The sequence below is a fragment of the Vidua chalybeata genome, chromosome 8 (assembly GCF_026979565.1).
Source record: "Vidua chalybeata isolate OUT-0048 chromosome 8, bVidCha1 merged haplotype, whole genome shotgun sequence".
Taxonomy (NCBI): domain Eukaryota; kingdom Metazoa; phylum Chordata; class Aves; order Passeriformes; family Viduidae; genus Vidua; species Vidua chalybeata.
Genome location: NC_071537.1, coordinates 19,236,578 through 19,380,756, shown reverse-complemented (window position 1 = coordinate 19,380,756; position 144,179 = coordinate 19,236,578). Strand labels below are relative to the sequence as shown.

General features: G+C 44.0%; 1 protein-coding gene across 4 annotated transcripts; it reads right to left on the bottom strand.

Moving 5' to 3' along the window:
• Positions 1–43,001: 43,001 nt before the first annotated feature.
• PAX2 (paired box 2) lies at positions 43,002–130,592 on the bottom strand. Of its 4 annotated transcripts, none has more exons than XM_053949456.1 (11): positions 130,535–130,592; positions 126,702–126,870; positions 125,196–125,393; positions 96,692–96,777; positions 94,475–94,594; positions 72,948–73,123; positions 71,004–71,130; positions 59,714–59,923; positions 55,972–56,073; positions 50,090–50,176; positions 43,002–48,146 (listed from the first exon to the last, which is right to left on the bottom strand). In XM_053949456.1, the coding sequence occupies exons 1-11, from the start codon at positions 130,575–130,577 to the stop codon at positions 48,025–48,027; spliced, it is 1,440 nt and encodes a 479-aa protein (XP_053805431.1). In that variant the 5' UTR covers positions 130,578–130,592; the 3' UTR covers positions 43,002–48,024. The 4 variants fall into 4 exon arrangements, with proteins under 4 accessions (XP_053805431.1, XP_053805429.1, XP_053805428.1 ...); XM_053949454.1 differs by having other exon boundaries at positions 43,002–48,165; positions 130,535–130,577; XM_053949453.1 differs by having other exon boundaries at positions 126,702–126,867; positions 130,535–130,577.
• Between the last annotated feature and the right edge of the window lie 13,587 nt (positions 130,593–144,179).

Here is a 144,179-nt window from a genome sequence, read left to right as displayed (position 1 = left end):
CTAGAGTGACAGGCCACAATCTGTGGAAAATTTCTGATCTGTGCACAGGATCTTTTTGTATAAACTTACACCTCACTTGAACTCTAAAGCCTGTTGAAGAGGTCCTAAGGGCTGTCCAGCTAGCAACATCCCAAACTGGTGCCCTCTGCTGTTCTAATCTCTTTTAAAGCAGTTTTAAAGACACAGATGAAGGTATGGGTGTGAGGATCTGCACTCTGGACCTCAGCTGGAATTCTCCACTGAAGATTCTCATCACTGCATCTGTAGGTTTTGAGGCTTTGCACTCTACCAATAACCTTTGTGGGGAAAAAAAATACACTGCTGTGCATTGCAGCCTTCTAAAAAAGCTTGCAAATGTTTGAGGTTGGGTTTGAGGGCGAGTTCCAAAATAATATTTTTACTCAATGTACATGTCCTTGGTGTATCTGGAGGGATTTACTGATCCAGAACTTCACAAGCAGAATTTAATCAGTGTTTCTATATTTCTCAACAGACTGCATTCTGACTGCATCCACTGTGGGCTTGAGAACAAGGATGTTGCTGGGGTATGGTCACGCTAGAACGTGGAATGAGACAATGCTATTGCAGAGCCTGGGACCAGTCCCTTTGCAGTTTCTCACTGCTGCTCAGGATGGGTTCCAGAAACAAAACCCTACAAGCTTGCATTAAATTAGGGAAACAGGTTTCTGCAAGCATGTGGCAGGTTGCACAGCCAGGATTCTGGCATCCTAAGTGGGCTCTGAAGCCAGCAGTCTGGGAGCTTGTGGCCACTCAGGGCTAGTGCTCGGGAAAGGTTCCAGGATGAGGTCTCAGTGGCATTCTCTTTTTTCACTGTTGATCAACAAGTTCACGGTGTCTGTTCCCATATCTGAATTCTGTATCTGGGGACCTTTTGCATTTTCAGCATGGGTAATGATACCAACTCCATCCTTTCTTCTTGTCTAAAGAATCAGATCTACAGCCCTACCTGTTGTCTGAGTGCTCCTTCCCAGCTGCAAAGCTCTGAATCTTCTGGAACAGGATCAGTGTGGAAATTTCTTTCATTGTCTTAGTAGTATCTTTGCTCCCCAGGTCTGGCTTTCCCTGCTACACTGATGCCAGTGTTACATCTGATAATAAACATTCCTTCTGAGAATTGTAACTTACTTTTTGGTGGTATTTGTTGCACGGTTGACCTAATGGAGGCATTCAGTTTAACAAGGAGCTCTTAACTAGTGGGTTTCTGGGAGGCCTATCAGTCTTTTCTGATGGCTTTCATCCTGTATTATTTATAGATTAAAATTAATTTGAGATGGCTAAGCAGGGGTTTTACTCACCCTGAAATGGGATGATTTTACTTATTCACTACCCTTGGCAACAAGAAGACATAGAGAGAGAGCTTGGCTGTGTCTGCTTCTTGCACCTGGAAGGCACTGTGGAAAAGATGGCAGAGGGATGTTGCAGGCATGTCCAGTAATAGTCTGGATATGTTCAAGTAGTCTGGCTGAGGAAGGCACTGCTGAGGGTATTGGGCAGGTCTGTCTGATTAGTGACATCCAGAAAGATGGAATCAGAATGCAGAGACTAAAGCTGTGTAATTCCTGGCACCTTCTGTGTGCTGGGCATTCACAGCATATTTTATGTAGCTAGGATATCTTTGGGTAAGGAGAAGCAATTCTTTATCTGAGCACAGACTTCTTATGTAATTCTGAGAAACCACTTAAGGTAGGGTTTGTCTCACCTTGCTTTAAATATCTGGGAGTGATCTCATTCTAGGATACTTACCTACACTGCAGTTACCACCTGTAATTACACAGTAAGTTACTGCTGTTAACATTGATGCTCTCTCCATTGTCCATTGAGGGCCTACATAGATGAAACTATAGCTGGTTTTAATGTGGCAAAACCCTGGTGAGGAGAGTCCCTCTGAGCCTCAGTTTTCATATGTAAAGTGGAAGTATTGCCTAGTGAAATGACTGCATGGTTAGACAGTGAATGGCATAATGGGCTAAGATGCTGCATTGGTGGAAGAGGCAGGAGAGGAGCAGAGGAGGTGTCTGTGAAGTAGTTTACCTGTCAGTGTTCGTGACCTTCTGGCATTTGGTCCTATACAGGTGGAAAGGGGTTTAGATTATTCTGATAAGCCTTATGAAAACTCATAGCTCAAAACATATGTTGCTTAAACTACATTATCTCCAGCTATCTCTTGGCTTTTCCTGGACAATGGTCAGACAATGAAGAATACAGAATTTCCATCATCATCTTGGGAAACAGCATCATAGATAGCTCAGCTGCTGGTTTGATTAGAGGCCTCTGGACTATTTTTTCACTTTTTCAGGTTTCCTCCTGAAGTTTTCACTGCCCAGATGTAGCCATTATGGGCTCCTGCTGTCTATTTTTATCAGTTCAAATGGGAAATGTTAAGAAAGTAGAATGAAACAAGAATGAAAGCACTTCTTAGAATCTCTTCCTCACTGCATTAAGAGGCCAAAGGTTATGAAAGGAGAGTTTATGCTGAAGACATTCTTTGAAAGCCCTCTGAAGCAAGAGTTCTGCTTTTTATTACTGGTTTGAATTAAGATTGATTTTCCTCAGATTCCTTGTCTCCCTCTTGGGACCAGCTCCAAAAACCCTGAGGCTCAAATGAAAATGGAAGGTGCTAATTAAAAGCACCATTTATCTCTCTTTGAAAATAGACCCCAAGAGTATGTGGGGATTGGCGGGGGTTGCTCCTGGAAATAAGCTGCTCTCCCGCTTGATGTTGCAGGTGTTCAACACTAACAGGACTGTTAAGAGTCATATGTTAGTGTCAGAGATATGCAAAATATTATCTATGAGGCCTGGGTCTGTCTCAGCACAGCCACAGCTTTGGGGTCTCAAGTACATATGACCTTTGGCCAGTGTTGGACAGGAATTACAGGTACTGTTGTGTATCCAGGAGATGAGTGCATGTAATATCCCCACTGTAGCCAATGTATAGGGTGTCAGAGTTGAACTGGATGCTGTTACCCTGAATATCTTGAATTCATTTTCTAAGGTATTGGCCAAACAGGGCTGTCACACTCTAACACCTTAGGACTGAGACCATCCTCTGGCTGTCTGCCTTGTTCTCCCCTTCTATCCCCTACCCCAACAAGCCTTGGAATAAGTTATGTTGGCACACTGAGAAGAGGCGGCAGAGCAGCCAGGGACTGATAATGAGGAAATGATCCAAAACCTTCCCCTCCTTTGAACTCAACTGAGTGCAACCAAATGGTCAGTTCACTTATTCTTCTGTCAAGTAGACCTGATCCAAACTGCTGATCAGGATGATGCTACTATGACTTCACAAAGAGTATAGAGCTAGGGCTGTATTAACTCCTCATTGGAACAGAACTGCGAAGTCTGCTATGTAGAATCACGGAATTGTTCAGATTGGAGGTTTCCAAGATCATTGAGTCCAATCATTAATCTGGCACTGCCAAGTTCACTACTAAACCGTATTCCTAAGTGCCACATCTACATGTATTTGTACTGCAGAAGATGCACGGGGAATTAAGAAGATGCACGGGGAATATGAGTAAGAAGCCTTTCTTTTATTTTGCTTGCTTTAATTCACATTTGAGATGCTAAGCAGTTAGTTAAAGGGTCAAAGTAAGAAAACCTAATTGTTGCTATTTAATAAGGTGTAAAAAAACAGACTCTGGAAGTTTGGCATGAGACTCCTACAGGAACCAAAAAGGCATGCCTACCTACCTTTGGCTTCATGGATGTTCCTAGTCTGACCACAGATGTCTAGAGTTGTTTGGATGAGGTGCTTCTATCTCATGGTGATTCTCCAGGGTGTTATCCCTACCATGCTACTTTCCACAGTCAGATTATCCTCATAGTGCTAAGTTTAGTGCAGTCTCTTTGCTCTCATTATACATACCTAGAAAATATTTGGATCATTTTGTGCAGGCAGAACTTAAAAATTCTGTCCTTTAGAGGCTCCCCACCCATTTAAAAGAGTTCAGAGAAAATATATGCTAAAGGGGAAATATCATCCCTGATCTCCTATTGCCTCCTTCTTACTGTGGGTGGCTAAATGCCTTTTGGAACTGGTGATGGGATAGGAAATATTTTGCTTTTTATCATTGGCTGCTAATGCTAGCGAACAGAAGTTCCCAATTTCTGCAGCCCAATGGGGAAAGTGCAAGAAATAAAGAGCTGGAAGCTGAATATAGTTTTTGACTTGTACAAATGACAAAAGAGTAAACACTTTCCTAACAGTGACAGAGGATGGACTAAGCTCTGGATCAATGAGACTGGCGGGCACAGTTTCTTTCCAGATCTGGAGGAATGTGTTCTCTGTTCTTAACCAGCAAACTGTTGCTTTGGTGACAATAACACTCCAAGCCATGATGGCTGGCTTCCCTGTCTTTCCCTGTATCTGCTGTTGGTTACTTGGAGAAAGTGGCCACAGTTTGGTTGTCATGGTGCCCCAGCAGCCAAAAGAAAATGGCATCCTTTTGCCATTGTAAGGAGAAGCTTTGATATAGAAACTTGGCAAGCTGGTCAGAGGGGAAGTGATGAAACATCCCTGGTACCTATCAAGGGGTTAATGTCGATAGTTTCAATACAAATGGCATCCTGCAAGTAAAACTGCAATCCCTATGCCTGCTGTTGATTTCTGGGCTATAGCAACTGCTCTGGAATGCTTGTGCCTGTGTTTTCCAGGTCTCTGTTGGCAGCTTCTGTGGTATAACCTGTACCAGCCCCATTGCTGCCAGGTTGATGTATTCCCAGAGTAAGGAATCTGTGTTTTCTAGTATTTTTGTAAGAGACACCTGACTTTCTGGCTTATTATTAGATTTCAAACTAGTCACATTGCTTTATGCAGTTTATTTTCTCTCTACTAGAGAAACAGGGACAAAGTTACTGTTGCTCTTTGCAAAGCCTTTTCTTGGCCTGAAGTGGAAGGGGCCTTCTGACATCTTCATGGAGAGACAGACAATGGATGCACAGGATAACCAACAGCCCAGATGACACAGGCACCATCTAGGAGATTTCCCTATCTCATTCCAGCAGGGAGACACAGGTGACACCTTGGTAAACATTTCCTAGCAACTTGGCCTGGAGCAACAAAGGAGAGCACTTGAGTGTGCTCCCCACCATGTGTCCCAGTGCCCCGTGCAGCATCTTTGGCTGTTGGAAACTAGACCTGGGCAGCGTGGAGCAGCCAGGCCAGGAGGTGGCGAGGGCAGGAGGAGATGGGCGTGTGTGGAGTGCCCTTGGGGCTGCCAGGCACCTCTCATTAGAATACATTTGTTCCACAGTATTACAGCCGGCTGGTTCATCTCTTAGTCTCTTTGCAAGGCTGTTGCTTACAGAAGGTAGAGGCAGGGACTTGGTCTGGGTCCAAACTCTGGTGCAGCTCTGCCTCTCCTCTCCTCGGTCTCTCGCTGTGCGCAGAGCCGGGTCCCCTGCTGTGCCCTCGCCAGCTTTTACAGCCGCCCTGCCTGTCAGAACAAATGGTACGGCTCAGAAAATAAACTCATCTCATTTGTATGACAACACGGCCCCTCCGGTTAGAATGCTGCACCATTGCTTTTAACAAGGCTTTAAGCGGTTCAGCTCAGAGATTGTTACAGCCCCTGGTTTATTGAAATACAAACCTTCTCCTGCTCAGTCATCCTAGGCATGTTCCCTAATGCCTAACCTAGGCTATGATACCCTCAGTGCTCTGTGCCCTGGCTAAGGATGCCCAAGCTGAATGATGTCACTCCTTTGCCTTCAGCATAGCCTGGATCCTACATCCCATGTACTGTTCCCTACAGGGGTGAAAGGAAAGATGAAAAAGACCTTTATTGCTAAATAGTGCAAGTGGCTGGGTATTTCCTCCTGTGCTGTATTGTGACTTCTTTAGCCTGTGTGTGAGGCACTATCTGGATGTGGCTCTGGTTGTGTGTGTGTGAATGCAGGCACTTTTCATTTCTGTGTGTCTCCCATGCTGTGAGAGTCTGTGCTTGTGAGGTTGAGTCTGTGTGTTCCTGTTTACCTGTGTGTATCCATCTGTGTGTTCATGTCTTGTTTCTATGTGTTTGATGTGTTGGGTTTTAAGAATGCTTCTGCCTGTGCCTGCCTTTACGGAGCCAATGTTTGTGTGTATTTATGCCTCTTGGATGTGTATGTGTATTCCAGTGAGCATGCTTTCATAAGCCTCCTGCTTACCAGTACTGAAGGGTGTGCAAAGGTCTCATTATGTTGCACGTTTCCCCTTGGTGTGACACATTCCTACAGTTCACAGGCAGGTGATTGACAGTGTCTGTTTCTTACATGCTGCTTGGAGCAGAGTAGTCCAAAAAGGAACCCTGGAGCTTTAGATGAACCTAAAGGGTGCCTTGTTAATAAGGAAGGAAAAAATTACAAGGAGATGGAAATAAACATTCAGTATATATTTGGTGGCATGCAGCTCTTTCTAAAGCACACCATATGTTTTTTCTGATGATAAACAAGATCTGGTCCTCTACTGCCAAACTAGTGGTAGATTTTCTAGGGAAAATGGTTGCAAAATTACATATATACAGAACAAGTGAAACTGTGCATTAGATAGAGATGCACACATGCTTGTAGATGGGTCTGTCATTCTCCCTTTTCAGCACCCTCACTACAGAGTCACTACTTAAGGTTCCATACCTATTCAACTTGTGGTGGACCAAATATGTAACTGTTTTATCTTCTCATTAGTGCAAATGCTTAGAATCAAGACACCTGAATCCTTACTTTGGCACTAGCTTCCTATGTGACCTTGACAAATGACTGTGTGTTTATGCCTCCTTCATTTGCAGGAAGGGCAACTCGGAGTGGGTGACCTTACAGGGATGCCAGAGGGCTGACATTGCTCACATATTTTGAGAACCTCAGAGTAAAGTGGTACTGGCAATCACACAGTATTAACTCTTTAGCAATATTAGCATTGCTGATAACCAAACATGTAATACATCCTTAAGCATGTGATGGATTTCCCTTAGGTGAAAGAGAATCTCTGGGATGTTAAAAGCAAAATCCTGGCTGTCAGTAAAACATGGGGTCTAACATGGATCCAGCTGAAGAGGTTTGCTCCCCTGACTAGATAATAGGTAGCGGATGCTTCACTCCTTGATGAGTTGGGCTTTGTGGACCCAAGTTTCTGTCCCCAGATGTTGGCCATAGGGTCAGAGGCTCTCCCTGCATATCTCCTAATGCCTGCAAACAGGGATTTCCATGGTGGAGAGGGAGCACTAATGGAGTGCACAGCCATTTGTTAGCCAGGGGCTTGGGGGTTTGCTGTGCACATTCCTGCTGACGAGTGCATAGACAGAGGAGTAAACAATGGCTGTCAGATTTACTGCTGCAGCAAAAACAAACCATTTGTCAAAGCGAGGATAACACAGGGATGCCAACAGCTTAAGGCCACACCTCCTTGGGATGTGACCTGGTTATATCTCTCAAACCAAGCAGGATGGGATGGAAGTTCTACTGGGATTTAGCCTGAGTCCATTCAGAAATGTTTCCTCCAGAGAGTAGAGAGGAGAGTGCTGAGGACTTAGCAGGGGGTGCACAAAATACTTCTTTATACAATGTTGTGAGGTCCTGACAAATAGCAGTCTAAGTAAAAACTAGTATTAGTCTAAACTCTATGCTCTAAAGCATTTCTGTCCTGTAAATCAGATGTTCCCAAATACTATGTGAAAAGGAGACTTTTCACTATAGACAAAAGATGGTCTCAAGGCTTTGCTGGGCATTCTACATTATTTTAAGAGAACTGCTCTCTGCATGTGGTACAGCAGCATTGATCAGAACATTTGTGGTAATTAAAAACCCCATCGCAAGTTTCATCAGGGACAGGTGACAGGTCAGTTAATTATTTTTAGGAAGCAAAATTCCCTCTTCAGTTCTGAAGAAATGAGAAAAGTAACAGCAAAATTAACCTTTCCCACGGGTGGTAGGATATTGCCATTAATATTAGTAGAATATACTTCCTTTCATATTTGGCAAAATTTTGGTGAATGGTAATATACAGAATACAGTAATTATGTGTTTGGCAAAAATTAGCAAGAGTTAGCAAAGAGTTACTTAAGCTGGAAAACTGAATCTGATTTTATAACAAAAGGAGATGTAAATTTAACCTGAAACTCAGATTTCTAAAAGCAGGAATAATGCTGGAAAGTAGAAACATTGATACAGGTTTTCCTGGTGGAAAGTTAGATGCCAGGGTGTACAGAGATGTCATGAACGCCAGTTGTTGTCTCCTTGTATATTTGTATTACAATGTATTTGTAATATTCTCTATATAGTTAAAGTGGCATGATACTGAAAGGGTGTTTTCCCCTTAACTTTTCAATGGAGTTACAAATTAAAGGGACTAAGGTTTGGTGAAGGACCAAGCTTTGCCTAGAGATTCAACATGCCAGAGTACTGCTGCAACAGTGTTCCTTTGTATAGGTCTTGGCAGATGCAAATTGAAATACATCACTTGTATGAGCTTCACAAGCAGGGTGGATTGTCCTGGAGCACGAGGAGTTTGATCCCACTCACACTCTGGATTGTGACTGGATGTAGAATAATGTGGGATACTTTGGTACCGGGAGGAGCACGATCAGAGAAAAACAGAGCATAGCATAGCATGGGCTGAAAATTCTCTTACTGGTAAGAGAACTGAAAGATACCTGTTAAAATCTGAGAGAACCTTCCAACTCCCAACAAAATGAAAGTGGGAAGGAGCAAACATCCAAATGCTAAGTAGAAGTGGAGTAAGGAAGATGGAGTGAAGAGTTCTAAAGATCTCTGCCTACCTATCGTTTATGACTGTAACAATTAATATGAATTGTCTAATGTGAAGCTGCTGTTTTGTCATATGAGAAATTTAATGACTCCCAGAGATGGAACTTGCAATTGCTGTAGGTGAAACTGTTACAAGGGTATTAGGCTTTGATAGTCTTCATGGCTGGGCACAGGTTAATCTGAAAGCTACTGACAAAGAAGTTATCCTGGGATCTTTTGTACAACTGCAGAGCAAACACCACAGCACACTCCAGTCCTGCATAGCAGAACTGGCTCACATTAGCCCCTTGGAAAGACTCTGCTTGCACCCGGTTGTCTGCCATGTTCAAGGGAGCCATGCTTATCACTATAACATCCCTCTTCTATAGGCAACCTACCACCTCTACCAAAAACAAGAATGAAAGAAAGCCTAAAAAGGTGAAGAAGGATTTTCATTATGAAGTTAATTAGCTTCTGAGCCAAGCTGCACCTTTTCAAGGGGAGGAATTAGAGGGATTTAATTGCTTTATCAGCCTTCTCTTTGATTTTCAGCAATCAGGCCGATTCCATTTAATTTAACTGCCACAGATGAGAAGAAAATTGATGCACTCACCTGCCTCCGAGCAGAAAGAGAGAGTGAGAAAGAAAAGTTGGAGAAATTGGCAAATATAGTGTCTGCAGATTAATGAAAACCAACAGCATTTGCTCACAATTGGAAATGATGTGCCTGCCCTGAGGTGTTTGGAGCTGTGTGTGTGCTGCTGTGCATGGTGATGTGAGACCCATGTTAATGGCAGAGAACAGGGAAAAGCGGGTGGACCTGCCCTGGGGAGAGAAGGAAATATATTTGTGAGATGATCAGGGATCAGTTAATGACTGGATGTGCAGGGGGGTAGAGAAGAATGGGAGAGGAAGTGGCCAAAAACTCCTGCTAGCAGACAGTCAAGCAGGGGTCAATGTGCTGAGTGGGCTTGGTGTGATGTCTCTTGTCATCCTCTACCAGTGGGATGCATTTCTGGGTCAGAGGGTTGGTTCCTGTTACAGGTAACTGATGTTTGTTTGTTTTACTGAGGTACAGGGGAAAGGTTAGAAACTGCAATGCAGGTTTTGGCATATATTATGCCTTTGCTGAAGTGCCTTTCCTTCTGTCAGAATGAGATTTCCTGTTGCTTCCTTCAGTGTTTCTAGAAACATTTCATGCAGGCATGAATAAGACACAAAAAAACCAAGGTGCTGAAGAGAAAGAAGGTAAATAGATGTCGTGGGAGTAGCAGAGGATGGTCCATCAAGAAGTCATGAGGAGAAAGTGGTGTGGGAGGAGCTGAGACCTATAGAACTGGGATCCACAGGATGAGAGTTGAATTCCTCCAGCTAAGGCCTGCCTTTGCAGAGGGTCTGCTGGGCTTTAGTCACTTGTTAAACAAAACAGTTGCCTGCAGCTGTCTGTAGTCATAATAACAGTCTGGAAAAAATGCGTGGTTCTCAGACCCTTCCTTTTCAAAAATGAGAACTCCTGGAGGTATCTAGAGGTAATCCTTCAAAAACAGGCTCAAGTAAATTTTTTTTTAAGTCATGACCCAAAATTGTAACATGACTGTACTGGAAAGTCTGATTTTCAGTGGCAGAGTACTTGGACTCCACAATGCATTTAGGGAGTATATGAGGTAATTTCTTCACCCTTGCTGTGTGGTAGTCTGTTATTTTACAGTTGGTTCTTCTGTAGTAGATTTTAATATTCCTTGTTATAAGTTTGTAATGGTTCAGTCTCTGTATCCCATTTGGCTTCCCTAATGGTTCAGTCCTGAGTTGTTTACCACAGTTTTCCCTGCCAAAATGTTGTCAATCCACATGTCAATCCACCTGTATACCTCCCTTGTTCCCTTGTCTCACCCCTGTCTGTCAAAGATAGCACACTCCTTCGGTTCTAGAGTGTTCCCTGTCTTTCATCCCTTCCTCAGGGCAGAATTGGGTTGTGGGGTTTGCTCCCTCGCCATGTTGGCTTCTATTGGGGAGCCCTTTCCCTGCACCCCTCCCCTAATGCCCTCCTATTGGTCAAAGGTTGTGTCCTCCCCGTGTTCCCCCCATCCCTATAAAAGGAGCCCCTTCAGGTTCAGATTTGTCACTTGCTCTGCCTCGAATTCGACATTAAACGTTTGGAGATTCAGACAAGTGTCCCTCCCTTATTCCTTTGCCTCAATTTCCTCGTGCCCTGTGCCTCTGCCGTGCTGCCCACGCCGCAGCGATCACTGCCGCCCGCACCAGTCTTGGCAGGGACTTGGGGGTGGCCACGCGCGTGTGCCCTGCGGCAACAAGCGGGACAGCGAGCCGGCCAACCTCCATCCCGCGGCCGCCGAGAGCCAGGCGCATTGCTGGCCCTATTTAAGGACAGCTCTTCCCTCATTAAAGAATGTTGGGCCAAAGTCTTGATTGGAAAACTTTGTGTCCTTTTGGTTTGCATAGCAGAGGTGAGACTTCCTGGTTCTCTGGCCAAGTCTTCATTTGAGGGAAGATGGTAAGAGTAGGTAAATAAAAAGCATTTGGGAAGATGGCACTTCCTTTTTCTGTGTCCTCTCAAAAAAAGATCATTTTTAAGGGAATGGATTGGTTTTAAAAGAGTGTTTCCCACCAGAGAAACGTGTTAACTGAAAAGAGAAACTTATCTCTGAAATGTCAGTTTCACTGATATCTTGTTTCACAAAAGTTTTTGACAGAAGCCTGTTGGTAGAGCTGTCACCTTCCATTTCACTTCTTCAAAAGCAAAAGGTGTTTTTCACTTTGAAATTACTTTTTTTTTCAGAAATATGTTTGATCCTGTAATATTCATAGGGGTTTTAAATTAGAAAATTATTTTTTAAAAAATTTTTATTTTATTGAAATAAGACATTTTGATTGACCCAAATTTGTTTTTGACAGGAAATGTATTCTATTATAGATTTCATTCTGTGTGGATTCTTTCCAGTCCCATGCTAAACAAATTTCCAAATTGGAAGTTTTTTAGAAAATGAGAATTTTCAATTTTCCTATAGTTACCAAAACTGGGACTTTCTTATCCCCTGGGATTCTGAGTCTGTTTTCTATTTAAGGACTACATATTGAATTTAAATCTTATTAAATAGTACTTCTCCCATTGTTTAGATTTTGTATTATCTTTGGTGCAACCTGATTATGAGAATGATCTCTAATTATTTGTTGAAGTCCACATTACATTTTGATCTGATTAGCTACATTATGTTAGATCCTACTGGAACTCCCATGTTAAGAAATGGCGCTTTCTCAGGGTAAAGAGCAGAAGCGAGGGAAAGGGAGGGTTGAATGACTCGGCCAGGGCTTTGCAGCAGTGGGGAGTGGACTTGGAAACACTGCCCATGTGTGTGGACCTGTAGGGAATTGCTAAAATCTGACAGCCTGGGCTGTGTCTCTGTCAGCCCATTGCTTGACATTGGTGGTCAGTCTACAGTAGAAGCAGGAGCATTTAGAAGCTGTGATTGCCCTCACAAATCAGTCCTGTGAGATGGAGGTGGTTCTTTTCAGGAATTTAACACCTTTAAGTATAGTTTTAAGAAGCAGCAGCTTTGTGGGCTGTAATTAAGACTCTGGAAGAGAGTTTTTTTCTGGTGATTCTCTCTGCTCACCCACAGCAGGTTAAATGAAGGGGTTAATAAGGTATTATTTCCCCACAAAAGCCCTGACGGTGCATTTCCTCACTGCTTGCCTGCCAGGCTTGGCCTAGCTCTGTGGATCAAAGGCTGGTTATCGCTAATATTGAGCTGTTGTAACCTCTGTCCCCTTTGATTAAAGTGGCGCTGCTGTGAATTTCTCAGTTAATCACACCTTGGCTCACAGGGTCAGCTTGCAACTTGGCAAGTTCAGAAAACTACAGCGGAGGAGAGAAAGGTAAAATGTATTATGCAAATACAATTATGATTGAGTCTGACTCTATCCGGCCAAGGCCTTGTACTTCTGGAGAGGCTGGAGGTAGAAGAATCAATATCCCATCCTTCGACAAGAGCCTCTTGGCAAAGAAAAGGGAATGGAACAGGAGACTCCTTTTTTCTCCCTAGAACTTCCCACACTACTGAGGACAGCAGCGTTTTGAGGACCCTTAAGCCTTCAGCAGGTGCAGTGTGTTCAGAGGAGAATGTGACCTCCCAGACATTTTCCATCTCTGGGAGCTATGATTTACAGTTTTTCCTTGGACTACATTGAAATGGGAGCTCTGCCAATGAGTTCAGGACCACTAATTCTGCTTTCCACTCCACATCACTTCCCAGAGCCTCAGGATGAGAGGAATCAGCAGGCATCATGGCAATGTGGCTCCAATTTCAAAGCACACAGTAAGATAGGTGTGTAAGTCACCAAGTGTATGTGCAGGGCAAAAGATGAAGATCTGAGCCCCGGGAAGGCCATAGTGTGGAACGTGAAATTCAACACAGTTGGCAGTGAATTAGGTTAGTGAACACAGCAGCCTAACCTTGTTTTGAGGATCCTGAGGGATAGGACTGCTGAATAGAAAGAAGAGATCACAAGAGTTGAGCCTTTTTATGAAAATCACTCTTTCCTGTTCTATGCTTTGATTTCCTTACCTGCAACTTAGAATGTGATGGATTGCCCTGCCAGATGGAGGTGGATATGGGAGTTCCTCAGCACTCAGGATATGGGTTATTTTTTATATAGGAAGATGCATATTCTTAGTAGCATTTCAATGGTCTGCAGAATCAGCCTGTCAAGAACTGGGCTATCTGCAGGCATGTGGTAAAGCCATATGTACACGCAGAGATTTTAATGATGTAGAAACACCAGGATGACATATCAGTTTTGCAACCACAACAGAAAAGCTTCACTGAGCTCTGTACTTTCCTAGCGAATCCAAGTGAAACAAATTATGGCTATAACTCCATTTTTGCTATTATTATTATTGCATCTTCAGGTTTGGTTCTGCCAACCATCTATTTACAGGGTTTAAGTCCTTCTTTGCAGAGTTGCTCCATGAGAGATGTGCAGCCTAGGAAGGGTCCCAGGTGTGGCAGAGTGACTGAGCCGTGGTTACAAACAGTTCAGTAGTGTATTCAGGAGCAGAATCATGTCCCTAGAGCTATAGCCTTCATGTGACAAAATTCACGCTTCTGGTGGCCCTGGCTGACTTCAGCATTGATTCTCAGATTCAGGAGTTTGTCTCCAGGCTAAGGGAATTTGTTGTTTTCATTAACCTGGCAGCATCTTTCCTTATCAATACACAATCTGTTGGGATCCCAAATTAATACACTAAATCATCACATTCCTACCTTTCTTCCTACTCCTAAGGAAAGAGGTGTTTTCCTGTCACTGCTGAAACCTGTTGTGCTTTCTGGCTGTGATAGTGAGAAAAGGGAGGGAAAAGAATGAGATGTTTCTAGGGAGAGTGGTGTTCAGGAGTGCTGGTTAAGGTGTCACAGGGGGCTGTTTCAGCTCCAGCTGTGCTGCAGAGCTGAGCTGGTGAGCTGAGGGGAGCAGGCAGCACAGGGGCCTCTGCTGCTGCAGTGCGGCTCTGAGCAGAGCGCTGAGCAGAGTGGGAGTGGGGAAGGCTGGAGGAAGAACGAGCACGGCAGGGCATTCTTGATCAGACCCACTAATTAACTGCTTTCTCTTCTTTTATTTACTCCAGTCTTTCTATTTTTGCATTATTTGTTTCCTTATTCAAGTGAAACAGTGAGTGACTTTTTAAAATGTAAATTCACAAGTGCTGGAACTGAGTTCCTGCTGGGGAGAAAGTCCTGGAACTCTGCTCCCGATGGCTTTTGGGAACATTTTCATTGTCTCTTGCTCCTTTCCAAAAGCAGGTACCATTCTGCTCAGTTGGGGCATGTGGTTCTTATTATGCTATCAAACCTCATAAGCACGGGAACAGAACCACAATGCCTGCTGCTGTTCTAAAGACCCCTGAGCTTGAATTTTAGTAGGTACCACATACAGGCATCTTCACAATGTGAGCTTTTACTCACTTTATGTATATCTTTCCCTTGTGTGCTTCTCAATCCCTTTGCACTGTTTTGTTGCTCTGAATTCCCAATGTATGATTATTCTGATTTTTTAATAGATGTCAAAGATATGATTTAGCTGGCTCAAAGGTGTGACGTGGTCCTGAGAGGATTTTAATTTAAAATTATCTTTAATAACAAAATTTAATAACAATAATAATGCTAAATTACAGCTTTTTTGTCAAAGTGCTTTGGAAAGGTAACAGCAGTGGCACTGCTGTCTCCATTGCATGGTTTTTGTATCTGGGAGAAACAACTCACCCAAGGTTGTGGGTGAGGTTTGTACTAGAGTCAGGAGGTAAGTGTTCCTGGTAGTCAATCTGTTCTATCATATGCTTCCTTCCTACAGAAAGTTTGCTTTCCTGCAGCTTTTGTTTTCCCATGTACTGAATCTCCCTCTGACTTTTGTTCAAGACTGCAAGAGAAGAAACTGGCATTGAGCTGTGAGCCAAGGATTAACAGACTTTGCTCAGGCCCAAAATGAGTGATTCAGTCTAAGCACTTGCAGGTTCACTGTCCAGGAGATAGTCATGAAACACACAGCCAGTGAGACTGCTCCTCAGGACTCAGCAGGGCTCTGTAGAACAGGAGCTGTACCTTGAACTTTCTCTGTAAATTAATGCAACTCTGAAAGAAAGGGTGTGATGGGCCAAAACCAAAACTCTTAAATCTCTGCTTCTTACCCCACACACATTATGTTTCACCTGGCAGGAGTAAGGACCTTCAGCCCAGATGAACCTTTCAGCATCCTTTATGTGGTTTCTTTTGAAAATCTGGATCATCTGTAAATGTGATCAGTAAAGGAGCTCAATGAAATTAGGCTCCCAGGTCCTTTTGAAATCCAGTGGAACCTGGGCATCTCTAACTATTCACTTAGTTAAACAAATCTCTGGCAGGGACATAAAATGGGCTTATCAGAGCAGGCTTCTTTGAAAGACTTAATGCCATATTTCTGTAGTCATTAATACCTGATCTCTGCAGTACTGGATCCCCCAGAGTGCTAATGCAATTGATTCAGCTGTGGGTGCAGGTGGAACTCCTGTTCAGTGTGATGGAGCACTTGGTAGTTTTTCTAGGCATGCAATGTTTTTAAGCTTTACAGGGCATGCAGGAGAGTTATACCTGGGCAAACAGAAGTCATGGTGTGATGGGTCTGTGACTCGGGTCATTACAGAGTCTTTTGAAGAGATATTTCTATGGACAGTTCTTTCCATAAAATCCAGCATTCCTGAAGCTGCTCTGTTATATTCCAATTTCCCCCTTCAACAGCCCAGTATACAAAAGTTGCATAGGAGGTAAATGCTAACCCCTTTAGTTTAGAGGTCCAGCATAAAAGCGTATCCCTTATTTATTTAATTTTATTTTTTCAGTGGTGCAAATCACTTTAATGTCCTGCTTTCTTTCCCTGTATCTTTCCTTTCCTCTTCCTTCCTCTTGCCCTTCTTTTCCTTCCTTTCTTCCCCTCAGCCCTCTACTTCCCTGCCTCTTGATTAAAATGTTGACTTTAACTTGGAATTAACCTGATTAATGTAATTGAAAGTAAAAGTCCGCTGCTCAGCACTTTGGGTGATGAGTGGAGATGGATTGAGAAAGAAAGCTTTCAGATTGAATACACTTCTCTCCTCTGGCTGTTAATTGCACCGTTTACTGGTACCTGACTCACTGACCGTCAGTGTTTAGTCCAGTTAATGATGATACACAGTCCATACTTTCCAGAGATAATTAAAAAACATTCCAGCAGACACTGCTGCAGAGAGCTTTTCTATCTGTCGCAGTCAGCAGGCCCCAGGGGTTAGGGGTTCTAGTGTGTAAAGACAGAGTAGAGCTGGCCTTGCTTATGCAGGTGTTTTGAGGAGTATCATAGAATGGTTTGGGCTGAAAGAGATCTTAAAGATCACCTAGTTTTGCCCTCTGTGTTGCTGGCAGCATCGGCTTCCCCACACGTGAAAGGTGGGTTGTCCAGCTGTGGGGCTCAGACACTGCTCAGTAGCTGTCTCTGCGTGCCAGTCTGCCGAGCTGCTGGCATCTGGGCTGCTGAGGCTGCAGCCCTGCTCCAGTTGCTCATACAGACCATCACACCAGAATTTCCAGGTCCCCAGTAGCTGATCCACCTGATCTGGAGAGCTGTTCCCAGTGGCTCACGGCTGTGGGCTGATGAAGCAACGCAGTAACTACTTCACATGTTGGCTTTAGTGGGTCTTCTCTTTGACTCTACAATGTAGTGTGCAGGTGAGCATGGAGGCCCTCTGGAGCTGGGAGTCTGTTTCTGTAATTCTAAAGCACTTTGCCTAAGACATAAGATTTTTTAAGTAGAATGCTCTCTCCACGGTCATTTGAGATCTTATCCATAAGGGATAAGAATTAGAATTAGTGAGAATTAGACATTTAAATGCTTTGTGTATCAGGATGTAGGTCTCTTGTGGCATACTTTTACATCTGCAAAATAGGAATGCTCAGACTTCCTAACAGGTGGGGCACTCTCAAAGTACTCTGGACAGAAATTTACAGAAAATGCCTTGGCTAACATATTCTGGAGACCCACATACACTGAGATGATGGTAGAAAAAAATTCTCCAAATACGAGAATCCATTCGGAAGCAGACTGGCAAGGGGTGTGGTGAAAATTCTCATATTGCTGAAAGAAGTACTCAGGCAAAACAGGCAATCTGTAACAATGCCAGAATTGGTTAATATATTTGTTAATGATCTGAAAAAGTAATAAACATACATATGAGGAACTTATAGGTGTGACAAAATTTGGCATGCTGATCAAGATCAGGAAAGATTATGAGGATCATGTGAGGGACTGTCAGCAGTGGACAAGTAGGTAACAGAAAAATTAGATTTGCACACAGAAGGAACCCTGAAATAATCTACTTTGACCTCCTGAGCAAGACACAGTGTACAGTTTACATTAAAAGAGTAAGAACTCACTATTTCAGTTGACACTTTCAGTTGCTAATCACAGTAAATTGAAACAATGGGGTGTGTTTTTCTTCTGAATTTGTGTTCTATCTTCTAAACAACTGGTTTGTGTTAAGCTTTTTTTCTGCTAGACTAAAAAAAAGTCCTTTTATACATTGTTTTTTCTCTGTTCAGATACTTCTGTGTTAGTCTCAGTGCAAGATTATGCACACCCAAAGCTATGATTTACATTTCTTGTATGCTTTATGCTGTCAACTCAGGAAAAAAAAAAGCTAGGTGTCACTGTGACCAGCTCAACAAACATAAGTATTCAGCATGTCCTCATCCACCCTCTCTTGTCCTGCTGCCATTTCCCTTTACACATGGGCTATGTTCAGTGACCTGACTACGAGCAGCGTTGAAGCTCTGGGGAAGACGATGAGATTTTAATGAGAGGAGTGGGGTTAGTGTTTGTATTACAATAGCAATGAAAGGCTCTCGTGAGATCAGAGCCCCTGTCATGATAGGATTTGTCTCTTGTTTAAAAAAAAAGGCAAGCAGATAATAATTTGGCTTTGTAATCCAACTGATCTGAAATTTGGGAAGACTGTATCCTCACATACAGGAAATTAAATATTTGGGTTTTGAACCACAGAGGGGAGCAAAATGAGATCTGCAACTGTCACCTCTTGCTTGTTAGTTCAGCACTGGTATTGCAAGATCCTTCTGCATCTTGGGCAACTTTTATATTGGTATTTGGATTTAGGGTAAGTGTGTGTGTAGTCATGGTATATTTTTATATCGTGAAATGAATTATAAAAGTGGTTGTAGTAAATGTTAGGGGCTACAAGGCTCCACTCTTCTGATCAGGTGACTCCTCTAGGGGATTTTCAAGCATTTAAGCCTGGCTCGTTTCAGACACAGTGTCAGTCAGGCATCAGTCTGGATACCTAGCCAAAGCATCCAAAAATACAGAGTCCTCTTTCTCCATCTGAAGGCATGTATTGTTTGGGGGTTTGTGGTAGGTGTTTTTTTTTTTGGTTTTTTTTTTTTTTTTTTTTTTTTTTTTTGTGTAGAAGCTTTGAAAAATCTCTGGGAAATCTCAGCTTAAAAAGACAAAATGTCAGAGTATGAATGAAGAGCTGTATCGTGGCTCTGTTCCGCAGCCTTTACCTTTTTTAATTTTTTACTTTCCATTCCTATATCTGCTTTAGCACTTTTTTCATGATCTTTTCTATGGTTATGCCATCTTTGGTGTGTTTCTCTCTGCTCTGTGTCACAGCTGCTTGTACCCTTCCCACATTTATCTTTGTCCATAGCCCTGGATTCTTTATCAGATTTACCCTGGCCGTCCCATGGAGTATAAGGAGTGCTTTTGTCTCCATTCAGCAACAGAAAAAGCAGGACTCAGAAGAGCAAAGGGACTTGGGTAGGAGCCACCTAGCAAGTGTTTGCTGGTTTTGACCAGCCCCTAAGACCAGGGGTACTTAGTTACTTAAGAGCTGGATAACCTTCCTCTAGATTTTTAGTGGGATTTTCTTCACTGAAAATTTTTCCATCATGCTAAGAATGCTAAGGTGAAAAGAGGGATCATTTCCTCGCAGTGGGCTGGTTCCTGCTCCTGACTGACCTGTGCCTCTGGAAGTGGGACACAGATGTACCCGAGGGCATAACTAGTGTCCTTGAGACCTGGCCACTGGGTGAGCTTCCAAAGGACGTTGACCTGTCACAGTAGAGAGTAGTCTTGCCCTGCTTGCCTTAGGCTTGACCTTGATGCCGCAGTGAGTTTTTGATGGGCGGAATGTGGCTGGTGGTGAGGTTTGCTGAGGCAGAGCACAGAAAGAGGAAGCTGCCATGGGACCAATTGTGCTGGCACCTGTGAGGAGGCCAGACTGGCTGTTGTTTGCTATTCCCTGCACACACGCAGGGAGCCTTGTGCACTAAGTGACATCAAGGCTCATTATTTTCATCAGATGCCACATTTGTAACCTGTTACCAAGTAAATTGTGATAAAATAGACTGGAGCAGCCCAGAGTCTGACACTGTGTGCTGAGATGGCTGCCGTGTGCACAGCAGGCAGGTACAGAGCTTTACAGGACTGCTGCCTTCGGCATCCTAAAGGAGCAGGGAGCTTTCATGGCTAGCAGAGAGTTCAGGTCAAAAACAGCTTATGATGCATCTTCTTTGCAGACACTGTGTGCTTGGGATGAGGGTGAACTATGTCTTTCCAGTGTTTCCAGGAGGTATGTCTACCTCCCTCCTTCTTCTTGCTAATGAGGAAACTGAGACAAGGGGAAAAGAAGTGATTCACCCAGTGTCACATAGTAAATCTACAGCTTCATATTGTAGTTCTTACCCCTGTGCTTGGAGCCAAGAATGGGTCCCTCACATGTTGCAATGCAAATGGTAGGGTGAACAGCAATGTATCTGCAGTTTTCACATTCTCTTCCCCCCAAGCTGGAGTCCAGATGATGTGTGTGACTTGCAATGACTTCTGATGGCACAGGAAAAAAACCAGCTTATTGCTGGAGTTTAGTTTTCTGTCTTTAAAGATTCTTAAAATGGGCTCAGGATGTTCAGGTTTTTGAAGACGAACTCTGTGAGTTTCTGTACTAGGAGATACCATTTTTTTCTGTTGCTTCTTCTGTCCTCCCAAGGCTCTGTCTGCCCCATGGACAGAGACAAATACATTTGCCTACAACATATTGTGGAGCTGTATTAAATAATATCTTCAGTTTTTATGTGGAGAAACTGAGGCAAATGGGAGGCTAATCAATGTCTGCAAGGACTCCTCTGTGCTTTAGAGAGTTAGAAAGCTGGGAGCAGGAGCCTCTCCAGAGCTCCCCCCACTCTGCAAGATTTCTAGCCTGTTTCTGACATACACAGAAGAACATGCTGTGGTTTTAAGGAACAAATGGTACCTTTAGTGGAGATTAAATCCTCCAGTGCTGTGCATATACAGAATTGAACTAACACATTTTGTGTTATATATATAAATAAATATATTTTTGCAGGACTAATAGATGCTGAATAGCAAATACTAAAATGCTTCACATGTCAACAGTATGTGTTACTTGTGGTACTGCAGTGGAACAAGCTGGAGGTAGTCACAATGATAATTGTAAATAGATAATTTCTTGGGAATCAAAAATATTCTGTGATCCATAATAGTTTGAGAAGTTTGGCTAAACAAGAATGAAGCAATTTGAATAGCAATGTGAATGCTTCACTTTGGCAAAATTAAGATGATATTAATTTTAGAGCTCCTCTGTACTCTGGTGTTTTACAAATAGAAGAAAATGTTAACGTGGAAATGTTTTTAATACAAGTACAAGCAAATAAACTGGTAATATTTGCTTCCAGGTTAGTAAAATACCTTTGGCATATGAAATACTTTATTGATATGAAAGGTATATTGAGGGGTGGGGGGAGAGTGCAGGAACATTTTTTCTAACTTTACCTTTGTGCATCTGGACTGTGGTTACCAGCTAACCAGGTCTTTACTGCAGCACTTCTTTAATGCTTACTGATCCTTTATAAATATAATAGAAGGCGTGCTCTACTCTCTGCCCCAAAGGTCTTAGAATTTAAATTGGCAGTTCAGAAGAATTATCTCCCTATTTCAGGAACTGGAGCATAGCAAGATCAGTGATTTGCTCAAGGTGACATGGAATGTACAAAAAACCAGCACCAGCTCATTCAACTATCCGGTTGAGATCCATCCTCCAAGTTACCCCTCACTTTGGGAGCACTCTGACGCCTGAGCTGCCTGGCTGTACTGCCCTAAGGCTTGAGGTGTGGACATGGCCAGTGGCTGGGGTGGGAGTGGCCAGCCAGCTCTGCTGCAGCTGTCGCTGCTCTTTGCTGACAGTTCCTGTAATCCATGGTACTTGCTTCTATGGTGCTAATTAATCTCTTTTAATTAATGAAATCCTTCTACTTCATGTTCCTCCCCTTCTTTTCCTCTTTGCCTCTCTCCAGCTTCCACAGCTGAAACCTACAGTCCTCCTTGAGCTGGGACTGATAAAATCTCTAGCCTTTAAACATCTCTGTGTACTCATCTGTGGCAGTACTGGTGGCTCCATCTGCTTTCCTCCTTTGGTGCAGTAGCAGCTTAATCTTCATGGCCTGTTATCTTTGAAGCACACTTGATTTCTCAAAAGAAAAACAGCTAAGCATTTTAGCACCCGCTGCTTTCCTTCATAGGCTGCTACATGTCACTGCTGTTTAATCATGGCCTGAGTTGGCAAACACTGTGTATGTACAAAGGACTCCTTTGACTAGACTTATGGGCTTGATTGGGACAACACATCCAGATAATACTGCTTGTCTGCATCTTTGCACTCCAGGACTGCTTATTTCTTTTGTTTCATCCCTTAAATTCTACTCATAATCTTTCTTCTCTTCTCAGGGCACAGATTATAATTCTTGCTCTTGTGCTATGAAACTTGTAATTTCATGTCAGGTAAATCTAGAAGCAGAAAACTGGCTTGGGAACTGCAGGACTGGGTGCATCCAGTCTGTCCACCAAGTTACCACTTCTGGTATTCCTGAAAAAGGAAGGACCAGAGCACATTGCATAAGCAATAACACACACCAGAATATAGTCTTCATCGTGGAGGACATTCAGTTCATCTTGGGACACAGACTGCATTTCTGGCCTCACAGACATGTCACTGGCTGAAAGGTGATAGAAAATTCTAGGGAGCAGAGCCATCAGCATTACAAAAGGAAGTTTCCATACTTCTGCACATTCTACTGCTAATCACAGCATAATCTTCCCCTCTGTAAACCCTGCCAGATAGTTCTCTGTTTACATTTTTTTCATCAGTTCTTTACCTCTCTTGGTATCTAAGTTTACAGTGCCTTCCCTCCAGCTCAAGTGGCTGATTTACATACAAAAGTGATCAGCTGTGGGAAGAACAGTCTAGCGAATCAAATAATAAGTGACATTAAGTGGCATCTAAATGACATTACTTCGATTCTCTGCTGAGCTATGAGTTGCAGTGTGACCATGCACACAATAATTAATTCCTGTGCCTCAGGTCCCCAGCTGTAAAATGGGCAAGGTTCTGAGTTCCTGGTAAGTCCTGTGTTAATCTGGAGTCAAAGGGAGCAGTGCCTGTGCAGACCTGAGAAACCATGGTGGTGGGATGCATTCAAAAATATCCTTAGAAAGCTGCTAGAGAGGCAGTTACTGTGAGTGAAAATAATTATATTGTGTCTTCTTTATATGACAGAACAATGCTTTTATATGAAACAAGGACTGCATAGGAACCCTCTAGTTATATTAACTTTCGCTTTTTTTCTATTCACCCCCACCCTTTTGTGTCAGAACATACAAACAATTTAGTGAAAGGCAGAGTTGATTGACTCATTAGCACAGCCCCACAAAGCAGTATAGAGAGATATAGTGAAATCAGAAAAACTTCCATGGCTCATATAAAATGTAATAGTTTAGTCAGAGAGAGAGAGAAAAAGAGAGAAGAGACAAAAAGCATGTTTAAAGAGTGATCATAGGAAAGTAACTGTAAAAAAACCCAACAAAACCAAACAAAAAATTCTATCTTGCTGAATACATCAACTCACACTCTATGATTCTCACTTTCATCATGGACTTACAGGTGTAAATCCAGAATTGTTCTGTTAAAGTCAACAAGAGTAAAATAATTTTCAGTGTATGTTTTACACGTACTTGAACAAAATCAAGTCACTGCTGTAGCATCAAGACACTATTACACCAGAAACTGTAAATACTCTATGAAAGGCATATGCTTTTTAACAGTAAAGGACTAGATTCTTTTCCTGGTCGGACTGATGTATATCACAGATGATCCTTTCCAGGTCAGGGTGAACCCTCACAGGCTGAATGAAGCCTGATCAAGATGCAGAATTACCTGGAAAAAGGGAGTAACAGGGAGACCACAGAGACTTGGTAAAAGCTCCTTTCATCACCTTCTCTCATGGCTGCACACAAAAACTCTACCCCTACTTAGACTGTCCCAAAAATACACCCCAAGCATCCCTTGCAGAGACCTTTGCCTCTGGATCAGGGGCAATTTCAGCCAAGCAGTGAGGGGGGACATACTGACCTTTTCTCCCCAAGGACAATCTCATCCGTCCTTGAAAGGAGACCGGAGGAGCAGCGTGCACTCTCATGCCCCACCACACTTCTCAAGTGGTAAACGGGTAGCGCAGAGAGAGGCTGTGGGATCTCCACTGACACCAAACATGTCACCGAGCTGCCAACACAATGGGAGCTGGGAGAGCTGCTGACCTAGGATCGGATGTCAAGGAGAAGTGCAGGAGGTGAGAAGTGCCAGGAATACTGCTTCCCAGCTGGCTCTGGAAACAGTTTATGCTTGTGTCCGTCTGCACTCAGATCAAAGCCTCCCTGAATTATTCAGGTGCTCTTTGAAAATTCTCATCATGCAGAAAGTGAAGGCAGCTTGGCTTTACCTGCTGGAAAACAAGCACTCATTGTAAGCTCCAGGGCCAAACCAAGGTTCCTCTGCTCACAATGACAGCAGCTCCTCCCGCCTTTATGGCAGAGTTCTCTCCTCCTGTTACACCAGGTTCTTACATATATGTCTCAAATATGTGGGCCCTCAGTCCCTGCAGGCTTCAGTAGGTACTTTGCATCTAATTCAGCTCAGCCTTGCAGTCCTGATCCTGCCTTCTCCAGTGTTGGGCACACTGATACATGTGCTTAAGAACAACCACTGGCAAACACACCTGCATGGTGTTGAGTGCTTCCAGCTGTGTCAGCGAGAAGAACATTCAGTTCAACCTAAAAAAATATAACAAAAACTTGAGATTTCCAGGAGGGCAAGGGCAGCGTGTGATCTTTTGTGCTGTGATGCTGCAAACACTGTTAAAGTAATTGGGCCCCAGCACTGACCCCCACACTCTGAGAGCTGCTGCACACAGCAGCTTAAAACAGAAAAAATGGCCTGAGAAGGATGAGATGGCATCAGAGCTCTCTGCTGTCCTCTAAGCTACTAACAACAACTTCTTCTGGGGAGTGAGTCCAGAACTCCTTGTATTAGAAGAGCTGTTTTGGTGTCATGGGCAGATGCATCTGTCTTGTAAGAAGAGACTACGTACAGTCTTCATATTGCTTTCTGCTTATTAAGCCCTCTGCATATCCAAGGCTGGGATGACTCCAGCATTATAAACTGTTATGTCTTTGGAATATTTTAGTTGTGTATTTTCTTTAAAATGTCAGCAGCAGGAGAAAAAATATTACCCTAAAAAGTAACTTTCACTTTAGAATGTATCTTTACTAGCCATGTAACTGAAAGCTGGAAGGGTTAACTGAAAGATGAAAACACTCTGTAATCCCTGTCATTTTTGCTTTTGGACTTTTCAGGCTGTTTTCTGACTTGCTGAACACTTGCAGATAGCAAGCCCCATTATTAGAAAGCTCATCAGCCAAATACCACTTTTCCACCTCTGCTGTTGACTAACAGCCTACAAAGTCAAGCTGTTCTTACAAGAAAAGGTATCAGCAATAGTAGTGCTCATGATAGTCCATATTGATCTCCTAGAATCACAGGATTCTTTTCCCTGATTGTCAGTATTAGTTATACTGCAAAGTCTGTGTCCTTGATATGCATAAGTGTGGATGATGGTGGTCTGTACCCTCTGAAACCCCCAGACTCCTCCTCATAAATCATTATCAGCTGCACCACAGTGCAATTCCCCAGTAGACAGTGAAGTGGTTTGACATTTTCACACTAGGATCTAACAACCTGTTGTGTTTTTGCTTAGGCAGGTAAGTTGTCACTTACCAGAAGATACTTTAAGGACAAGTGTGTGTTTCAGAGAGGAAGTGACTACGCAGAATGATGTTCACAGCAAAGCTGCAGTGAAGGGACACTCTAACTGAATTTTTTAACCAGTAGATAAGTTCCTTGGGGCCAAAATATCAAGCAAACTTAAACCAGCAAAATACAGGGTGCTCCTTGTCTCAGAGGAAGCAGCTGGAAGTCCAAAATATCTTTTCATACATGGAATGAAATCTTTATTGCCTTTCTAGACAATGAAGGCAATCAGAATCTCCATAAGAAAATCTATCCAAGACAAAAGTAAATTTTCTGACCTGACTGTTATCAGGTCCTCCACTATTAAGGCTATTTCCTATCTGATTTCTTCTCTCATGCCTGCTCTGTGAAAGGGTAATTTATTTCTGGTACCATGCAGGATTTTTTAAAAATATTTTTTTCCTGTTTTTGTTATCTGTAGTATCACTACAGTATCTGAGTGACGTCAGCAATATTTGCGGTTTCAATGAATTCATGATTCCTAATACAAAGAAGCTATAATCTACTGAAAATTAGTTAGATGCTCCTTTCTGAATATTATCTGCAATTTGAGAGAATTAGTTTTCAATATGATCCCTTTTCTGAATATCTGAAATGTGAGGTTTTTGAAGGCCAGCAAATGACAACTGTATATTGAAGTTTCACTTCTAAAATTCATTGTTTTCCCCATCACATTTCAGATGAAGCACAGGGAAGAAATGAACAGAACTAGCAGTGATCCCTGAGGTCACTGAGTTAGGTTTTTTTCCCATTGGAAAATGACCAGGTTTTTTTGACTAATGCTGTATTATAATGATTACAAAAAGCAAAGGGAGTGGTTACTGTTTCTGCATGCATGCTAATAAGGCAGCTACCTAAGAGTCAGTCATCTTTACCACTGTACAGTGCAGACTGTACATCCTGCAGATTAGCTAAAATCATCTTTGCCCATATGAATTACTCATTAGATGAAATAAAATATTCTCTTCCTTTTCTTACATGGAATTAAGGAACAGAAAACATTTTTTCATCTAAATTCCTCTATAAAATGTTGGTTATTAGTAACAAACATGCTAAAAAGCACTCTTAAAGCCTGATTGAGAAGCACTACCATGGTTGATTGTGGAAAGCATTTGTAAGGATCCCATGTGACTTAAGTAGTCCTTTGTCAAATGAGTTTCCTGATCAGACTGTACCTTCCACCATACACTAATGTTTACCTATTTCTGAGTGATTCCTGAGAGAGTGGAGCCATAAATAAAGATAAATATGTAGATACAGATTGCCATTAGATCATATGTTTGTTTCCTGTCTCTTGTTGTTCAAGAGATACTTTAGAGATACTGTTGTCTCAAGGACAGGATATATCTCTCTCCCTGGCTTGTATAGAACTTGTATAGAACTCTCTCTGAAGGAAATTGACACAGTTATTCCAATTTGTCATTTAGCCTGTGATGCTGTAAGGTGGTTGTGGAATTGTAATCTTGGAAGATTTCCTTTTGGATAGGGATGGGTACAAGGAAACAGCCCAGTATAGCTCTCCAAGATGTCCTCCAAGCCTTAGAAGCATCTGACTGTAGCTTCAAATCAGGAGAGTATGTTTTTGTAGTTTGTGGTATTAAACTAAATCTAATATGCCATCTGATGTGCTGGAGGATCTCTGTGTATCTAAACTTCCAGGTGTGTTCTCCCCTCTCTGTACCATGACAGGCAGGGAAAGGATTTTTGGCCTCCTTAAACTGAACCATGGTGGGGTTGGGAGAGGTAAAGGCAACAGCTTTTTGCCAAGATACAAGCGTAGTAATTCACCAACTCAGACTTTTGCTGTGCTGATAAGAATGAAGAGACACGTGTTTATTTAGAGAGTCTGCAGAAGAAATGTACTTAAACCTTGTTCTTGAACATTCCAGAAGGTTAGGAAAATCCAGACCTGGAATCCAGAACTTGGAAGTATAGCTCTGTTTCTTCAGGCATCAGGTGAAATAATATTTCAGAATAGTCTGACTTGGAAGGGACCCACAATGATCATCGAGTCCAACTACTGAGTGAATGGCCCATATAGAGATTGAAGCCACAACCTTGGCATTATTAGCACCTTGCTCTAACCAGCTGAGTTAATCTCAGGGTCAGCTGGAAGGGTCCAACAGTGCAGTTCTTCACTGGACATCAAGTGTGAAGGAGAAGTTTCTTCTTCAGTGGGGTACTTGAAAGAGCAGAGCTGCTAGTGAGAGATCTAAAATCTGCAATGCTGGTGCAGTATCACCACTCCCAGGATTTCCTCATGTTTTTAAGCTGTCTAATAGAGGATGAAAATTTGGTTCTACTGGCCCAATTGGAAAATGCATGTTCTGTTAGATTAAACCAGAATACATCCCGTTGTTTTATAAGCAGGCAAGAAAATGTTAAAGAGCAGCGCATACATCATCTGTAAATCTATACCATGTCATAGAGACATGTCTGTCTCTTACTTAAAGGTGGAGATACATTCCAGGGCCTGGCTTGATGGTTTTTTGTGAGGGAATTGATGTTTTCAAATCCTAAAGCCACAGCAGGATGAAGAGCAAAATGGGGTGGTGGAGAATTGAGGTGCACTGTATTGGGAGGTTGTATAGCCTTTGTTGTTGCTCTTAAAAACAGGCCAGACAAAAAGGTTTAGTACTTTAACGGTGGTTGATCCTGCCTTGGCAAAGGCATGGTCTTATCAAGCTCCTAAAGTCAACTTCAGCCTTATTTTCTGTAATTCTGTGAAAGGATAGAAATGTTGCTGTCGTAATTATTCTTTCTGTTGCTACCATTTGAGGAGCACTTCTCAGAGATCAGGCATTGCCTGATCTTGTGTGTGAGAGAGAAGGATGGTCTTGCCCTCAAGAGAGCTTACAAATATGAGCCAAGAAGCGGCGGCTAGTACGGACAGCTGGGGGAATACGGTAAGGAGCAATGAGACGCTATTGATCAGCAGGATAGGCACTACTCATAATACATCAGCAGCCTAACTGCTGTCAGATTTTTGCAGGCATCATGGCTAAGGAGAGTTTGAAGGAGGATAATGAGGAAGCTTTGCAAATGAAATCTCCTGGCTCCCACCATCCCTGCTCTAGAGCTGGGCAGCAGTAGGATAATGGTTTGCCTTCTACTTCTGAATGTTCTTGTGTCCCCACCTGCCACTGCCCACTCTCACTGAGGGCACAAGTGGTCCTCATCCAAACTTGCTTCTACCCTCTATTGTAGCAGGATGGTAGGAGACAGAGCCAGAAAAAGGCCTGGCCCTCTATCTCACATGCTGTGGGATCTCTTCCAGTGACAAGAAGTAAAGTTGATGAGTCTGTATCGAGACAGTGAAGTGACCCCCGTGCTGCTCCACATAATTAATAAATAAAGCACTGGGGGAGTTTTTGCCATGCTGGCTGCTATGACAGGGCTGTCTACAGTGCACTTAAGCATTAAATGACCAATTTCTGTCAGACTAACTTCCCAAGCCTCTCTCTCTCTCTCACACACACACACACAAAGCTAGCTTCCTCGCTCCCTGCACTTGGAGTTTTTCAGCAACTGATGGCTCCTGGTTCATTTCTGTGGAATTAATTGGTCCCTGAATGAATTCTGTTGACAGGGCAATTTATCATGTGTTTGGGTTGACAGTGTTGGATACCGGTAAAGGGGGGGAGTGGTGTGTGAGTAGGATGAGGGGAGATGGACAGGATGGGGGTGGGTGGGAGGATGAAGAAGAGGAGGAGTAGAAGAAAGAAGAGGTGGAGGAGGAGATTGCTTAAAAAACAAAATGAAAGGCAAGAAAAATTCTATTCCTTTTTGGCACTCTTCATTACAACTCAGTGCAATGGATAATGCACAAGAAGGGTTGGGAGAGGAAGGGAGTGCCACGTCTCCTGTAGTGGGAGTTACGATGCTGCTTTTCCACAAATAGCACCATGGCTTGGGAGGAAAAAAAAGGAAGAAGAAACCCCAACAATAAAAGCTCATAGTTGTTCTGTGGTGTCTTTGGGACTCAGCCAGAAGCCTCCACCTGTAATGCTTACATGTCTGTTTCTCCCTCATAACAAAGTGAGTGGGAAGTTAGGGACACATCTGGTTAACCCTCAAGACCCTAATAGGTGCCCGAATACTGTTTCAGTAGGTACTGAGTGATGTCTAGCACCTTGTGATGCATGGTGGCTGTCATTGTCAGGGACATCCAAGAAGGAATCATATCTTGCAAAACAAATTCTATGATTTCAGTTCCTAGTTTTCTCTCTGTATGGGTCAGAAAGGGGTGCCTGGTTCTATATATGCCACTGATCGCAGGTTACAGCATTTCATATTGTTCAAGATTGAGACAATGCAGGGCTTCCCAATATAATTAAAATTACATCATTGTTACATTTTCATTAAAATGTCATGACTCTGGCATAGAGATTCAGTTTCTAGTCAGAGCAATGTGGATGATCATTTTAGTGCTTTTGACTTCACAACTTCTGAATGCAGAAGATTGGGTATGCGTGCACATACATGTGCTACAGCATGAATAATGTAAAAACCAACCAAAGACAGAAAGAAATTCAATTTGGGTGCAACAAAAGTATTTGCATAAACATTAAATGGATTTTAAAATTATGTATATTCTAGGAATCTTTGAGTGTCCTTAAGAGATGTGCTACAGATTTGGTCAGGGGGAGATAGGTCTGTGAAATGTTGGTTGTATGCATGGGTAGAGGACAGGCTTCATTATCTTCATCTTCACCTCTGTCTCCTCCCATGAGCTTCTCTCCACTGCAAGTGGAATGTATCAAAATACTCAATGCTGAGATCAGTGGAAGAGTTACCAGTAGTTTTCCTGCTCATCTCATTGCATGCAGCATTAAGTCAGAGCTCAGCATTTCTGGAACTGCCATCCAGAGCCTTTAGCTGCAGGCTAGTGGGGCGCCTGTCTTGGTTTTGGAGCACTGTGGCTCAGTTTACCAGCATTCAGACATCATCTTTGTCTTGGGACCCAAGGTTTCCTCAGTCCAGCTTTCAAAATGAGTGCCTGTATCATAAACAGTCTGGAGACAAAACTGAATTTGAGTGGCAAGTCCCAAACCAGGGGTGGTAAAACACAACAGTGTGTGGTAGATGGTCTCTCTCATTTTGTTCGGTCATATTAAAAGCAAATGCAAATATAATTCTCATCTGGTAAAAACTATGCAACTGAGCATTGAGGAGACCAAATGGTTTATGGTTGTCTTTACACTGTTGTTTTTATGGTGGGTTGGGTCAAGCCTCTAGCCTGCATCCTGCTGCACAATATACGAGCATCAGAACTTCTAGGGTGCTAAAACAAAGTAGGTTGGGTGAGGAGCTGTAGGAAGCCAGCAGCTACCATAGTAAAGCTGCAAAGGATTTAAGACAGTCTTTTTGTAGAGCTCCCAAATTTTCTGCCAGTTAGAAAGACATTTAAAGTTACTGTGCTAAGAGCAAGCGTACAGGAAAGAACATAGGAATTGTCTTTTTTATTTGGAGTGACTCCACACAAAGATATAACATCTAAATTCAGGTTATTTATAAAAGGGTTTTTTTTCATCCTTAAAAGTAAAATTAGTAGTATTACAGTTTATAAATATGAACAAAAATGAAGGATATATAGTTTGGTAGCAAAGAACTCTGCAATATAATTTGATCACAGTTTGGTATCTGAGAAGCTCCAGCACCTATAAGTTGATACCAGGTAAATTCAACCAGAAAAAATGTGCATATTTCCAGCAGTGCAGGTAATCAGCTGTCAAAATATTACAGTTAGGGTTCACTGTATTTTACAGCACTTGAACCTTTACAGTTGATAGCAAATGTTCGTCAGAAACAGATTCTCCTACTTCAACTCCAGTTATTGGACCCACAGCAGGAATTAATTCAGAGCAGCCCTATGGGTATCTCATATCAGAGGCCAGACAAGATGATCACAGTGCAATAGGAGTCTCCTCTGGGGTAGCTGTGGCAATGAACTTGAAAACAGCTATCTTAAAAGTCAATGCCTGATTCCAGTTTCACTTGCTCACTGTTTACATGAATGTTACTCTTTTGACTTCAGAGGGCTGACTGACAGTGGTGCAATCACAAGACAAATCAAGCTTCTGAGAAAAATAGTTATGATCAAGCTGTCCTGAGCCAGTGAGGTGAACATGACATAGGACACATTAAAGGAATAAATGGGCATATTTTCTCCTATAACATTGAATCTTTAAGACAGGAGCACAAACAATTTTATTAAAAAACTACCCCTAAAAATTGAAGAGAGAGAGTAAAACCCAAAAAAATTACAAGTCTTCCTGCATTGTGAAATACAGATGAAAAAAACTCCTGTTGCTGAAGAAGCAATGGTTAAAAATGGAACTCTGCATAAAATAGTGGAGATAAAGTGAACTACAATAAGCTCCAAGAGGATTGCATTTAGAACTAACCAGGATATAATAGGTAGCTAAAGCAGCAAGACAAATTACTTAAAATTATTCAATATGCAGCTCCTGCAGCAGCCCCACAATTAGAAATGCAAGCCAAAGTTACAGGCGGTTTCCTCCCTTTTGATGGTATTTTTGTGGATTTAGAAGTATAGGATTTGTAAGAAAGGCTCATGTTTTGCCTGGTCAGCCGTCTCTAGCAGTAGTTTCAACAGATTCTTTTCTTTACAGGAAGGTAGAGCTGTGCAATGGGCAGACAGAGCAATCTCCTCCACTTTGTTGTGAGCTCAGATAATTTGCAGAATGCTTGTTGAGTGCTCATAACTCTGGATTTTTTTCTGTTTATAAAACTGTCCAGTGATTTCTGGAATCTTGGTAACTTCCTGTGGTTACAAATTCAGTTGGTCAAAATACAAACTGATGGGGAAAAATTTTAATCAGCTTTTCATTTGTAATTTAATTGCTACTTTGTAATTTAATCAATTGCCATCTTTTTCTTGTGTTCTTGTGACCTGCAGAGTCTGGTTTTGCTAAGGAAGCCTGTGGCTTATCTTCTGGGGAGTGTTTAGGAACCATTTTAATGAATTCCAATTAAGAGTCTTTCTGACACCAGGGGATGCAGAGGTCAAAGAATGCCCTGAGCAGCACAGCAACAGACCATGTGGAGCACAGATAAAGGTAAGAAAATGTCACAATTATAAATTTGAACAGAAAATTCCTGAAGACATGAAAAGCATTTGAATTTGGAAGGATTTTTGAGTGAATTGTGCAGCTAAGATTTCTGCCTGGAGCCCTGAAGAACTATGTAAAGATTCTTGTATACTTGGTAGAGGAAGTAATAACAATGCTATGCCTCATTTATGTAGTGACTAATCTGGAATGGAGGTTTACAGAAAGTTATAGATGGTCTAATCAGAAACAAGAGGTTTTTATTCATGTGTGACTTGTAAGGGAGAATTACTGTGGTTGCTTGAAGATAAGAGATCCCTGAGTGCCTTCTGGTGTGCTTGTGATTCAAGCAGGAGATGGCAGTGGTCTGCATAGTAATTTGTCTTTAAGCAACTCTGTTTATGGCTAGTAAAATGCATTTGAGGGGACTAACCTAATATCCAAGTGGATATTCAGTCAGGAGCAGAACTGACAGATTCTCACTGACATTTGAAGAGTCAACCTCTGTTTTTAGCCCAGCACAGGTAACTTGTCATACCAATACTGCAGTGTTAACCGAGCTTGATGGGAATTCTCCAATGAGTCTGAGGGAGTTAGCCATTATATAGATGAAGATCCTGCAGGACTGAGAAAAGGTACAGAACGGACAAAAAAAGCAAAATCTCATTGTTCAAGTTGAGAATCATAATGGATTGTATATACAAGTTGGTTGCTATCAATATCATGTGTTTTCAAACACTGGAGTCGTGCCTAAATTCACAGCAGAAACTTCTGTGAGTAGCAGTCTGCTACTTTGGCAGCACAGAGAGTAGCATGAAGGAGTTCTTTAGCACTGTGTTTATTCAAGGGACGTGAAGTCCTCCATGGAGATCTGGCTGGTGCTTTTGGTTTTAAACTTTTTCCCCTCCTCCTTCTAATGACCATTTTCTTCTCTCTTTGTCTTCTTCAGGCAGGGCTGTATCTTAAATGACTTGTTCAGCATTTAAATAAGAGGTTGACAAAAGCTCATTTTAAGGGAAAAATACAATACAATGGAAATAGATGGCAGAAACAATATGTTGTTATTATTTTGGCCCTGCTAACCAAAACTAGAATCCTGAATTTTTTTTTTTCAAAATTGATCAGTTTATGAGCAAACCATATTAGACAGACTGCCCATTAGTTCTGTGTGCCAAAGGAGAAACAGTGTCAGGAGAAATGTTTTCAGTCTTTGCTAAGCAAACCAGGTGTTCAGTGGCTTACATATTTACCATGCTTTGAGATAGAGTTAATGGGACAAAGTGAGAGGATCTGCAATCACAACACTTCTTTCTGAAGAGAAGGAGTGTAAGGAAGTTCTTGCATCTGTGTGATTGTTGTCAGTTTGTATCTCTTCTGGTAGCAGCATGGGGTATTTCAGAATTAGTGTCTGTTTTGGCAAATTAAGAACTATTCTGGAACATAAACCGAGCTCATTAGTCTAAGCTTTCAGCTGCCTTCTGAGGCTTTTGCTTGGCCATTTAACGTGGGCTCTGATGCTCACTGTTAACATACACAGAGAGATACGTATTGCACAAAAACATGTTCTGTGCATAAGCAACCAAATAATCTAGGCTCAACTTTTCTGTGTTCTGAGTGGTTGTGCAAGGGAAGAGATAAACCAAGCTTTGATTTTCCTGAATTAAAACCTTAGCAGCTCAGAGTTGACAAAAAAATCTAGTACCCTTGCCAATGTATGACTCACTTAGAAGAAAAGACTCCAAAAAGCCTTCCAGTCACCTTAGAATGGAACACAAAAATGATGAGGCCCAGCCCTGAGATATGACCTTGAAAACATCTTCCTTTCCCTGCAGACTGTTCACCACAAGTCTCAAATGTTCTGGTGACCCCCTCTCTTCTGAGGGAATGGATGATGTCTGTGCTCAGGCTCAGCTTGGGAATGCAAACAGGTCTCAGGGCAAATAAAAATGTTATTTCTTTTTTTTTAGTTTTGTTGTATTATCTAAGCAAAATACAAATGAAGATGTAAAACACATGAATAAACAAGCAATAATGAGTCAAAATAAGTAATCCATACTCAAAGACAAAACTAGAAAGGCACTTTTGACAATATTGGAGATATTGATAAAGACTGACAACTCTCCAGAATCAAAGACTGTTCTGAGTTACTTTTAGTTTTGTTTCTACTCTCTCTCCCTTCTTTTTGGTGGTAACTTCACACCTGGTACTGTGACCCAGAGCAGGATTTTCCAGGAAGGCAGTCATTTCAGAGAATCCAAGGAGAAGATATATTCAACATCACCTGAATGTTTCACAACAATGGTATTTTGTGGCCTTTTCTCAAAAAATATTTTGCTTTTCAAAGTTTATTTTGTGGGAGCTCTTTGAGACTTCTGGAGGGGGCCAGGAGCCCACTATGGTACCTGCTGTACAGACACAAAACAGAGAGAGAATTTCTGCTGCAGACAGTAATATCTAAATCTAGTGAGAGTGATCAGCTGATACAGACAAAGGGGGAGCACAATGAAATACTTGGAGCATAGGGTATAATTTAAGTTTGTTTTGATTTATACTGAAACCTAAAAGGAAGTTGAATGGTGAATATGTCATCTAGTTGGTAGAAGAACAGGGTGAGATTTTTCCTAACCAACCTAAACCCCAGAATTTTCAAAGAAGAGCAAGGTAAGAATAAATGAATTAATTAAAGCTAAGGTCTGAGAAGATAGAGATGAAAATGATGGATGGGTTTTCAGAGATCTTAAAAAAAAATTCAAAAAAGCCAAAACTCAGTGTATAATGTGCAACTGAGTGTCTGAACACTTTTCAAAGTCTTGTAATAAAAATACTGAACTGTACATATTTACATACCTAGCTCACATTTGAGCCCTTTAGAAGAGCTGGTCACAACTGCAGAGACTGAGCCTCTGGAATATTTTGACAAAGGAGAAACCAAATAACAAAAGATTATGCATTTCAGAATACTGGCCAGTATCTTACAGTTGCTGGGCAGTGAACCTACAAAGCATAGTCCTGGGATGGGAATAAATTGTGGAAGGAATTCCACTCCTGTGTGCATCCACAACAAGAAAAGATACTCATCAACAGGGAAAGTGCTGGGCTATTGGTGATTCTGGGAAACCTGTGATGTTTGCTTACATCCTGGAGTGAGTTACATTTTAGAGAGCTGCTTTTGGGAATCTTGGCTGAGTGTCTCCCAAAACAGTGAAATTAATTAAAAACTTTATGGCCATTGAAAACAGCTATCTTTTGGCCTATTAGTGTGCTTCTGTGACCTCTCTGTTAGCACTTTATTTCCACAAAGCAGTCTTATAAAGTTTCACCATTTTTGTCAGAGTGTTTTCCAATTCATTTGCTTAGACATTCTATGTATTACATGTATGTATTCCCCAGTGTATGCCAGAAAATGATGCAGCAGGTAGAAAACCTTATATTTTCTTTCATTTACTTTCTCAAGAATCTGTTAAAAAAAAAAAAAAACAAACCCAAACTAACTGATGATGGTTCCCTTTGCTTTTATCCATACCTGCATAGAGAGCAGGGGGATCCATCTGGCAGAGCTGGTGGGATTTATGTGTTGTTCCTTTGCTGTCAATGATCAGGTGAGCAGTGCTGAATGAGTCACTTTCAGTTTTGTCTAATGAGAAGTAGGCTGGTCAGGACAGGAATGATGTCTTACTGTGTACAGTACTTAAGGCACAGAGTCATTGTCTCAATATCTGTAGGTGATACTAATATGGTTCATAGTCACAGTTTGTAATGTTCCTTTCCAAGACTGCAGCCTTTGGCTATGCTACTTTGTGTACTCACTCAGTACCCTGAAGCAGTCTTTTAGCAGAGTGTTCAAGACCTCAGACACTGATGTACAGATTGTGTTTTGACCTTGTATGTGTAGCCCAGTTGATGTGTATATGAAAGCTAACTGGTATCACCTGGTCAATATTTTACCAGATTAATTTCACATGTAAATCTGTACTTTGTATGTCCAGTTTGGCAAGTCTCAAACAGTAAGTAAGAATAATGACATGAGCTTTAATGTCGTAAAGAGGATTTTGCAGTTTGATTTTAAGCCTTTTGTCTTTTGTTTTTGAGCCTGTAATTGACACTGAATGGTAGAACCTAAAGAACTCACAACTGTTTTAGGGAGACTGAGATTTCAATCTTTTGTCACATATCCTTCTTAGAGCAAAAGCACAAAGCTTTGATGAGACTTGGACAGTAACTGTGAGAAATAGTCATGTGCTGTATTCTGATTTTGAGAGAACTGTTTGGCTACTGCATTGCCAAGATAATTACAATGATACCTGCAAACAGTGTAAATGACATATGAAGGCAGAGCTGTTCTGAGCAAAACAAAGTGGAAAGAGAAGATGTAGATACCTGAGATGAGGTTTGTGGTGGGGTGCCTAAGAGGCAACATAGATCCACCATCAAGCAACAGCTCTGTGGAAGAAAAAGTTCCTTGATTGGTTTAGTGGCAACCTAAAGCAAGTATGCAAATGAGAACACTTTAAAAAACAATTTAAAATCAGTTTTTGAAAAGCAAAAGGAAAAATTAATAAAAATTGGGCCCCCTTTTTTTGGGCAAACAGCGGAGTTCAGAATTTTCCAGTGAAAGCTGAACAAGTTGAGATGTCCTATGAAGTTCTGCTCTCTCTGGGGATTGTTCCCAGAGCGTCATCAGCTCCTAAGTGCCAGCTCCTCTCAAGTCCCGTGGTGTGAGCTGTTGATCTTTGCTGCCATTTTATTCCCTCTTTTATGCCTTTATATGAAATACTTCAACATGCAGTTTGCAAACCCCCTCTTTCCTAGCAGACAGGTAGAAATACATCCTCTGCTTCTTCTCAGTGGGTGACCAGATAGGAACAATGGCACAGCAGTTTTGGAAAGGGGTTTGGAATATGTCCTGTCTCTCCTCTCTGGTATTGTGGCTTAGTTCCCAGAGCCCCAGGGATATAGCGTGTCACATTTCCTGCTCCTTCTACATGCTTTTAGCCACCAGAAAACCTGCAGTTTAAGAAATCAAAGAGCTTGCTTAAGATGTGAAAAAGGCATTTTCAGAACAAAAGGTGATGCCAGTTCCTTGCCTCTTACCAGTGCTGTGAGGAAGGAGCCAAGCTGCAGATTGTACTGAAAGTGAGAAGGGTAAACTCCCCCTTTCTCCTTTCCCATCCCAGCCCCAACCCAGCCCCCAATAAGGCTTCATCTCTCCGGGAATCGAGTCCCTCTGAGCGTGATGCTGAGCCAGAGGAGTGACAGGTGCCTCCTGATATGCCTAAATGAGAAGAACCAATCGGAGGAGCCTGCCCAGCTTTTGTTGTCATCTGGCTTTGCTCACGAAAGATGAGTTTGATTGACAGATGCATCAAGGTTCACAGTTTATTGGTTTTTGCAAAAGAGCCAGATCTGCCAATTTAGACAGGGGAGTGACACAAAACTTTCCATCTAAATGGACTAATTTTACCACAGGGAATTCCCAGGCAGAGCGCTCCAAGGCAGGCGCAGTCCTGTTTTATTTTTTAACAAGGACTGAATGACAAATATAAACGACAGTTCTAGGCTGACGGAACATCAGCATTTGACACTTCACAGGGGAGCAGTGAAATAAACAATAGGCAGAGAAATTGAATTAGAATCAGATGAGAGTCAGCCAGAGAGGGAGAGGAGGGCCTGATTCTCTACTAAATAATTTTTAAAAGAGCAAACTGAATACTAAGTAGCTATAACATGCTCACATCTTGGTTGATTAGCAAATTTAACCTATTAGCATACTATACTTGCTTGATGTTCATGGGTTGCTGGACAAAGGTGGATGAGGGTGTGTACAAGGTGTTTCTGTTCATGATGGTGCAAACCTCTTCTGCTAATCTTACCCTGTTACTAATAGACTCTATCAAGTTAGAGAGCAAAAAGTATGACAGGTTGATTTAATTTCTCTCCTGTTCCCTCTGGCACATTGCCTGAAGAGTTCTGTACAGTCTTCCTGTATTCTGGCACTTACTAAGTTTTGGGTACCCAGCTTTGTAGCTTTGGCTCAATTCTTTTACTACTCTTCTTTTCCCTGGGACATTTCAAGTTCAAACAGGCAATTCATGACATTTTAAGGAGAATGATTCTGTGCAGTCTGTCTGGCGCTTTCTGACTATGGACTGTATCTGCTTTAGAAAAAAGGTTGGCTCAGCTGGTAGCATTAGCAAGCTATTATCATATTTCTACTCAGTTTTGACAGGGGGATAGGATATACAAACTTTCCTGATGGATTAGACAGCTAACTGTTAGCTAGATGTTACTGGTTAAAATTTGGGTTCCTGGATTTTATGTCATGTTCCGAGATTTGAAGCATATCTAGAGAAATGATTTTCAATCTTTTTCAATTAGCAAACAGTAAGAACAAAAAGCAAGAAGTAGAAGAATAGCTGCCTGTACAGTCCATCTATGTCCATAAGCTACCTTTCCCAGTTACATTAAAAGCATTTTCCTTAAACTAGTGATTTTTAAAGCGTACACTAAAAACTACCAGTCTTGGTGTTAGAGAAAACAGCATAAAAATAGGGGGCTTTGGATTGATTTGCTTGGTAATGATGACTTGACTTTCATATATGAGTCTGTGAAGTATATATGTGGAAACTGCCTGATTATCTAGGCAGTGTAACTAACCATTGCTGGTGTATTAAGGAGGTTCTAAATGCAGCTCTGTGGTTAAAACAGGATTCTCATGGATGCTGACATGGAAAAAAAAACTAAAAAGCTTCTTTCTTCTGTGCAGAGAGGTTCTCTACCTGTGTGAAGTTTCACCCTGTTCAGTCCATTTGAGTTTTCTGTGTAAGTTTTGTTTGTCTTCCTTTCGTGGGTGTTCAACAGGATGTGTTTGAAATTCATCTCAGGTTAAAAGTCATTACAGAATCATAGAATGCTTGGGCTTGGAAGGAACCTTAAATTTTGTCTCAGTCCAACTCCCCTGCAGTGGGTGAGGATGCCACCCTCTAGACCAAGTTGCTGAGAGCCCCATCAAGCCTGGCCTTGAACACTTCTGGGGATGGGGCATCCACAACTTCTCTGGGCAACCTGTTCTAATGTATCACCACCCTCACAGTCAAGAATTACTCCCTAAAATCTAATCTAAATCTATCTTCTTTGAGTTTGGAAAAAAACCCAAACAAACCCTTCAAAACAGTTCCCAGCTTTTCTCCCAATGGTCAGAAGCCACAGAAGGTTGCAGTTTCAGAGGGGCAGCATTTGCTTACAAATGGCAGCAGAAAGTTAAGGTGCCTGTAGTAAAGCTGAATGTTGCCTCCTTCCTGAAACCTTCTGTTCCTTACTAAAAGGGACTGTGAGAATAATGAAAACAGTAAGGATAGAGAAGGTCCTTTGAATGTGTGGGGGAAAGGGAGCAGTGTGGAGAAGCCAGTAGTACCTGAGCATGGAATATGGGGTGCTGGATGCTCTCCCCCGTGTGTATAAGAAACATATGGGGGATTATACCTGGGAGGGTAGGAGGCAGAGGAGAAGGAAGAGAGTTTACAGAGAATCCATGTATTCCTCATCGTGAGCAATATCAGGGGTCAACATGCCTGGGGAAGAGCTGACAAGGCACAGAAAGGGATCTTGAAGGAAGGGCATGGCAGGAGACAGGGACTGCCAGAAGCAGCCAAGATTGACAGGAGGGGTTCTCCTGCTACATGGATAAGAACCAGTGGAAAACTGTCCTTTCCAAGCTGCTACTACAGAATGAATTTCCAGGTAGAATTTTGAACCTGAAATTATCAAATAGGCTTTGGATGGCATCTTCCACCAAAATGTCACACAGGAGAAAACAGGAAAAAACCCAAGCCTTTGATAAGCTTTGATATCAGACCAGCCCTGTCAGCCTTGCCATGAGTTGCTGGGCCATTTCCAGGTCTTGTGACATTTGAGCTGCTTCCAAAAGCACTGAGCCACAAGGTCCCTATGATGCAATGAGATGCTTCCTTTTCACTGGAAGTAAATATCTGACTCTTACAGAGGAAGAGGCGCCATTAATAATGTAGCTGTAGATGTCTTGAGAACACTGAAACTAGAAGTCAAATAAAAGTTCTTTGGTATTTGTTTTATATACATGTATATAAATATACATATATACAAAATGGTGTTGTATACAAATTACATTATTTCTAATGTATCTTGTGAGTTTTGCCTGTACTTGGATAATGATTTTTAAGTATGAGGTGCTGACATTACAAACATTCTTTACTTCACTGCAGACAGTGCCTGAATCATGTAAGTTAACTGTCCTGAGGATATTTCCAGCTTCTTCCTCTAAAGCAGAGAAAAATTTATATATGGACTGTTTACAAGGCATATCTTCATTAACTGCTATTTTTTTAGTGAGTGGATCCTTCCCTTAATATTTTAAAGCATTTTTCTTTGGACATAGACATCATTGTATAGATGTACTAGATTATAGTTTTCAGGATGATTTTTTCCTTGTTCCTTTCCATTGATAATATGTTTGCTGTTCTTCCATTTTTGCCACTCCCCAGGTTCTTACATTTTTTCATAATGATTGTGTGTCCAGTAAATTCATCTGCTACCTAAATGAATACCTTGAGCTGTGTATTATATCTTCTTGGCTACTTGCATTAAAGAGTGTATTTAAAGAAGGTTGTCATCATCTCAGAATGTTCAAACTTTATTTTTCTTGTCAGAGTAATCATAAAGAGGATTTCTTTACTTAGTGTTGTATAAACCCTCACAATATAATTTTCCTCATTAGGAGACAGACTGTGGTGCTCTTTTTAGTTTTATCACATAGCATTTTCACACTGAGAACTCCCATTGATTATGCAGGATTATTAAAGGAACATAATACTAGTTTGAATGGTGGAAAAAGCTCTTTCATGCAAGTATTTATTTTTGCAAGATTTATAAGTTCTTTTAAAGTTGCAAAAGTTTTGCTGTAGTTCTGCTGCCAGTTATGGAGACTTGTACAGGAATGTCAGGGTTAAGATCTCTGGGCTGTATTTTGATAAATGGGATAATCATGCTAGTTTCTAAATCATTCCTGTAAGATTAGTTTACCAGGATGAATTTTGAAAATCCATTTTGCATTTCTCTGACACATCTTTTTGGTGATTCTTAGCCTTTCACCTCTTACAGTGAATGTACATTAATAATTTCCTTTTATTCCAGTCAATTTAACATCTAGGATTCATCTACCAATTTGCTTTTTGATTCTTATCACCGAAACTTTGGTAGAGAAAGAGAATTCTGATGCATAAAAAGTGTCAGAATTGGGGAATCCAGTTTTATTCCAATTTTGAGTGCAAGCCTATCCCTACCTCACATCCCAGGCTTGTCTCTCTCACAGGCAGCAAACCCTGGGAACTTGAGGCCTCCAACTTCAGGAGAGTTGCCAGGCAGTTTTGCTGCAGTATTGTGAAAACTGAATTGCTTTTACAGTCTGTTTGGATTTCAATAAATTGACTTTCACTTACAGAAAATGTCCTATTGGGGGATTTTCAGCCTATGCTATTAATACTGCAAGGGAAAAATAGAAAACAAACAAAAGGCAATGCTTTAACTCTCTGATGAGCAAAAGTATTTGATTTCATGACAGCACTTATGCGTAGACTTTCCTTAAGATACACATGCACTGGCAGAAAATGGGGAGTTGTGAAAATATTTTGTAATGACTAAAAATTGGAGGAGCAAAACTGGTTTGGTCTAGCCTGACTTCTTGCTACATTTTTAGTCTGCCTCTATGCCTTAAACTGCATAAGACTTCCTGGAGAACTGAGGCTTAACTGAGGAGAAATTGACTGAATACCTCAGTATTTGGTATGGTTATAGCATACCTGAATATAATGTCCAGCTGTTTGTTAGGTGGATGATGAATAGCTTGGAGAATGGATTATTTATGACTTTACATTGGGTTTTGTTCCCCAGTTCACCTAGACAGAGTCTCCCAGCTGGAGCTATGAGGAAACAAGCTTAAAGGGGAAGGAGACTCTGGGTTTTACCCCACATCTTTCTGATGTTGTGGCTACCCAATAGCATTTTGATTTTTTTAACTACCTGGGGGTACCTGATATGTTATGGATCATTGGGAATCAATTGAGTGAGATCAATAGACGAGGGAGTCCTGCTGGCAATGCATAGGAGCGTGTGGTGGCTGGTGGGGGCTCAGAGGCTGGATTGTGCTGTAGGGTGTTGCAAGCATGTGCAGTGCCGTCCATCACGCAGTGTGGTAGTTGTTAACAATCATAATGTTGTTTACACAGTGCCCAAAGGGTGCCAGGTACAACAAATGTAACTTCCAAGAGACCTCAAGGGGAATCTATTGGAGAGTGGAGTGTTGGGGGAGTGGAGGAAGAGAGAGAAAGAAGGAGAGGGAAAGAGAAACAAGCCAGAAGCCACAAAAATGACATAGAAAAAAAAATTGCTTTTATTTCTTATGTGCACAAAAAGAGAAAAGAAAAGAGTCAAACAGAACTGAAGTGATGAGGAAAAGCCAAGAGGGGCTGCAGAAGCCTAGAATGGATGTGACCCTGCACCTGGCACTGGCCCCCTCCCTCCCGTCTCATGTCTAGCTTAGCAGGGAGATGATCAGCAGAGCTGCTCTATGGTTACATTTGTTATCAGTTCCGTAATTGTTGGTTTGGTCCCTCCTTCCTGCTTTGCAAGTTTGCCACCATCCTGGGCTCAGGCAAGGAGCACTCTGTGGTATTTGTGGGTCCCTCAGAAGCCCTCACTCTGTCAAGTGCCAAAGGGGACAGCTCAGCTATGATTCTTATTTCTTTTTCCAGAGGAGTGCTTTTCCTTAGGGACAAAAGGGTAGAGTTTTTCCAACAGTTCAGCAAAACAAAAATTCCTTTAGGAAAATGTTAATATGCTTATATAATTTTATACTCAAGAGAAGAAAGAGGTGCAGGGCTTTTTGCTTTCCTTTTCTTGTTTAATATCCTCACATTTATGTTGTGACCAATTCCAAAGTCTTGCTCTGAGTTTAATTCATCGCTACTGATGGGTCAGACAGCATGCAAACTTCTCCCTGTTTCCACTGCAGGGCTCATTGCCACCAACTCTCCCCAACAGATTTACAGGCCACAAGTGTCAGCTTTACTGCATCCACCTCATGCAATCCTCCCCACATCCCTTTGGGCCAAAAGGATGAGGGCTTCAGAGAGCAGGACTCAAAGGTACTGCCCAGTTTTGAATGCTATGGTCCCTGTTGTTTCCTGCCAAGCACAGAATTTGAAATTTCATGAGATTCTTCCCCCATGATCGAGTGGAGACAGAGGAGACCCAGTCTCACAACATTTCTGCTTGGTCCATTAGATAAAGCAAACGTAGCAACAGAACTAAGAATGACCTGAGAAGAAAGAAGTGAAGGGAGAGCTAAGGAAGAAGAATAAAGAAACAAAGAATGATTTGTGTGAAAAAGGAAAAAAGAGAAATGTCTTGGAAACATTAATTATTATTCACAATAATGCTTAAAATTTTGATGGAATTTTCTATCCAGAATCTCAAAGCACTGAGCCGGTGCTAATTAATTCAGCTGTGTAATCCCTCTGTGAACTAGAAACTGTTGTTATTCCCATTTTACAGAGTGTTGGCATTGATGTGTGTGGGGAAATTGGACTTGACAAAGGTTTTCTAGAGCCACAAGGAGAACTAGGGTGCTTGAGGTCCCAGAAACCTGTTCTCATATTAGTAATGCTCTTCTCTCCCTGGATAGAAAAGTGCTTTGGGAATGAGAAATAATAAAAGAGAGGAATAGAAATTGAATCGCAGGAGGGTATGAGAAAGAAATGTGAGAAAGGTAAGAGACAGCAGAATGGAGGAGAGGTTTGTGTTATAGACTTCACTGGATTTTGCATAATGATTTCTTCCTCCAATCCTTGTTCTTTTTTTCCTGTAACACTTTTTAAAGGAAAATAATTAAAACCCCCCACCTATAGCAAAGCAGCTGTTGGCCTGTTGGGGAAAGGGTCCTTATAAGGTTTGGCTGTTCCCTCAAGTTCTGGATTTGTGCTGTGCTTTATTGAACACATTGGTTTGTTTTCAGTGAGCACAACGAGACTTGCACAGTACACACAGCGTGTTCCTTATCTACAGGATGAGACGAGGCTGTTTTAATAACTACCATGATGAAGATGGAGATGAACTTATATACAAGAGGAATTGCCTTCACATTACACACATTATCTTCCTACAAAGCAGCAATTGTTTTTTGCAAATAACATAATATTAAATAATTGGTAGAATTTTTGCGTTTCCTGCATAGTCCAGTCTAATGGAATCTAGATGAATATTGATGGTTTTCTTCTGCATAATATCACCACATAAATCCCCATGTCAGCTACTAGACTTGGGCTATAATACTGCTTTACAATGCATCCACCGACTGTAAATCAAAACAACCAACACAAGAAACTCTTTGGCAAATGTAATTCAGTACATTCGCATGAGGGTCTACAGATGGTGGTGGAAGAGGATTAGACTGCCCAGTCCTTTGCATAATTCTGCTTTCCTTTGAATTTTCCTGGTCAAACTACATGCTGTACTTACGAACTTTCCAGACCAATCCAATGCCTGGTGGAAATCCTCTTTTACCAGTGGAGTTAAACCAACATTAGATTTGGCCTTCCAAGGGTCAAATCAAGCCAGCCATGAGTGAGACAACTAAATCCTGCTTTCAGACTCTAGCTCATGTCCTCAAGTTTAGTGAAACCCCATTAGAAAAATAAGCATTTCAGAGCTTCTGGCTTCTCTCAACCTGGGCCCTGGGCTGCAGGTGGCCAAGTGTGAGGTGTGACAGTCTCCTTTTCTCTGGCTTCCTCAGGAGCTTCTCTTTGCTGGTCCTGGGATTTCTTGCCTCTGCACTGACTACCCGCTGAGAGAATCTGTGTGGTGCACAAGTAGAGCAGAGGTTGTACTGAGAGACTAAAAGAGAGATCATTCTAACAGGGTTCAGCATCTATCTGGTGTCTGTGAAGGAAAACAGAAGGAGTGGTGAAAGCATTTGTTTAGAAATTGAACAGAATTTTCTTCTCTGATAGAGTAAGGTCAGGCAACAAGCCAAATTCTGGTCACGGTGACAGTGTAACCACTCCGCTATTTGCATCAGGTTACTCGGAGGTAAGATGTGCAGAATGACACTTTAATAGATCAGAAGTAACCTCTTGGATTTTATTCTGTACAGGAACAGATTTTAGCTCTATATCTTCTATGTAAATGTCCCCCCAAACACCTTTATCATTTGGGCACCCCAATAAAGAAGACACAGACCTATAATCAGCTAAAGCCATGCAAAGGCTGAAAAAGTTAGGTGAAAGGGGCCTTTGGGATCAACACAGCTGTTTACTGATGGTGGATTTCATACATACAAGTTAAACTTGGAGACAGAATACCAAGTCCACTACCACATCTCCTCAGAGACTTGGAACTTTGGATTTTAAACATGATGTTGGCTGTAGAGATTGCTCCACTGTTCACTTTTATGCCCTTCGGGGGTTTTAGTCTCAATCCTGTCTTTGTCCATGGACAATAGCCCACAAGTTTTATCTGAAACCTCTCTAAAACAACAAGGATCTACTTTGGCAGACTTGGTACCCTGGGGACAGGCTATAGCTGCCTTCATGTTTTCTTTGAGTAATTTTGAGGAAGTGTCAGTGCAAGGAACAGTTTATGAGTTTGCTGACAATACAGGATAATAAGCATTTCTATTGACATTTAGCCTTTTGCAGAACAGTGTTTATCTGTCACTTGGGAACCAAAATGAGCAGAGAATCCCTTGAGAATCATCAGGTGAGCATTTGGGATAAGGGGTAAATATTAGGGTGCACAATACAGGATTGAAGATGAAAAGATGGGACTGTATATTGGGTCTGGCTGGTAGGATGCAAGCATATGGATTTGAATGGGGGCCTATAAATTAGTAGGTGTATGAGCAGATGGGTGGGGAATCAAAGGGGGGCCCATATAGCAGGGCTGTAATGGTTAGGAAATTAGGTGTTGGGCACAGATAATGAGGTGGTTGTCACCAGCAGTGGAGATCTGGAGAATGGGTGTTGGGCATATCTAAAATTGCAAAAGTTGGGATGTGGGTGAATTGAAGTCATCACAGGTACAGAGTTTAAGGTAAAAGGACTGAAGGCTAAGGACTAGGGAACCAAGCAATTATCCCAGCCAATCCTGAATTTGTCCATCTCAGTCTCAGCTGTCCAGAGGGCAATCAGATGGGCCCACATGAAGCCCCACACTTTCCACCACACAGCGCAGTGAGAGCGCAGCTGGGCTTGTTTTCTTTGTTTGCCAACCAGTGACATGGAAAACGTTTGTTGCCTCAGAGTGCTTTTTTTTTTTTTTTTGTTGACTGATGTATTTGGTAACTTTGTCAGATGTGACTTGTCCACACTGCTCCCCAGAGACAGGATTTGGGAAAGGAGGGGGAGGAGGAGGCGACCGGGTGGAGTTGGCATCCAATCCTCTCCAATACCATCATCCCATTGTAGTGCAAAACAGAAAGGAAACAAAAACCTAGAGTGAAAGAGGAGCATCAAACGTCAGAGGAACTCGTCTGCCATTCAGGTGGTGGGGAGAGATGGGACTTGGAGTTTTATTTTTGTAGGGTTTTTTAATTATTATTTTGGTTTTTTTGTTGGTTTTGTTTGCTTGGGTTTTTTAGAAAATTGGGGATTTTTTTGTTCCTTTTTACAGACCTTCATGACAAAGCATAAAAACACAGTTATATTTATATATCTATTTATATATTTCTTCATTTCGTTGGTTTGTTTGTAAATGTTGCTCCATCTTCCTGTCTGAGCTGATTGTGTGTCACAGAAATTGTGGGTGTATATGTGAGGTTCCTCCCAACTCTGGCCTGCAAAGTCACCACCCATGAGGTGCAGCCAACTCTGGGGGAATCCATGCTGGAAAGTGGGGATGAGGTGCACAGAGAACCCCTCATGGGGTGCAGATCTTTACTCGGTCCTTTCTTCATTTGCCAGATGGGCCAGGTGCTGCCATCTCTGCTCTAGCCAGACTGTTCCCTCTGTCCAGGGAAACAGGGTGAGCATCACAGGTTACACACACTCAAGAGTCCACCACAGAGGAGTATATCTTTGGGGAACAGTGTTTCACAAGCGGCATTCTCCCCTGCTTCCCTGGCCCTTACTGCTCCTAGAAAGGGGTCCTGTAAGGCAATGGTTGCCAGCTGCATTGCTTCCCAGTCCCCCTGGAGTCCGGGAAGCCAAGGGGACTTTGCATGGGTGAGCTTTACCCAGGGGTGTTGGAGGGCTCCTGCAGGGGAAGCCACTTGGCCGCAGGCTGTTTCTGGCGAGGGGCGGAGGGCAGGGGGAACGAGGGGGTCTCAGTCTCATGTGGTGAGCGCTTGGTCCGGCGCCTTCGTGGCGAAGAAGAAGGAACTGGACTGTGGGGAGGAACGGAGAAGGTCTCTTCACCCTTCCCAGGGATGGAGGGAGGTGATCAGACAGGTACAATGTGGAGGCCTAAGCTGTCGCCCTGCAGTTTCATGTGGTTTCCATGGTAACTAGTGGCGGTCATAGGCAGCGGCAGCAGTGGGAGGTGCGGAGCCCCGGGATGTGGCACTATAATAATAAGGGGAACCTGAAAGTTAACACAGGAGAAGAATGGACTGGTTGAAAGGACAAACAGTAAACAAAAAAAAAAAACCAAAACAAAAAACAGAAACAATCAAACTAAGAAAATAAATAAAGGACAACTGAAAACAAAACGAAAGGTAGAAAGAAAGAAAGAAAGAAAAGCAAAAGAACCAAAAGAAGAACTTGGAGACTGAGCTCCTAATGAAATTAGGGAAAGGCAACTGAGGGCCACACTTCACTCGATAGATGCTACGGTGGCCTCTGGATAGGACGTCCCTCTACAGGAAGGAGATCCTTTTGCATCCTCTGACAATCAATAAGTAAACCCATGAACACTTGTGCTGGTTTTGGCTGGGGTAGAGTTAGTTTTCTTCACAGTGGCTGGTAAGGGGGTGTGTTTAGGATTTGTGCTGAGCACAGGGTTAATAGTACAGAGATGTTTTTGTTGTTGCTGAGCAGGGCTTACACAGAGCCAAGGCTTGCTTGCTTCTCATACTGCTACGCAGCAGTGAGGAGTCTGGGGGTACATAGGAAACTGGAAGGAGGCACAGCTGGGACAGGTGACCTGAACTGGCCAAAGGAGTATTCCAAACCAGAAAACATCCTGGTCACTATGTGAAAGCAGGGAAGGAAGGAGGAAGGAGAGATGTTTGGAGTGATGTTGTTTGTCTTCCCAAGTAGCCATTATGCATAATGGGGCTCTGCTCTCCTGGGGATAGCTGAACACCTGCCTGCCCGTGGGAAGGAGTGAATTCATTCCCTGTTTTACTTTGCTTGTATGTGTGGCTTTTGCTTTCCCTATTAAACTGCCTTTATCTCAGCCCAGGACTTTTCTAGTTTTTATCCTTCCAATTCTCTCCCTGATCCTCCTGGTTAGGGAATGAACAATTGGCTGCATGGGGCTAAACCATAGCAAACATTACAGCACGATATGCCACACCTGATCTGTAGCCACAAAGAAAGTGTCCAAGCCAGATGTTCTGAGTGTACCTGACAAAGTGTAATGAGTACTTTAAAACTAGGAGGGGAGAAATGAAAATTACAGGGTTTTATTAATTGGGATTTGGGTCACAATTGGCATGAAAGCTCTTTAGTTGGTTATCGAATGTGTGTTAAATAGTGATTGATTATTAAGATCACATTTACTGAATTTAACAGCACTGGAATAAAATGTGCATCTATTATCCAGTTGTTAAACCTCAGTAAATACATAGGGAATAATCACAACTGATTTATTTTACATATAATAAATCTTTTCCTATTCCCCTGCAAAGAAATATTGTATTAGAAGTGAAAGTCTCTCATAGGAGTTTTTTTCCCCTCTGAAAAAACCCCTGACTATTTCTGAGTATATCAGTGACTGGAGATGGATATATATCCCTGCAAGAGAACTCTACTGGCTATTATAAATCTTGTGATGCAGCCTGTCTCCCACTCTAGACACTAGTCCAACTGGTCCAGTAGGAAGAAATTCTGTGGGATTTAAAGATTTCCCTGGAATTGACTCTGGATTTAGCCTGGGAGAGGAGTGAAACCTTATCTGAATTTTTAACCAGACCTTAAGAGTATGCTGGTTGTGGCCTAAGAGTAGCAGAACCTAAATTTAACTTTTGATATAATTTGGAATAAATTGTGGATGCAGCCCATGGAGAAGCCAGAGCTGAACTCGAGTTCTAAACTGTCTCATGAAAGAGGAATCCACTTCAGAACTGATACAAAATATGCATGAGCTATATACCCATTTCTAACTGGACTGGAGAGTGAGGAAAAAGGCCTCTCACATGCCCAAATACTTGAAACCCCTCTTCAGAAACAAACAAACAAAACAAAACAAAACAAAAAAAAACCCAAAGAGAACAAAGAAAAGAAAAAGAGACAAACAGAAGGAGCGCGAGGCTGGGGGTGTGCTGTGGGAAAGAGGTACTCACTTAGTAATGCAGGGTTGCTGAACCGCCAGGCCTCGTTGTAGGTCGTGTACTGAGGGTGGCTGTAGGGATTCCCTGAGAACTCGCTCCCTGGAAGAAACCAAGGAAGATGTGAAATACAGTAAGGAATAAAGATCTACATCTGCTATTCCATCAGACCAGTGTTCATGCTGAATCCATTCGCCAGCAGGAGAACTGGTGTATGCAGCTTCCTTGTCTAGCTGGAACTCTTCCCTTCAAGTCACTGCAGTGCCTGTTCAGTGCAAAGTTGCTTACCCATACCATTAAGCATTACCAGATTTACTTCTTCACAATCAAGAAATCAGTTCAAATTCAATAATACAAGTAAATTATAAAAGTGGGGTTTTTTGTTTCCTTTTTTTTTCATTGTCTTCTGTCTTCCAGTTCTCAAGCTGCAGTAGGACTGCATATGCAAGATTTATTGCACTTAATTATCAGCTTTCTTATGAATAACATTGAAGGTTCTCCAGTAGTGTCGAGACAGCAGGCATGGAAGGTTGATGGGACAAGCTCACAAGAAACTCTTTGGAACTAGCAGTGCTGTTGATGGCAATATGTATTGCAAATTTTTTTTTATTAGGGTACTGAGTGTGATGGCATATTTGTGGAGAAGAGTATCATTCATTTTTGGAAACGTTCTGAGTTGGCTGTGCTTAAATACAAAACAAAATGGAAAACACATGAATCGCTTTCTTTCTTACTCTGAAAGATGGTATTAGTCAGAAAAGTGATTCATACATTATTAACCTCTCTTTTATGCTTAGTTACAGAGTTATCGAGAAAACTTGCTGCATTCTAGCTCTGGAAAATGTTTTTCTAATGATTAGCAGTTTAGGTACTGTGCTGAATCTGAAAGACAAGTTGTACTACAGCTCCCCTTTTCACACTAGGAAAATGGGCCCAAACCAAAATACTTCCAAATTGTTTGACCTAGTAAGACTCTGAACTAAGATCTGAATGGTACAGAGTCTTCTAAAACATTCAGTTTTATTGTGCAGAAGGAGCTGAGTCTCCCTGTTTCTTAGAAGGCTGTGTAGGGTATTTGGTAACTGAAGGGGCATGGTGCTGCATTCAAAATAAACAAATCTCCCCAAACTTAAATATGTATTCTTCTATTATGGAAAATCATAACATGATCTGATCATAAGCTCAATTTAATGTCATATCAACAGACTGTGGGCAATTAAGTCCATCTGAAAGGCCTTATGTGCTTAAAAGGCAGAGGAAGAATACTGTAGGTATTAGCTTCTGGTCTGCCCTAAGGCAGAGGTGGAATTGTTAAACAGAAGTGTTTGAAAAGCATCTGGCAGTTCCTGCTAGATACTATGGAACAGGAAAAGAAGGTAATGCAAGATGGGATGGATGTCTGTGATACAATTACCAAAGAATGTCAATTAATTATGGCATAATCTCTGCAAATCTCCTCTTACTGGAGTGTTAAAGCCAAAGCCACAGATTTCAGATGGTGGAAATGAAGTCTGTTCAAGTTAGGGGATTTGTACTGTTTTAAACTTGAGGAGAATCTTTCCAGAAAGGTCTTTAGAGGTACTCAGGGTGATAACCAAAGCAGTCAGTGCAAAAATGAGTGTGAATTAAACCAAATCATCATCCAAAGATATTTTAGTCACAGTAGCTTTTAGTTTCAGTATAAAGCCTCATTTTGTGTGAGAGATCTTGCTAACTACTGTTTTAATGATAATAACTCAGCATAATTCCATAGCTAGAAACATCCTGCATGGAAAATCCAACAACTAGCTGGGAAGGAATAGGTGAAACCTGGAAAGATGACCATGCAATGCACAGTCCAGATTTTTCTCTACTGAATTGATTTATCTGTGGAATATACTGGAATGGGTTTGTTTCCCCAAGAAGGAGAAAAAAACCTATCCTCACGAGAATTTCTGCTTTTTGAAGTATTTCATATGACATAACTTCACTGTATGGAGAGAAATTGTTCTGATATTTCAAATCTTTTCTCTCACTCCCTGCTGAGTTGCCACCCTACACTGTTTATAGTGTTGCTAAAGCATGGGTTAAGCACAGGAGAAAGAGCCACAGCTAAGGAGCGTGGGGAGGAGGGAGGGCAGCCACTGGAAACAGTGTTTATTGACGAGGAGTGAAAGCATGCATGCAGCAGGATAATGAGCTTTTGAGCTCAACTGTGACCAAGAGGAACTGAGCTATCGCCTTCCCCGATCACTAATGAAACAAGTGTAATTTCCTCATCAACATTGGATTCTGTTTAACGACTCCCTGCCGCTGCCGTCCCCAGCCCTCTGCAGGCTCTGCACTGTTCTGTGTAAACTTCAGTTCCTTCAGTGGATGCTCGCTTCACTAAAACAGTTTGCAGAAACTTGACGTCCTTTCTGGGAAAGAGGAAGAATTAAGACAGGGATCAAAGGTATTCTGTTACCTTTGTAGGAAATGGGTCTCAGATATGTAGGTCAAGTGTAGCCCAATACCTGATTCATCTGTCTGTGAGTGACTAACCCCTGCTTTTCCAAGTGTGTGCTCAGGACCACTGGCCTTCATCCATGTTTGCAGCCTGGGACCTGAAGTTACAGGAAGGGCAAATGCAGGAATATGTGTCTTGTCACGTCATCCACATAAATGCTCAGAAGCATTTGCATTTGCTGGCCATGTTGCACGAATGTAATGCTACAGGAGACAAGCTTTTCTCTAGACTATGCAAGTAGAAATCCAGTGAAAGGTTGTAATGGATAGAAAATAGCAGCTTTGATTAGCACTGGTTAAACAATCTTCTCAGAAACAGTTTTCCACTGGAAAATGCTGTCTCATTGAAATGGAAATGTTTTGCTCAAGCTTGTCAGCTTCAATAGAATTTTGGAAAGAAAAGTTCTGAAGTTATTGCAAATTGAAACAAAGTATTATGTTTCAGATTTCTTGTTTTGCTTCATTTTGCCTTTCTCATTTAATTTAATTTCCTTTCAGTTCTTTCATTATTTTAATATGTCTTGACATCTAGAACATGTTGATGTTATTGAAATGTTTCATCCTGATGTTTGCAAACTGAACTACTGCAAGGTTCTGACTCCTCATACCAATGCAAAATGAAAGCAAATATCAAAGAATCAGAATTTTGAATGGGTTAGAAATCTGATTTCTGAACAGTTGTGTGTTTAGCTCTGCACCTTTGTTAAAAGGAGACAGAGCCTCTTTCCCATGTTTTCTCACATATTAACAATAGGTTTCTTTACATGTTAGTACGTTTCTTAAAGATACTTCCTGATAAGTCATCTCGCTGGCTTCTTATTTCCAGTGTAGTTAAAGCACTGGCTCCTGAACTTTCTTGGCCTGAGGGCACATAACAAACCATTGGCACCATTGTATTTGATTGTTCAAACTGGACTCCTAGAGGTTGCAAGTCAGCACAGAGGATTGATCTCAGGAGGCTATATTCTGTGCAATCTGTGCTCAGGGAATCTTTACTAACACTATTTCTCGGCATCTGTATTTAAATCTTATTGGTTTAGTCCTCTAATACAGAAATGATGAGGCATGAAGTGAGCCTAGCAGGTGGCAGGTTCAGAAAAAATAAGGGATATAGTTTTCATAAAATATGTAGTTTAGCTATAAAACTTCTTGCAAAAGGTTTCTGTGCATGTTAAAGGCTTATATGGGTTCAGGAGACATTTTTTTACATTTGTAGAGGGAAAACCTATCAAGAGTTTAATATTAAGTAGAAGGAAGTCTGGCTTAAAAAGTTGCTTAGCTGCAATGTGGAGGATGGGAGATCTCTGGAGAAAGTACCAATACATGCTTGCTCTACTCTTACGCTCTTCCTCATATTTCCCCTGTTGGCCCCTGACACAAAGTAGTGGCTGCAGAGATCTGCAGAGTGGCCCATTAAAGCAAAGTCTTCTGTTTCTTCCCAGGAAGCCTCTTTATCTCCATCTTGTTGGCTTCAGTCACAGTAGAAAACAGGAAGAAAAGGGCTTCCTGGCTGGGTCTGACCAGTGGGGTATGACTGAAACAGCCAGAACCTGATGCTCTATTGAAAGATGCAGTAACTACTGCAGGATGCCCAAGTAGGCCACTGGAAAAACTCCCTCTGATTAAATGTTGACATCAGATTTAATGTGAAGATATCCATTTGACCAGAAGATTTTTTTTTTTTTTTTTTTTTTTTTTTTTTTTTTTTTTTTTTTTTTTTTTGTGGATACTACTGTGTTATATGCAGCCTCCAGATCAAGGAGCTGAATTACCTTATTCTTGGATAAGTGACCCCTGATATTAGTGGTCTTAAAATTTTTGTCCCAGTTTAGAAGTCGGTATCATCCTTGTCATGAGGGCATTAAATTACACTGAACAGTTTCGACTCAAAGAGCCAGCTATTTTGATATTATGAATAATTTCTATATGCTGTGACCTCCTCTAAGTTTTGACCATACTGTCAACTGAATTTACCTAGTGGTACTGGGGGGACTTGTGTGGGAGGTGTTAATTGATTTTATATTGTCTTAGTGCACGTCTGATTCCAGAGCCAAACCACCTCCCTGAAAAATTTAGTGTAGGACATGCCCTAAAATTTGCCACTGGAACAAGTTGCCCAGAGTGGTTGTGGATACCCAATCCCTGAAAGTGTTCAAGGTCGGGCTGGATGGGGCTTTGCACAATCTCTAAGTCCACCCATAACAGGGTGGTTGGAATTAGGTGACCTTTAAGGTCCCTTTCAACTCAGGCCGTTCTATGATTTGTCACTTAAAGATGTTAAGACTTTGACCTGAAAGCATTTCCTGGCAGTTATATTTTCACTGTCCTCACTGATGTTAATGTTCATTTAGCTGGCTGTTCTGAGACCTAGGTGAGGGTTAAGTTAGGCTTTCCACTTGTAAGCCCTGGCAACTCATGTGATAGTAATTTAAGAGCTTTCTGTCCTCAACTTTTTGCTGCTCCAGTTCTGGACTCATCTCTTCAGAAGCAGAGGTTGTAGAATAGGCTGTGTACCTGCCCCTTAATCATCAGGACTCACAACCATGGGCCATGAAAAGCAGAAATCAGTGGCAGATGAGTTCTGAGTTCTGAGCTACTATGTCTGAGAAAAGCAAATCCTGCCTCTTCATTTATCTACTGGGGACAACAGACATCAGAGGAGAGTGGGTAATAGACCCTGAGGTAATAAACTCTGCAGTTGTCCTAGAGTAAATGGTTCTCTCTTCTTCCAATAGAGTAGGGGAATCCATATGCTGAGACAAGGTATTTCTCCAAAGCATTGGGTATCAATGAAGGAGTTTGTCTTTGGATGTAGGATTAGGTTGGTAATTTCTTAGATTGGAGGTAATATTTTACAAACAGGAGGTGGTTAAGTAGTTGGTTGCTAAGAGTGAATAGTTTCTTGTAAAATGCTGTTAATAATTCCTGAGTTCTTAGTAAGTTTAGGCTATATATAGACAGTAGGTCTTCAAATACTGCAGGTATTAAATTGCCATTGATAATTTTCAGCTTGATGGCCATGGATTTAGACAGAAGGTGGGTTGTCACCCTTAGTTAGTGGATAGGTGAGTATCTTGAACCATGAGCAGTACATAATAATCTGCATGGGTCATTGGAAAATAATTACATTAGTTAATGAATACTAGGGTTAATTAATTACCAATTAATTGCCACAGGTTATAGCTAGCTAGCTGCCCATAGCAGCAGTGAATCAGTTACTAGGGGGAAAGAGATACATTACAAAAAGGGTTGTTAGCTACGTTGGTTATAGGCACCTGATGGTTTCTTTATGAAAAGAATAGCTCTTCATGTCAGCAAAGCAATAGCCAAGCCAGCTGTGAAAGCTCTCACAATGCTGGTAAGCATTCAGACATGTGTGCACCATTACTGAGGGTTGGCAGCTGACTTACCAGGAACCATTCCTGCAAGAGTTGATGTTGGGTAGCTGCCTTGTCCAGTTGGGGGAACATGGGGTGGGTAGCCAGGCAAGGTGGTGCTTGCCATATCACGACCTGGAAAGGGAGAGAATCAGGACAGGTGATCAATAGAGATAAGATCTTTCAATATTGATTTGGCATCACCTCTTGTCCCACTGTCACATGACTTGATAGGCAAGTACTGCACAGCCTTCTCTTACATGAGCTCTGTCCACCCACTGAAAATTCTGGGTGAAGATTGGGTCACTTTTGATTTCACACTATAAGGATGGATGTTAAAACTTGGCTTGATGAGGTTCAAAAGAATTTGGTTTGTTTCATTGTAGATTTTGGATCTATTTTAACTAAATCAAAATGGCCCTGATCTGCACAGAGAATGGCAGCATATTCATTGCCAGAGTAGCTGAGGTCCTGTCTATATGCAGTGGATGCAGTTCCAAAACTGTGGTGATTTTGCTTTAGGGCGTGATCAATGTGCAATGCACTGGGAAGTGATCCAAGAGTTTTCTGTGTCTGTCTCTCTTCCCACCTTTGCCATTCACCTGCTGATGGTTTTAGGCAAGTCACTTTACCTCTCTGTGCTTCTTTTTATGCTGCAAACTCTTTGGTGCAAGACCACACTTTTAGTGCATTTGCACAATGCTTAGCATGAAACGATAAATGGTTGGACTCCTTCCAGGTGCTGGTATACTATATGTAATAATTGGATCATGCAAATTAGTTTGTGTCTCACTTCATTTTTATCACAGGTACAAGTTTTTATTTATAGTACTTTAAGTTGTGATATTTTTTCACCACCAAAGAAGTAGAGAGGGGTATGGACTGGGTGTATGATGGTAGTTTATTTTTTCTCTCTTAGGAAGTGCAGCTGGGGGTTTCTTGGTTGATGCCAGAGGCATTTCCTCATTTGGACTGGTTAGCCTGAAAACGGGCCAGCCAGAAGGGCATTTGCTGTTAGTGCTTATTGCATTTAAATGAACTAAAATAATCTCAGAAGCTGCTGGGAGTTTCAAGCCAAAGCAAAACAAAACAAACAAAGAAAAACAAACCAAAACAAAAAGCTAAATAAATTAAGATAATCTTTCTCCCACAGCTGCTGAGAGATTTACAGCTCAACCTCCAACACTGCCTACTGAGATGTCAGCCTGTTTCAGGCATCAAAAACCTTTCACCGTCCCTAGGTGAACTGTAGCTCACCAAGAAGTTTGTGCTTTTTGTTGTTCTTTTGTTAAATTTTGTCTTTCCTGGCAAGAGTCTGATTCACCTTTAGGACTGAGAGGCTATGTATAGCTCATTAACACCACTGGAGTCACTGGAACCATGCTGGGATATGCCAATGAAAGAAGAAGCGTTGGTTTAGCTCTGCTACCAGCAGAATGATAACTGATAAAAGCAGGCCCTGGAACAAGCATGAACCTTGACTGGGGAATCAGAAATAATTAACAGTTACAAGGCAAAGCAAAAACTAATAAGCATGGAACATTAACCTGAAGGGAGGAAGTTTCTCTGGGATGAGGTAGGCTAAACCAGTGTCATTGCTTTCGCAGGTCTTGAGTAAGGATTACTGAGGTGATTTACTCAAGAAAACAGAAATGCAAGTTCATTCTTTCTTCCGGAAGAGGTTCCCTATCAGTGGCTGAAGTTCCTAGCTTATGTCCTCTTCGACAACAGCTGGGCCATTTTCCAGCCGCTCCCCAATACTGATAAAAATGAATACATAATGCATCAGGGATTAATATTCTACACTCTTTTAGTCTTTTATCACCATCATTCCTTTAGTGACTTGTAGCTGTATGTTAAACCGTATGAATAACACCTAGTAGATGTAGTAATTTTTTTCTCACTTTGGTTTAAGGCAAGAAATTTTTATGCCTAAAATTCTTGTTCTTTTAGTTTCATTTATTGACTAACCTGAGAAATAACAATAAGTGATGAATGAGAAAACAGTGCCACTGAAAAGTTAGAGATAACATTATCTAGCTGCAGGCAAAATTAATTCATTTTGACACTTTCATTCAGGTGGGATCACGTATACACTTGCTCTGCTACTTGATGTGCACACATATGCCCCTGTGTTTTTATTCAGACATGAGCACACAGAGGTTGATATTCAAAACAGAGCATGGAAAATTTGTTGGGAAGTGATCATTTGTCAGAATCCCAGTCTTGAAAAAGAAGATAATGAACAAGTACTGTATCAGTAACATCAGTAAGAGTCTCACAGAGAAACTCTTAAAATGCTGTTACATACAAACAGGCCCCTTCCATAACCTCCTCTTGTTGCAAACAGGTAGACAGGATTATTAAATTCTTGTACTGCAGGGCTATGGCAAAGCTAGCTCATAATATGCTTCCAACTGCAGCCATTCTTCTTCCTGCAAGAACCTTCTGAGTGAGGAACAGCACCTGAATCACTGTGACATTGTTTGCGCTTTTGAACGCTTTGTCCCATGTCTAATTCCCTATAAGAGTCCTAAGGCTTGTGCCTCTCAAGAATCACAGTGCCTTCTAGGCTAGAAGATGGTCAATACATAACAGCATCCCCAAATATCTGTTCTGTTGGAGCCACTTCTTGGCTTAGGAAGTGCCCAGAACTCAGAACTCTTACTGGCTGTACTTAAGTTAGGACCAAGATGGTTTTATGAACACAAGACTTCCCTGCTGTTACTTGCTGTTTTCCTACTTGGAAATGGAAATCTCACATGACAAGACAAAGGAAGGATATTAAGTCAAAAAAGAAAAATAATATAGGAACATGAAGGAGGCAGAAGTAAGATATGTTTCTTGAGTATTAGGAACTGTGGTCTGAACTAAGACTTGTCTGTTCTGAAATAGACCAGATTACATCCTTTGAAAAATGGTCAGTGGTCACCCAAGACAATACCCACTGTTTCACCCAAATCACCCCTGAGATTCTGCAGCAATGTTGCTTCTGTCACCTTGCTCAGGAGTTTCCCTTAGTACCTACCTGAAGCTTGACCTTCCTCCTCATCTTTCCCTCCTGCCTGCTGCTCATAAATGCTGCTGTCTTCTGCAACCTATTTATTCACTTCTGCTCTTCCCTTAAAGGCCACCTACTTCAGCTCGGTATTCCTTTGGCTGTAAAACAGTTTTTCACACGTCCTTCCTGCTCTTGACATTCAGACATGATGCTGGGTTTCTTAACTGCTTGGTCTGCTGTGTGAAGGCACCAGCACACACTGACACTCCCAAACCAGGTGATTCAAATACTGCTCACAGCTTGCTATGGCAGTGCTCACCAACTGCCTGTGTCTATCTGACTTAGTAGCTGCTGAACAACCCAGGCCTAGAGCTGGCTGGGATCTTCACACTGCTGTCATCTACCTTAGGCTAGCACACTGTATTCTGTGCCTGCAGCTCTCAGGGACACTATGACTACTGAGTCAACACAGGATTTTGCTGTATGCGTGTTTCTATACTAAGTCCCAAACCCAATCCGACTGGGACACCCAGTCACTTCTAGGTAGTTACAGCTTCTTTTCCCATTTTATTCTAAAAATGAAGGACAGGCATGAAAACTTTTTGATTCTTCATGGAGCTGAGAACATATGCTGCAGATGCAGACCTGGAACATGGTTGCTCTGGTTCCCACTTGCACTCAAAGAGCTTGCAGCATTTACTTGCCTCCCCATCAGACGAAACTGAACCCCTTGCCTACAGCATCCCCGCTCAGTTTGTGGCCAAGGCCGGTTACCTGCTATCAGAGGCTGGCTGCTGGACTGCCCAAAGTGGGCACCATGATGAAGGAAGGCACTGTAGCAAGGCGTGGACGCATCGTCTGAAAGGGCCATGTGGAAGGGCTGAAGATCAGCCTGCCCAGAGCCGACCGGCGTGGTGGGGGTGAAAGGGGTGAGAGAGGCTCCATGAGGCTCTTGCTTTATACTGAGGGGAGAGGAGAGGTTTTCTGTGGTAGGGTAAGGGATGGACACAGACAGACAAAGGGAACAGGGGAAGGAAGAGGAGGGTGGGGAAGGGAGGAGAGGAAGAACAAAATGGGTAAATGAAAATGGAGTGGTTAAAATCTACAGGGAAATTAATTTTAAAACAAAAATAAAAATAAAAAGCTAGGAGTAGATCAGAGGAGCCAGTGCTGAGACAACAGCAGTAAATGTGCCTGGGGGCTAGGCTCAGACTGCAGGAATGCCTCTGCAGAGCAGCAGGAGATGAGGGGAATGGAGTGCAGTGGCAGAGGGGAGGAATGGGAGGCAAGAAGAGGAGAGGTGAGGAAGGGAACATGCAGGAGGGAGGACAGGAACAAGCATAGGATTGGGAAGAAGAATGCTCTGAAGCTTTTGTGCTCCCTTTCCTGCTGATTTTTCTTGCTGGCCAAGGGCATATGAAGATGCTACACTTCCACAGTTTGGCCCAAGGAATTGCACCACTTTTTCTCTTCAAACCCAAGGTAACCTTCCTCAGGAGAGTAGCCTTGCTCTAAGCATCTATTAAACAGGTTGCTGGGTGTAATGGCCAAAGCTTCTCTACCCAAATTTCATAAAAGCTTGACAAAAATTATATAGCTGGAGTTTGAGGTTAAAATACAAATGTGACTGTGCAATTAATAGGTGGATAGACAGATTAATCAATCAATTGATCTTGTTCACAGTGGCACATTTTGGAGATTTAACCATAAAAACAGTCAGGACTGACTCTGATTGTTCCCAGAGTGTATTTTTGCCAGATAGGTACCTTGACAGAGAGACATAATGGAAGAGAGGAAATGTGGGGGACTTGTTGTTTGCATTGGGCCTCCATTTCTGATGTGCAGATTTTCACAGGCACAATAGATTGAGCTTTGCCACTGTTCCTAACTTGGCTGCCAAGTAGGATGTTTGGGAATCAGAGAACTCTGTGACCTAAAGCAGGGGTACTCCAGAACACCCATTGCTGTTGGGTCAGCAGTAATAGAGTCCTGTATTTGGACACCTGAAAGCAAAGCATGGATGATGTGATCAGATCCAATCCAAATTATCTAGCATTCTCAGGTAAACAAATTCAAGCCAATAAATGAAAATCATCTCTCTGCTGTTGATGGCAACTATTGCCAGTGGCTGTCAACTATGAAATAAGTTAGTTCTGGTGGTTTTGATTTATACAGATAAATAGAAATGTGACATATAATTAGGTCATAAATATGACTTCATTAATGTAGAACTTGCTTAATTAACTTTAGGCACCTTGTTGCGAGGCTGTAGTGCTCACCTAGACAATAAAGGGCTGGGCAATTTCTCTCTGTGAATGCTGTTTATCCTGAGAATATTTTTTTTCTAAAGATTTGCTACCTGGCAAAAATGACAGTTTGCCATCTGTGTTCTACTCCAAGTACTTCCAGCATGGGTGGCCAGCAAAGGTCTCTCATCACCAAGACTCCTTTGCAGCAAAGACATTTGCTCATGTTTCAATTAATTGGGAAGGATCAGTCCTGGCCAAGAGGGATACACTTCCTCTTCGTTTAGTTCACTAAGTGAAGTCACTGGTATGCTAAGTGAGGATTGTCATTTCTTTTCCCTTTTTGCTATGAAGCTGTTTGGCAAGGACCTTTTGTGGAGGATATGGGGAACGGAAGTTGGGGTAGCTGGGTTTTGTTTTACAGTTAATAAAGTCCCCAGAGTAGGCAGCACATCAGCATCGAGCTTCTGCCTTTTACAACCATACACTGTCCTACTGCCCCACTAGTGAGCTTTCATGTGCCAGAGCCAGTCTCTGTAGATCGAGAACCCCCCAAAGCTATTTTTCTCCTGCATCCTCAGATGGCAAGGAATGCACAGATTTACTTTCAGCCCAAACAGGCAGAGTCACCACCAGCATTCTGGGTGTGCTTGAAGCCTTTATCCAAATAATGTTGATACAAGATAATTTGGATGAATGGACCTATCTGCAGGCAGAGGCCCAGAAGTTCCCTGGGCTTTCACAGGCTGTGAGTGAAGTGATATTTTTCAAGGAAGTAATTTGACAGTGATACGTAAATAAACTGGGGACACTTCGGTCCTGGGCATTTTCCATACTCCTAATTCAACTCTCTTTATTATACAAGAGACAGCAGGTGTGGGGAGCTGCTGAGGAGGAAAGGGCAGAGAATAAGGTGGACATGGAAGCGTGGGTGGGCAGAAGCAAGAGATGCTTTGGGCAGGGGTTAATCCTGTTTGCACAGCCCCCAGGCACGTTGGGTTTCCTAGTCCCTCCCCTGCTTTATTTCTCTTTTAAAGCATGGAATTTTCAGCTATAATCCTTCCTAAACCGCAGCATTTTTCAGGCGCTCTGTGTAAGTGAAACCATAATCTCTGGTAAAACAGACCGCTTAAGCTGCTGTAGCATTAGGCCAATCTGATCCAGCCCCTGGATTTCCGCTCTGCCCAGCCACCACAGAGAGGATTTCAGCCTGAAAGACTGTGTAAAGCCCTTGCAATGGGAACAACAGTGCTAGGCCTTGCCTTGCAAAGCTGGGAAGGGTTAAGGGACCAGGAGCTATTTGTCCCAATGTTGTGAGGCTGTTAAAACCCCTGTCAGACTCACAGTGGAGATGAGCCCAGCCCTCTCTTGAACACATCAAGACTTATGAAGAAAAATTCCTCGCACCTTCCAGAGGCATCACCACTTACTCAGTGTGTGGGGGGATAAAGAAGTCAACAGTAACATGGCAAAGAGACTTGAACACAATAATGCTAAACACTCTTCTCTCTAAGAATAGTGGAAAGGAGGCAAGGATAAGGTCAGACAGCGAATGATTGCACAACCAAAACTCAGACTTATATGTGTCTATTTATCTGTCTATCTTTCCCTCTACACTCTGCACCTGCACAGACAAAATTTATATCCCATGTATCTTTACTGATGGATGGCATTTACCATTTTTTACTCCTTTGTTGTCCAACTCTCCACTGACTAAAAGCACCTGAATTCTGTCTCTGGTATAACTCCTGCCACTGCTATGCTGGAATAATTGCCCCAGCAGTGAATTATAGCTCCAAAGCATGTCACTGTATGCGAAATCAATTGATTGATCTATCTATCCACCTGTGAATGGCACAGTCTCATTTTTCATTTTAACCACCTCAAACTTACAGCTGCATCTTTTATGTTTTCAATTTTGATTTTCTCCATTCTCTAATTCTTTCATATTTGTGATGGAGAACTTGCCCCTGCCTATCCCAAGTCCCACTACTGCCAGCAAGCTGTGGAGCAATGCAATTTTGGCTTATCTATGTTTTGTTGGGATTGTTTCTTAGTAAGGCTCCTTCAGCGAATCCCAAGGTATATCTTTCTCCTAAGGCTGGAATACCAACCTGTAATCAAATGGGAGGGGAGTAGAATGAGTTTGCAATCCCTTTCCAAAGGAGCAGAAATCTATTCCTGCCTAAGTCTCCTTTATTCTTCTAAAAGGCAACAATATCCTTGTTTATAGGTGGCAAAAAAAAAATATCACCCACTGTCATGGTGGGGGAAACTTGAAAGTCAGCAGGGTGGGGATATAGCTGGAAACATAGCAGAGGACAATATTTTGTGAATCACCTACTCCTCTCTTTCTGACTCTATTTTCTAAGTTATGGTTGGGTTGTTTTTCTTCCATTCTAACCCTCTCCTCTGTTATTTTGGCGGAGAGCAAGAACTGGTGATCTCTAGCCTAAATTCCCACTGTGAATGAAGGGATTTTGGCCAGATGGAGTGAGAGGAAGATTCACAGCTTTGGGTTCCTATGGAGACTCATCTCAGCTTTTATCATGCTCTCTCCTGCTGACGGGAAGGGAAATGGGGTGGGTGTTGGTTGCAGGACTACATAAGCTGCTTGTTTTTCATTACTAGTTCCCTGGAGGATGAGCTATCCAGTGCTCCTTTTCTTTATAGTACACAAAGAATACCAAGATGGCACATCCATACATGAGGGATGGCTTTTATACACCCACACAACCCTGCTTACCATTTTGACAATGTTTCCTGTTCTTTGTCTTTTCCTGAGGTCTGTATCAAATATTTGTATGACCCCAGTGCCCCACCCTTTACAACATATATCCTTACAGCATTGCTTAGGGATCACTCTTTTATCTGTGAGGAACAGAGCCCAGAGAAGAATATTCAAGCTAGTGTAGGAACCCTGTGCCAAAGCTGAATCTAATCTCAGGTGTTTTGAATTCTATCCTTGCACCCACCTCTGAAACATCTTTTTCTGTATTTGTGTTCTCTATTCCTTAGAAAAGTTCCATTGTGGTAAACAGAATGGGACTGGGTCCTCAGAACTCATGGACTGGTGAATTTACACTATAGGCAGTGGAATTAAATCACTTTCTCCCTCGTGGTGATCTTGCCTCTAATTCCAAAAGCCATACAAAAGACCAGACAGGAATCACACAGCATATTGTTTGCTTTTGCTTACTGTCATATCAGAAGAACCACTTTTTCTATTCTTAGTTTCCTAGGTTTTCTGTTGTGAGAGCATTTTGCAAGTTGTACATAAAATGAATGCTGTCCTGTGTTTTTTCTCTTCTCTGGTCATAACAGACCTTTGCTAGAAGAACTTACAGGTGTGCTAAGATTAACCTGCTTCTCGTCATACCTTACTTGTCTTCCTACTGACTGGAGAGTGAACCTTGTGTGTTCAGGGTTTTTTTCTGTTTGTGCACACATTCATCCATGTTCTTAGCCCATAACATAGTTGAGTACATGTTTAAAGAAACAACCTTGGGCTGCTTTCCCCTAAGAGTCAAGGCTGTTGTGACATCACATCCCACGTCAAATCTTATAATGTATCTTCTGTATTTTTTTTCATTAAACTGAATGTTACAAATCTAGATTTTATATCTGATCTGATCAATTGCTGCTTTCCAAGTAAACTGACCTGCTACCTCTGTATATTTCTTTGAAGAGAAAATTTTACACACTTAATATAGAGTAAAGCACGGAGCTTCCAGTAGACCTGTGATCTGGGCTTACTCTTTGAAGCTACTTGAATACTGATTAATCACTTGGGAACTCTACTGGAGTCTATTTCAAGTGGCTGTCAGTACATTTGTTTAAAGATGAAGCTGAAGAAGGAAGATATACTTTGAAGTCCTGGATGGAGGGGAGAAAGATGCGCATGCAACTTGTGGGCTTGACAAACAGAGAAGTTCCGTGGAGTTGATATTGTTCCCTTTCTTGAGTCCCAGCCCACTGGATTTGGCAAATTCTGCCTGTCTTGAAATGTAGCATGTGCTTATTCCTTGTTGTTTTGCGACTTGAGTGTTACCTCTTAAACAAGATGCTTTTGAAATATATACTGGGCAATGCAAAACCTGATAATTTTTCATGCAGTCCTCATTATAGGTAACTCCAAGTTTCATCATAATGGTATTTTACTGATCGCAAGATAGGATAGATCTTCCTTGGTAGCCCCCAGCAGTCATAAACTTAAAAAATGGGACAAAGATTACTCTAAGCTCTCAATTTCTCTGAAAGACTGCAGTGGGCAATTTTGGTTGTACAAAAAGTGGGCCTGATTAAATCCAGTACAGCTGATGTATACCAAAAGTTATTAATGTCTGCTTAACTCAGGTATAAAGCACAGTCTTTGCTACATTGGGCAAATGTCTACATTGTAAGAATTTTTATCAAAATTGTACTCATTGGATCCTTCATTTAACCTCAGAAGAAAAGGCAAAACTTGAATTGCTGGAAAGACAATATAATACAATTATTTTCTCTAAAAAAAAAGGCCCCTTTGGTCCAGCAGCATAAAGTGTGGCACCCTGCAATGCTGTCCTCTTGCTCAAGAAAATTGGACTGGGAATGCCAATTCACTGCTATTGTCATTATATGACATTATTGTCACTCACTGCTATTGTCCACTTAAATGCTAATTTAAGGAAAGCAAAGATATTATTTCTTTTAGGCCCCTCCATTTCTGTGTTCTTCAGTTGAATATGCCTTTAAAGCCCACCAGCTGCTTTCTTCAGCATCATAAAGTTACTATCAGTGAAAATTCCACTGAATGCATACAAATAGTTTATGTGATTCCTTCCCCTCCACCCCCATTCCTGTCTGTTTCAGGGATCATTCATCTGACCATCTATCACTCTCAGCCATTTGGTCCCAGAGAAGAATACTAACACCTTTTGCTTTTACAAAAAAAGACTTTGACTAGATAAGAGGATATTATCTCTTCTTAAAGAGGGGAAACGGTCAATTAAACTTGGAGGTCTTGGTGGACTTCTGCTTTTGCCAGTTCCTCATCTTAAATATGAGAGGTTTGCTCACAGAAAATACTATCTTCATTTTAGTGAGGCAGGATAGTAACAACCTTGTAGCAGATGCATGAATGATTATCATATTCCATTTTCAGGGCATTGGAGCACCCAGAGCTGTGCCCAAGAGGCTGTTTGACTGCTGGTGGCTGCAGCAGTTTGCTAAACAGGTTTTTTTAAGTCACATGAGTCAAGCCTTGGCCAGGGCCATTGCTTGCTGGTATCAGAGGCTAAAGTAGACTGGAGGAATTTTTCATCAGTACAAACAAGGAAAAGGGGAAGGAAATACTTCCCCTCTCACTGTAACATTATAAGTACAACTGAATGTAATGGTCAGTTTTAGTCATGATTTAAAACAGCAAGCTGGATCAACTTGTTTTACATTTCCACTGTGAGACTGTTTTCTACAAACTTGAATTTTATGGGAGGTAACAAATATTTTGACAAATACAAAATTCACCCTAAACATAGTTATTTCAGCTTTTGCTAAGTAGATGAACTGCATTATGTGCACATTTATTTAAGCAATTATGTTGTTTAATATAATTTGTCTTCACATATTATTACATGGCAAAATAGTGAACGATGAGTCCATATTATTATTATTTTATTAGATTATTAACTTTTTACTTGTTATCTGTGTCAAGTTAAATTTGGATGGAAATTAGAATTAAATTAAAAACAGTATTTGTAATTATTCATGCTAATTAAATAAAATGACCATAAGATCCCCGACTTCCTAAATATATTAGAACAGAAAAAGCAAGCTTTTCTAAGCAGGTTTTGCATTAAAAGAATATTTGTTAACTGGAGGAAAGGATAGCTATAAGGAGGAATTTGGACTGGTTTAAGAACCCTATTTTAAAACTAATAGATTTCATCCTTTCATACCAACTCTAATTCACTTAATTTGAGGAAAACAAATGTTCCTGCTTTTTCACATCTGAGTTTGTTTCTTCATTTTAAATGACCAGGTTATTGAACTGAACAAAATTCTCTTCGTTTCCCTTGCTAATCTGAAATGAAGGAAATAGTATCTTTTCACCTCGCAGGAGACTAAAGTTCTCAAAGGATTATTTAGCATTTCAGAAAAATCTTTCCAACTATCTAGTCAGTCATTTCCCCATGATTAGCATCACAGCTTTCCTGAAAATCAGATTCTGTTTGAATACTATTTTATGTCTTTCAGGTATAGCAAGTATCCTTTTTTGTCAGTAATTCCAATTTTTTTGCATACATTCATGTATGAATTAAAAAAAAATAAACTGATAGAAAACCTGATTGTATGCCAGAGAGGGGAGGTCTAGAGGAAAGTAAAATCCATGAACTTTTTTCTCTCTCTGAATCTTCACAAGGCAGTTGAAAATTTCTGCATTGTCTGTTCCATAAGAAGGACAGCAGGGTAGGTTTCCTGGCCTTGTGTCCAGCAAGTCACTAAGTGACAACTCATTCATGGACATTCCTTGCACATACTTAATAGGGAGAAATAAGGATGACCTGTCTGCTCCATAGTAAAAAATAGTTTTGTTTACTTGCTTTCAGAGATTTGAGTAATAAGTGAGCCATCTAAGATGTGTTAGTAGAATAATGGTCTGAAAGGGAGGGTTTGATATTGGCAGTACTAGACAAGGCTGGGCTGTACATAGCTGTGGTGCTAAGCTGTGTCTTTGAATAGGTGCCCAGGACTTTGGGGAAGGCCTTCTGGCACATTGAAGAGGTTGCTGCCCGTTTTGCAGCATTTCCAGCTCGTCAGTTCCAAGAAGCTCCCAGACAGATAAAGGGACTTCAGCAACACCATTCCTTAACTATCTCACTACATTCCATGACATTAGGTAGCTACATATTGTTGAGGGTTTGATGGCTTTTGGAGAGGTGTAGTCTCAGAATGGTGTGAGCTGAAAGAGCTTGCTGAGGACAGCTAGGTCATGAGCCAGAGAGAAGGACTTTCTCTTAAGTCTTCAGAAAGGAAGAGTTTCTGAAGACTGTATGGTCTGGTATCATACAGCTATGGTTTGGAATGACCTAGCAATGCTTTTTTCTGTCTGGGAAGACTAAGCTGGGGAGACTTGCTTGTAGACTGAAGCTCTAAATCTCACATTGTGAAGTGACTCCACACAGAACTTGTACCCTGAATGGGTAGGTTAGTTTGACATTTGTGTCAGGTATCACCTGAATTCACAGACTGCCCTGGGCATTTTGTGAGGCAATTCAAGGGTGATACCATAGCAGCAAAAGAGGCAGCTAGCAATTCAATACTCACTATTACTCCAATATCCCTTCCTAGGAGGAGGACCTGGGTGATACCAAAGAAATCTGCATGCCTCTTCCTTAATTTCCTAGCTGGGGTAGATCAGGAGGCAGGACTGAGTTCCTCACATCTCTGGTCCTTCCTGAAAGCATTGCCCAGCCCCATAGCAAACATATAATGAATCATTCATCTTTAATAGATTATGCAAATTGAGAACATCAGATCAATGAAGATCAATACCTGCAACCATTTAATTGCCAGCAAAAACATTTTAAGAATGAGCATTATCCGAAGTCCTTTCTTGGGTAATGGCACCATTAATCCAAACATTGGATCCTGGCCTAAGTGTACAGGAAAAATTCTCCGCCCCTCTTCCCTGATGCCTTTCAGGGTGTTGAGGGGCTTTTTCTTCCCCTTTTCATTTCCAGTTTCTGAGTTTCTCCATCATTACCACCAGTGAACAGCTCCCAGTGCTAATAGTTCTGCTTTTGTTACTCTGCACTGATTGAAATGTCGCATACAGATTGAGATGTTAGTGCTAAGTTGCCACCTGGGAATGTCAAGCTGGGTCTGAAATGAACTTTTCTCACTCTTGGATCCAGATGGATCAGATGGGGATGTTCTCAAGCTGAGCTGGGAATGTGGCAGGGAACAGAGTAGGGGTAGCACAAGGTGGGGAGGGACATGAAGAAAATTTTATTCCTTAGCCTATAGTCTATTCTGTGAGACCAAATCTGTCTCCTGCTGTGCCCTTGTGAGAGTCATGTCCAAGGCTTGTGTAGTGAGCCTTCAGGAAGCCTCCTCTCACATTGACAAGCTAGAATGCACCATCTTCACTTAGGCAAAAGGACTAAAAAGAATTATTTTCATGGCATCTTTGAATCTTAAACTCTGATTGTAGACACATCACCTTTACATTTAGCTGTGGGGATTTGCCTTGCTCTCCTACTGGCTTTGCCCCTCAAAGACAAGAAGATATATCCTGTAAGAGACGTGGATCTGCCAAACAGTAGATGAACAACAGATGAGTTTTGCAAATACAAAGAAAGTTAGAACACTTTTGCCACAGCTAAGCCATTTTTTTCTGCTTGGCTAAGAAACTGCATGGCTACAAGGATTCTGAATCAAGCCTGTTAGCTGTAAAAGCCATGAAAAAGGTCTTGGATGTCATACTTTCTAGACATTTCCTGAATAATATAGTTCATCTCCCATGTGATTTTGCAGACGCACTGGATATTATCTGTGTTTGAGTTAACTCTTACTAATCCTGCCTGGCCCCAAAGTTCTTGGTAGCCAAAAATTGTGTGCAACAATATGCCTTTGCTCAGTGTTTCCTGAACAAGCAATGACTGCCTGCCTCAGCCATGAGCTGCCCTGACTTCAGGGGTTATTAGCTGGGGCTTCTGCAAGAAAAAAATTGAGATACATACTGCAATGCTCTTGATTCTGTGCCATCAGAGGACAACTTTTTGGTCAAGGGACAAGAAGCTTCTTCCCTTGCTAACAGGACTTTAACCTCTTTGTCATGAGTTGATTCTCAACTTCTGCCACGAGGTTTCTAGAGGGGCTACAGAAGTTGTCGAGAAAGGGGGATATACCAAACAGGGGCAAGTCACTTGAGCCTTGCAGCCACTTCAGCTACCCAGGAGGAGACATGCAACTCTGTAGCTGTGTGAGCAGCCACTGATGGCAACCAAGGCCTTCAGAGGAAGGGCTGTGGCACCAGAATTCTTCCTTACGGCTCTAGACACATGCAGGACAGGCAGCTATACCAGTATCAGGACAGTGTGGGAGGGACCCATGGCCCCAGGCCAACCTGTGCCACTCAGGTTCTGTACGTGCCACCAGTAAAAAGGAAGTTTCAGTGAAGCATCTGCTACTGGGATTGCCTCCTATTTCTCTGCATTCTGATTTGTCTGTTTTCATATGCTTGCTCACAGTTTTTACTCTCCCAGACACACCTGAGTTTGATGTGTCCACACATGAGGAAAGGCTGTGAACAAATTTTTTTGCCAGCTTTCCTAAGAGACTCATGGACCTAAGGAGGAGGGAGTTTAGCAGTCACAGTTTAGCAGATCTCAGTTTTTAATTTGCAAATGCCCCTTCCAAGTGACAGGGCTGAATAAAACCTAAACTATTATTTCTCCAAAAGAAAACCAAGTGGAGATTGTCTAAACCATGACCCTGCTGTTCTCAGATACAAAGGAAAAAGTCACAGTGCATATTTGGACATATTTGTCCTTCACCACCATCCCAACCTTAAGCCCCATCTGGACACACAAGTTCATGATTCACATCTGGGTTTGCCTGTCTTTGAGTCACACCTGAACGCATCTAAGTGTATCCAAAACTGCCAACACTGAATTTCAAACTTCTGTTGAACCCTTATTTTCCCCGCAGTCTTTCTGTCTCTTTCCTTTTTTTGCCACAGAGGGGTATCTTGCATTAGCAGAAAAAGCAGAAGCTAATGGTGATGAGAGAAATAAATAAAAAGCTTGGTTCTGCTGTTTGGTCAGGCAGCTTACCGGTCACCACAGGGTACGTCTGGGGTCCTGACACATTTGTCCCCAGGTCTGGGTTAGCAGAGGTGGATAGACTTGATTTGACTTCATCGAGACCAGGGGTCAGAGCTGGGAGGGAGTACTCATTACCCTGGGGAAGAGAGGAGAAAGACAGCTCGCTATTGATGCGATGGGAGAAAGGGAAGGGTGTACAGATGGGGGGGAGGAAGAGGAGAGATGCAAACCCTTGCACAGATGGAAGAGGAGGAGGAGGAGGAAATGGAGAAGATAAAGTGACAAGAGGGTTGAGGGGGACGAGGAGGGGGTATTCTAGGATGAACTATCCCACCTGCCTGCTTGATGCTGTGAAGGGGAAGAGAGGTGAGGGATCTGGCCTGTTTTCTGTGCTATGGCTGAGCCCTCATTCGGTGCTGTGGGGATGGGGATGGCTATCTGTGCCAGCCCACAGGAAAAGAAAGGGGAAATCCACATCCCCTCCTCTTGGCTGAGTGGAGATGGAAGGTGTTTGCCCTGGTGACAAGGACAGCTGGGGCGTCGGACTACAATGGCATGACTAGGACAGGCAGGCTGTAGGAAGCAGCCAGAGTTGGCCCACTGTCGCCAGGGTCTCTGCCTGGGTCGCCTGTCTGCCCTCCACTGTTACCACTGTCCTAGCTTTTTAAAAACAAAGAAGCCTCCTCCCCTGCCTCTGTCACTCTGTGCATTGGGGTATGAAATTGGGAAGGGGGGAGCCACATGGCTAACAGAAGGGTGGGAGGGGGAGAGCCATTGAATCTGAAAGGGTGTCCTGTCCGAAAGGCTCTGGTAATTGCCTTTTTATTGTGGCAGCCTCCAGACCAGACGCGGGAGCTGGAGAAACCAGGAAGGCTACAAAACAGCAGGAAAAGTTGCTCTGATTAATATTACGTTAAATTAAAACTGATTTTCTGCTCTTTCTCCTCCGTTTTTTTCCATGCACTTCCCCAGCCCCCTCCCCACATCTTCCCCTCCTCCAGCAGGTTCCATGCATGCTGCCCCCTCCCCGCCCCTGTCCCTGCTTGGCTAGGACTGCCTAGTCATTTCCAATTCCTTCTTGTATTGATCTTCCTGTAGAAATCAGTTTTGTAATTAGCTGCAAATTAGGCCTTCTACTGGGGGTGAGCCTGCCCCCTGATTTATCACCAGAGTAATTCGCTGTGATCGGAGAGAAATTAAAATGAACTCAATTAGGCTTTGGATTTGCTTTATGGGCCCTGCTCAGAGTTTCAGGGGGAAAAATGACTGTGCTGGTGCTTAATAGTCTAATGAAAGTAAATAAAGGTTATTCATTGTAATAAACCCAGGGACTCTGGGATGAAGGGAGTCCACAGCCAGCCTCTCCTTCTCTTCCTTTGTTGGTTTATGGCTTGGGGCGGTTTAAAAAGACTTTTGATTTTCATTTTATTAAGACAAACAGCTTTTGGGATAAAAGGCTGGGAGAGCGGGGGAGTAAAGAAAAGGTGGGCAGAGTGCAGAAGTGTGGAAAACTATGCTGGAGATAGGAGTCAAGTCTCAGCTTTGGGCCATGAAGGAAAATAATCCATTAAAACCCAACCCCATGGCTCACTGGTCACCAGTGTGATCTCAGGGTGCAAGAGTTTCTATGCAGTGCTGTCTGCCAGTGAACATGGATGGAGGGGTAGGCATGTTCATGGCAAGGTACAGACAGGAGTGTGTGCAGAGGGAAAAGTGGTCATGGGGACGTAGGGAGAGCACAGTGTGCCTGTATATGGCAAGTTTACCAGAGGAGGTAAAGCTTGTGTATAAGCACAGTGATAGAACTAGACAGGGCTGTAAAAGGTATGTGCAATAACGGGTCAGTGTCAGTACAAGGGATGGAGAGGGGGGGAGAGGGATCTTGGTGAGGGAATCTCCCTGCCATCATCCTCTCAGTGCCTGTGGGTTCCCATTACCAGGCCAGGCCCTCACCTGCTCAGATTTGATGTGCTCTGATGTTTGAAAGACGTCAGGATAAGAAGGACGCTCAAAAACTCGATCTAAAGCTTCCAGCTGCTGCTGGGTGAAAGTGTCGCCACGAAGGTGCTTCCGCAAACTGTCCACGCTGCTCTGGGAATCTCCATTGGGAACTGAGCCCTCGGATACATCTGCAGGGCACAGACAGAGAAAACAGGGAGTTAGCACCACCCTGGCTTGCACTGGTAACAGATGCAGGACAAGGATAGAGCAGGAAAGAGGGATGCTCTGTGCCTCCACGCAGGTAGCTGTGCCACTCCTGAGGGAAGAGGTGGCTGTAGGGGTCCAAGAGGAGCTCCTTCCTCCCTGATGGAGTGGCCAGGCTGCTCCAGTGGATTCTGTGGGATTCTTCTGCCCAGGATGAGTGAGGCTGTGGAGAATGGCGCTTAGCTCAGAGATGAGTTTCGGTTCCGCTGATTTTCAGTGTTAAAAATTGCCAAATCTCCACTGCTGAGCATAAAATGGGAGCAAAGCACAGCGATTAGCATCGCTAGAAGACCACTGGAGAGGCAGTTCTCAGAGAAACAAGAGTGCTGAGGATGGGCTGTACTGGAGGGGACTGAGGGAGCCTGCAATGGGAAAAAAGGCTCTCTTACAGTTTGGAGGGGAGCCAGTCTCTGTTGTAGCTCCCCAGTCCTGTGAGCAGCTATCACTCTTATAATTTCATCTGATCATACCCTAGATGAGCCTTTCATCCCCCTTAGATAACAGGGAAATCTGGTTTCTAACTCCATGTTTCACCAGAGACTAATCTCTCCCTGTGGGGCAGCTGTCCTATCCAACATATGTTGGTTTCTGTCCCATTCACCTATGTGTAGCTTGTGATTTATCGTGACCCATATCTCTGTTATAAAACTCCCTCCAAAATAAGATGAATCTTTGTCTGCTAGTCTCCCTTCTTATCCAAAATGAATTATTGTATTACAAAACGTAGGTGGGAATTACAAAATTCCCACCTGTTCAGTGGGATTCAGCCTTCTCGGTATTGTTCTTACTAAGAATACAGCTGCCTTCTGGTAGAAGCTTCTCTAGAAGTGCATCTCTGTCCCTACAACAGCCCTCTGACACAGTCCAGTCTCACAGCAGTGTCTTCTGCCATGCTCCAGGGTGTCTCTCTTTCTGTTGTGCCATTCCATGTCTCTTACAGTCCACTCATTCCCTCTGCTGTGAGTCCATTATAAATGCCCTGCCCAATCCAATGTGATTTTTTTTTCCTGTGATAAACCGTCTGATCACCTATCTGGGTTTGGGTTTAGTTTGGTTTTTTTTTCCCTCTGTTATCCCCCAATTCAAATGAGGTGCATTTTTCTCTCTTATAACCTCTTTTTATCTCAAGTGAGTCTCCTGCTATTAGCATCTGTCATATCCAAGGTGAGTCTGTCTGTTATAACCTCCTGTCCCAGCTGAAGTGAATCTTCCTCTGTCATAATCCCTCATCTCATCTGAGGCAAGTCTTCTCATTATAATCTCCTCCAACTGTGCTTAGTATCTTTTTGCTGTCACATCTCAGCCTAACTTTGGTGTGCCTGGTAATAATCCCCTCCTTCATCCATGCTGGTATACCTCCATACTCTCCATGCTGAATCCTTACCTACTGTGCTTCATCAGACACAAGTCTGGCTGCCTTATCACCCTGACTAACTTAAGATCAGGTTCTCCCTCTTGTGCTGTACTTATCTTTCTGATTTTTCACTAATATGCTTCATACTTAAGCCTTTCTTGATGGCCTCCAGTCTGTGAATCTCAGAAACCTGCTGTCTGTCAAGAAATTGGTCGAGGGCTCTGTATAGACCTTTTCCTTCCTCCATGCAATCATGAGGTGCTCATGGACACATGATGCTCCCAGGAGCCTCGAGTGACATTCACTGTGCAGCATCCAGAACAATACCACTCTGCTGCTTCCTCTTTTAGATCATGGACAGTGCCAAGATGGTATTTTCCTGGCACAGTTAATGCCCAACTGGTGGCCCAGAGTTATGACTGAGCCTGCTGCCTTCTGGCTATGAGATATATCCGTTTATAGGTGATTATACGATATGATATAATCAATAGTACATTATATACAGTAGCGTAGTACAGTACCACTCACAAGACCATAGAAAATATTACATATTGATTTGTCCCTGCCAGCAGCCTTCCCTCAAGCAGCCTCTTCTCTCTTTCTTTTCTACCACAAGCCAGAGCAAGGCCGTTTACTGGCACTGATCCCTGGAGTTCTCTCCCCAGGCTTATTTGCCCAAGAGAAAGTTATCAATTTCCTGAAATCTGGAGTTCTTGATAGATTTGACTAAGAAAACAAAGCAAGGATCAGGCTTGGTGGACTGCACACTGTGTGGGGCAGTACAGTTTTCATGTTTTAGATGGACTGGGCTATTTTTGCTGGCACTGAATTTCAGGAGGACTAGAACTCTGGTCTTCCCCACAGAAAGCTAGCACAGAACTCCTGGGTCCAGACTCAGAAAAAAAAATGTTTCTGTATCAGCCTCAACCTGTCTGCAGTGAGTGAAGCTGTTTGTCTTTGAGGATTTTTCCATGTGTCAGTCAGTGTGTGTGATTGTACACACCATGATGCTAATACACATGGGTATTTTTGCAGTAGATGATTATTCTGTTATTCTTTAGATTCTGCATCACAGTACATACCTGACCAGGCATTTGTCTGTAGCTGCTGGTTTTGGCTATACCTGATTTTCAAGGATGGCAGCCTTAAACTCCGCATCGTGTTTGGTGTTAGTGGACTGATGTACAGTAAAACTTTCACTGATTGTCATTAAACTAGATTTACCCTTAGTGAATTGCCCTGAGTGGTTACACAGATTTGTGCACACGTGCACAGGTATTTGCAGTTCTGTCTGCCTTCAGAGCCCTGTGCACATGTGTCTCCTGCGTGTGCACAGGCCATGCCTTTGTGTGAAGAAGCTGAAATCACAGCTTTCCTGAGTCGCTGTAAGAGTCTCTTTTCCTTCATTTATTCAGGGGCCCTTCAGATCTTGACAAATCTGTCACTCTAAATTTGCGGGAGATTATGGTGCTCTCTGCCTAGCACGGAGAGAGGTGATATATGATATCTGCTGCCCCTATTGATTGCCTGATCTGGTGGCAGAGGGCTGGCGAAATGAACTTGAAATGAACATCATGCCTCAACTCATTGTGCGTATAATACACTACTTAATCCCACATTTTTGAGCCGCTATGGAATTCAATTGATCAATCATGTCCCTCTGATAGTACTGTTTTAGGGGTTATTGCTGCTCTGCTCACTGACCTTTCTATTTATTTATTTATTTATGTCAGAGTGTGTGCGTGTGCATGTGCACACATAAACGTGTATGTGTATTTGGGAAACCCAGGACCAGCTGATGAGAGAGGATCTGTACAGTCTGTGGGAAATGAAGGATGAAGGAAAGAGAAGAGTAAAGAATGGGGTTAAATAAGAAATAAGAATGATCAAAGCAAGAAAATTGATAGAGAGGGATGCAAAAGTTGTAAGGAGATAGACAAATGCTTTAGTTTAGGTGGAAATTCCTGGAGTGGAGAGGGAGGAAGGAGGGGGATGGGCAGTCTGCCCTAGTCTATGCTTTAAAATCTGCAAAAGCAAAGAAACTTTTGACAGAGGCCTGCAGGGTACCTTGAGACAGATCTTGTCTAAACAGCTTGCAGTAGTATTTGGCTTAATAATGGTAGAATGCATGAATCTCAAACTTTACAGAGCAATTATATGAATTGTGCATATATATTTTACTTATGAAGCAGAGAAAGTTCCACAGAGGTGATACTGAAAGACAGATCTGTATGTCTGGTGTTGAGACATTCACAGTCACTGATCATTTTATTTTCTTCAAAACTAAATGATTGCAAGTCCCCTGTGTTTGTCTTCAGGTGTCAAAACCTACAGAGGATGCGTTTTCATTCTTTCCCTGAAACTGCAAGGGCCAGACACTTATATCTCATTTTAGATCAGAGTTGCAATTCTCATCTAAGCGTATGACTTTGTAAGCTGGACTATCAGGAGAAGCTTCAAATACTGTAATACACAAAGTATGGGAGCTGACAGCCATGTGGGTATAAGCAAAGGTGGCAGAAAAAAACAGAGAGGACTTTGGAGAAGAGACGGCATTCATCAGAGGGCTGTGGGTGCTAGTGAAGAAAGGGCTTACAGGAAAATTTTGTATTGGGAAAGAGTAGCAGATCCCAGGAGGAATGGCACTGTGGTGGGCAACAGTCACTTCAGCTGATGAAGAACAGTGCTAGGAGTAAAAGCTTAAGGAGCAGGTATTTTCCAAGAAAGCAGATATTGGAAGGGGTCCTGTTCAAAGGAGTAAAGGAAGACTTCAGCTGCAGGATGAGTCTGAGGATGCCACCTGGCTAACTGTGGTAACTGTACCCAATAGGAAGCAGCATCAACACCTTTCCCAGTTCCCTTTTAGTGGCAAGGGAAACCTCTCTTTTAAATCACAAGAATCTTAACAAACAGCTTGAGAGGCAAACCACAGCCTCAATCACTGTGTCCCTCACAAAGGCTCACATTGCTGTCAGTGTGATCAGGCCTTGCACATGTGACAGGAAATATCTCTCCTCTGAGGAACAGGGAGTACACATAGTGAATGTTCAGAGCAAACCCTCAACACAAGACACAGAAATACTCCACGGGTGTCACGGAAGTATTCTGACAGATAACAAGGAAATGCTGTGCCAAAGAACAACAGAACAACCTTAACTACATCTGACACAGGGAATATGCCCATTAAATAATTCCAAAACAAAGAGACATTCTCAGGTCTGGAAGCCACAAAGACACCAAAATGTACAAGTAGCACAAAGTAGCATAATTCATTACTTCCCTGGCTACAAGTGACAGAGAGAACTCTTGCTCAGAGTGGGACAGGACCATCTCAACAAATAACTCAGAAGTATTGCTGACATAGGGACATCTTTGTGGCACAGAAACATCTAGGAAGGTCATGAGAAGCTGTGTAGCTATCACACAAACATGGAGATACTGCTCTCTTTTAGGGAAGGGGCTGTTACCATCCCTATGACATGTCTGCCTGCAGTGTCGTGGGGCCCTGATCTCAGCTGGGCCCTTGCAGCTCTACCAGTAAAAATCACAGTCATAATAAAAGCGAATGTGACTGGCATGAGAACTGCCAGCCAGGTGACACAGCAGAACCCATCTAATTGTCAAACGCTCTGAGGGAAGCACAACTGTCTGATGCAGTGGTGCTGAGCTGGCTGCTGCAATGCTGTCCCTCTGCACCAGCAAGGCGACCCTGTCCCTTCTTGCAGCCTGCCTGCAGCATCCCTGCTGGGGGGTACTCAACTCAGAGCAGCCCTCTCCCACTCCCTGAGTATTTGTGGATACATGTGCTGCCCCTTTCCAAATCACACTTTTGTGTTAAGACTGCTCTTTCCCTTTTTCCGCTTTCTCTTCTCTTTTTTCCCCCTCTGATGTGTTCCCGTGTCCCCATGCAGCCTGGGCCTGTCAGGCAGCTTTCCTGTCCATCCCGGGGGGCTTTTCCCCACACTGCCAGTTGTTGCAGTTTCAAACTCAATTGTTCTCCTCGGTGCTGAGGCAAATGGAGTCATTAATTACCTTCTATCGGCTGGGCCGAGTTCAGAATGCGATCGATAGCCAGTGCTTGTCATTCACGGCAGCCAGCCCTGCGCAGACCCTCGTGCTGCATTCAGTGCAACACGAAGGACCCCAGCACTAGCAGAGCTGGCCTTCAAACCCTGGTTTCAAGCTCCTGCTGTGAATAGCAGACCTCCTGCATCTGTGTCTGAACTGAGCCCCAACCAAGAGAGAGACCGAGGACAAGGACCTTGTCCTGAGGTAGTGGGTCACATATTTTCAGATGGCCAGAATTGTCTGGTACTGATTTCCTGATCCACACAAGCTGATCCAGTCTAGCTGTCACAATGTTTCTAGAGACACTGTTTGCATCCTCAGTAATTGTTCAATGAATACTGTACTCCCCCCAGTAGGGATAAGCACAAGGACTGGCAGTCCTAATCTGGTGATCTTTTCGCCTATGTAACTTTCTTGTCCTACTAGTTAGAGGTTTGGAAAAGGAAGGCTGTAAATTTTGGGTTACATTTCCTTCCAGGAGAATTTTTGTGGTCTTTTAGACAGTGTGAAAGAAGATGTCATCTCTAGATGGGTCAGTTCTGTGTTTTAGCATGTAGTAGTGTTGCAAGAATTCTGAGTGCTTTGATTGTGATAACTGGTGGGGAGAAAGATAAATCTCAAATTCAGATGGGAAGGATGCTAAGGGAGTGCAGAATAGAGATGATGGAGCAGGGAAGGGGCTGGCAAGGTTCAGGAATGCATAGAGAAGGAAAGTTACCAGGGATCTATGCTGCAATGGTGAAAGAAGATACAGTACAAGTTCAGGTTATGTACAGTATCCTGCAGAAAAAGGGATAGTGGGACATAAATACTGGAGGATTATCACTGCAAGGAAGACCAGTAGCCTTCATGAACTCCACAGTTGTTCAGATTCCTGTGTCCATTTGCCTCAAGGGAATCCACAAACCTGAATTTCAGTATGCTAATTGATAGTACTGTGCTAGTCCATGTGTCTCTGTAGTTTAAGTGTGTCAGCAACACATAGACTGTGTGTGTTTCTTTCTTACATGCTCAGGCTTAAAGCAGAAAGGCTCAGAAACAATGGATTTTATGTTTTGAAATGAGGGTATAGCTCACATGAGGAATTGGTGAGTAAGGAAGGCTGCTCATGCTTATGTCATGAGTGCAGACACACTCAAGTGAGTGTACCTGATGGAGTGAGATGTGTGCTGGTGCCTGACAGCAGTGCTTTTAACACACGGGTTGTGTATGACTGAGTACCCTAGATGGAGCAGGGATGGGCAGTGCAGCTGGAATACAGGGTTTACATGAGCAAAAATGGCAGTGCTCAATGAGAATGTAAATGTAATGAATTGTGTGTGCAAATGTGTAATGAAGTGTGTGCTCAGATCTGTCTTGGATTATCATGGGAGCATGCAAAACGCATTTAAGGAAGTGAGTGTGTATATGTATATGAAAATCATATGTATTTACTACTGTATCTAAGTGTATGATTGCAAATTTGGACAAGAGCATCTGGGAAATGAAGTCTGCGTTGGCTAGTAAAAATCAGCACATTCAGCCTTACTGAAAATGCCAGCAAAAGCCTTTCCAGGTGTTAGGATGCAAGCAGCTGTCTTAGATGTGTGTAGAATATGTACTACAGCATGTGTGGGTGTGCAGGTAAGGGTTTTAGCCTAGGTAGTAGTGTCCTAGGTCCAGTATCTCTTACTAGTGCTATTAGGTTTGTCTGTTAGACAAATAGAAATGCAGCTGCCTCTAGGATCCAGTACACTGGCTTTGTTTACATTGACAGAGAAGCAGTTGGCACTCTCACCCAGTGAGCCAGATCCTCTGGTCAGTGTAAATCTGTAAGTCTCTTGCATTCAGTGGTTATACCGATTTACACATCCTAAAAGTTATCAGAAGGGTTATCCAGATTTATGCTGTTGTGTGTCCACAACATTGCCTTTAGTGTGGAGTCCTCGGGTACAGCTGCTGCTGCAGGGCAGCAGGGCTCCAGAAGCTATGCTTTCCCTCTGCCAGAGAAGGTGATGCTCTTAGTGTCATTGGCATGACTTAACTCTCTTCTCTCATCTTCCTAAGCATGTTTGTTAGGGAGCTACTTCTTGGCAGGATCCCCCTTGGTGAGCATATAAAAAAGGGTGGCTTTTGTTAGCTCCAAAGGACAGAAGCAACACAAAAAATTACATCGCATGCAGCCCTAACTATGCTTGTTTAGAGAAACTGCTTGCATTTATGAAGTCTTTGGTGCGGAAAGCAGGGTTGCAAATGACTGCATCAGAGCGACAGTAAAGGCCATTAATTTCCTGTTATGTTTTCCTGTGTTGGGGGCTTTATTAATTTAATTTTACACTGTCGAACAACAGCGAGCGCTGACACTGCCACACTTGGAGGGTTTTTTTTTTTTCCTCAAGCAGTGCTTTGCCTGACATGGAAATCAACACTGCTATCAGAACTGCTAGACACAAAGCAGGGAGCCCAGAGCTGGACTGTCACCATCCAGTTTCACCTCCCAGTTTGTGGGAATCCTTGAAATTCTAGTGGAGAGCACTGAGAGGACACCAGCATATAGACTCAGCAGATCTGGGTCAGACAATGGACACTTTAATGCACAGTCTAGAAAATATTAATTCCTCTTTAGACTGCTTGGTTCCATTGGCTTGGTCCCCCACTAACATGCCTCTTAATACCTCCTTTCCTTCTGTTTCCCTTGCTCTACACTTTCCCTTCCTTTCATTCCACCTATTTTCCCCTCATGTATACTTTTACTTTGACGTCATCAGTCAAAGGAGTCTGTACCTGCCCCTGAGCCAGATACTTGTGAATCATGTTATTGGAAGCTCTTCTGAGTCAGCACTAAACCAGTATTCAAGCAGAGTGTTTTTAGAGCTGCCATTTTTGACGTGCCATAAAACAAAGGCTCCAATCACTCAGAGTCATTAAAATTCCCATGGCATTTTTTGCAAGAGTGCAGACATTAACCTGGCTGTCCTGAACAAAATCCAGCCTGAGTGATTACCCACAGCATATCTTAATTCTCCTGTGGTTTCATTTGGACATGGCACAGCAAAATTTCACAGTTGATGCTCTGTATTGTTCAACATCTGCCATGGTCCACCTGAGAGTCAGCCGCATTTCAGTAGAAAATGGGATCTTAAGAATGGGAAGGTTAATAAACAACATATTATACAAGATGGATAATTATGAAATGCCGTGCAATAAAAGAGCTACAGGCTTGCAATAGGCAGCAATTTTCTTGAAATATCACCATGCAAAATATTTTTTGAATGTTCATTCCTATAATAACTGTAAACCATTACTAGAATAATTTGTCATCTTTCTGCATGAGGTCACATGAAGGCCATTATGGTTCATGAAGGAACCTATACTGATGTGACCTCTATAAAATGTATATTGTAGATATGTTGCAAACTCTAAGAAGTAGTCTCCAAACAAGAGAGGGCCCAGTCACAGGCAGCAATCAGTTTCACAAACAAGTGAGGTGTCTGCAGAGAAGACCCATGAGTATATTTGAGGATTAGCTAGTGAAGTATTGTTTTTTGTTTGCTGGGATTTAATAAAGTTGTCCCAAACTCTAGAACAGTTCTGATCTTCTTGGAAAGTCAACCCTTCTGTTCAAGACCAACCTCTTCTCAGACTAGATACCAAAAGCCAAAGCAAAAGAACACCAGGTAATTTGGGAAACCAGACATGGAAGTATACCTGTCCTTTATAACAGCCTTTTCTAGATATTTAAGAGAGGAGTAGAAGGCACTCAAGGTTTGATGGACATTTCATAACAATAATCACCTCATTAAGGTTTAATCAGATGTCTGCAAATCTGTTCCAATGCAGATTCCCTAGCTTTAAAACAGAATAGCTCCTCTGACCAAAAAAAAGACAGGGCCTTTTTTGACCTGATGCACATCCAAAAGGAAACCATGATACCCATGACCTGGCTCCTGTTCTGGCACTGTACTCATATGTGTTTTCCTGTAGCTGCTGACCTCTGTGGGAAGAGGCCTTTGTACCTTGGACCTGTTGGGATGCTTGGATGAATGAAGGAAAAGTGAAAGGAAAATGTGGATCTAGGCATTACTTTTAGCCCCCTTAACAAAACTGACATTTTAAAGGGCCTTAAGATGGGCATTAATTGCATTTGACACCTATTTAAAGCGTACTTTATTTTATCTGATTGATTCTTGGAAAAATCACCTTCAAAGAGCTATGGATGGAGACAGACAGAAGACAGGACATATCTGGTGTGTGCCAATAGATAGGTAGAAAAATATATCTGTAACTACTTCTTTCCAGCCAGCTACTACTAACAGAGTTATCCTTCATATGCAATATCCTAGAGATTAGCATAGCCTCTGCAGGCCAACACAAAATGCTGTTTTATCAGGCCTTGCTTGGCAGCTACAGAGATACCTGGAGTCCTGAAAGCATCATAAAATGTTCACAAACTGTATTTCTTTAATGCAAGGTCTGGTGACAAAATTAAACACACTGTTTTTTCTTTCTTTCTCCCCTCCAATCAAATTGCCTCCTTGCCCCTCATCTATCCAGTCAAGATTCTCACGGGCTAATCGCTTGGTGAGATCTTGTTGTTCCCCTGCGACCCAGTGAAACAAGGCTAGAGGATCTGATACTATCACTTAGGGAAGTAAAGAGTTTCTGCTTTCCTTCCAAACAGCAGGAGCAGCAGCTCCCATTTTTGGAAGGAGGGGTTTCTGTGGCCCTGACTGAGAACAAGGTGCTTAGTGTTTTCCTTCAGCACAAGAAGACACTCCTCTATAGGAATGATTTACATCTATGAACAGCAAGCAATGCTTAACGTTACACTGATGTAGACTTGGGAGTGCAGAGATAGCCAAATTAGGAGCTAATTGGTGCACTGGGGAGTGACTGTTGGGCCCCCTTGGCTGCTCGATGTGATCATGAAGAGAAAGAAAGAAAGAAAGGGAGAGAGCAGGAGCCATCCTCCAGCCAATGCCTCTCTAAAGGTTGGGATTCCTGAGGCCGCTTCTGTCTAGTGCTGTCAAGGTCAGCAGGTTCAGGTTCACTGAACGGTCAGGATGGTTTGAATTACTGGCAGTGCCTGCCGATTCCTCCGCTGATCGTGATCCGTCTTCCAGCACCAGCTGCGGGATGATGCTCCCCAGCCATGTGCTGTGCACGGTGTGGGGCACAGGGAATGTCAGAGGCGCAGATGCTCTTGTTAAAAGGATAAGTTTGTAGGAAGATTTAAGGACCCAAGGCAATGCTGAAGAAAGGCACATGCTCCAACCACCAAGCATGTGGAGACTGGGTTTCTAGAAACAGCCATTCTGATCCATTTTCCTTTTACCTGGATAACTGTGAATTAGTATGTACAAGTCTTTATTTAAACAACAGTGCTTGGACATTTTCTCCCCAAACACGTAGCTGTGTGACCACTTTAAAAGGCAGGATAGTCAGCATGTTCCTACAAGGAAGTCTGCAGAGAATGCCAGAAGGTGCTCAGAGAGCTGACTGCCAGTGTGCCCCACAGCAGGTAGTCTTGGAGCCACTGAAGAGAGCTCCTCAGAGCAGACAGGGAGAAGCCATGTCTGCAGAGGTATGAGTTTGCATAGCCAGGCTGCCAGTGTCACAGATGTGTGCCTGGGGTGGCACCAGTGTGTGGCTGAGTGTCTACATGTGTGTCTATATTGTACATGTGCCGTCCAAGCAGCCACAGCAGCAGTGATAGCAGAAGTAAGTATGTGAGAAAGACTGTGACAGGAAAGAGCAACAGGAGGGATTTAGAAGACAACGGGGCTGTGTAGAAGTCATGTCTAGTGTTTGTCTTAGATGAAAATATCTCCACAAGCGTCCTTTACCTGCTTTCAATGGAGTTGCACTACAGAGAAATCTGGCCCTCTCAATCTGTAAACTGAAGTGCTTACTCTTGCTTCTTATTCTGGGCTCTGTTGAGTACCTCTGTGAGTCAGTCAGCCCCTGGTGCAGTCATTCTTGTGCAACAGCTATGGATATGCAGCTTTTGTACTCACACCTCTGTGTCTGCTTGCCACACATATTTCTACACCTGTTGAAAACTCCGTGTAGGACTGAGAATGTAAGGGACTGCCCATACCTGGTGCCCATACACTGTGCCTCTTGCACAGCACCCTCAGTGCTCACCAAGACATGGAAGAGATCAGGGTTAGTGTCATGTGACATGCTGCACAGAAGGGAAGCCCCCATCTCCTCTAAGCTTAGCACAGGTCTTCTAACGAGCTCTGTGTGTAGCCTGCTCTAGGAAGTACGTTGTGCCTACTGTCACCTCTCTTCAACTCCTCTCCCAGTTCCCTCTTCCACTGCAGAGCAAGGGGCTATGGCAAGAAGGGTCAGAAACAGTGCCCAGTATCATGCTGGTTTACATTAATGAGATACACACAGTGTAATCCGGCAATGGAATCAGCTCTACAAAAGGAGGTAATAGCAGGCTGCCATGAGCAGAGCAGCTCAGGTAATTGGTTTATCTATCTAGAAGCAGTAGTAGCAATCTCTGCACAGAGAGAGTAGCAGTAAAGTCTCTTCCTTAAGGCTATTTCCTTTGTCTTTTCAATTGCTTGCACATCCATGTGAGATAGAGAGAGAGAGAGAGAGAGAGAAAGAGCTAGAGAGAGAGAGAGAGGGAGAAATGTTAATTTGTGAATTAATGGCTTTTCTCTGCGGAATTGTAAATTCAAATGTCACCTCACAGGGTGACACTACGCTGGGCTGCTGAGGAAGCAATGATAAGATCCCCCCCATCCCCATGCCGACATAAACCCATGCCCCTCCCCTCCCTGAAAGATAGCTACGAAGTGGAACATGCTACTTTTAATTTGCAGTAACACCACAGCAGAGGGATGCAAGAATGACTGCTTTCCAACCCTCCCTTCCACAACAAGCTGGGCCACATCTTTCCCTCTCTACCTCTACCTCCTTCCACCCCCTCTTCAACCCCTCCCATTTTAAACTGTGTCCAAGACAACACATTATCTCAACTCCCCCCACCCTGAACTAATCAAAGGATGAGCTAAGGGAGGGCTCTTTAGAATGGATGCCTCTGCAACCCTCTCCTCTCCTGCAATAATCAGGTGAATTAATGACCCTGAAGTTATAGTGAGCGCTGATACTCAGGCGTTGTGCAGTGTAGGGGAGAAAGCCTTCATTGTTTTCGAGCAGGAGGCGGGCAGCAGCAAGGGAGATTCATGGATGGAGATTGAATATGCAATTTTCTTTCACCTTGCCAAGAGCTGCCCCTGGGCTGTGCCTGGCCTAAATTTTTTTTTCCTCTTGCCATCTCTGCCTTATCCGGCCCTCCCACCTCCCTTCCATTCTTTCCAGAAAATTACCTTCAAAATTGATTTCCACTTTTACAAACAAATATAATGGGAACATGAGGGGGGAAAAAAATCTTGGGCTGTGATGAATTAGGGCTGTCAGGTGCTTCCAAGTCTCCTTTGTTTTTGTTTTACTGCCTGTTAAGTTCTTTGTTTTTCCAGCAACTGGGAATAATGCCCCTGCCCACACAGTCCCCATGGCCCATGGCTACCTTCACAGGATATGGCCAACACCTGATGTCATCGCTGTGTTATCCCTGCTCTCCATCACTGTGAGCAAACAACCACTGCTAACAGGCTGCCCTGGCCCTTCTCTCCAGGACACAACTGATCCCATAGAGACACTGTATGTCCCAAACTGCTGGTGATCTGGGTCCTACAGCCAGGTACAGGTCTGTTGATTTGCGTCTGATCTTCTTCACCCTCCTCCTCCTGTTTTCCCTTGCCTTATTCAGCTGATGGACAGATTCTAGCTCTCCCTGTTCTGACAGATCAGCCTGGGTCATTGGCATGTCACCGTGACCCATGTTTTGTCTCAGTGCCATGATGTCACCTTGATTCCCTGGTAGTATTGCCCTTATGTTTCATTGCCATGTCACTTGACCCCAAACCAGTGTCATGTCTCACTGGTCATGGCATCCTCATCCACTCTTATACCAACAACCCTCTAAAATACCATTTGCCCACACATTGCCAGCTATTTCTGATTCCTTTTGCAGTTGATCCTGTCATCCACTGCGCATTAACCTAGGGCCCTCATGGATTCAGACACCATGCTCCCCCTGAATCCTATACTCTTTACATCCATAAAAACATATAACAGTCACCTCCATGATTGCAGGCAGACCCAATGTAAAACTCATCTAAAGTGAACAAGAAGACCCAGAGATGCAAGCTTCTAGCAAAACTGGGGAGCAGCCTTTGCACAGGTAGAATCATGGAGGAGGCAGAGACACTGGGAGGAGTTGTAGCTGCCTGACTCCTGTTGACATGTAAGCTGCAACAACCACTCCCAAGAATTAATCAAAAAGTGGAAAAAGATCTAGCCACAAACTAAATACCCATAATAAACAATCAGAAAAACACACACTCATGGTACTCACGCAAATAAATGTAAAGAAAAGCTCTATGCATAAGTAGCACCCACAAAACATAGCAAATTAACATTAAAGACACAAGAATGAAAACTGAGACACACAGAGGTACTAATGAAGGTGCATGTCAGTTAAATGTAATTTCTGAATAAACTTACAAAAGTATATGTACACTAACTAAATGAAAACCTGTAACTCAAAGTAATTTCCTTAAATTAACATGTACAGAATCAAATCATGTAAACAAATACAAAATATTTACATAAATAAACAGCCTTTATACAGGCAAGAACAACCAATATGTGTATATATAAATATATATATATATATAACATACACACAAATATATAACCTCAAGGCAAATGCACATCTGTACAAACTATATACAGAAGTGCACAGCACTAGCAGGCTACATATTCATATCCAGCAACCACAAAGATACATTTATACTCCATGTATATAACAACACATACACTCAGAATATACATACAAATATACAACATTCACATATATGCTCAAAATGTGAATACAAATACCTCGCATTCATAAAAATACATAGCACTAATACTGAGCCATATATGCCCAGACATCCATATGATCCACAGTATCTATCCTCCTACTAGGCAATATTATACACAGCTTAACATACACATTTTCTAGGTCTCCACAGGCATGCACAAAAATATGGGTCCAACCTGCCACTCACCCCAGTACATAAGCACAGATAAGTAGAGACCAGTGATCCTAACACAGAAATACAAAAAACAAACAGGCATGCAGGATTTGTTCCTAGAGACACAAATACACAATCAGAGATGCACACAAATACAACTGAAGCCAGACCAGCTTGTCTTCAGAGAATACCAGTCCCTGCCAAACTAAGCAGCACTATAAGCTTTGGAAGCAGGGCATTCTGTCCAAACTGCTTTCTGTGATGTAAGCTATTAACTCTCCCTTACCTGACTTCCTCCCGAGCAATGCGTACTCCCCAAACTCCCAGCGTGTGTGCAGACACGCTCACACAAATACACATATCCTGTTTCTCCTGCTTACAGACTGACCTCCAGATTCCTGGTGCAGCAGCCCACGTTTCTGTCAGTACTGTGCTGCTTATTCATTGTCTTCTGCTTCATCCAGTTTCCCCCTCCTCTGTTTTCCTATATATACTCTCCCTTTTCTGACATCCTCCTGCAGTTTATTTATAGAGGTGCAGGATGAGTAGCAGGTGCTTTTCTTATGTCCTTCCAGGGGTCTTGCTAGCCAAAGACCTTCAGGAGGGAGAAGTGGGTGATTACTTAGAATAAACTCCCTCTTCTATTTATATTTTCATCTAGAATGGCACGGAGTGTTACCTAGACTTGTGTGTATAAACACAGTGAGCCTGGTCCCCTGTGACTGCTCCTGTTTGCAGAGATACACCATTGCTGCAAGCTGCCTGCCACTGGAAACTCAGCCCTGCTGCATAAAACAACAGTCCCACGGAAAGCAGGAGAAAGACATTGTGAGAGATTGTGAAACTGCTGTGTGTACACCCCACAACTCTGTGTGATGGTTGGAACATGGGGTTAGCACCTGAGGCAATATAACTGCATGTGTCTCCAGTGTCATTAAGACTATTGCTGACCTGCAATAAAGCAGTCATATAGAATAACACAAACAAGTCTGCTGTGGTGACAAAAAACACACTGTGAAACAATACAGGCTCGCCACAGACAGTAGCGCTGTTCCGTCACCTGCAGGGGTCCAAACACACCCTGTTGTCTTCAACAATTATTAGTGTTTGAGGACAACAGAAATATACCTAATATGCCCAGAGATGAACATACATCAGGCCGTGACACAGTCAAGTGGAATCACTTGCTCATATTCGTAGCAAACATATGCAGGCAGCATAGAAAAATGAATGAATACATTTCCCCAAAGGACAATTCTGGGCTAGACCTCTGCTCTAGTACAACTCCAGCATAAGCAAAGCATCACCATACTGCAGATGACAGCATAAGCACACTGTACGTTCTGAAATGACCCCAGTATACTGTAGAACACTAATATCACACTTCATGAAATCACACCATTCTGAATATGGTGCTGCAGTGACATAGCTGTATTGACTTCGTTGTCATGGCCAGTCTGTTTCCAACCAACATGTTATATCAGCTGCAGTAGCAACTCTATGAATTGCCGTGACAGCACAGTAGAAACTGCACCAGTGAACCAACAATTACCATGTTGAAACAACGTTACTGCATGCCGTGATGCAAACATACCACAAGAAACAATTCACATCTGCTCCTGTGAAAAGTGTAATGGCCTTGAGTGTAATGGGGCAGCAGAGCAAGCAGTGATACAGTTAATCTCATCATTAGTGTCACAAACCCACAACCTATAGTGATAGTTACAACAACAGGATAACCACAACCAAACTGCCTGCAAACACATACTGTGTGCCACTGACAATGACACAGTCATCTCAAATGTCATAGCTACGTCTCTCAAACTGTATTATCCCTGCCACTCTGAACAACACAAATGGGATCATACTTGCAGTGGCATACTCAGCTGCTGTATATCTGCTCAAAAACACATTACACACCTCTCTGCTCTGTTTTACTTTCCACTTGAAGAAAATTTTGAACTCAAGTCTTTAAAACAGTCTATGTCCTGGGGCAGTGTTTTAAAAAACAACTTTCAGTACTGGGACTGTCACAGATATCCCTGCTTCACACTCCAGGAGAAGGAGGCATTTTTAATTTCCCAATACGAAAATAAGATCACAGCAAGGTAGGAAAAGTCCCAAGCTAAACAGTGTCAAGACCCTGCTCTGCACTCAGAGTCCTCCCATTTGGAGTGAGAAAGAGGAAACCACCTGTAACAAATGCACTGATTTGCAGTAGAGGGTGTTATGGCAATAACAGTCAGAAAATTATATGAGCATCACCAAAGAGAAGGGCAGGCCTATCCTATAGCTCCAGGATTAATGGCACAGATGCTTCTACAGATAGTGGGCAGCACCCTGTTCAGCACAGCCCAATCCCATTTGAGGAGTATGGTGACCCATCTTTACTGATACACCTAACACTTCTTGGAAAACACCGCCAGATCTGTAGAAATCTTGGTGACTCCTCATTGTCCCCCTGCACTGACACAGCCCTGCATTACTAGGCATCAATGTAACTCACTCTCATCATCAAAATGACAAGTGAAGAATGGGAAGGAGAGACTTCTGCCTTCTCAGGTTTGCTCCCCCATCTCTGCTGGGGATTCCTTTACTGCAAACAGCCTGAGTATTATTGCCATTTACAGTAGCAATCACTCCGTCCCCTCCTCTCCCACAAACCTAGTGCTGATATTAGCACTGATCACACTAACAAGCCTTTGGGTTTTATTACTACTGATACTAATAATACTGGACACATTACGTCTGCTCCCACCAATAACAGGCTGCAGATATGATCCCTGCTAATGTCGATAATACTGGGGGATATTATCTCTGCCATTGTCGGTGCTGCAGATATTATTGCCAGTAATGCTGTCAAATACTACAGATACTGTCAAGGACCAAGATTAATAATGCTGAGAATGTTACAGCATCAACCTCACTGGAAGTTGAATCCCAAATGAGAATTTAGGTTTAGACAGGAAGGCTGTTTGCAGCCTATTATGGAAAGAAAGGGCCATGTCTCGTAAGAATGGTTTTGTAAAAATTGCTGAAGTTTCACCCAGCTGAAGATGCTGTGGTATGCTGGCAGCGGCTGGATATACTCTTTTCCTGTTATCTAATTATTTATCTGTATCTATCTATCTGTCTTTCACTTTCTCTGCATTTCTCCTTTTCTTGTACAGTGCTCAAGACTACAATATGAGTGATACTAAGTTTTTGTTAGTGCCTCTGCGTCACCCCAGTTCTCATTCTTTTAGCTTTAGTCAATTAAGGGGTTATGAAAAAGCAGAAATAGTTGCATGTTTTTCCCCTTTGTCCTTCTGGATATTATATTACGCTTCTTAGTCTGGCAATGACCCTGCTGAACATGGTTGGCCTGCCATCACAGAGCAGTACAACACTCAAACCATAAAGAGCCAGGAATTCATGTTTTCTGATGCAGCTTGATAGTGTAAGACCCTCACTGGTCTTGAGAAACTCATTACATGCTGCAGGGTGACCTCTGCCTTTGGAAGATGGTGGGTGTAAGGTCAGAGGGAAGTTATAGCTCCACTGGCAATGCCCGCAGAACACAAGAAATGGCACACAATGTGCTACACAAACTATGGTGAACTTTTTTAGTCAAATTATTTTCAAAATCTCAGGAGCCCGACTCTATCTATCACAGAAGACAGAAGTTTTGCAATCACTGGTTATAAACTGAAACAAAAGTGTAATTTGGTCTTAACAAGGCAAATCCTGACCATCCATTCTTGGCATTCACCTGAGGAAGATATATTGAGTTTTGAGGAAAGACTATGGCCAGACAATTCCTCGGTGTGACTAGTAGACACTCAGAGCTGCTTCCCAGCTAGCTCTCTCTCAATGTCATACATAGCCCAGGCCACCCTTGCGCTTGCAAGCCAGTGTATTTGGTAGGTTGGGATTCCCACTCTTCCCTCTAACGCCCTGTGAGGGACACACCTGGCTGTCAGTGTCCATCTCTGAGCCCACCTCATGCATCCGTCTGGCTCCTTCTGTCCAACTCGGGAGTTCTGCTACATCATCTTGACACATAATTATCTCTCCTCTTCTTAATCATCTGTGCTACTGTCTAATGTAGACACCAGCTGCAGCAAGGAGGACCTGGGGGAGGGGGTGTGCTCACATAGAAGCTTCTCTGTCTTTCTCCCACCCTGTTCTCCCCAGCCATCACAGAGGTTGCTAACAAGGTTTTCAGAACTGGTGATTCAGGAACAGCTTGGTACTTCCCCTTTCTGCTGAACTGCATTCCTCACAGAGGAATCCTTGCAGGAGAGCTGGTCCAACAGAGCGGAAAGAAAGAGCAGTGCTGCTTCTTCTGCTTCCTTGAGGGAAGAACCACTCCCTAAATGCTTGAAAAGTAGATGTGCAAAGCTCACAAGGGCTTTTCAATGTGAGAATAAAACCTGAAGTTAAGAAAGAAACTGCAAAAAAGTGTTCAGAAGCTCTGGGAAATACTGAGAAGGTGTATGAATCCAGCATGAATATGAAAGAAATATTCACATTATATCTCTTGACAAACTTTTCCTACTCCCCATCTCAATTAGAAACAATCAGAATGTTCAGAGCTACAGAGGAGACTGCCCAGGAATGAGTGCAGGTCACTGGCTTTGCAAAACTTCCCCTTGGACCCTTCTAATCATAGGAGTCAGGCCTGCAAATGGAGATACTTTTCAGCATTTCTGAAGGCCAGTGTGAGCCCAGATAACTCTTGGTTAGAGATGTTCAGCAGCTAGCTGGGGGTCCCATGTGAGCTTTGTCTGGGTCAGGAGCACAACGTGTCCCTGCAGCAGATATCTGGGATGGCAGGATTAAGGTTTTTATCTAAGGCAGTTACAATCATAACTGCCACCTAAAATTCTAGAGCTAAAGACAAGCAACATCTGCAGGATTGTCTGGTTGGTACCTTTTTGATTCCTAGTGGGATATGTGGGCACTTGGCCAACAACAAGGAGCTGCATAGTGTCACTTGCCTAAATCAAATCTGGAATGAATTAAGGACAGACACAAAGAGTTCTTACTGTCAATATATCATTGTGAAGTGTCACAGTCTTAGATGGCTGCTCTGTTGTTTCTGTGTTGTTTCTGTACTCTTCCAAAGAAAGCTCAGGTTCTGAGGCTGGAAGTGAGTGTGTAGCTGCATCTAAAGTGGGATGATCTTTCCAGGTATAGCCTGAATAGTAGCTAAAGCCAGACTGAAGAGCTTCATTTCTAATGAGATGTGGAGGCACCATGTTGAGAGATGGTGATCACCACATTGGACTGTATGAAAACAGGGATTCACAAAACCCCCAAGTAACTGCCAGGAGATCAGCACAACCATTAGAGAAATGTGTCATTCAGTTTGAAATGTCACTGTTTCCTGTATATGTAATGATGGCAAATGCTGGAAAGGTTTGCAATATTTGTCTCTTATTCCTGACATTTTTTGACTTTGAGGCATTGACTTCCATTGCTACACTTTTTTCTTAGCTGGGCCCTACTGCCATCTAGCTGGGAAATGGATCTTCCTCTAGGGGCCCAATCCAATTTCCAATGACATCAGCAAAGATCTTCCCACTTGCTTTAACAGAAGCTGGATTGGGTCCTTGCATGTAGTTTTACTTTGTATAAGGGAGAAAGAGAACATGATGACTGCCTTTTATTCTTGGGATTGCTATGTTTATTTGGATCAAAAACTTACAGATGTGAACCCCACCAGAACCAATACTGAGAAAATTACTAGCAAAACCTCAAAATGCAGCATCCATCTCAGGAGAGCTTTCTCTTCCCAGCACATATCACAGAGAACTCTCATGTTCTCTTGCACTGCACAGCACTGGGATTACAGCACACACAGCACACTGAGCCATCTGTCCTAAGAGGACTTTCCATGCAACAAGCAACACAACATACTGAAGTCAGAGCTGAACCCAACAAACTGGTCAGTCAGTATTCTTTAAAAAGTTCACTCCTCACCCTCAATTTTAGAACAAATCAAATTTTAAAAGACAGATATAAGGAAAAGTGTTTGAAAGCCACCGTAAGAGCACCAAGACCTTACCCACCCCTCCTGACTCAATCTATTTAGACCTGAGGCTTCAGCTTTTGATTAATTTCAGCATCTTTGCCCTGAATACTTCACAGCAAGTAGGAAGCAAAAGAAGATAGCTTAATACTATTTCATTACAGCCTTAGTGAAAGGTTTAGAAACGACCTTAGGATCACAGTACTCAGAAGACCTCCTTTCTGCTTTCAGACTGTTGCAAGCATGACAGTTCTGCTGTGGTAGATGCTACTCATTGAAAACTGGGCCCTTGTGATCACCAGCTAATGTAGCTCGTGGCGTATCACAGGGCAGGAACTTGTTTGCAAGGGGAATGAAAGACAACTCCCACATTGCTGCTGCTTCTCCAAGATGGCATTTAGTTTGAAATCAAGTGAGTCAGGGAAACCGTGTTTACCCACAGTTCAAAGTCCGGGCACCTGCTGGCACCTGGGGAGTTCAGTTCCAGCCGTTTCCAGCAGTGAATGAACTTGGGATCAGCTCCAGCAATGGAGACGGCTCTCTGCCTGCTGAGCAGATGTCTGGAGATGCAGCCTGTCATGAAAGGCCTCAGAAGAAGAGCATTCCAAGCCAGCAGGGCAGTGGCGGGGAACTGGTCTCTGTTGCTAAAACTGATCTAGCCCCTGGAGCAGCTGCAAACCTTGGCCTGAAATTGGAGCCTGTACATGGGGACAAAGAATATAAAAGGGAGGATGAGCTTCTCCCCTCTCCCTACCTTCATCACGTTTCCTCTTCTCGCCATTCGACCGAGGAATCCCCAGGATCCCGTTAATGGAGTAAGAGCCCACTGGATCATTGGAGGCACTGGAGACAGGAGGGGATGCTGTGCTGGGCACTGGACAAAAGGAAAAGGGAAAAAGGGCCATCAGGAGAGCAGCACAGCACACAGGGATCCCCAGCTGAAAGCTATGCATGCCACCAATCTAATAGGAAAGCCTGGGCACTAAACAGATTCCCGGTCCCTCCTGCTGAAGGACTTATTCTACTGTATCCCAGCAAAGCTGCATCCCAGCTTTGCTTGTCCACTTCTATACTGTAGCTTCACAGCCTTCCAAAACAGGGCCATTGAAAACAAGCAAGGGTATTCCATCAAGATAAACGTTGTTACATTCCAGTTCAGAGCAGACTTTCAAGGTAATCGAGTGACATGCTGCACAGGCCACTTTCTCTAGTGACTTCATAGTCCATCCATATTTTACCAGATCATTTCCTCTCAGCATTTTTTCACCAGGAGTGCATATGCTCTGTCCTAGGCAGACTAGCCTCTTACATGCCTAGCTGAAACACTTAGTGAAAAATTACCTTCTTAGCATAGGTTAGAAGCACTTCAGTGCTGGCCTATTAAATTCAGTTCCCTGCTGGAATGACTGGGTGATACATGCTAAGACCCAGACTAATGAGAATCTAGTGCCTTCCTTTTGTAGTGACCAATATCAATAGGCAAAATGCTCTGGCCACTTGGCTGTCCAAGATTGCTTGTGAATTTCCAATATATCAAAAGTGACAAGTAATCCAAATTAGAAGTGATCCCTTCATGATAATCAGGCCTTTAGAAAATAGAACAGGTAGACCTATGCATCCAGCAGGCATACCTATTGTGTCCCAGTGTGTCCCAGCAATGGAAAGAATATCCCAGTTCTCTTACAGGCCACTATTCATCATTCAGCTCATAAAGCATTGACCTGAAGCAATCAATACGTCCAACAGAAGCCTTTCAGGATGGAGCAGAACCTTTCAACACTCTCCAGTGTAGACCTACTTCCTTAGAACCTCCCAGAGCAATGAGAGACTCCACTAGAAGCACTCACAATCACTATCCCAGCTCAGCCGTTGCATTCCCTAGACATTGCACTACTGTTCCAAGAAGGAATCTGCCAGCTCCATCTGTTGTGATCAATGATTGCCAGTCCAGTGAGCAAGTCCATATTAAAAGGGCATCCAGAAATGCTCTTCCATATTGGCCCATTGTAATCCTGAATGCAGTTTGTGTACAGGACATCTACCAGCTCTGTCCCATGCAGATGAGCATTTTCCTTGTGTAAATCCTTGTGTAGCAGCAGATTCTCAATAACCAACAGAATCTAAAAAAGTCTTAGGCCACAAATAAGCCACCGTATTTCACAATATGCCAGAATACTGCATGTTTTTCCTGCTCTAGTTTGTCACTAGATAAAGCTATGCTAGCACGAGCAGACATATCCACCCCACAGCCCACAGACTAAAAAGTATCTCATCACACATCTAACACAGTACCTTTAAACAGACTAGGAGGCATTTGGTCATTGTACTACAGCCTCCATCTTCTGTTCACCTCAACAAACCAGCAAAACATCTCCCGCAGCAAAAAAAAAAAAAAAAAAAAAAAAAAAAAAAAAAAAAGCACTTTCTCAGTGAAATGCACCCATGGGGATACCTGACTGCAGAGCTAGAACAATAAAGAACTTAGCTGTGAGGCAGCTGGAATATCTTACCCATGTTTGTGTATTACTACCATTAAGAAATGGACCACTTCCATCAAAGGCAGAGAAGAAAAATTGGTAGGGGGAAAAAGAGAGTCAGAGTAAGGACAAGGGAAAAGGTGAAGACTGATGCTTAGACAGGACAGTAGTAAATACTTCTCTCTAAGTATTTAGAGAAATACTAAATACTCTATAAGGAGATGAAGGAGAGAGCATGAACGTGAAATGGACGTTAAGGCAGAATCACATGGGCAAACCCCTATTTTGGGCTAGTTTCTCTGTGATTCACTTCTCTGCAATGCAACAGGGGAGACAAAGAATAGAAAACTCTGCTTTTCATGGAGCCTTCTTTCCCCCCACCCCTCCTCCCTTTTGCTCTGCTTAGCATCTGCTTGTCAGACTTTGTTCCCTCAACTAAGCTTCATCCCCATTTCCACTTGACCTGTCACCACCCCTCATGCCAGTCTACTTACCAATAGTATGTCCTGGTGCAGTCACACCTGTCCCACTCCCATCTGGTGTTGGGTGAAAAGGTTGCTGAACTTTGGTTCTGATGATCCTGAAAAAGAGTGAAACACATTCAGAACTCAAATGCATCTTCTCTGTGCCTTTGCAGACCCACAGTCCCAGATACCAAAATCTGAAGGCTCGATCTGAGCTCTTGGTGCAGCAGAGTGGCTTCATTTGCCTTGTGGTCCTGATTCTACTGCTTTAATAGACCAGCTCTCAGAGAATCATCCTATTTCTGCTCTGTCGTCTTTATCCCGAAGTTGGGTATTCACTGCATAAGGGTGGTGTTCAGTGAGCAAGCTAGGATCTTCTGTGTGCTAACAGCTGCATTGTCATTTATGGTCTGATCTGTGAGCATAATCACAGTGCAGTCTTTGCAGCTAATAGAGACATTGCTGAATTTACAAATGGTGTAGCTTTAATTTTATTGTCTACCTGAAAAATACCCTTCTGACTGACTAAATGCTTTGTACTGTGGAAGGCTTGCCCAAAGCCCTTGCCCTTCATAAATGAGGTGAAAGCAGAAGGCATCTGTAGGGACTGGTGATGGGATATAGATCACCAGGGAAAAAAGGTCCATCAAACAGGGAAAAAATTGGTGTTTGTGAGGTGGTGAATGAACACAGCATGGGAACTCAAAAAGACATCACAAAGCTTATAATGTAGCTCAGAATGACAATAAACTGAACTGTAATTGTCAGTGCTCTGTTTCTTGTTACATGAAATCTTTCACTTCTAGGTCGCTGTTTTAAATCCAGCTGAGGTCAGTGGTGAAAGAAAATCACTAGTACCTAGTACCTGACAGGCAATGTCCCTGACTGCTGGCAGATATTGGGTATCTGTGAGTTGGGAACAGTGGTTCCACCAAGGAAGTCAGGAAATAAACCATGACCTGTGAAGGCCATGGAAACCAACTTCCTTTTTGAGATTAGAACAAGCCTCTCCTCTTTTCAGCCACTCCAGCTGGGGGGTGTAGGCTGCAGATTCTCTTCAGCCTGAGCTTCTGGAACTCTTGGCCCTGCATAGTGTTAGCTTTATTTTCTACCCAAAAATCTCTCCAGAAAGTGAAAGCAAATGGAAGATTCTTCCTGCCCACTTGAGAGCTTCCCTTAAAAATTTGTTCTAAAGAATAAGTTGGCAAAATTTCAAAGAGCAAATGTGTGGCTAGTGCATGCTATGGCATGAATAGAGATAGACAGAGAAATTGTGAGGGCAATTTTAAAAAATCACTACTTCTGAGAGTGAAGCCTTCTTAGGAAAAGAAAGAGAACATCTCGCCTCGGAATTTTAGAAAACTCTGCTACAAGCTTGATGAAGCCTGACCAGTAGCTGGAGTGCCTGGACATAGCTGGAGACAGAGAATGTCAAGGTTCTAGCTGAGGATGGAGATCCTGATCCTCACACCATATAGATCAGTGGTACCAGATGCCCTAATGTATAGTTGCTGAGAACCTATACAAAAAGTTTCTGAGGGCCTCAGGGCTGGATTCTGAGGTCATGCGATACGTACTGGGTGAAGAGCTAATCTGAAAAGTGTGCTACAGCAAATAATATAACTTTTCTTCTTCTTTTCTTTTTTTTTTTTTTCTTTTTTCCCCTCTTGTCTCACATTCCCCCCTAAAACCCCCTGAAGTGCCACTCTGGTTGTGTGAGTTTATTGATTTCCCCCAGCCCAGAGAAACAGAAAAAGGGGATGGGGTGCAGGCAAAGGGATGGAAATAGAAAGCTATAAATTATTTGTGACAGGAAAGCAATAGTGCCAGAGTGCTGAGCACAAGTCCCGTGTCACTATTAGATTCCTTTTAGCCTGATGACACTGTAAAAGAGGTTAAGTGTCTGATGGAATCGTACACCTTGGGGGCAGGGGCAGTCCAGGAGCAGAACAAGCCACAGAGAGCGGGTATATCAATTCTCCACGCCAATAATATTCCCCTCATTGATCGCAACACAAAGTTCAAAAATCTCATTATAGCTAGGCAGTCCTGGAACTTTTTTAAAATCAATAGAGTGATATAATATATGTATACTTTGTATAAATGTTTCTATCCATCCATCTATCCGTCTATCCAAAATCTGCCTGAGGGTGTCTAAGTTAACCTACACATTATACTCTGTTATGTTCTATTGTAGTGTAGCATAGTGAATGGATTAGAAGATTTCCCCTGCAGCCTTAGATGACATATTATAAAACGTCCTGTTAGCACTGAGGTGACATCAGACAGTTCCATTCATACTGAGATATGACATCAGATTTACCTAACATTTGTACTGGGGGATGGCACCAGACAGCTCAGCTTCTACTGAGGGGAACCATAAGATGAGTCTAATTATACTGAGATGGCAGATCAGGCTGTGCTGAATCATGCTGCATGAAAATTGCAAAGTTTCAAAAACCCATTTAGAGTAAAAACAGCCTGTGAAACGCTGCAGGTATAAAATGCCTGTCCATAATATTCCAAAACCCAGGCAGGGGATGAAGAGGAAGGTTCAATTTCCTTTCCCATTCAGTTTGAGGTCTCTTGGCTGAGAACACCAGTTAGTGCCAGTTGTGACTGTGTTTACTGAGATGTGTCCATTAGAAACTGGAATGAGACTCACCAGCTCATTGCACCAAGTAGCTGTCAGCTGGTAATGATTTTCGGTCACTACCAAGCAGGGCCAGATTTCTGCTGGTGACCCAGAGGTGAAAGGCTCTGTTCAGAAACATTCCCTTCCTAAGAATGAAACCGGTTTTATGTCAAAAGAAAGTGTCCGGAAACCGTGAGCAGAGGGGAGCAGTTCTGGTTGTGCTGCCTCCAGTGGCTTGGGTCAAATAATTTTTGGCATCAAATGCACAGTGAACCTAATGAGGTATCTGGTAGAACATATTTTCTATGGCTAAAAGAAGAGGCAGGTCTTGAAAAGACTCTCCCCAGCCATGTTCCTTTGCCCTAAAGTCATGATTCAAGTCCAGTGTTTCAAGGAAAGAGGGGAAATTTCAGGATTCTAATGCTCAGTCCAGAACACGGTGGTGCATCCCCCTGGGTCAATTCACTTAGGGACAGTGATAAACAGCAGAATAGCTAGGCAGCACTGCTGCTGCTTTGAGAGGCTTCAAGTGAGTCTGTCCTACAAAAGACCACCTAATGAAATAGCAGATGAAAGATGAAAAGAGCTGACCTGGCTCCGTAGCAACAAATGCAGCATAATAATGCTGTCTTTAAACTTCGGTGTTGCTTAAAGCTTCTCACTCTTACCAGGGATTGAAATACGCACTAAGCCAGCTCTGCTGCCTCAAATCTAGGATTTCTGGATTACTGCTGTATAAGAGGTCACAAAACCTTGATCACCTCTTGCTGTCTTTGATGGGTTGTTCTCGCCTTCAGACACTGGAGAAAAACAAGTCTTGAAGATTACGTCCTCAGCCCTTCCCAAAAGCAGAAGGGACACAAGTCCTGGCATACCAGTTAGCAGTGCTGATTTCTTGAGATAAATGCCAATATTTTCAAACATCTTTTTCCAAGAGAAATTGACCCTTTGGACTAAATTCATCCCTGCTCTAATTCCATCACAATCAGTGACTCCAATAATAGCATTTGTATTTAATTAGGAACATAAACTAGTACTTACTGTAAATTCCCATTTTTCATTTTCCTGTGGGAGATTTTTGTACAAGTTGACTACTTTGAGTTTTGGATAATATAAACAGATTTAATACATAACCTTCTGAAGTTTCAGCAACAGGACATTTATAGATCTTTGATTGCAGTAAAGCAACTGAACTTCATTTCACAATCTGAATTTAATATGCAGTATTATGTTAAGTGATGGCATATAATGTCATTACAGTAAATAGTATCATACTGTGAATTATACATCCATCCTGGAATTCATGAGTTGCTATAGTTGGCTTGTAGTAACTCCTTCTAGACTTAATGTTACATACAGCACCAGCTGAAACCAACTGCTTATTTCCAAATGCCTTTGACTTTCGTAAATGTTCAACATTAGATCATGAATTTCCAATTTTTGATTTCTATTTCATTATTTTTGTCAGTTTTAATGGAATTCCTTTTCCAGATTCTGAATACAGATGGACAGAAAAAATCGTCTGTTTCTAGTATTACAATTGTAACAAGCTCAAATCAAGAGACGTAACAAGAAATATTAGAAGTTAAAATTAGCTGAGCCAGAGTGCTTTCTGAGAAGAACTTTCATGCCTTGTAAATAAGCAAGTAGAAAATCACTTCTAAACTTGTCCAGAAATTACTTGCTAAAAGAACATAGAAAAGATCACAGAAAACTCACCTTGCTTCTCTGACATTTCTATCCAAACTCTCTTATAGCCTAACATAGTCTGTGGTTTTTTCTCTCTTACTATGGCTGGCAGAGTGTTTTGACGGTATCTCAAATAAAAAAATCATACTAGGGCTGATCAGAGGGAGATAAGGTAGGACTGAATAATCTGGAGTCACAATCTAGCAATTCTCTTAATCCTGGAAGAACAGAGTGAAGTTGAACTGAAGGAAAGATTGTGTGTCCTGATGCCTCAAGAAGACCCTGACATATTTCAGAAAGCATTGGTATCCTCACTTTGATCAGATTCCTTTGTCGTGGATTATTTTTGAGGGTGGAAGGATACACTCAGCAGAGTACCAAACTCCTTCTAATTGTTTTGGAGTATTCATATTTTAAATGCTCCATATTAGAAGCACATTACAAGACCCCAGGGTGTGCATTACTGGGCAATTAAAGCGGTTCTTGGAAGGCTAACATTGTGAAGCTTCAGCCTTTTCTGTGCACTGTGTCCAGGGGAGGCTGTGATGGCCAAGGCACGCACACCCTGCTGTGCCGCACTGCTTAATTAGTGCGGGGCTGTGCCGCTGAGCCGCGGGCACACGGGACAGCGCTGAGTGAGAGAGACAGTGAAGCCTTCTCTGCATCAGACGGCTTCCTACAAAAGGGCTTGTGACCATCCTAGTGATGCTGGCAAAGAGGGACAACATGGGATGAGAAGAGGCAGGTTTGGGGTCTTCGGTGAAAGCCCCCTTGGAGCCAACAATATCTCACCTGCAGATTGGTGCTGCAGAGGCATAAAGAGCTCTGAATGTGGCTTCCGTTCAAACAGGAGACAGTCTTATGTTTCTGTGCATAGGTTGAAACACAGCTGAATTCACGGTTGAGCAAAAGAAGGGGGGAGGGAAAATCTTGTTTGCCCAAAGTTCAAAATAGAAAGCAAGCTTTGTAACATGGTGAGAAAAAACAGCCAAGGGATTTGGGGGTGAAGGAAAGGAAATAGAAAGTCTGATAGTTAGAGCCTAATCCGATTTAGGGAAGGGCTTCAGTTCTTGCTCTGTCATGGACCTCTCTCATCAAGAGTTTGGACAAATGGCATCTCTCTCTGTGCTCTGTTTCCTGCCTGAAGTGTGAAGATAGGAGCATTGCCGTGCCACCTGGGGCACAGTGAGGACAGCTGGAAGGAGGAGTGAAGGGCTCAGACTCTCTAATAAACAGGGGCCAAGTAAGTGCTTCAGCGAGCTGTAGCACAGTATTGGCTTCATTCTCCTGCTTGAAGCAGAAGTGACATGTACCCTGCTGACAGTGGTGTACGTGAAGAGAAATGGGCAAAGGCAACAGGAATTGTATTTCAGCTGCACAGGCTTTGGTGGTGGTGTTTTAATTTGCAACAGCAGATGTAATTGGGAAGATCAGAGCTGCGGTTGCTACATAAAAGCTAACCAATAATTTCTCATAGGAAGTAAGGTGAGAGCAGTAGAAGCTACTGCTCTCAGAATCTACTGCAACACTTAGAACCTTCAGACAAACAGCTGACATTGGCAGGAGCAGCTTCCTCACTAGCTGGCCTGGGGCTCTGGCACTCCCTGCCAAGACAGCAGAATGCCTTCAAACCCTGCCATATTCAGGGGCCACAAGCAATTTTCACACATTCAAACTTGCTTCTATCATGAAAATTGCATTTCCTTCTCCCTACCTTTTGGAAAAGGAGAGATCATGTACTATGTTAGCATATAAGTGCAAGTATGATAGATCAATTACATTAATTAGATTGATGGTCCTAAAAGGTACATGAAGAGGGATTATCTGTTTTCCCAAATCTTCCAAATAGATGAGAGGTCAAAATGGAGATGCCTTACATATCTCAAAACACAATCCCAGCCCTCTCTGAGGAGAATTGACTCTGTATGTGCTGTTAGTCTGTGTAGGTCCATCAATTTCACTGGGGCTAGACTGACATCATGCCTGCAGACATGAGGGGAAAAGTGTCACTTTGTTCCAGGTTAGCCTGCTCACTATGAACACGAGAGAAAGCCCAATCCTGCCCATTTCTCTCACTGCATTTCTTGACTGCACTCTAAGAAGACACACAATTCACAGCATCAGTTTTACTATCTGAAGGGCTTAGAGTGGAGCTAGGATTTTTTTGTTGTTTTAAATCAGTGACCCATGATGACACCATATGGTTTTATTTCATTTAATTTGAGCAGAGCATTAACGTTCAGCTTCTAGCAGATCTCTACCCATTCCAGTTCTGCTGTGCTACATGGTACAAGTGTAGATATAGGGAAGAGGGGTAGAAGGAGAGAAAGGAGAAGATGTCTGCCTTCTGAGAGTAGATGTGCCAGGCAGGAGGCTGGCCTGCCACCTGCTTTTGCTGAGCAATAGTATGCAACTTCATGCCCCTGGTACTGATGATTGACAGTGGTCAGCCTCATGTGTATAGGTTGCCTAGCCTGACCTCCTAGAATGAATTGCTGCATAAGGCTGTAAGAACCATTTGCCCACCTGGGAAACAGGTGTACTTGAATATTTGCTGTGTTATGCAAAGCTGTGGCTACAGAGCCATCAGGACCCAGGCTGGCTGGCTTAAAGGTGGCTGAAGTCTACACAAGCTGCACTCAAGCAGTGAGTGCAGGATAGAAATGTCCTCAGGCAGGTGTTTCTACTTTCATTATACTCAGTTGATGTCTGGAAGGCTTTCTTCCAGAAATTCATTAAAATCCAAACATTTAGAAGATATCATACAGGTACCAAAATATTGTAAGCAAACTTGAGCCTGGGTTTTTGACATCCTGGTTTTAAGGTGAATTAAGGAAATCTTAAACGACAAAAAGAGTACTACTGGTCTTGGATGTAGAAACACAGGCCTGGGAGGAACCACTTGGGTCATCAAGTCCAAATTTTTATACCATAGGCAACCATGGAGCAGACATTCAACTCAGAGCATCCATTAAAGTATCCATCAAAGCAGCTACAGATCTACCTTTCCCCCTCAACAAATTCATAATCTCTGCAACAGAAGACCAAAAGCTGTAAAACTAACAAGCCACAGGAAGAGAACAGGAGAAAAGCAGCACTAGTAGCTAAAATGCCTTTCACTAGCAAGGCATTTCTGCCATGAAAAGGCACAGAAATTTTTCACCTCTTAGGAATTAAGAATTGTTTTCTGATTACACCTACTCTGCAATGATGTGTAGTTCAGAGTGTCATCTTCTGTTACCTCTAGACTGGCCAGCTTGAGTCCTGCCAGCAGTGTTGCTGCAGCAGCAGCACGGAGCTGGCATAGGGCAGAGCCCCAGGAGCTGCCAGCACACGGTGACTGCCACGCAGCGCGGGCTGGAGCTGCCAGAGCAGCGGCTGTGCCAGCGGGTGAGTTAAGAAGACCTACAGAAACACACGGGCTTGCCAAGGTTAAATATCTTAATCTGGAGTACGGGAACTTTTAATTGAAAGCTTTGCTTTGAGCCCATTTCCAGTTATTAAAATTCAGGAGTCTGTGCTGAATTCCTTGTGGACATTCATTTTGATTAACAGAAGACATGTGTGTACTAGGAAGGGAGTCTTGAACTGGGAGGAATCAGATAAATGTAGATAACATTCTCATCCCTCTTGCAAGTTATGCCATACCTGGCATTTTGTGTAAAACCTCAGATCTTGAAGATAAACAATTAGTTCAGCTTTCATTTAATACCAAGGTATTTCTGGCTTTCATAACTGCAAGGACCAGGTGGAAGTGGGACCTGGCTGATTCCCAAGGGGCCAGAACTGGAGGCAAAGGGAAAAAAAATCTTATTTACAGCATAAGGAATTTTATGCCAGTCTCTTCATTTTGGAGGGTACTGACTCAGGACTTTTTAACTTTTGGTTCTGGCAGCATTGTGTATTAGCTGTGTATTATCTCTGTGTCCTGCAGAGTGCTGCACTGCAGTATGTGCTTGCATGTGTTGGATAAATAAATATTTCCCTTTACAGGGATGTAATTTTGTGTACCTCCCTTACACTCCTCAGAACTGGAGAAAATTTTCACAGGAAACCCTTTATTGCTAGAAGATTTTTGCCAAAATTAAAAAAAAAAAAAAAACAAACCTGCTGAGGATATGTCTATTAAATCTAACGCTATTTTTACCTCAGCTTGTAAAGAAATCAACAAAATTGTAAGAAAAATGTAAGTATTATTAGAGAGGAAAAATTGTGGGTTTTCCCTTTAAAATTACTTTTTTCAGGTGAATTGGTGACTGTGCTAAAAATAAAAATAATATATTTCAATTTTATTGAAAAAGCAGGTCCGAACTACACTGAAATGTAGAATTTTAATAAATTTCTGATTCAAAAACAGAGAACCAGAATCTTTCCCTTCCTATTCTAATCCTTGTTGTTCTTGGTGTCATTTATTCCTTTCTTCATCATGTCTCCCAAAGCAGTTAAGCACAATCAAGCACTTCAGGATGTGGGTGCTACACAGACTCCTAGCATCAAGTTGGTGCCTGTCTCTGTAGAAGATTGTCTAGTTTTCGTATTTACAGAACAAAGCCAGTTTTATATAGTGAAAAGATAAATCTGAAACCAGTCTGTTTGGCTAATGTAAGTCACTGTCAGGTCAAGTGTTTAGAGATACAAGCTGTATGTTTATGTGTCCATATTGTGTTGGCCAATGCATTAGCGTTTGTTGCTTGGTATGTTTTAATTCCTCACACAGCCAGCATACCTGTTTATCTTTACCTGTAGGTCTGCATTCATAACTGTGGCTACATGGAGTTAGATATTTGGGTCATATATTAAATATTCAGGCCCTATGAAGAATTCATAAATATTTTTTTCAACCATTTCAAGTTTTAACAGAGTTTTATGGGAAAATAGTCAGACATGTGGCTTGTAACCATCATCAGCTATCTATATGTTTTTGTACAGCAGACACTTATTACAAATAATAAGTCACAACCACCTAGTACTAGTCTTTAACAAGGCTATAATATCTATGATGTAATAGCTAACATATCTGAATACTGATCCATAATTTATGTGCAACCTTGCTGCATTATAAGGCCCATACCTGTGTGTACATTTGCATAATTGTGTAAATTTGTGAATGCAGAACTGCTCTATTCTTAAAAAAAACATATCTGGCTTCCATCTGATTAACTGCAGACCTGTGAGTTTCTGTGAGCCTTCACCAGCCTATTATATCCATCCTTTTCTGTTACAGTTGCAGGGGCTGGTGGAGTACCCTGAACCTCTGGGTCTCCTTTTTCTGGCTCCTGGTCCATAGGAGTTAGCAGATTAAGGGTTTATCTACATAAGGCTCTGCAAAATAATTTGAATTAACTGAATGTGTGAAATTAAAGTGGTCTAGTTAAACTGCATTACACCTCTGACTCCCCTGTTTAGAATTAAGGCAGCTTTAATTTAGTTTAGCTTAATTCACTTTGGAAATGAAGTGAACTTAATTCAATTTAGGACACTCAAATTTTGAATGAGCACCTGAACAATGTTTAAATGCTTTTAACCAATGTAGTTGCAAAGTTAATTCAGATTAATTTTCCTGTTTGCCCCTGTGTAAACAAGCCTGTTTTCTATTCCCTCTCAATGAAACCATCTCAGCTGAGACTCTTTCAACAACTCTGAATTGACAACCAACCTCCCAAGAGGAGCAGTTTAAATGATCCTCCCACATGCACAAGTGTTTCCTTATCCCTACATCCCCATGCAGGCAACTTTTCTCCCAGTGAGCTTTAGTGATCTCTAAGACTGATTTGTCTAGAGCTTGACTTGCTGAACCAGGCACTAGCTGGGGTAAACACAGAAGAGATGCAGCAATTGTTTAGCACTACCTGAAGACCTGAGTTATAAATACTGAAGTATTCAAATTATTCAATCAGTTTAGGATTTTGCAGTGGAATACAATATTGCAAATTATGATCGATTATTTCTGAAAATCATGATATTCTAGAGAATTGTAGTGATTTTATTCAGTTCCATGATTTCAAAACATGGTCCCCTTAATCTGAATTAAGTACTCGTTCACCTAATGAGTCAGAATGCCTCCAGCTGTAAATCAGCATGTATTTAATTTTTTTATATAAGTTCAACAAGATCAGATTCAATCAGGATTCATAGGCAAAGGAATATAGGGGGACATAGGCAATGGTATTTTAAAAACTACACTCCCTTTACTTTTTTTTTTATGTATTGTATTCTAAGAAGATAGGAGGTAGCATAAGGTGAACCGAAGATTGTATCATGTCATTTTTAAAAGGCAGTTGCAAAATCAATCGTGAACAAAATAACCTTAGAAGTAAGACAGAAGCATATTTTAATGCAAGAACATTAATATTTTTAGAGTTTCATTATGGAAATTTCAGAATTTTCATTTCCTTCCTTAATTTTAAAACACACTGTGTATTTGGGCAAAAGATACCTTAGGAAGGAAATTCTGTCAAATATCTTTGTCACAATGCAAAAAAGCCTTGAAAAATTGCCTTTTGGAAAATCTCATCTCAGAAAGCAGCTGCCCTAAGATTTTGCTAAAAAGTCAAACAGACAAAAACAAACCAAACCAAAACCAAAACAAAAACAAAACCCAAAAAAAAAAACCAAAAAAAAAAACCAAAAAAACACCAAAGAAATCAAACAAGCCATCCAGTACTGTTTGATTAGATGGTTAGGCAATATTTTGTGTGCTGTTTTTTATGGAGTTATTGCTTATGAATAGTGTTATTTGATGGCTACAGCAGTCTCAGATCTTTGTGTGGTAGAAAATTAGCATGGTTTCACTGAAACAGCCACAGTATAATGCAATAAGGAGACAGTCCTATATATTAATATGCTTGTGCAGAATGCACTTCAGTGTCTGTGGGCATCCATTTATGTGCAGCTAGCTAGAGGATACCCCTGTAAGTAAAACCTTAAGGCTTGCAGAGGCAGTGACTTTCAGTGAGGCTGTGCTGCTCTGCGGGGCTGTACTGCTGTATCAGTGTGTGTATGGTGTGCTCGTGGGTTTGTGCACACAGGCCATTGCAGTCAGTCTGTCTGTCTGTCTGCAGCTGTGCTCCCACTTCTGGGTGTGATCTGGCTCTGGTGCTTTCTGAACGTCAATGAGCTTAGTGAAAGCATGTGTGTATTTGTATCTGTGTGTGCACCTATCTGCATGTGGATGGCCTTGCATGGTGTCTGTAGATCTGTTTCTTTGTGTGGTTTGTATGTCCCTCCTGTGAGATGGGTGCCTTCTTGAGGCCTGAGCTCGGTCACTGTGAGTGCTCTCATTCTCATAAAAGGCACCATCATTCAGCTGCAAGAACACAAACTGGGCACCAGGAGACCTGGACCCCTGTTGATGAGCTCTGTGAGTGAGCAGTCTTTTAATTAGCTCTGTGCCTCAGTTTCCCCTCCCAGCCTTTTTTTAAACTGGGACTGTGGACACACATTCCCTGGTACTATATGGCCATAATACAATTCCCTGAGTGAATGGCTCTATCTGGTTCAGTCAAGACACTGAGTCCTGAGAGGACCTTCTGATGCTATGCCACTGCCTCCCAGTAACATTCATCCCTGCATGTACCTTTGTGTGTTTGTGTCTGGGGTGTCCATCTGTGTACTTTGTGGCTGGCTATTTGTAGTTTTTATCTCCCCCATGTACAAACACAGCAGGGGAAGATGGAAAGGAAGGAGTTATTAAATGCCAAGCGGATATGCAATAAATCCCATTGATTTTACAAACTCCAGCTTGTCTTCAATCTCTTTCCATTCTTTATCCTGGGGGCATTGCAACAAAACCCTATTTTAAATACCTTTTCTTTCCCTTCCCCCTTCCCCCTCCTCTCACTCCCAAAAAAGTGTCAATATTTTATTTGGATTTTTAACTTCGCTCCATAACAGTTGTTTGACCTCCTGACTCATGTGAGTCACATAAATTCTGGGACTTTATTCAGGAGCCATGTTCCTTCTATTGAATAAGCAATTTGGGAGGGTGAATTAATGACTTGTGCTGTTGCTGGAAAGTCCCTGAAGAAATATTAAAATTGCTTGCAGACCAAATCAATACTCACTGAACACCCAGCATGAGGACCTGGGCTTTTTAATGGCTACAAGCAGCAGCACTGGGTAGAGGAAGGGGAATTCCTGTACACACAACACACGCAGGCACACACAACCAACAGCAGCCTTCCCCCAGCCTTGCTGGCTCTTTCAATAACAGCACATTCTTGTGCATGCAACCTGCTACGAGCTGCTGCCTGCTGTGCCAGGGAAAGGACTTACAGTGTGGTTCCCCCATCACCCTCCCAAGAAGATCATGCAGGATTTGCAAAAGCTGGCTGTTTGGGCTGTGTGTTAAGGCTTGGGTTAGCATGGTCTGGCACAATCTGCAAGGCACAAAGAAGGTTGATTGTTTGTGGCGTTATGAGCCTGTTCTATGTGTCACTTTGCTGTTTTCCTCTCTGAAGAGGAAAGACACTAGTGCTGTGTTGGGTTTGGGGGTGCTGTTGTGGTTTGGGAAGAGGATTTGGCTGTGTTGCAGTGGCACGTCTGTGAGATGGTTCTGTGGCTTTGGGTGCTGAACAGTATTTTGATCTGTCCACGGTGTGAATTTGTTTTGTTTGTAATCTTCTGTAGGATTTCCTTTCTTATAATGGCTTGTGTTTTGGTGAGGCTTGAATGTCATGCACCCCTTCTTGTGTTAAGAGTGCCTGCATGATGCTTTTGGTCATTGAGCAGGTGTCACTTCACTAGATCAGTCTACTTCAAAGCTGTGGGTGCAATCCTGAATAGTTCTGAGTGCCCTGGGAGTTCACCAGCCTCACTAGGACATGAATCTGCTCAGTTATGCTGCTCAACAAAGCTTTTTACTATTTGCTGCTCACTAGACTGACAACTGCCAGATTTTGCCCATACCCTAAGACCCCTCTGGCAAGGGTGGGTTTTGTTACCAGAGTTTTCAAGTCTCCCTTGAGAATGTGGCCCCATGTTTTGGTGTTTTGCCCTGTGGTCGTGAATGGTTGTTTTGTATTCGCTTGCTGGGCGGCTGTTATTGTGTATTAACACCAGGCTGGGTGTGCTTTGTATGTCTGCATGTCTGTCTCATTGATTCCATCAGTATTATTTTGTAATCGTGTGATTGAGTTAGTGTGCATTTCAGGGCTCCTGTGTATTGAATAATGATGTCAGGGATTGGGTTGTTTGACTGGGTAATGGCCTCTTTTCAGTGTTGTAAGTGAATGTGTCCTTCTCCTGTTTCCCTGTCTCGGCTGGGGCAGGATCATTTACACTAGGTGATTCCTTAAGATGCTCACATGCACTAAAAGAATATCCCTTTGGCTCACGAGCTCTCCCTGCCTGCGGGGCATGCCGAAGGTACGTCTCTGGTGTGTGTGTGACACGTGGGGTGGCATGTCTGGCTGGTTCTCTGCTGCGTGCTTCAACGCGTCTGTATCTTCTTGTGTACTCAGGGATTTTGCTAAGACCTTTCAGTTATTTTTTGGATAAGGTTCTTCACAATTACATGCAAGACAATTCTGTGCAGTTTCAAATAGATTTGACTGAGTCTGTGAAAGGATCTATAAATTACTACATGTCTTCAGTGAAGTGCACGCTTGCCTTTGCAAGGGTCTTCTTGTATGACTTTCTACATTAATGCATAGAAGGGCATCTGTGTCAGTTAACAGATGCCTCTGATCTGTGTGTGACTGACTAGCAATGTTCCCAAGTCTGAACTGACCTGGGTTTCTCATATATGTAAGAAAGAATGGGATTCTGTGTCAGCAGCATTTAGCACATAAATATATGTGTTAAGAAATTTTAATTGTACAATGAATCTCTGGTTTTGTGCAATGGCTTCTGACTTGTGCGGGTATTGTGCAGTAATGCTTTAAGACAGTGTGGCCACATTTGGTCCCTTGGAAATGAACAAGAGAGTTCAGTTATTTTTCAGCTGATGATTATGTGTCATTGCTGCATGAATTTATTTGCTCTGCGCAGGCAATGTGTCTGGCATTGGGCCTGTTCTGTCCTTCCTCAGCCATCAGGATTTAGCCCAGCAGCAGTCACATCCAGACAAAGTCTATGAAAAAGGCTGTGAAAGATCCGGAAAACTTCCAGAGAGAGTTTTCACTTGTATCCTCTCATCAAAATGTCTCATCAGGGAAAGATCTATGACCTCTCTCAGTCAGGCCGTCTATATGGCTGGGATTTAGCAAGCCAATGAATTTAGCTTATATTTTTCAGTGAGGATGCTAACAGGTAACTCCTTACTCATCCTTGCATTAGCTCAAGCCTTGTTACTTCCTTTGCTCTCTTGTTTGTGCTCTCATGCTCTTTTCCCCACTTTCTCCTCCATATTCTGGCCTGAATTTGACCTTGAACAGATTATATGATCCTTAGCCCAACCACTGCTTTACCAGATCCCACCCCTCACACTGGGGTAGCAGCATCAGGGTAACAGGGAGAAGGGAAAAAATTGAGGGAGTGAGGAAGGGAGAGAGGGAGGGAAAGAGGGAGAGAGACCTGTTTGAAAAATAATTGGAGGCTGTTAAACAGAGGAGCCCAGCATATCACTCTAGTAATGGAAATAAATTCCATTGTATTTGCATTTTAATTTTCCACATAAACAAAGGCCCGGAGTGAGCTGGCTTCGCCAGAATCACCGGCCAGAATTTAATTAGAAATGAAAAGTTTATAGGGTCCTCTTTAATGCGATTAATACACAGTTAACATTTATCACATACATATGCTGGAATCGCCTTTTTTAAGCAACCACCGGCCATGAAATGAATTTCTTTTCAACTTTTTTAGCATGCGTGAGGAAGGCTGTCTCTGGTGAGGCGGTCCAGTGAGCACACTCCTGACAGCTTGGTAAACTGCAGCCCACAGAGGCTTAGTAGCCCCCATCCTCACTGAGGAAAGTTCAAGGTGGCTTAGAGGGAAGCATGGTCTAGTGGTTAAAGCCTGAGGTTGGGAGTCAGGGGATCTGGGTTGTATTCCCAACTCTGCCACATGCTCACTGCATGACTGACTTGCTCTCAGCGTCTGCTTCTCTGGGTGTTAAAAATAAAAGAGAAATCAGCTGGAAGAAGATATCTCAGCCCTAGACCCCTCCATGTCTCAGTCTCTCCAGCAACTTGCCCAGCCCTGTTGTATGGGATCTGGATTGTATCCTGTACTGTGCTGACCTCTCAGCTCATCTCCCCGTGCCTAAGCATTCCTATGCCAGCTGCAGGGACAGGGGAACATCCACAGAGCTTGCCTGATGTGAGAGACTGGGCCTCCTGGAGGGACTTCTTTACAGTGCCCCAGCTGCCTGCACTTTCATATGCATCTCACATGGGCACGGGTTCCTACGGATCTCACACTGATTCTGTGAGATACACATCTTCCTGCCAAAGAGCATGAGTCAGGAGTGGAACAAACTCTGCCTTTGTGGTGTGGGAGCCCCGGCAGCCCTGCCACAAGGACCTGTATTCCCTGCTGAGACAGCCTCATGTTTCTTAAAGGGATCCCAAACATGCCGGTTTGGTCCAAAAAACTGCTAAGAACAGCTTGTGAGATACTGGGTCCATCAAGCCTGAACTTCAGATACTAACCTACTCAGGAGCAGCTACCAGCCCTCCTTGTGGAAGGGGTAATTATGCCTCAGTCACCCTGAGGGGCCCTGAGAGGTTGCCTGTGAGTGCTTATAAAAAGCTTGAGCTTGTCTGGACATGGATGCTAGGGAAAACAAGTTTAAATCAAGAAAAATTATCAAGATCCTTTTGTTGCAGAGCACGATGAGATAAAAGGCCAAAGGTGAACACCTCTCCTGTTAATCTGTGCCCCTGCCAGAGCCAGGAGGGTATCAGACTTGTCACCTCCCTGCCTCCTCATGAGTCCCAGAGGAGACCGTGGTCCCTTCCTTATGCCCCCTTGCCTGCTCTGGCTGTGTGGCAGACGGGCTACAGCCCCACTCTACTCCTGCACTTCCTTTCCAGTCATGCAGACAAGCAGAGTAAATAAACCAGGCCCATGGACACAGAGTGTTAGCGTGTTAGGGACACAGCAGGGGAAGGAGGAACATGAAACCTCTATTGATCCCTTGAGGAATGATGTCCCTTCCTTATCTTATCAGATTCTGTTCACTCTTCAATTATAGTCTGTTGAAATTGGCCTCTTAACCCAAACAAGATAACCTGGGTAATGAGGAAAAGAGTGCAAGGGGAGGGGAGAGGAGAGAAGGGCAGAGTCCAGTGCATTAAACTATAGTTATAATTAGAAATATCTCCTTTAGTGTAATCTCCTCTGCCCCCACTCTCCCCAGGTATCCTCTTCTTGCATCATGTATCAGGTAGACTACCACATATCCACTCCCTGACAAATGTATCATGCCATACACACCCCTCATTCCCTTGGTACCCACAAGAGGCACAAGACCCTGCATTTGTGCATGACACTTTCTTTTATGTATGTATTTACCCTGTCGTACACCTTTTGTGTTCACACATCTCAGCAGATGCCACTTTGTCATACACACGCTTCCACACGTGTTTGCGTTATTGACACTGCCCATCTCACCAGCTGTGTTTCCTCAGCACTTTGGTGGTACAGCTCCCAAAGCACCTTATCCCCACATCTGTCCAAAAGAACTGCTGGCAAAGATATGAGCACTGTTAGGACTCCCCCCTGCATCTGCTTAGAGCCATAGTTCATCAGTACATTTAGAAGACTCTCTGGCCATCGGGAAGCAGTGGCACAGAATCCCGAGCAGAGTCCCACGTATTGCTGTGCCTTTGCTCACCACTGTGACTCCCTGCATGTAACTGCAGAGTTGCAACGTTGTTTCCATGGATAAGACTAAGATCTTACACAGACCAATAATACCTACTTGCTAAAAGTCTATACTCCCAGCTGGACATGTTGCCCTAGTGATATGCCCAATGCTCCTCCTTGTACACATGTCGTGGGGTATAGGGCATGTCTCACCCAAATATCCATTACAGAGAAGATTGTCTAGTGGAACAATAGAGACTCAAAGGTTTATCTGCACAAAGGCACCCAGGTTTCCATGCTCAAATTACTTCACTGTGCACAGAGTGATCCTGGAGCATATTCAAGAAGTGCAGAAAGTGCTTTCATTTTGGAAGGTGGTGCTCTGAACAGTGCTAAGGCTTCACTTACAGGCCTCCTTATGCATGCATGCTTCAAAAGACTGTGTTCCCCAGGATTACTTTATCCCTTGTCTTTCACTGTGCCAGGGGCATTTCCTTGTATACACATCCACCTGAAATGGGTCACACTCCTTTCTGTTTCATGTCACCCTGTGCCACCAGCTCTCCCAATTTTGTCTGTGGGGCATGAAGAGCAATAGGTATGCCATAGGCATGTATTTTTCTTTAAATATTTGCAGGTCACAAAAACTCACGTAAACTGCAAAGGGGATTTAGAATCATGACGCTCATATTTTTACAAATTTGTTTGTGCTTTCTCATGTGCAAGCATACAAACTCATCTATGCAATTCCTCCCTGCTCTCCAGCCTGCACCTCTCACAGGAGTCTACATGCAGCCAGACCCACTTACTCTGTCCCCATCCTGTCTACCTTCATACTCACAGACCCTAAACTCAGGCACACGTGTAGCCTGAAATTCTTAAAGCCACATAAGGGAGTTGAATGTTGATACTGAATGACTCAGCATCTTATTTGGCACAGTGGCCCAAACTGCCTTCTGGAAAGCCACAGCAGGTCTGATTTTGACACTATACAATTCAAATCTGCTTTAGCCTTTCACTCCATCCTTATCTCTTGCTCTTTCCTTATCCAACCCCACCGAACTGTGCTGTCTTCCTATTCTGGAAACTCCATGTTGTGGCTCATCTGTCAGAAGCAGCACTACAAATATTGTCTCTTTTAAACTCTAAATTTTCTTTTTGTTACATACAGAAAGGGAATTTGGACATTGCACGTTTTTCACTCTGCCTCTACTTACACTGCCTTGGAATGTTTGTACATAGTGTATCCCTGAAATACACTTCCCCATGCACTTGGTTTGCAAACATGGTATCCTTTTCTTCAGAAATATTATTCCTCCCTTTTCTCTTCTCTTATACATCTCCTCCATTCACATTGATTTTGTAAATGAATATGTATTTTTATGTATGTGTAATTTATGTATAAATGTTTAATTTTTCAAGTTCAGAAGTCTACAGTTAAACAACCAAGAAGTGGCCTAAATTTAGACAAATATTAACAGCAGGCACTATTACCTAGCTACATCGTGCTGCGGTCTTTCTTTGTAGAGGCAGATGACCAAAGCTTGTTCTTAAAAGAATTTTTAGAGAAACATGGGTATATTGAAAGGCAGTAATCCCTTTAAAAAGAGCCCAAATCTTAGTGCTCAAAGAATCTAGTGCAATTTTAAAGTGAGCGCTTGAAAATGGACAGTGGGGTAATGAGGTTGCTGTTGTACTTTGGCCCAGCTTGAAGCAAATGAGAATTGATTTTGGGAATCAAAGGGCTGTGATATTATTCCTTCCTGACCAATGAGTGCTCTTTTTGTTGCCAGAACTATGCAAACTGCCCTGGAACTAGAGGTGGTACACGGCATCCTGTCTGACAGATACGTGAGGGTTTCTTTTGTGACTTTGTTGTCTGGTTGCGGTCTCTGCTTTTCCTTGTGTAAATTAGCAAACAGACATCAGTCTGCTTGCAAAACATGGGTACCACCCTTATCAACTGAAATACAGTGATGGGCATTTTGAGCAGAGCTGATCACTAATCTTGAAGCAATTTGTCTTCCAAGCAGAGATGGCTATTTATCCCTTATGCCTTGGACCCGTAAGAGAGGGAAGAATTCTTACCTTGGAAGGATGAGGATCTGTTGAAAATGGAGCTAAACATAGAAATAGTAAATTTTCCCCCAGGAGTGAACAATTATTAGAGGCAAACTCCATCCTACCTGGGTATGTGTGCATGTGTTAGGGAATTGCTAGAAGCCTGGAGAACAATATACTGTGCAGGTTTTAGAAATGCTACAGGAGCTGCAGAGCTAGGGGATGACAAAAGCAAGGAATGTCCTATTTCTATTTTTCATAGAGGCAGAGACAAGGCACCATAATCTCCCTTCCTGAATTAACAGTGAGGTTTGGTTCATATATAGCATTTTCTGGGAAGTGTATCTGTGTACTCACAGTCTGTTAGCTCAGGCTTTTGGCACATCACTCTTCCTGCTCTCTGTCAAAACTAGTACACACATAAATCCCAAGCCAGACAAAGGACAAAGGAATATCCTTCCCTGACTGCATCAAACTCCTGAATATGCTTCCTTTTGCGTACCAGCATTTTGTGTCACCATCTACGTGCCTGCTCAGAAACATGTCCTCTCTACCATATACCAATATGTAGTATCCAACCAACGGGCACGTTTTCCCACAGGTACTTATCTGCCTTGCACTTAAGAGTGCCTGTATAAATGTCCTGTACAAAAAAAATGCAGTATAGTTCGGCTTTTTTGTTCCCCATACCCACCTCTGAACACATAAATTTTTCAAATCTGCATACTATATACTAATGTACCCTCTACACTCCCATATCATTGCTCCTCCTCAGTGTCTGTATGGACAGACATATTCTCTCCATATGTCTCAAACATTTCATGCATATATCCTGTAATTCTTCATACCTGAACCACAGCTATTGCTCTCCTATGGCTCCAGGATTGAACTGTTGTGTTGTCCATTTCCCAGTGACAAGGGGTCTAGTTACAGGGTTATTGATTAGTTTTCATGCAGACAGATGGATCTGCCTTTGGTCTCCCCACCAAAATCCACCTCTGTATGGGCTGATTGTCACTGCTCCAGGGATAGGATTTCACCAGGAGACCACCCTCCATGCAAACATCCTTCACCCAGGCCACGGATGGTAATAAATGGAGTCAGGCTGAGCCGTAATAAAAGCAATTGAGTGGGTTACCTGTGCAGACATGAGATTTATACCTCCTCATATTTGATGTGATTGTTTTATTGAGTTCTCAGTGCAGTTAGGATGCCATTTATTTATTTATTTATATGCCTACTTATCATGGAAGAGGGGGGAGGCTCTTTCAGCCTGGCTGGTGTTCAGCCTCCGTCTTGTCAAATATGAGCCCATAGAAAAGGACTCTTCAGTTTTGCTCTGCTTTTTACCTAGACTTGGACTTGATGAGTGAGCCCTTCCCACATATCTCATTTCTTATGACAGACAAAGATGTTTGTTCCAGGACCCCTGAAACCTTGAGGACTGTCTGAATTATGAACCTAGTAGAAGCTAAGGGGCTGGTGTAAACCAAGACATGTGTATATAGTGATTTTCTAAAAGTGCCTCTTGAAAGAAATTCCTATTTACGCTGTGCCTGTTTTGGACAATGGTTTGTGATCTATGCACAGAGCCTCTTTATGCTATTGCAATAGAAATAGTAAGCACTGGCATTTCTTCTGACTCTGTGATCACATGTAAGCATTGAGAAATATTAGCAGGTGTAAATTGATTGGAAATGAATATTTGTAAGTGCACCCTGAGGAGTTTGGAAACCGAGAGATTAGATTTGTGATTTTCAGCTGGGTAGATAGCCATTTAAGTGCTGCAAAACCAGCCCTCAGTTACTGGCAATAGAGAAAACTGGAGGCTAGCACTGAATATCATAGTGTCTAGTATTTCATCACAAGCCTAACCATGTTTTTTTGGGTTTTCCAGCTCCTCTAGTCAAGTGGTAGCATAAGAATTTCAGTTCTCATTTAATAAAGTATGTTGCCAGTGCTTGTGGGGGCTTGAAAAGGGACCTGTCAGCTCTCAGAAGACTCAAAGGACTGCATTGTTAAGATGTTTTTTAAGATGTTTAATAGGAGTCAGATATCCAAATCCCATTTAAAATTTAGAGTAGAAAATAGAAAACAAGTGAAAACAAACCTACATTGTATTACAAGTGCCCATGGTTCTTATGCCAATTACACAGTTTAGGCTCTACCTTGGCATTTTTAAACAGTTGGGACTGATAAATATGGCAATGCAGCTATAGGCTCCAATAGGTTAATTTTAATTACAGTGGAAAAAATCCTCATTCCTGTTAGTCTCAATTTTAAAAATAATCACTTTGGAGAAGAACTCAAACCTTTCTGATGCTTTCATGAGTAGTAATCATTGTTAGAGCCATCTACACACAGATGGGATTTCCTAAACCCCCAGTGAGCTATGTGGATGTCAGACCAATGGCAAATGCTTTTAGAAGTCTCTAGCTTTCCATTTATAGAGACCAACAGCAAAAGTGTGATGTCTAAATATTTTGCTGATTTTAAGTGGAGAGCTTAAATTCCATTTGAATTTCACTATGCCTTAACTAAGGACAATGGAATCTAAGTGAAGCTCCGGCTTGTTCAACTGTTTTGAAGTCATGTACTGTTATTCAAGTAAAATGAAAATCTTTTGTTTAAATAAGCTTTGGGGTTAGCGATGAGAGTTTTCGGATATTTGATATATGTCTGAAAACATGACTTGGTTTTGTATGCACCATGTCATCGTATCGTAAAAGGTCCAGCTGGCCTGCTAGACCATTATCTGTCTCTTTAGCCAACACAAGATTATTTCTTATTGTATACTTGCTTGTTATTAATGCCACCTACTTATATATATTCCAAGAAATCAGGAATTCCTATGGGATGCAATTCCACATTTTAATGGACCTCCCTATCAGAGGATACCTTCTGCTACCATTTAAATGTTTCCTTTCTTATTTCCCTCCCTTCATTCCTGCCTATAGTGCTTTGTTTAAACGTGAATAATTCCTTTCCTGTTGGAAGGACTGTGCCCTTCAGATCACTATATTGTTCTCACCCCTTCGTCATTTCTTGGCCAGGCCACTTATATTTTCTCCTCTTTTCTCCCAAAGTCAAATGAGTTTTTTTTCACATAATACTGATTCTGGTAAGAGAGGTTCAGCTCCATAAGACTCACTCACCCAGCACAGAACTGCAGCTACCTCTATGGCAGAGTGCAGCAATAATTCAGTGGTTGCAAAAGCTTGAAAATATTTAACTTCCAGCAAAAATCGAGCTTTTTATACATCTATAGAAAAAGGAAGGGCTGGGAATTTTAGGTGATAAAGGGGCCGATACGGTTCTGAACTTCAAGGTTCACAGAACAGGGAGTTCAAAACTTCCCAGGCACAACCAATTCTACTTGCTGACTAGCTCTCTTGAGCTAATATCTCTGCAATATGAAAATTAGAAAAAATGCGACTAGCTTATTGTACTTTCCCCCATACAACCTTCCAATGGCCAGATACGATGAATAAGACAAAGAGAAATGCTATGAGCATTCATTTACTCTTTCAGCTGCAGTAACATTGTCTGTAACCTCTGCTTTATGAGCCTGTCCTTTATTTGCAATGATAAAAAGAAGATAATACCAGGTTTGTGTCTGATGGAAAAGAGTCTGAATTTAAAGGAGTATATTCCCTGTAATGAAGCCCTGTGTGACCCGATTACATTCTTTGCTCAGCTGAAAGCAACTGGCAGTAGAAGTCTTCCACCTTGAAAGCATGCCCTGATGCAGGAAACCGCATAGGAACCTTAGACTCAGCCTCAGCTGGGAGAGAGGATTCCTGCTAGAATCCCAAGTTTCTTCTGTGCGTGCCGGGAAATGCCAGTTTACAAGTCTTGGTAATCTCCATTGAGTACTGTCGGACAAGTTTTCTTCACCCCTCCCTCACACCAAAACAATGTCAGACAGAGGCAAATCCAGTCTATATGACAAGTCAAATATTTGGTGTCTATATTGAGAAAATTGACTTGTGCCTACTAAAAACCAGCAGTGGTGATAGGTTTGTGTGACATGCACACCCACACACACACTTGCAGGTTAAAACTCGGGCAGTTCACCCCAAGTTCACTGCAGACAATGCAGTTGTCACTGCTTTTGATCACTATGAACAAGCTGCCATTAGAGATACTCTGTACTCTTCCAACATCTCCCTAGACTCAATACCTGTCTTCCAAGAATTACGTATTTGTTCCGGGGGAAGGAAAAACAAGAAGAGATTCACAGTGACTTTGGATGTCCTTTGGGGAATTCTCAAGTGCTGCTGGCTAGCGAGGGTGGCTCAGAAAGCTCTGTTTGCGCAATACTGATTTCTTCCACATATAACACAGCCCCTGCCCTAATGCGCCTGCTTCTTGCCAGACAATGTTTGTCTTGAAATGTTACATTTACCTCGATTGCATGAGCTAAAGCCTCAGCTGATGTAAAACAACCCAGCTCCAGTTTTGAACTTTTTATCGTTACGTCTTGAATGCAATGGAAATTTTTAGTGAAAGATCATACCGAGTTTTACAGAAGTAACTAAAACCTGTTATTTTCGTTTTACAGATGGCAAAACAACCTTCTAAGGAGTTTGTGTGACCTGCCTAAGATCAGTCAGAAAATTAATATCAGAACTGTTAAGAGAAATCTGATCTTCGTATATGCCATTCTTTGCTCTAAACTGCAGCCACTGAAATTGGCCATATGCTCAATAATATTTCAATGTACAAGTATATTTCACTGGTCCTTATAACGCATGTCAATGTATGTGTCTTTCCATATGTATTTTTAAAAGCACATAATTACTGGAGACTTTAACTAGGCATCATTAGCCAATTGCCATATTGTGAAAATAGAAACATCTCCCTAAACCATATGCTTAACACTAGAAATTAATGGATACCCAATACCTAAGAGAAGATCAAAAAAGCATCCAGCAGTTTGACTGAGATAATATATCCACTAAACTCTATTCTCTTCCATGGGGTATTAGTCAGGTCTGTTCTCAGGAACTCAGGGTCCAAAGTGTATCCAGAAGACTGACTGAACTCTGAAATGCTTTACCTTTGGCATGCATTAGCTAAGAACTAACTGGGAGCTCCCAGTACTGAACCTGGCCATCCAAGAACTGGGATAGAGGTACAAATCAGGGGGAGGTTGTTTTGCTTTGCCTTTCTGGACCTCATTCATTAATCCAAAATAATTCATTAATTTAAGAGAAGCAGGAAGTAGTGCTTAAGCAACAATTGCATAACTTAGAGTACCGTGAAAGTATGTCCGTGACATGCTCCCTCCTGTTCCTACTAACATACACTGTCTTAATTCATATTTCTCTGGGATGATTATCACCTCATGAAACCTGTGTTCTTAGGTGAGCTACATGTTCTCCTAAGCAAAGGAAAAGTTCTCACTAGCATCTGCCTCCAAGTCCATTTTTAGGAGACTGCCACAAGGAGCATCTAAATGTAGCAGTGTCTAAATTCACTTGAAACAGTCTAATCTGAAATGACCACAGATAACTGGTTTATAGTTGTATGATAGGTGGACAAGTTTGGGCTGGCAGAGTGTTCAAGAAGCAAGGTGCTCACGTGATTTAAAGCATTAATTGCTTACCAAAGAATTAACATCTTCTGTCACTTGCCTGCTTCTCAATTACATGCACTGTGTATATGTGTGTGAGTTTGCATATATACATATACATATACACGTTTGTACGTATGTATATGCGTATACATACACATACACAATTGGTTTATACTGCATAGTACTTAATGTACTGAAGTACTGAAATACTGAAGTACTAAAGTACTGAAGTGGGAACAGGAAAGCTGTTGGCGCAGAGATAACTGATCTCGATCCTGTCATTTCTGGTGCACTTTGCTTATTAACTCATATACTCTCTAGACTTTTCCCATAATTAAAAGAAATCTACTGCATAGCAGAAGACTTTAGTATTTTTTCCTGAATCTTGACAGGGTAGTTAAGTCATGTTTTTTTTTGCTAGAACTTATATCTACCCTTTGTTGGCATGAGTTTGGAATGAAAAAGTTTCTGATAAAACTCAGAACTAAGTAACATGTTGTCCCAAATGTGTCCTGCCATTCTCAGTGCAATAGTGACAGACCAGTGCAATGTAGGCACACAGAATTAAAAAAAATAATTTAAAAAAATTTTAAAGTGTTTAACGGAGACTTTTAAAACTGAATTGAAACTGTTGTTCTGTAGTTTCTCACCCAAAGACCTTTACTAATTTTAGACTAATTCTCAGAAAGAAAATAAAAGGTAATTAATACATTTTCAAAAAAAAAAACTTACAATAACCAAAAGTAACTTTTTTTCTGTGTACAAGGACATCTCCATTTTGAAGCACAGTATTCACAGTATCTAAGGATATAGGTAACTTCTTTTTCCGTAAATGCCTTGCAAATTGCCTTAAGATGTTAAGACGCTCCTGGATGTAGTTCTAACTGTTCTAGACACTGGGTAAAACCAGATTTTGCATTGGAAACCACATTTTGCAGAAGTAGGAAGACAGATATTTATTGATGGCTAGGTTTTAAAATTGTCATCTCTCTGAAGCTGCTCAGAGACTTAGTGTTAGATTAACTCCAATTTGTGATTGGTGATCAGAGAGATGACAATTTACTGCAGGTAAGGGATTTGCTGTTACAAAGAAACTGTCCTGATTCTCTATGTGAATTTTTACAATGAGGGAGAGAAAAATGTATATTTAAATTGTGAGCTTCTTTGTGTTTTGTGAGTTCTGTGAGCTGGAGTCATGAAAGTCACTGGAGTGATGAAGTTCACGCTACTCTCCACAGCACTAGGATTGGACCCTAATATACTCAATATTTCCTATTTCACTGCAATTTTTTCCCAGTACAGTGTTCTGTTCTTGTCTAGGGCAGACTTGCAAATTTTATGACCTGTGTTACGGGCTCACCTCCTCACAGATGTGAGTTTTGGGGAGCTTCATACAAAGGTGAACAGTGGGAAGTTTGGTCTGAATTTTTAAAAGGAATGGGGAAAGACTAAATTTATGAAGCTAAAATGCTCTTGAGCCTTGGGGACTACACACTTAAATACCATTGCCATAGTGGGTCACAGCTGAGCCTCTCTAATAATACTTAGCAGCTACAAAACACTCGTCCTCAAAGTATTTTATAAGCACAATCTAACTGGCATCTGTCTCCACCTCCTTCTGAGAAAAATTAGTTTTCATTTCCAGTGTGGGGAAACTGAGGTACAAAACTCCCAAAACCCTGCCACAGACTGGTAGCATGGTGGGAGCCAAATCTGGTGCTCAGCTTTCTACCTGGGACATCACAACCCAGACATGAGGCACTGGGTCCAGCAAGCATAAGACTGAGATTTCAGTGACTTTGGATGCTGAGATCCCTTAAGCTAGCTGAAGTATAAATATATGTTGGGTCTGTACATGCTATTTCTCCAAAGAGCCTATGGCCATTCCTCTGAACTTCCATACCAGCAGCTCAATTCCTTACAGGGATAGCTGTCTGTCCTTCCACAGCTGCCTTTGTAAGGTGTCTGAATGTCAAACTGTTATTATTTCAATACCTGACTGAGAGAGTAACAGAGACCTGGAGGTTTTTTAGGAGGGTGTATAATTAGCCGATCAGTATTATGTTACCCTGTTCATAACTTAATAACCATTTTAATACAGATGGCACACACAGGGATAATTTCCTAGGGTAGCCTAGCAGTATATTACAGAGACAGTGTGTCTGAGCGAATCTTTCTTAGCCAAGGTACATTCCACTAGCTAATTCTACCTGCTGTTTTCAAGATGATTTGGGATAATTCCATATCATTTGCAAAATATTAAAACCCATTTATATAGGATGCCAGATTTAGAAATACACAGTCTGAGTTATTAGACATATTTTGATAGATCTGCCATGAAAAGTGCAAGACAAAAAAATACCACTGTGTTTTCCTTGCTATTTATTTTTTGCTTCCCTTGCTAGAAATACACCAGGTTTTGTTTTTTTGGGTTTTTTTTTTTTTTTTTATCTGGCTAAATTTGTTATATATCAAAAAGGCCAGTATACCAATTTGTGCATTTTATCTATGTAGACACTGCAAAAGCCTGCATGCTTATTTACACATACCATGTGTATATTTATTGGCTGGGAAGAGCCATACATTTGTAATTGCATTCAAAATTTCATGTATTTTCACTCAGTTGGTGAGGTATTTCTTGCCTATGTATGTACCTTTTGCAAATATCTTTGCGTTACTCTGTTTCTAGAGGTTGTATTTCTGTGGGCCCAGTCAGGGTATCTGTACATACATAACACTAAAACGCTGTAATTACTTTTACTGTGTGCATGAGAGTGTTCTGTTGCCAAAGTGTGAAGATCTGATGTACGTTGTGTTTGAACGTGCAGGCGTGTGAGCAGTCTGAGTGCTTTGATGTCTGTCAGTACTTGATTACACCTATTCCTTTTTCTCCTGCATCGATCCTGGTTTTTTGCTTGTCAGATAGTTATTTTTGTCACCTCAAACCTGAGACCAAATCTGAGTCCCTCCAACGACAAAATCAACAAAATCTGCAGCCTAGCAGCCGGGGGAGGAAATGGGGGAGGCGGAGGGGGGCAAATGGTTTGCTAGTGCGAAATCGATTCGGCGGCTGCCCAGCCTTCTGCGAGAGCAGGGATCAGACCGAGTTGGGGCCACAGGGACCGCGGAGAGCAGCGCTCCCCAGCCGGGTAAAGAACCGCCCGGCAAATTTAGCCGTTCCCTCAGGCTACCGATGGGGAGTGAGCCGGGGGAGTGGGTGCAAGGGAATCCTTCCTCCCGCGCTCAGCGGCTCGCGGCTGTGAGCCCGGCTTGGCAGAGGATGACGGCAGCCTTTCGGCTCAGAGTTCTAATACGCTGGCAAGGCTGGAGGTCATCTACACCCCGCTAGGGGTGTTCGAAGGACACGGGAAACGCCGGCTCCGCAGCCCGTCACCCCTCCAGCCTGAAGAGCACCCAAACCTTGCGGCAGTGCCGGGCTGCTCGGCGGGAGCTCAGCTGCTCTCGCAGCAGCGCTGCCCCGGCCCCCGGCTGCCCCCGGGCCGGGCGGCGGGCACAAGCTGCGGCCCTGCTGCAGCGAGCCCCGGGACGGAGCTCGGGGCGGCTGCTGCGGGAACGGGCAGCTGTTTTCCGTCCCGCTGCCCGGAACTGGGCTCGGAGGTCACGGCGAGGCCGGGGAGCGCCCGCTGGACCGGGCCGGGGACTGGCGGGCCATGCCTACAGGTCCCGCTGCGGGCAGGGGTCCGGAGAAGGCTGGATCTACCCTGACCGAGGAAGGATTAGGCCGTCCTCGCTGTTGGAAGGGGTTTTATTGGGCCGTAAAGATGCGACTGGGCCGCGAGCTGCGGGGTTCCTCTTACCTGTTTATGGAGGAGACGCTGGGGACTGTGTCGTTGTCGCAGATGCCCTCGGCCAATAACCTGTCCCGGATCTCCCAGGCGAACATTGTCGGGTTTTGTCTCTTGTACTCGGCGATTTTATCCACTACTTTGGGGGTGGCCACTTTGGGTTTGGAGCCTCCGATCACGCCGGGCTTGATGCTTCCCGTCTCGTAATACCTGCACAAAAGATGGTCAGTGACCTGCCGTCCTTGAGCACCCAGAGCCCCACTGGCCCTCAGAGCACGCCGCGGACCCCTGCCCCGTGCCCCACCTCGTCTTCGGCCCGCGGGTACGCGGCCCCGGATCGTGGCCGCTCGGGAGCTGCATATCGCCGCTCCGCGAGGCGCCAGACGGCAAGACCTGGGGCTAAGGCAATCCCTTCCTATCTCTAGGGCTCGCTTTCCCTTTTTTTTTTTTTTTTTTTTTTTTTTTTTTTTGGTTTGGTTTTTTCCCTTTTTTTTTTTTTTTTTTTTTTTTTTTTTTTTTGTGTGTGTGTGTGTGTGCTAGAAGCGAGGGGCGCTGCCTCCCCCTTCCCCCGTTTTACGCGCACACACTTCTTTTAGGCCCTGGGGTCGGGAAATGAAACAGAAACCCTCTCCCCGATGCAGCTGTCCGGAGGTGAAGCCCGCCGAACGCGGGATCGGGCCGGGCGGCCGGGAAGGGGGCGCGGGGAAACGGGCAGTGGTGGGCTCGCACTCCGCCGCCTGGATCTCCCCGCCGGCCGCTCCCGAATCGGGGCGCTGGACGGGCTGCGGATGCAAGAGAACAGTTTATCCCGACCCCGGGGTCCCTGTAAAGCGGGTGTTCGTACAGGGCAGCGCCAGCCCGCTCCCCGCTGTCCTTTAGCTCTGCTGCCGGCAGCGTTTCCGTCCCGGCCTTCGCCGGGCACAGCAGCGCGCGTAGCGCACGCACCGGCGGCCCGGGCACTGCCGCCTGCTCACACCGCTCCGCGCTCGAGCGGCCGGGCCAGGGCCCTGGGTCTCCCCGAGTAGCCCCTAGGGATATTGCACACCTCATTTGGCGATGATCGGTTACCGCGGGCATTTATTTATTTATTTATTTGCCCCGTTGTTTGTTTATTTACCCGTGTATTTAGTAAGGCTGCTTACGGCTTGTTGTGAGTTAGGCTTTTTTTTGTTGTTGTTCCTGCTGGACTGGGGATTTTTTTGTTCTTTCGTTTTCTTTCTCCCGTCCCTTCTCTTTTCCGCCCTCCCACCCACTCTTCTCAAATTATTTTGTCTTCCCAGGAGTTTTCAAACACCGCCGGTGAAGGAAGGGGGGAGGCGGGGGAGAAATACGTCCTTGCCAGCTGGCAGAGGGGGCCCTGCTCAGCCGCGGGCTCCCACTGTGCGAAGGTGCCGGGCCGCTCGGGGTCGTGACGGGGAGAGCCCCGTGCCACGGGAAGGGCGGAAGGTCATACTGGAGCGGGGAAGGGATGCAACGCTGCAGTCTCAGGGGAGGGGAAGAAGCTGCCTCTTTCCTTACCTGCCCAAGATCTTGCTGACACAACCGTGGCTGACCCGCAGCTGCCTGGAAATGTCACAGGGTCGCACCCCCTGGTGAGCCAGCTCCACTATCCTTTGTCTCACCACGTCAGGTAGGGGCCTGCCGTTCACAAACACCCCCCCGAGCTGGTTGACACCCCCGTGCCCTGCTGGGGAAAGAGAAATAAAAAAAAACACAACAACCCACGCACACCAGAAACACACCGTTAGTCGTGGATTCTTTACCACCCGCACTGCAAATTCTCCAGTCATTACAGATGGATGGAGGTGATGGCGGGGGGTCGAGAGTGGGGAACAGGACGTGGGGAAGCAAGAGAAGATAAACAGGGAGAAGGAGAGAAAGAAGGAGCTAAAACCAGGGAGAATGAGAAAATGAGATAAAGAGAGAAAGAAAAGAAAGCAAGGGAAGCAAGAAAGGAAGCAAGAAAGAAAGAAAAGAGAGGAGGAAAGATGGAAAGGGAAGGGAGAATGAATTTTCCCGAGACGGAGGAAGATTGTTCTCCACGTTCCCGTATGCCGCCCTCCCTTCCCCAAGCCGCTTTCCTCCTGCGGTCCCGATCGGGATGCCGGAGCGGTGGATTCTCACGGCCATTGTGATGGGCCGAACATGGAAACAGCGCCCGCGCCCGCTCCTCTCCCCAGAGCAGGGCAGTGATGCACTCCCAAACTCCAGAGCTCGACCTCTTAGAGGCTCCGGGCGGACTCTGCCGCAGTCCCCCTTCTCTTTACTCCTGGGCTTTTTCTCTCATTTTCTTTGCAGGATTTTCTATCACGTTGTCAATTACAGTTCCTCGCGAACTCCGCCCTCTCCTCACCCCGCGGCATGTCCCCCATGCAAGCAGTCCTATCCCGTTATTTTAGGATGCGAGTTGAAAGGACTCACAGAGAAAAAGAGAAAAGAAAAAAAAAAATGGAGGGGGAGAGAAAGAAAATATTTTGCGTCCCGCAGCTGGTGTTCCTTTACAGACAGACCCTCTCTCTCATTAGCTTTCGATCTTTACAGGAAAAAAAATCCAGAAAAAAAATAATAACAGACTTGTACTGTTCCGGGGTTTTTGTTTTTGTTTTTGGTTTTTTTTCCACTATACAAATCTAATTAAGGGAGAATTTTAATTCTCCGTTTTCTTCTCTCCCCCTCTTTCCAGGCAAAAACCTGCTCTCTCTCATATATGACTGCTAGGATCGCTTTTTTTTCTCCCGATCTGTCTTTCTCCATTTCTAGAAATAACTTGGGAAAAAAAAAAAAAAGTATGCACCTGCTAAGCGTGGACATGAGAAGCGGAGTGACGGGGATAAAGGGAAATATCTCCTTTTGGGACGCAATGAGACAGTTGGTCGTGAATGAAACGTCTACGTTAGAGCCGAGAGCAGTTCGCCGTTGCCAGGGCATGGGGAGATGCGCGCTCGCAGGCGGTACAGCTTCGCTGGCGCTGCTACCTGAGCGTCCCTGTCTCCGGAATATCCAGCTGATATAGCTGTGGAGTGCACTCTGTATTAAAGCTTTCCTTTCACACAACCCTAACCTCCTTTATTTCCCTCGCCAAGAGATCTTAGTTCGTTTTGCAGTTTGCTGAAAAATGATCTGTTTGTATTTTCGTTGAGGTTTTTTTCTCTCCTGCTTCTGACACTGACTTATTGGCTCTGAACTTAGTGGAAACTCTCATTGCCCTGCGATCGATCCAAGTCCTTTCGCACAAATAGAGTTTTTCCCATCTCCCCCACCCCTTCAGTTACACCTTCACCCATCCCCTCCCAGCCCCATCGGCCGGGGCGCCGGCTAGCTTTCCCGTCGTTCCCCGCTGAACCGGAGTTATGTTTTGCATTCTTTTGTTAGTCTTTTTAAAAACATATTTAGACATTCAGAGGGGACAGGGTATATTTATCTTCTTCCACTAAAACCCGCGGGTATATATTGTGTTCTTCCTCCATTTGTTCAGAACCCCTTTGCACATGTTGCCTCTAAAGTTACAAGATAGCAATTTCTTCGGCAACTCCATGATAAATAATTCAAAGCACCTATTATAACTCGCATTACAAAGTATTAAAGGGCAACAGATGCAAAAAAGATTAAAAATTAATAATTCAAATTATTTCAGTCCGGATATTTTTCACACGAGTTTGTTTTGTTCTGCCCCGTGGTTTTCTAAGATTCTTTCTATCAGAGCAGCCAGATATTTACGTGTATTTATCTGCATGTAAGTACTGGCATCTGTATGTGCTGTCGTACCGATCGTGTGTGCTGTCTTCGTGTCAGGAGCCTGTGCCCGCATCTGTTTAAATTGCTTAATAGGAAACGAATCAAATGTTGGTGGGGTCTTTTTGTTCTGTTTAGATTTGGTGTTCTTTTGTTTTGTTTTGTTTTGTTTTGTTTTGTTTTGTTTTGTTTTTTTCCCTAATCGGAAGCCAAAAATTGGTCAGGAATCTCCCTGGAGTTTTTAAAAATCAGCGACAGTGAAATGCCTCTTTCGTCTGCTGACATGTTTCAGATCGTACTGGAGCAGGAATTACTGACATCGCATCTGGAAACGTATCACACTGCTGAAAACTAAAAATAATGTCCAAAGCACGGAGTGTTTGCTGTTAAAGCTCTTTGGAAATCAAACCTCACATTTTAAGCAATGTATTCTGGAAATCAGTTATTAGGAGACAGAAAGGCAGTTGCCTACATCCGCGTTTGGGGATTTAATCGTGGGTTTGTATTTCTGTACCTTCGTTCTCAAGGCAAAATCGGGATTTTTTTTTAAGTTCAAGCATTTCCATTTTCTATCTTTTCGATTTGTGTTTTATGCAGCGGGCAGGGCGTGTCCTTAAAAGTTTCGGTGTCAAAAGTTACAAATTGCTCTTAATTATTCATTTCCTGACTCAACATACTCTCAATCTCGGTTTTCTGTTTGTATTTTTTCTTCTTCAATTTAAATCTCGGAATTACTTTCTCTCCTGCGATTTAATTAAAATCAATGGAAATTCCTTGTTACTGCCCCTGGTAAAGGAGGCTTTTCACGTTCCTTCTTCCCCCTCTTAAGAAAGCCTTTTAAAATTGAAAATGTAGCATGAATGCCCTTTCCTCTGTACCAGGAATGTATTTAAAATTCACACCGGGTATCTGGTAAATAAACCAGGAGGGATAGTGACTTCTTGGGAGCCTCCAAAGCCACTTCATCTCCCTGCCATACAATTGTCCTATTTTTCCCGCAGTCCAACCTTTCGCCAAACGAAAACGACTCACAGAACAGCCACCGACTAACCCGCCATTAATTCGAAACTGGCATCTTCCCTCTCTGCCACCGAAATCCGAAATCAAAGCAAACAGCATCACATCGCGGGGAGATCTGGGGGGTTAAAGCCGAGGAGCTTTGCGGGGAGTCCCGGCCCGGCTGGGCACAGGCAGGGAAAGGGCCCGTCCCGGGGGCTGACACGAGTCAGAATAAACTCTTGTTGTCTGAAGGGCCACGGAGAAAATGTATTTGCGGAGCATAGCTCTGGTTCGGAGGGGGATTTCCTTCGCGCGCTCAGGGCACGCAGCACAGGCACAGCAGCACTCAGTCCCTGCCCTCGGACTGGGGGTCCTGGCCCCCGCCCCAGTGCCGGCACGGAGCTCGGCTGCCCTCAGCTCCGGGGCTGCCCGGCATCCTTGCCCTGCTGCTCGGGCCGGCAGTATTCGACCTGCCTTCTGAACGACTCTCTAAGCCCGGAATCGGCCAGGGTGAAAAGGTGGACCTGGAGGAGGATCAGGTGAGGAAGGATGGTTGGGGAAGGAAGAATGAAGGGATGAGAAAGGGACAGCAGCGGAAGGAGCCGGGCTCCAGTACTCACGGTGCATTGCTGAGAAGGGGTCTGCTTTGCAGTGCATATCCATGGGGAGGCAAAGGAAGGGGAAGAAATCGGCTGAAGCCGCCGTGTCGCCTCTAAAACTCAACTTCAAGACTTAGGGGAGAAAAAAAATGGAAAAAAAAAAAAAAAAAGAAAAAGGAAAACAAAACAAAACAAAAAAAGCACACGAGGAGAGGAGAGGAGGGGAGCGGCGGGATGCGCTGGGCCCCCGGCCCGGTGAAGCGGGCAGCGAAGTACTTTCCGGGGGGCAGGAAGGCTGCGCCGGCCTTGGGGGAGTCAGCAGAGTCCGTGGGAGCGAGGGACTGGCGGCGCCGGGGGGCAGGTGGGTGTCATGGCTGGGAGGGCTCAGAGCATCCCCGGCGGCGGGGAGGGGGTGCCGGAGCAAGGTGCGGCCGGCGGCCAGGCGGCAGAAGGCGCAGGAGGACGCGGCTCTCCCTCCTCCTCCTCCCGCGGTCCGGGGCTAGTTCATTTAAGTTCAAAGCAGAGTAGCAATCCCCGGGAAAGCGGCGAGCGGCGGGCGGGCGCGACCCCTCCTCTCGGCCGGGCGGCGGATCCGGCGCCCGGCGGACTTTCGCCTGAGGTGGGAAGTGCTTGCGAGAAGCCGGGGCCGGAGACTGGAGCCTCCGCTCCCGGTGTGTGTCTCTCTAAAAGCCGCAGCGCCCTCAGCCCCCCGCCCGCCTCCCCGGAGATGGATGACTTGTCAGACAAAGGCAATAGATTCCGACACTCTCTGATTCGCCAGCGCGCCGAGCCGAGCGCGGCCAGGAGAGGAGAGGGGAGAGGAGAGGAGAGGAGAGAGAGGAGGGCCGGGCCGGCGGCGTTCGGTGCGGGGGGGGCCGTTGCCTGCGGGACCGGCGGCGGGGGAGCCCCGGCCGCGCGCTCCGGAGCGCCCCGGGCCGCGCGTGTGCGGGGCGGCGGCGCCCCTGCCCGGCCCGCGGGAACGGACGTGAGCCCCGCTTTGTTGTCACTTACGGCTCAGGATCCTTAACTCCCTTATTTAACACAAGCACACACGCCTTGCTAGTTTCACCTCCCTTCTCACGCTCCGCTTTTTTTACCGGAGCCTTTACCCGGGGTAAAGCGGGACAGGAGGGGGATTCGATACACATCAAGGCTTCCGTGGTGTGCGGCTTAGTGTGAGAGAAAGAAAGAAAGGAGGTGAGGGACAGAGAAGAAAGAAAAGAAAAAGGAGACAGAAAGAGAGGAATGTATAAAGAAGGAAAAGAAAGAAAAATAAATAGAAGCCAGACAGAGAGAAAGAAAGAACGAGACATAGAACGAAAGAGCAAGCAAGCTTCTCGCACCTCTTTAAACCAAGAAATTAGGCCCGTTTCAGTCATTCAGTCATTGCGAAGTTTTCCCTCACATGCATTTGGGGAAAAAACCAGCAAATCCAACCTCACACTTTCCACATCTCTGCTGCTTCTCCCTCCCTCCCTCTCTCTCTCTCTCTTTTTTTTTTTTTTTTTTTTTTTTTTTATGCTAGAGTGGGATTTTAAAATTATTTTACAAATAAGTCTACTGCTAAAATAGATACGGCTTTGACCTAGCAAAGAAATATAGAGCAAGTAAGAAACACCTTCTTAGGGTAATAACCAGGGGCAAGAAGGCAAGACAGAAATTGCTGAGCTCAATTTTGATTTTCAGAATTGAGAGATTACCATCACCTGAAATGTACTTCCTTCTCTTTTCTTCCTTCATTCTTCCCCATCCCTCTGCTTATCTGTCACTAAACAGCCCCCACCACCTTTTTTTTTTCTTCCTAACCACTTTAAGTAAAGAATGTCTGAGAGATCTTTATGAAATATTTTCCACTGTCTCATAAATCATTTTGGCACTTCAGCTGATGTTTTATCTTTCTCTCTCCTCTCTGTCTTTCCCTTGTGTGCAAAAAAAAAAAAAAAAAAAAAAAAAAAAAAAAAAAAAAAAAAAAGATTATTTGGAAAATAAAATTTTTTGTTACACCACCGGGATTACATAGAAGTGAGTCCTCGGTGACTGCGGGGCTGCGCTGCGGACAGGCGCGGCGGGCACGGCTGAGGCGGCCCTGCTCGCCCCTGCCAGCAGCTCCTGCACACGGTGAATTTTCCACGGGACCGGAGGGCTCTGCGCTGCCCGCTCAGGATCTGCGCTACCGCCCGCCTGGCGAAGGCAAAGGCACAGCTCCGTCCCTCCCGGAGAACTCCCGCCGCACGCCAAACTGAGGGCGGCCGCTGCTGCCCGCGGGCTGCCCCGCTGCCGGGCCGGGGTACCCTGCTCACCGTGGACGCGCCGTGGCTCTGACCCGCCGGCCGCAGCTCGCCCACCCGCCGGGTCCCTCATCAGCGTTCCCGCCCCGGGCCCCGCGCCGGCCGCGGCGGGACCGCCCCGCGCAGGGGCTGAGGGGCCGGCCGCGCTCAGGTGCGGGAGGCGGCGCTCCCCACCGCGGCCTCTAGATGGCGACCTCCGGTCGCTTGGCAGAGCGGAGATGATCCGGCGGCGGGCCCGGGCCGCCGCGATCCCGCCGGGATCCCCGGTACGGCACGGCCCGGCATGGCCCGGCACGGCCCGGCCCGGCCCGGCACGGCACGGCACGGCACGGCACGGCACGGCACGGCACGGCACGGCACGGCACGGCACGGCACGGCCCGTGTGCATCTGTCCGTGGGACAACGGCGGCTGTCGAGTCCCACCGGCAGCAGAGTCTCCTGTTCACCGCGGGGCCGGGAGCCCCGCTTATCGCCGCTGCCGGGAACCCCTCCCGCCACTCGGCGCCTCCCGTGTTGCCCGTGGCTGGAAACGGCCCTGTAACAACTCTCCGTCACCGACCGGTCTAGGTCGCTTCTTGTCTTCCAGCAGTCACCCCCGGCCTTCCTCCCTTCCGCCCCAGGCAGCCCCGATTGCCCGGCGCGCTCGGGGCCGTGCTCAGGCACACAGTCGAGGCCGAAGGCAAAGCGGGAGGTGCGGGCAGGAGCCCCCGGCAATGCCGGGTGGAAGGGAACTCCCCGCGCCTGCACTAGCACTTGGTGAGTTCATGGACCCTCTCTCAGAGATGCGTTGAGCCTTTGTAACTGACGATTGTACGGTGAGAAGATAACAGTTTGGTGGTGTTCTGGGGAAGCCGGCGGATCCTAAATCTCTTCCCGATAATGTATTTTGCCTTAGTTTCTTCACTATTTTCCCATATCACTGAGAAGAAAGACAGGAATAGCAGGCTCGAGAAATATAAAAAATGAGCACTCTGCGACACGAAGTCTGAATCCCACACATGGAGGGAACCCGAGTAAACCGGGGAGCCCTGAGCCTGGTAGAACAAGAGAGTTTTCTGAGGAGATAAGGGAAGGGAAGGGAAGGGAAGGGAAGGGAAGGGAAGGGAAGGGAAGGGAAGGGAAGGGAAGGGAAGGGAAGGGAAGGGAAGGGAAGGGAAGGGAAGGGAAGGGAAGGGAAGGGAAGGGAAGGGAAGGGAAGGGAAGGGAAGGGAAGGGAAGGGAAGGGAAGGGAAGGGAAGGGAAGAGAAGGGAAGGGAAGGGAAGGGAAGGGAAGGGAAGGCTCTCTGCTTTCTGTCCCCTTCCCCCACCACACACACCACAATATCACCTGGTACCCTTTCCCACACTAGACTTCCTGGAAGTATTGCTTTATCAACATTCAAATCCACTGAACAATTTCTGCCAACCAAAATCAAAAATACCAGGCTGTCCGCACGCTCCTGGGCACTGCCGTGTGCCCTGAGAGACCAGGTGAGGCCAAGACCACGGGCCTTTTTCCACTCCCACAGCTTCCCATCTATTCCACTTCACGAGCCCTGTGTGCTTATTTCCGTCTCCCACTTTAGATTAATCTTTTATTTTTTTTCTAATCTCTTTTCTTTGCTTTGCTTTGCCTTGCTTTTCCTTTTTTCTCTCCTGCTTTTATTTCTTTTTCTCAAAGAGAATCTGAGGATCTCCCCTTTCTTCTCTAACCCAGCCTTCCCCCCGCCTTCCGCCAAGCTAGAAACATTTACACTTCAAAAGAGACGGCTGCCTCTCTGCGGAAATTTCAAGAAAAATAAACTTTTGAGGGAGTTGCAATGATAGCCATCTTTCGATCTGCTTCATTAGCCGCCTTTCTCCATCTGATCAAGTCGAAATCTTCTCCATTGATCCTGTTTCCCACCCTTGGTTCCAATACACATAACCTCGAGGGTCCTGTCAGCTTCCCTTCGAAGTCATTTGAGTTCTCCCGAGCTGCCTTGGCTTCCCTAGCTTGCCGCCTCGCCTTGTCCCTGGGAACCAGGTTCTACAGAGGCTGCTCTCGGAAGCTGCTCCCCCTGCTCCTCTCTCGGCTCGGGAAGGGCGCTGTGCCCAGGAACAATAGGGGTCGGGCGGAGGGAGGGACCCCTCGGAGGGCTCAGGCCTGCAGCAAACAGTTGTGCCTGCGATTGCAGTTGGCTCCAGAGCCAGGACTTGTGCCCACGCTGGTTCCCTGTTTTCTCCGGGTTGTCTGTAGCCAATTATGCTGGAAAACAGCTAAACGCGACCTATGGCCATAGGATGCAGGACGGTGTGCTGCAAAGGTAGAAGTTTTGGATTTGTACACCACGGAGATGCCACTGAGTTCTCGGCTCCACACCCTGTCTGTCTTCTTCCTCTTGTCAAGTGCACAGATGCTTACAGCCTAAATGTTGGTAGTTTGGAGGTGATCTAGCTCAACCCTTAATATTCTCAGCACCATATTTATGAATTCACAGAATAAATCTACACTGACTGTCTAGGTGTGTTTTTCTGACACATAGTTTCTGCGTCGACTAACTTAACTTCACCCTGAGAAAGTCGGTGGCGAAATCCCTATCTGTGAAAAGATAGAGGAAAAAAATGAAAACACATTCCCCCCCTTCCCCCCTACCCAAAGATGTGAGCATTTAAGGGAAGGAGTCGGCATGTGTGTGTCAGAGGGCTCTTCAAGGAAGGGGACACTTTAATAAAACATTCCTGGACGACTTTTGGGGTGCTTTGTCTGAGAACAGGATGATTTCTGGCCTGTGATTTCTCGCTGCCTCTCGCCAGCAAGCACCCAAATGAAAGGGGTACCCACATCTTCTTTGTAGGGGTGCTGTGGTCTGATCATACTGGAGGGGAGCAGCTGATGGGGCAGGGCGGAGGTGCCGAGCAGTAGCATGGAGACATGGAAACAGGACCGAAGCTGCGGGAGATTTCCGAAGGGTGCGTAGGGCCGGGCAGGGCCGAGCAGGGCGGGGGGAGGCAGCCAGCGTCCAGCTGCTCCTCCCCGTGCCCCCCAGCCGCTCTGCCCAGAAGACCCGAGATTGCTCTTGGTGGCCGAGTTTAACAAATAAACATAAAGTTAGGTTTTAAACGAACAATTATTAAGAAAGAGGGCGCGAAAAGAATAAAAGACCCCCATCCTTCCCCTCCCCCTGTGTCTCCGAGCCCCTCTTCCCCTCTCCCTCTTTCTCCCCCTCTAAGCACCTCTGGTCACGTTGGAGGATGAGTTTTTGGAGAGCTTCTGGTACAATATGGAGCACCACGGGCTGCAATTTCACACTCCACAGCACATTCCCCCTAAAGCTACTTTCTTTTTTTTCCCATCTAAGACCCCCTCATGTCTCCCCCTCTCTCTTTCTCTAGCTCTTTTGTGAGCCATGGGTGGGTTGCATGTCTGGGGGACGCCGGGGCCGCGAGGAGGCCGGCGGCCGGGCCCTGCCAGCGGGGCGGGTGCGTGTGTGTACCGGGGGGCTGCGCTCCCCCCTCGCCCTGCCTGCTGCTGGCTTTTCCCTTCTCTGCATTTGTTTGCCCTGAATGGTAATAGCCCACGTGTGCTGCTCTTTATTCAGTCACCGACACTTTAACCTCTCCTCTTTACAAGAGAGCGTTTGCCACAAAAACGAGACAAGCCGAAGACCTTTTGCAGCCTCATTGAGGGAAAAAAAAAAAAAAAAAAAAAAAAAAAAGAGGAATAAAAAGGAAAGGGAAGAAAAAAAAGAAAAAAAAAAAGGGGAAAAGAGGAAGAGTGGAGGGGGGGAGAGCCAACAATGTGAAGAGACACTTCTGCAACAAAGCCGCCTCTCAGCGCACCGGGACGGCCGGAGCTGGGGCGAGTCTCCAAGCCTCCCGGGCCGTAGACATATGGAGAGAGGGGCGGCCTCAGCACAGCCCGCCCCAGCCTGCCCCTTCCCAGCCTAAGCAGGCAAGCAGGGAGGGGGCACACGGCTCCCAGCACCGAGTTGGGGTCTCGGTCCATCCCTGCCCCGAACGTCGCACTCAGTGCGGGCTGGAGGAGCCCCCGCTGCAAGTGGGGTCCCCAGACCTGTTTCCCGTCGAGGCGGCCTCCACGGGCCGGCTTCGCCCGCTCACCACAAAATTCCTGCCACCAATCTCTCCGTTTGTCTGTCCCGCAGTCCCAGAGCCCCTCCGGTCGTCTGCCTGCTCATTTCTTTGCCCGGGAGCGGTGGAGTGGGGGTGAGGACAGGGGGTTTCATGCTGCTCCTCTGACCCAAAACCAAACTGGCCCAGATGTGAACCCTGCCTTTTTCGTGATAGGAGACTGAGCCACTGGCAAGGCCCAGCTGTCTCTTGCCTTTACCCTGAGCTACCTCTGGGGTAGAGGCGTGGGAGCCCCCTCTACTGCCTCCTCCCCCCCACGCTGGAGATGTCTTTTTTCTTTTTTTTTTTTTTTCCCTGTAATTTCTCCATAAAACTCCCGATGAGTGAATTAGACGCTTATTAAAGTCTCCTTTTAATCAGCAGTAGTGGGAGATCCTCCCTCCCTCTATCTGCCCGTCCAAGGTTAGTTTGCCTCAGGGCGATTTGCAAATGTTAGGATTTACAGTTATCACACGCAAAAACATTTATATAACCCCTAACTATAATACACCCATAAAAACGGGGAGGCAGCGAAAACTGCTGCGGATCAGCGAAAAACCCTATGGCTTGCCCATTAAAGTCCCCGGAAAGGGTAATTCCAGCAGTCAGAGGGGCCAAAGTGTGGTAATGACTGCCTGGGATTCACATCTCCAAAAATGATCGCACAAAAAGACCCGCCAGGGAAGGGGCGACTGCTTCACTCCACTCCCTCCACAGGGCCGGTGGGGGGGGAAGTTGGAAGCAGACTTCTTCACACATGCACTAGAAAGTGATAGATATGCCTAGAGACTGACTTCCTTCCTTCCTTCCTTCCTTCCTTCCTTCCTTCCTTCCTTCCTTCCTTCCTTCCTTCCTTCCTTCCTTCCTTCCTTCCTTCCTTCCTTCCTTCCTTCCTTCCTTCCTTCCTTCCTTCCTTCCTTCCTTCCTTCCTTCCTTCCTTCCTTCCTTCCTTCCTTCCTTCCTTCCTTCCTTCCTTCCTTCCTTCCTTCCTTCCTTCCTTCCTTCCTTCCTTCCTTCCTTCCTTCCTTCCTTCCTTCCTTCCTTCCTTCCTTCCTTCCTTCCTTCCTTCCTTCCTTCCTTCCTTCCTTCCTTCCTTCCTTCCTTCCTTCCTTCCTTCCTTCCTTCCTTCCTTCCTTCCTTCCTTCCTTCCTTCCTTCCTTCCTTCCTTCCTTCCTTCCTTCCTTCCTTCCTTCCTTCCTTCCTTCCTTCCTTCCTTCCTTCCTTCCTTCCTTCCTTCCTTCCTTCCTTCCTTCCTTCCCCTTTCCTCTCCTCCCCTCCCCTTTCCTCTTTCTTCCCCTCCCCTCCCCTTTCCTCCCCTTTCCTCCCCTTTCCTTTCCTTTCCTTTCCTTTCCCTTTCCTTTCCTTTCCTTTCCTTTCCTTTCCTTTCCTTTCCTTTCCTTTCCTTTCCTTTCCTTTCCTTTCCTTTCCTTTCCTTTCCTTTCCTTTCCTTTCCTTTCCTTTCCTTTCCTTTCCTTTCCTTTCCTTTCCTTTCCTTTCCTTTCCTTTCCTTTCCTTTCCTTTCCTTTCCTTTCCTTTCCTTTCCTTTCCTTTCCTTTCCTTTCCTTTCCTTTCCTTTCCTTTCCTTTCCTTTCCTTTCCTTTCCTTTCCTTTCCTTTCCTTTCCTTTCCTTTCCTTTCCTTTCCTTTCCTTTCCTTTCCTTTCCTTTCCTTTCCTTTCCTGCTGAGCCCGAACAATTTCTGTACACACACAAATCCACCTCCCCAGAGAAAGTTGCCGCCGTTGCGTTTCTGGCAGTGGTTCCCAAGCCCTGTTGTGAGCCCTGCTTCTGCCCCGCTTCCCTCCGCCACGGACGGCTCTCCGGTCGGATGGGATGCGCCGGGAGCTGGGTCGGGGAAGGCAGGCTCGTTTCCACCGCTAAACAAAGGCTGGAAACGCACCAACAAAGGACCTGGCGCGGCCCCTCCGCCCCGTGCGAGAGCCGCAGGTGAGGGCTGGGGCTTGCCCGGCCGGGCGCGGGGGGTCCTGCTTGCGGAGCAGTGCTTGAATCGGCGGCGGGGGGGAAGATGCGAGTCTGCAGGGCTTCAGGAGAAACTGGTCGTAAGTTGGTGGGGAAACTTTCTTCCCCCTTCCCCTCTTTGTGGGAAAGCCGGGAAAACGGGCGAATTTAGCTCTCTCTCCTCCAGTGCCATTCGCAAAGACGGGCTCGCTCCTTCCCTCCCCTCGAGCCGCCAAAGCTCAAGTTAGGCGCCTAATTAAAAAAAGTGGCAGGAAGACTCATGCCTCTTTAACATCAGCTGTTAATGGCCTCGGAGTTTACTGCCTCTGAGGAGGAAGATACAGAGGGAGAGGCAGAGGGATGAAGTGTGCGGGGAAACGGAGGGGCTGAAAGAAGGGGGGTGGGGGGCTTTCAGTGTAGTGGAGGAAGAGAAAGAGAGATTAAAGGAAGGATGGGGGATATAGAGAATTCTAACTTATAAAAAGGAACTGGAAGGTGGAGGGGGCGGGGAAGGACTGAATTGTGAGCCGACACCAAATCCCTCCAGTTTCCCTGGCTGCCTCATCTGGGCAGCTCGTGCGGGATGAGGAGTCAGGGAGCAACTCTGCGGGGGCGGGAGGGTGGCACGCAGAGAGGAGAGAGGACGAGTGGACCCGGGATGGAGGGACGGACAGAGGGAGGGAGGTTTTCCGAGCGCGGAGCGTTGTTCCCGGGTGCCTGCCTTTCCTTCTTCTCACTCGGACCCTGGTACTTTGCTCCTTCCTCTCCTCTCTGAGGTTTGCAAACCAAACGTCACCAATCAATACGACCCCCGGCTCTGTGGGTGCGTGTGTGCGTGTGTATGCGTGTGTGAGCGTGGTTGTTGATCCTGACCTGCTGGACTTCAAAAATCTGCCTCTTCTGACTCCCTCCTAGCCTGTAAGTTCAGAATTACAACCTTCTACATCTATGCAAACTTTTATTTGTCGGAGAATTCCCTTCTCTAGGAGAAAGAGAAATTGTCACCTTCCATATGAACGGCTGATTTCTGACACATGGGGCTTTACCCCTCCCCCAGCGTGGGGAAAAATATCTCCCGTGGATGTCTTTAAACGGTGCACAATCCATAACTTTGGCAATGTGTATGTAGTGTTATTTCTGCAAGGCAGTTTTCCAGGGTTAGGGGAGGTGGTTGCATTCTGCTAAATGGATCCTTTGTGGTGAGTGCAGATTTATGCCCAGTTTTGATTTATAATTAAATTAGCTTCTAATTTGCAATATGTGCGTCTGTGTTTAAAATGTATCTAATCTGTGAAATTGAGGACTGGGGCACTTTAAATGAAAATCTACCTTTCGCCTCAAGGGTTTCTTTATGAAGGGATAGCCGGGAGGGCAGCGTGCAGCAGGAAAGTGAGGCTGTAATTTCCATTAGGAGATGTCAATCAATCTTTCTTTTCAATACATCAATTAATAAATCCGATTGGCGCTGCGGGCTGCTCTCCCCCCCACCCCCCATCCCCGCCCCCGAGGCACTCTTTTTTGGCCGGATGGGGAAGTGTGAGGGGAAGGCAAACTTTGGCAGGGAAGTCCCCGCAGGCAGAGCCCGACCCGACCCGCCCTCCCCCCTCCCCTTCTCCCCCGCTCCGGCCCTGCGCGGGGCTCCGGGACCGGCTGCAGCCTCGGCGCGGTGCTGGGGGCGGCAGGCGAAGCCGGCGGGACTCCCTCCGTCGCCTCTCGGGGTTTGGCAGAACTAAATTGACACAACTTGGTGAGATATGGTCCATTTTTTTCGCCCCGATAGTGGGGGTGTGCACACGCGGTTAGATCTGGGCCCGGGACCCCCCGTCTTAGTTGATACATATTTCGGCTTCACTTATTTAAGCGACCCTCCCCCACCGTCCCACCCCACGCAGCTCTAACCCGGGCAATAGTATCATCGGTTTCATTGGTTATTTTTCAATGGAACCGCAGCTCCTAGCTTTAATTTTTCACAACTAAAAAGCGGCCGGGATGGCGGGGAACTCCTCCAGCCTGACAGCTCGCCCTAGCTCTCCCTGCTGTTAGCGTATGCTCCACACCTACAAATAACCGCGGAAATGAGGGAAAGAGGGTATTTATTACAATTTTTTTTTTTAACGGGCAAATGCAGTAATGCCTCTAATTTAGCAATTACACCGATTCTCCTTTATTTTCAAGTGGCGCTGGTCGTTCAGCAGAATGTCACCGTGGTGGGCAGGCGGGTAGAAGCCCGAGGACAGCACGGCGCAGGAATGCCCAGTGCCCACTTGGGGAAAGTTGGCCTGGCAGGGACAGGGCAGGTGCGGGGAAGGGGAACGGCGCCAGGACAGGGCGTCACCGAGGGCCTCCCGTTGGATCTCTGCTCTTAGAGTTTCGCAGTCAGGAAAACCGGACAAACAAAACTAATTCAATGTGTCGCCTCTCCCTGACGGAACACACACAGTATTTTATAGAAATCCGGCTACAGAAAGGGCTGACTTTCCTGAACCCAGGACCAATGTTAAAAAGACGCGCAGAAGGAGGAGAACATCCTCAAACTACTCCGTTGTCATCGTCATCATCATCATGTCCGTTTGATTTAAAAACAACACGATAGGGAGCACGCTCTCACTGAACGCTGTCTCCTCAGCTTTCTTTTTTTCCTCCCAATCACACGGCTTTGTACCCTCAGATTTGCGGGCTACTGCTGCCGGTTTGAGTTGCTCGACACAAGCAGCGTTTTGCGTGTCTCCAGCGAGAGAGGGAACTCTAGGTGAACAGAGGGCTGCGAGCGGGAACACAGGGGCTACGGGGCTGAATTTCGGGAAGGAATGAAGTAAAAAGAAGAGAGAGAGAATGAAAGAGTCTCCCAGGCAGCTCGATCCCATTAGCTCCGTCCTTGGGTTGCATATTTATACGGTCTAGGAGGTGAACAGATGGACTATCAATTTAATTCCATCTTCAACACCATCAGAGATTGATTTTCTACTCGCTTTTAATTTTGCCATAATTAATTAGATCATTACAACTGTTTTCTATTGATCTCCCTATTTAAACCTCAGATGCAAAGGGACTTCGGCAGATCCTTTAAAAACACAGACGGGAAAAGGAACAGAAGGGTTTGCAAACTTTCTGAAGGTTTTTTTCAGTTTTTACTTAGAAGGTTTTCCGCGCAGAATAGCAAAAAAACTGCCTCTGTGGCCTTTTCTTTTAGGAGGCCCTTTTCGTTGACTTTGTAATTTTCTTTCATGTTTGGTAAATATTTGTCATATTTATATATAGTCTACAGCATATATAATAGATTTAATTGGTTCGATTATGAAAACATAAGCTTGCACGTGTATATGCATATATATATATTCACACACAACATGTTTAAAATTGAGATTTACAGAGGTGGTGCACACACATTTATATATGGGGAAACTATCGATTGAAGAGATGTGGTTTTCTGAAGGGCGAATATTTTTATTTGCCTCCCGTACGTGTATCTGTGTTTGTGCACTTGAATCCCTCTCTAGGTGGGGAATATTTCACCCTGCAACTCCATCAGAAATGACAAAAGAAAACCAGCGCTGTTAGCTCTGGTTCCTAGCTTCGGTTCCCAGCGCTCGCCGCAGCCTTTCTTTTCCAAGCTTCCCGTGCAGCAAACGACTGGCAGCCGAGGCAACAGCTCGGCTCTGTGCTGACAGTCGGTGAGGTTTGTATTTTAAACCTCTGTGTTCTTTCCCCCACCCAAAAAATCCCTTAATTAAAAGCTCTGTTTATATACTTAATTTGAGGGAACCAAACCGAGTAATCGTGCTTTTACCGCGAGCGGCAGCGCCGAGGAAAACCTCTCCGGCGGGGTTTGTTTGAAGCTTTGTTTGCAAATCATAAAATTGCTGACTGGGAGACAGGGGCGATCAGGAGACGCATCTGTCGGCGGAGCAGGTTTGGGGGGCTCAGAGGCAGCCCCCGCTCGGGGGCGAGGCAGTCCCGGCCCCCGCCCGCCTCAGCCCCGCGCTTCGCCCCCGCAGAGCCCGGGCAAGGCGCTGGGCTGCCCGAGGGGCCCGAGGCGGGGACAATGCAGATCCAGAGCGAGCACGGCGAGCAAAGTTTCCCGAGGTGGGGAGGGAGTCGGTGGAAGAAGAGTTTAAGCAATGCCCTGAACTTTCTGCGGACGGGAGAGACCTCCGGGACTGGGGCAAATAGACAAAGGCCGATGGAGGGGGCTGGCTCGGCCGCCCGGGGCGCCTGGAGGGCGGCGAGGCAAAGCGCCCGGGGCCGCTGGCGGTCGGACCGGGTCGGGAGGGAAGGGAGCGGGGCTCGGCCCGTCTCTCGCTCACGTCTGGGGGCTCCGCTGCGGGTCCTTGCGAAGCAGCCGCGGTAAACACTGTGGGAACCCAGCCTTTCAAGGGGTGCTGGAGCGAACGCCCGTAAGGAAAAGGGGTATTTTTCAGGTGAGATAGCAAGTGTTAGAGGGGGATCTGGCGAGGTGAGGAGGGTGTGCGTGGAGGAGAGCAGAAGCAGGCTGCCTCCTGCCAAAGGAGGGAGTTGGGGGTGACGGTCTCATCCCTCCCTGCTGAATATTCAGCGCCCCCCCCCCGCCTTACCTGCTCTCCCTGAGCTCTGAGCCATGGCTCCTCTGCCTAATGGCCCGTCTCCCCGGGACGGCTGCAAGCCAGTAGATCCGCCGCGGCCTTTTCTTCGCTTCTCTCCTCCCCGCTTGGGTGTCTTGCTTTCCCCCGCTGACTTTCGAGATCTAGGCGCAACCACCCAAAACTAAACGGTTTAGATAACAACACACACACACCAGAGCACCACCACTACCAAAAAAAAAAAAAAATAGCCAGCCACAGAGAAAGAAACGCCGCTCTACTGAGCCGGGACAGGCTAAAAGGAGGGGAAAATAAATAACAATCAAAGCAAATGCAGCGCTGCTGCTTATAAAATTGGAGAGGGGCTCACCTGCTCCAGTCTACCAGGGCTGTGCAGCGAGGGAGGAAAGGGGCTGGGGGGATCCCGCGGGGATCCTGCGGGAGGGGGGACAACGCCTGAACTTTGAATCTGCTTCCCCTTGCCCCCCTCCCTCAAGCTGGCTACCTGTAGGGAAGTCTTGTTGCAACAGCAGATTAATTTGTTGTCTTATTACCATAAAAATGTGCTCGGAGAGGGGCTGGCAAGGGAGAGGGGGACGCGGGACAGAGGAGGAACTTCCTCCAAGTTGAAAAGGGAGGCGGTGGGCTCAGGCTGAGGGGGGAGTGCATCGGGGACGGGCGGGGAATTGGTCTGGATGGTGGCGCAGCCCACCCGGGAGCTGATCGCTGTCAGCTCGGGGTCCGGGCAGACTCCAGTTGGGGTGGCGGGGGACGGG

What these genes read in the sequence shown, in the direction of transcription:
- PAX2 (XM_053949456.1), bottom strand. Translation starts at nt 130,577, where the DNA reads ATGGATATGCACTGCAAAGCAGACCCCTTCTCAGCAATGCACC. An exon ending in AGCGTCTCCTCCATAAACAG is followed by an intron (nt 96,778 to 125,195) that starts GTAAGAGGAACC and finishes ACTCTTTTTCAG; the next exon opens with GATCATCAGAACCAAAGTTC. An exon ending in TCTTGCAGGAATGGTTCCTG is followed by an intron (nt 50,177 to 55,971) that starts GTAAGTCAGCTG and finishes GGTTTCTTCCAG; the next exon opens with GGAGCGAGTTCTCAGGGAAT.